The sequence below is a fragment of the Patiria miniata genome, unplaced genomic scaffold (genome assembly GCF_015706575.1).
Source record: "Patiria miniata isolate m_02_andy unplaced genomic scaffold, ASM1570657v1 HiC_scaffold_22, whole genome shotgun sequence".
NCBI lineage: Eukaryota > Metazoa > Echinodermata > Asteroidea > Valvatida > Asterinidae > Patiria > Patiria miniata.
In genome coordinates this window covers 8,964,853-9,109,031 of record NW_024037061.1, presented here as the reverse complement: position 1 = coordinate 9,109,031, position 144,179 = coordinate 8,964,853, and the positions used below count along the sequence as shown (strand labels likewise).

Here is a 144,179-nt window from a genome sequence, read left to right as displayed (position 1 = left end):
TCTCGAAAAGTCAATGGTCAACCAACAACCAAAAAATTTTAAAGAAAATGAAAGATGAAACGTTTATCATCATTTTTCTGTGCGGCCCGAACACCTGTGAGAGTTTTGAGAATTTTAAAAAGAATTTTGAAACATGAGGATTTATCAATTGTCTTTACGGGAATTTTTTTATACTGGGGTGCACCCCTTAGGTCAGATGGGGGCTCGGGGACCAAGGTCAAAGGTACAAAAAAAAAATCGAGTTTAAATGCTATATCGCGCACAAGTGTGGTGTTGAAATTGACCCCATGATACAAAAAAATGCTACCGAAGAATGGAAAAAAAACGTCGGATAAAGTTGCTCTAAAATGATTTTAAAATTATATTTATATATAAATATATTTCGTATATACAGTATACTATATATAAATAAATGTACACGTATATATCTTGGGTAATAGCGGAACTGCTTAATAGACCCGTTATTTTTGCCCAAACCGTGCCACAAATTGTGATAAGAGCATGAAATTTGGAGTGCAAAAATGTGCGCTGATATCGGCTGCCGCGCGCGTGGTCTCGTGGACGGGGAATACTTATAAAGCGCTTTGAGATTGTTGATACGATGGAGAGCGACATGCAAGCATTACAATTTATTAAATGTATGGCTTGAAGTTGGTTCTCAGCATGATGCGTATTCCAATCACTGTTTCTGAGATCCCTTTTTTTCCCGGTGAAGCCTGAAATCATTTGGATTTTATAAAATGAAAAAATGATGATTAGTGCAGTTACAAAACATGACGCCTTTCCATTCCCCCCCCCCCCCCAGATTCGTACTAGGCCAACTTGGTATAAATTTGATGTGCCTGGAAAATCACGTCCCCGATCGATTGAGCTATCGCACAAAATATGGGGGAAAAATACATACCTGCGTATCATAAAAGTATCGTAGAGGGCGCTAAACAACCATGTTTGTGGACATACATGTAGTTTTGGAAAAGAACATTCGCCCCACCCCTGCAAAAAGACTACCTTCCCTTTTTGGAGAAAAAACATCGAGCAGATGTACATCATTTAACCTTTGGGGCGCTGTTCAGAACACGCATATTAATGTGCATGTATAGCCGAGGGCCATTTCCGAGGGTTTCCAGTCTTAAATAGACATTCAATGTACAGTTATCCATATTGACTTCGAGTATTTATTTTTTTCTTTTTAACTGGTTTCTTTTACTCCCCCCCCCTTTCGTTTTTGTTTGATTTTCTTGGGAGGGGGGCGGGGGGGGGGAGGCCGGGAAAATTCCCCCTACTCATTTCCAATCATCCTCCCACCCCCCGTAGCGCCGCCACTGAGTCTGGGTTAAGTTACAGGGGAACATTGAATGGCCTCCTACGTTTTTTCTAAAATGGAAGATCATTTTGCCTTCCCTAAATTCTTAGCGGGGGAGACAATAAGGCGGCCGGTGTACAAGCCTCGATCGAGCCGGCCAGGACAGTGGTAGCACGTAGCTCCAATACCGCCTTGGCCTTCCACAGCTCAAAGCCTCTTTAAAAATTGGGGGCCCCTTTGTGGAGAAGATTCAACTAGTCAGTAGCGTCGGGTGCCCGGCAGAAGGGCATGTGAGCGTTCTGACGCTACAAATAATTTTCAAGAAAATTGCATTGAAAGGTTCCAAAATTGTTTAAATTTCATTAAAATGTGGGCAGTTTTTTTGCATATGACCTTTTGCTGGGACCATTTTGGCAATTGCGTGCTATAGCATAAGGGCGTAGGCCTACATATGCCCTTCTGCCGGGCACACGACGCAAGATAGTCTCTGACACAACCTCGTCCCCAGTGCTTACTTTATTTGCAACCGTGTTTCCAATATTAAGCCCTGGATAGGAAACTTTCTTCCTGTATCCTGATTCGATATCGCAATTGCCTAGTAGTGGATTTTTATCGTGTACTTGGTGTTGTTATTTACAACGTACAGTACATGTTTTCACGATCATTCAGCCACGCCTACTCAAAAATACTCCTTTCCTTTCCAATTTGTTCATATTAATATGAAATGTGATACTGCATGTTGCCTCGATAAGATCGTAACAGTTTAATTAAATAAATTGTGTTTTCGTTACTCACGCTGTGCTCGCGCTGCGACAAATTGACTCTGCTTTTACCCCAGACACCGCATACAAAACGAACGATAATGTAACACACATGAAGGCACCAGATTTTTCCCTCATTTGCACACGTATTTAAAAATCTTGCACATGCAAATGATCCAATATCAAGGTGAGAGAGCAGGTAGTGATGTGCGCGTACTGCTCGACACCCTGGGGTCGAGGTTTGTCTCTGACATGATCCGGTCGTCTCGAACAAGTAGAAGTCCAACGGTCCACCATTATTTTTATTTTAATGAGCTCATTAAAAAAGGCAAAGTAGCTCTCGTGGCAGGTCAGTAAAAAATTGTAATGTGTCGTGTAGAATGGGCGTGCTATTTGCTGAAAAGGAATCTGGTCCGCCGTTAGCTTGAAATAGCCAGATCGTAGACCCAGTAACTGAGCAAGGGCGGATCCAGGGGGGGGGGGGGGGCAAAGGGGGCCATGCCCCCCCCCCCCCCCAAAAAACCGAAACCAATTTTTTTTTATGTGACATCGCAATAAAGGCAGGCAATGAGTACACCACCATCTCTTCCTCAAAAAACATTGGTTAAAGTGGTCAGAAATTGCCTCAGATCGCACCACAGAGCATCTAGAATTCAAACACTTTTCGGGGCCCGCTTTTTGACCCACTTTTTAGGGGGGCCAAATTTTTTATTGGCCCCCTAAAAAAATTGTGTTCTGGATTTGCCCTTGTAACTGAGGTGCTTTAACTCCTTTTTTTGAATTTTGTCTTTAGCCGGTCGTATTGTAGCGCCCCAGTGAAAAAAACATTCATGTTATTTTGTACACTACAGTATTTTCACAAACATCCACCTCAACAATTTGCCAAAATCACGCCATAGACTTTAATACCTTATAAAGAGCCTACTGGCTTCTCCACAATGTCAAAGACGAACTAATGGGGCTTGAATGGTGCTCACGATCATTTTTTTGAGTTGCTTTTCGATGGAATTTGGCCACTTTTACTGAGCACCGCACTGTCTGCTCAGTCTGTTTTTCAAATTGGTTGGTTATACGTCACTTTTCCCCAACTGCTGTTCGTACTAATTATGTATTTTATCTCAATCTTGTCTGCCTAAATTTCATGTGCAATCGTCTTCTTGTGATTTTATTAGACTTAACTTTTTGGGACCATTTGCTGGTCTGCAACAAAATGGGGCCACAAACAATGTATCCATGGAAACGAGATTGCGGGTAAGATGAAAAACATTATAAACAAATTGACATCCAGTACAACGGTCGATTGAATTGTTCAAAATGTACCCGAGGTTTTTGTGGTTCAACTTTGTGAATAACTTGGATTAATGGAATGGTTAAGAATCGCCAAAAAACCCCCCAGATTTCGTGAAGAGTGTGGGGGAAAAATGCAATTTATGTTAAACCTGCCAATCAGGGTTTCATGGTTTTCTGTTGTTGCCAAGTTTCCAGTCCGGGGGGGGGGGGGGGTGGGGGGGGACTGGGGGCTTGCATGTACCTCCAACCCTCCCTTAGGCCAAAAAAATCTCCGGTTTCTGGTATGGAGCCTGCCCCAAAAGTGGTGCGGCGACGCAGCGATGACTGCAAATTGTGCCCGACTAAACTTAGTGCAAAATGTATTGGACCCCCATCTTAAAACACGTTAAAATTGTGAAGCAGCAAGATTCCAGTCAAACCAGTGATAGTCAGGTGGCTTAGACCCAATATTTGACAAGATCGTGACCAACTGGTCCAAAGCACCAAACTTAGCAAATATGTTGTTATAGCCTTAGAGAAGATATTTTGAAGGAGTGACACCTGAAATTCTATTGGGAAGGGTGCCTAATTTGCATAAATCGTTAGTCCCTAATGTGTAATACATAATCAGTGGCGTAGCCAGGAATTTGTCATGAGTGGGGGGGGGGGCTAGAACATATCATGGGGGGGGGGGCGTCATGTAGATCAATGATATTTTTGTTAGAAACTCAAAATCTCAGTGGGGGGGGTCGCCCCCCCCACGCCCCCCCCCCCCCGGCTACGCCACTGTACATAATGAAGTTGGTCCACCCTCATCCGTGCAAGTTGGCACATACATATATTTTGTTTCCACTTGGTTTCCTGGTATGTGTTGACATAATTCAATGATGATGATGCCACTTCAAGGTTGAGGGGAGGCATGTGACAAGTATCGATAAAACATTAAAAAAAAAAACAGCAAAGATGGGAGTTACATGACAAACGGAATTAGTCACATGACAGGAACGGAATTTAAGAGGAAACATCAAACACATCAAAACTTATTTCCGTTTATTTTACCCATGCACTTGGCCCTTTCTACAGTTTTGTTTTCTCATACAAAACCAGCCGCAAAGAGGTCAGTAATGACACAAACAGAATTTAAGGGGAAACATCAAACACATCAAAACTTATTTCCGTTTATTTTACCCACACTTGGTCCTCTCCAAATGTCTTTTTTCCCCCTCATAATTATTCGTGATAAAGTACCGTACATCAAAATGTCTCGTATATTACCAATGTCGTTTGTTAAAGGCATATATCATTTGCATTTATCCGAAAAGTAAATACCAACTAATTATTGACAAGCTTATTAAGTCTTGGATTATAGACTAGTGCCGTACACCCCGTGAAATTTATTGTAGGTGAATCCCAACGATCAGTTGGGATTTATTAACTGACTTTTGAAAAAAGAGTGCTATTGACGAAATCGTGTGTCACGATCATGTGTATTGTTTTTGTTTTCTCGGAAAGTGTACTATCCACTGAGCTGAAACTTCAACAGAATTTGAGTGGTGTTACCCGTTTTATTATTGGAAACAACCAATATGCATGAAAAGCAAATGACCCTATAGGCTTTTTATAAGTCCATGCACACCCTGCCTATGTGGAAGGAAGATTCGAGCGTAGAAACCAGAGTCCGAACAAGCAACCTTGCTGAGGAGGGTGAGCGGGGCAAAAAAACCAGGCGACCTTTTATGTCCAAACTCGAGAGGATAACTTAAATCTCCTTTACCTTACCGCTTCTGCTTCACCTCATGGTTCATCCCTGCCAGAGCCGGTGCAGCATGAATTTAGGTTTTATGAAATACGGACTCATTGGTGATATTGCTCATGCTCATGCAAAGATAATTAGGAGGGCGACCGGTCACGTGAGAGAGTTTAACCAATAAAAGGGAAAAAAAGAGTCAGATTTTATTACGAGTCCGATTTTCATATGACACCGGATTAAACTTCTGATGTATACTCATCCGCTCTCTTCGTCGCTAGCGGTGCAAATAGGTTGAAAATACCAAAAGCGAGTCATGTAGGCCTACATCATCATCTAGCGGTCGCAACCGGGATCTCGTTCACAACGCCTCGCCACAGTTTGCTTTATTTATTCGCATGCATGCACATGTGCTGCAGGAGTCGCGTGTGCGTTGTTGATTTGATTTTCTCAATACATGCACATGTTTTTGATGAAACCGAAATTCAAGGGAATAACGACCCACACCAGTTGAAACGATATTTGCGCAGTGATCGTGGGGCACAACGTTGTCGGTGCTGCCGCGGTTTGCGTCGGTTAATGAGAAGCGGTCACAATCGGTTAAAATAATTATGTAACGTTGTAATGGCATATAGTTGTCTCTTGGCTCGGTACTTCCCTGGCACCGCATTTACATTGCTAGCTTATGTACCCGGTTCAAAATAACCTGGGACCATTGTTTGTTATTATAAATTGATAAACAATATCAAAACTTTACAAATTTAGTAAATTATTATTAGCTTTATGCCATTTATGATTAAAATCATTTACGCCCGGTATACTAATACTACGTGAGTATAAACGCAAATATGTTTTACGATTTATGAATGTATGTATTGTCTTTTACCTCGCTTTATTCTTGGAGAACCAAGACAATGCTGTCACCAAAGTATGCACAGTTTCTAATTATGTGCGCTTCCATGTACTATTCATCGGGTGATGATTGGCCTATCCGAGGACCGATTTCTCTTCTAAACTTACCAAATTATATTCAAATATTGGACCGAGCGAGCACAGATTATATACCGTCTGGGACTCTCCAAAGCTAAGCATGTGTCAAAGTGTGCGTCTGTATTTTTGACTTTCATGCCTATTCTTTTCCCCTCATGATAGTCAGGTGGCTTAGACCCAATTTTTGATAAGATCGTGACCAACTGGTCCAAAGCACCAAACTTGGCAAATATGTTGTTATAGCCTTAGAGAAGATATTTTGAAGGGGTGACCCTGAAATTCTTTTGGGAAGAGTGCCCAATTTGCTTAAATCATTAATCCCTACCGTGTAATACATTTATTCCCACATTTGAGTACTTTTTTTTTTTTTTAAAGTATATTTTGGGGATTACACATCCTTACTTCAATAACATGTTCTAAAGCATTTAAGACTGACTGGATAAAGAGCTATACTGGCAGCAACTAAATCAATCACATATTGCGCAGAAACATGTTAGTCCTACTGAAATGAAATCTCAACTACTGTACACTCTTAAAGACATAGTCCATCATTTGTAATTTGTGCATTTTGTTCGTTTGAAGCAACAAAAGTGTTCAAAATCTAATGAAGGATACTGAACTAACCCGATGAAGTTTTAGCTCAGCTTCAGCTGTATATAAAAACAGCATTCTAGGATCTCACTATTTCAAATCAAAAGTTGCTAAATCATGTTTTAAATTGTTTTGAATGGCAGCTTTACGCGATGTCGCGCACTGATCCGACCACTGATCTCTCTATATATAGAGATCAGTGGATCCGACGAGTTATAGCAATCGCGCGTGCCTGTGCGTCGTGCCAATGCTTGAGCGCGCTGCGCTGAATAAAAAAAACGAACTACATGTTGTACTAATTTAAATGGTCCTACTGTGCTTCTTAAGACGCACCGTTGGAAATGCCTTCTTTCGTTGATTTCTTCAAAATGACAGCTTGCCAGAAAGAATGATTTCACAGGGAGTTTAGTGCCATTACTATCTTTCAACCAGTATGTTTTCAACAATAATTACGCCCTTTACTTTAGCTGCAAATGATGGACTCGAGCTTTAAATGCCCATAGGTCTCAAGATGCAAGATGTACATCCCTATAGAACTGCAACTGAGTATTTTACGCAGTCAGGCACGAATTGCGCAGTGTTGAAAATGCTCCTATGCTCGAAATGTGTTTGAAATACGACGCAGCCGATGTGCATGCAATTTGACGCTCAAAATGCCATTGCAAGTGGCTAGTATGCATGGTAAATGGTCGTTTGCGGGGTAAATTAAAACGCGGGTTGCGTCAAATTTTGCTCAATTTATGCGTAAAACATTTTACCCAACAACGACGTCAGATATCTAACGTGATTTTATTGTGTCCAAATTTTACCCAACAAATGACTGCCCTTTCTTTCGACCCCGCGACTGTGTCAACGTTAACCAACACTGCTGTGTCCTACAATTGCTCAATAACTGAGTATATATTTCCCTCCGAAAGTTGTGTCATTTTAATGAACGCACAATTTTTGCAGCATACTCGAGTACAATGCCAAATAACATGGACGTAAAGAACAGTTATACCTCCACATTTTTCATTCATTCGTTTTTTTTTTCATTTACAGCAATCAAATTAAAATAAGTTTCATTTTTATAAATAATTTATCAGAATTCACATTCATTTTGTAATTATATTTACAGTAAGTGTTGATATTTACATGTCACTCCAAGAAAACATAAACAAGTTAAGCACTGCATACTTAAAAGCGAGAAAACGATTTTACATTTTGGTTAAATAGTCAGATTTGAACTATAACAGCATGGAGGAAATGCTATACTGTGTAATAATTTGAATATTCGAAGGATTGGTATCTTGTACATTGTCCCGGTAACAGATGTTTTAAGCTCGGCCCCGACCTCCACCCCTACTAGTAAATCCAATTAAAATCAGTTACTGCAAACCGGGTTGTGTTTTATACTTTTTAGAATTTTCCCAATGTAAGTATATACAAACTCTGAGTTTTAAGTATCCCCTTCTTAATAAAATGGCAATTAAAAAAAAAAAAAACAATCAACAGCTGCTGACTTCAGGAAACTTGAACATTGTGTGAAACTCATACCTGACATCGACAGGAACCTGCAATTTGTTTGTATCTTGGCATTGGAGTACGCTTTGATTTCAACTCTGTATTATAGGTTTTTTCCCGACTATTTTAAAAGATTTTCACTCAAATTCACCAACTCTATCATTAAATTTCATCCACGAAAAAATTGCACAGGTTTTTAACGAAACCAATTTAGTCATTAACCATTCATTTTTAAAATTTGGTCACCCTCTTTAGTCACTGGGTCGGGCATATTCGTCATTACAGATCAAGTTCGTCTAAGCTGTTGCCGGATGGCAGCATTCAGAGATCAAATTCGTCTTATATAAATCAATTAGACGATTTTGATTTCTGAATAACACAATTCGGCGTAGACGAGACGAAATCGAATACTCTGGGTCGAAAACGTGTGCTCATTGTTTGGAATTTGTTTGGACTAAATTTGAAATTGTCTGACAAAAGACGAAATTAAACATTGAAAGCGCACTGAACCGATGTTGCTGGACAAATTTGAATATAAGAATCGGTGAATCTGAACGAAAAATGTTTTATAGCCGGGAAAATGTATATTTACTTCTTCAATAAAAATATTAGTTTTTGTTTAATGAACTAATTATCAATAATTACAATGGCCACAATGAGATTCAATGCCCCTCCAACAAAAGAAAATACACGTTTCTAAACACAAATTAAAACCAGCGAGTTGTAAGGAGTCACGCAAACTTGCTCGACTTTAAACACAATTTCGATATTGTTCACAAGAACTCGACTTATCTTACAATCATATGGTAATATGTACAAAAGAAGAACAACTTTGAACTCTATAAAACATCATGAATATAATAAAATGAAGTTTACAAAATCTGCTATTTATAATTTTGAATTGATTCGCGAATTGTGCCCCTTACTGAGTCTGTTTTTTGTGAATGAAACCAGTGTTGTGTTTTATACTTTTTAGTATTTTTCCACGTTAGTATATACAAACTCTGAGCTTTTAGCATCCCCTTCAATAAAATGGCAATTTGCAACAACAAAAGAAAAAAAACAATCAACAGCTGCTGACTTCAGGAAACTTGAACTTTGTGTGAAACGCATACCTGACAGGAACCTACAGTTTGTTTGTATCTTCGCATTGGAGTACGCTTTGATTTCTTTCGACTCTGTAATATAGATTTTTTCCGACTCTTTCATAAGATTTTCACTCAAATTCACCAACTCTATCATTACATTTCGTCCACGAAAAATTGCACAGGTTTTTAACGAAACCAATTTAGTCATTTACCATTAATTTATAAGGTTTGCTCACCCTCTTTTGTCACCGGGTCAGGAATATTTGTTCAGATAAATTCGTCTAAGCTGTTGCCGAATGGCAGCATTCAGATATCAAATTCGTCTTATATAAATCAATTAGACGAATTTGATTTCTGAATAAAACGACTCGGCGTAGACGAGACGAAATCGAATACTCCGGGTCGAAAGCGTGTACTCATCATGGGCGTAGCGAGGGGGGGGGGGGGGCAAGGGGGGCACTTGCCCCCCCCCCCCCCCCCCCGGAAAAGCCCCCCCCCCCAAAAAAAAAATAAACCAGGAAGAAAAAAAGAGGGAAAAAAAAGAAAAGAAAAAGAGGCGCGAAGACAAAGTGGTGTAAATTTAATGAGTTGGGGGGGGCCAAAATGTCCCTGCCCCCCTCTAAAACTGATAAATCGAGAATGTGTTGAGAAATACACGCATTTTTTGCCAAATTTGTTTTGCCCCCTCTGGAAAAATCCTGGCGACGCCCATGGTACTCATTCTTTGGAAATTGTTTGGACTAAATTGGAAACTGTCTGACAAAAGACGAAATTAAAACATTAGAAATGCACTAAATCGGTGTTGCTGGACGAATTTGAATATAACAATCGGTGAATCCGAACGAAACATGTCTTAAAACAGCCGGGAAAACCTATTTTTTTATTTCTTCAATCAACATACCACCTTTTGTTTAATGTGCTAATTATCAATTACAATGGCCACAATGAGATTCAATGCCCCTCCAACACAAGAAAATACACGTTTCTTCACACAAATTAAAACCAGCGAGTTGTAAAGAGTCACGCAAACTTGCTCGACTTTAAACACATTTTCGATATTTTGTTCACAAGAACTCGCCTTATCTTACAATCATGTGGTTATCTGTACAAATTAAAGGTGAAAAACTTTGAACTCTATAAAACATCATGAATAAAATGAAATGGAGTATTCAAAGTCTGATATTTGAATTAATATTTTGCCCCTAACTGAGTCAGTGTTTTGTGAAAGAAACCAGGTTGTGTTTTATACTTTTTAGTATTTTCCAATGTAAGTATAAACAAACTCTGAGTTTTTAGTATCCCCTTCAACAAAATGGTAATTTGCAACAACAAAAATTACAATCAACAGCTGCTGACTTCAGGAAACTTGAACATTTTTTAAAACTTATACCTGACAGGAATCTACAATTTGTTTGTATCTTGGCATTGGAGTAGGCCTACACTTGATTTCAACTTTGTAATATTTACTTCTTCAATTAGCATGTTCGGTTTTGTTTAATGTACTTATTATCATTTACAATGGCCACAATGAGATTCAATGCCCCTCCAACAAAAACATGCACATTTCTACACGCAAATGAAACCCAGCGAGTTGTAAAAAGTCATGCAAACTTGCTTGACGTTTAACACAATTTTGATATTTGTTCACAGGAACTCGACTTATCTTACAATCATGTGGTTATCTGTACAAAGGAGGAAAACTTCGAACTCTATAAAACATCATGAACAAAATAAAATGGAGTATACAAAATCTGCTTTTTATAATTTTGAATTGATTCACGAATTTAACAGTTTGTCCCTAACCGAGTCAATATTTTGTGAATGAAACTAAGCCTGTAAAAAAGATAATTTCAATCAACTTGTTTCGGCAATGCCCTATCACCGTAATAAGTACATTTTCTACATAAACCTTGTCATTGTTTTTTTTTCCAACGATGCCAGAACCGTCGAGAATATTCCCAATCATTTCCAAGGTTACACTGATGATAGCACCCATATGACAACACTAAAGATGATGTAGCCTACACACAGATATTGACGACATTGGCGCACCCAGGATATGGTTTTGGGGGGCTCACAACCCGAAAGAGGCTTTCTACCCGAAAAGAGGCACATACATATCACAAACTTAGGTCAAATTGTGGGAGTACAAAATTAATATGTAAAATAAAGAAAGTAAATAACAAAATAAAATAAAATAAAAAAAGTTTGCGCAAAAGCCAAAAAACTATAGACAAAAGGAATGCCTTTTTCGCAAAATCGCGAAAAAGCCAAGACAACCTCTCGCTGAGGATGAAGCCCCCCGAGTTCCACCGTAACCTCCTGTGGATGAGCCACTGATGCAAACAAGTGACGGCCAGCATCCCGAAGTGACCGACTCCATCGAGAACCTGCTCACTGTATCGACAAAGATTCACGAAGTGCTCGCAGTTGCTGAGGAAAAGATTGTAATCAATCGCCGTTTGGTCTCGGTGCATTTCCTTTGCTTTTTCAACGATGTCGTTTGGATCCAAAGACTTTATTTGTTTGTCTTTCAAGTTGTTGATCCTCACCCAGCTTAAACGGCCGAGAATCTTCTCAATTGTATCAGCTCGTATCTCGGGCTTTTGACTCGCTGCAGACGCACTGCCTGATATCTTCTTTGTAGAGAATGTCGATCCTCCTTCGAGTATACCAAAATGGATGACTGCGTGTTCCATATCTTGGTATCGACCGACGTATATACCCCAGTGTGCGTACCAAAAGATGCGGCTGAACTCCAGCCTGTCACCCATCCGTACTGTTTCTTCCAAGGCTTCGATTTTCGCAGAGGTATGCCAGTCACCCACAAGACCATTACTGTTGATGTCTTTCACGAAAACATATGCCTGTTGAATTACGAAGACAGCAATAAACAGAAGAAAGAGTGGTGGTTCAAAAAAAAGTCTGAGTAGAAACAGGCGGGTGGAAATCAATCGCAGTCCACGCGACCTGTGTGAAGTGGGCCTGTTTGTAGCTTCACACATATCCGGATTTCTGTTTCTGTTCGAAAATTCGTTTAAACACATAGCAGATTGTCGACGTACGTTGGTCATGTTGATGTTGTCCAGCGCCAGTTTGACAGCCTTAATGTCAGGAGCAGAGCGGATGTTAGGGTGAAGTTGATTCCAGGAAGGTCTTGGAGTACATTAAGTAGCAAAGGCTGTCCTTATTTGTGGTGATGACTCTATAATGAGAAAGGTTCGGTCTGTCTAGTAGAAGCCCCCTTGATGAGTTGACAATGTTCAGGTGATCTTTTGTTACTCGGTGTAAGCCCATGGGTGTGAATAATCGAACTGTGGTCCGTCGATCAGTGATCCATGCGTTGGTTCACACACAAGATCTCGCCTATTGGATGCAGCGAACCAGCGGCTGAATCAATGATCGAGATCGGGATCTGTGGGAAACAAAGTACAAACAGGCCCTTTGTGGGTGGACTGAACCAATTCAAGACCCATTGAAAACGTGTAAATCAACAAAGTTCAGGGCCAAATAACATGCAAGCCGACATCACTGGGGTTTCTCAAACAAAAGTTAAATTATTTTCTAATCCTTCATCTGCCTATTTCTTTTCAATTTTGGGTGGGTTAGCCGATTACATTTTTAATTATTCACCACAGAACATAATCACCTCCCGAAAAGTGGTACTTCCCAGGACTGCATGCAGCCATTCTACAAATGGCATCCATCCACTTTCTCAGGCAAATAGGACCCATTTTTAAACTGTGATTTTATCGAATCTGCTCTCAGATGGAAGCCCCCAAACCAGGAAGTTGATCCTCAGCTCTATTTACACAATTCCACCTTTCTTTAAAGCCAAACAGTCACCTTTTTTAAAAAGAAATTGTTGGGTCATTTTTATGCTAATCGGCTGGCGTAGAAATTCTCACGTGAATTAGTTCACTGCACCCTTGTGTGAATCGTTTTCGCGTCTAGAATAGTTGTGCAAACCCGACTATTGAAGCTGCGCTGCCAGCCTTTCGAGAGGGCGCGCTTTACTTTCTTGCGATAGCATGAGGTCGCACCTTTTTTTTTTGCCACGACCGCATGGCAAATTTCAGGTGAATCGTAAAAAGTTTCCAGGCCCAGATTCGCACCATTATTTACTCTCAATCAGGGTTCAGAATTGCTCAGTGGGGAATGTCATTGTTCCGCAAATTTGTTGATGCTAATAGGGATATGATTTGAGGGTGTAATTTGGCTTATTTTGGGATAATTCTGGGACTACAAAGTTCACTTACCTACGGAGTAATCTAGGAAGTCGTCTCTTGGCCATCGCAGACCGCAACCTCATCTTAGGTGATGGAGCATTATGCAGCCACAGCCAAAAAGTTCGATAAGGCATTTGGGGATCCAGGGAGAATCATCCAAGCTAGGCCTACTTAATCAGCTTGAGTCTCGTCCAGTGACTTTTCCGAAGAGCTATAGCCAATATAGAGACGGCAGAGAAGTTCGACTTCCATGATGAAATCAAGCATCACGTCGCGTCAGTGCAACAAGGTCGTAACTCGATTCTTCAACAAAGTCGCATCTCGCGCGAATATGCTCCTTGCAACAACGTATCTTGACGTCCATTGACTTTGCGTGTACATCCGGGTTATTTTAACCCTAAAAGGGCTGGGGGCGGAATCCACCCCCCCCCCCTCGACTTTTTCCGCGATAGCCTTTAAAAAAAAAATTCGCGACCCGAGCTTTTATGACTTTTTAGCCTCCAGCGAAAATTTTTCCGGCGCTACGCCGTGAAAACTGAATTTTCCCATATACGTCGTGTACACAGACCATTTTTCGTCACTCGATGGCAAAGATCTATTAGGGGGGCGCCCCCCCCCCCCCCCCCCCCCCCCGGCTGAGAGATGGTCAAAATATACCGGCCCCTTTAGGGTTAAGCGAGATACGACCTTTTGACATTCTAAAACTCGTGATTTGCGTTCATGCCATTTTAGGAAATACGACTTTGTTGCATTGACGCGATTGCTAAGCCACTGAACAGGTGTAGAAATTACCAAAGAGACTTCATTCAGACTTTCTCTCCAAGATGTGGTAACGAGGTCGAGGTACGAACTAATGGCTGAAGAAAAAGACTGGACCAAGTGTACCAGGACTAGGGAGTCCTCACAGTGGAAGAGCCCAGGTCAAAGGAAGACCTTTGGAATCCAACCACATCCGTCGAGGTCTTTCATGGCCCAAGCTGGTCCTCAGTCTTCAACACCTAACTCAACAACATAAATCAAGACCAACTTGGAGATCAAAGCCAAAAGTGAAACCAGCGCGCCTGTGATGACTCCTGAAAGGGTTACATGTCTGTACTGTAAAAGTGAAGGATTCAGGGCACTAAATGGAAACTTGTCAGAAATTCAAGGGACTGACACAGAGACACTTGACCAGAAGCTCCATTGGTTAAAGACAAATCAACGATGCACGAAAATGTGCAAAGAAGCACGACAAAGAGTGTCCTATATCCCGAGAATTGTAAAGAATGTTCTGGCGACTATCGCACAAGCCTCCACGAGTTGGCTGCACCAGCAGTTTGTTGGTGTGCTCGGGATCGAGTTGGCCCCCGTCCTAGAGTCGACTACAACCGAACGGAGGATAGTCCAGTCAGTTATAGACAACTTGAAAATTCCAGGTCAGGACGAACAGATTTGCATCATCACAGTGATGGGATATGCACCTGGAAGGGAAAATGTGTCAATTTCGAGGTTTCGGCTCGAGCAGATAATGAGCAGTATGGCATTCAGTGTACATTCGACTACATTGTGTCTGCGGAACAACTACAAGACAAGTTCTGCCCGTAGAGTCCAAGCGTCCGTGCTATTTGGTGCAGACCACTTCCAGCTAACACTCTCGACTGAGGCTCGCTCTGGCCAGAAGTCTAGTTCACCTGTGCCTGTTAACAGCTTCTTCGACCGGACTGTTCTTGGTTCCCAAGGACTGCAAGTCCCTAGCAAAACCTCAGCAGGCCAAACAATCTTGTTCACGTCACCTCATGTGCCTGACAGGAACCAGACCAGCAACTGAACCAAACGATGGAGCGTTTTATGACCGTCGGTTGACAAGTTACCGCACGGCAACGAGAAGCTAGCAACCCGCTCAAGAAGTGATAAGCTTGCTATCAACATCTTGGAGGAGAACGCCAAGAAAGTTGAAATTGATGGTGTGAAACGACTGGAGACCCCACTTTTGTGGCAACCAAATCACAAAAGACCCTGCAGTCTTCCCCAGGCAGTATTGGCAATGGCCTGCTCTAACGCAGAAGAGAAATTGAACGAAACCGAGATTTGGCTGATTAGTTCCGCTCATACATCCAGAAGCTCCAAGACCAGGGACATGTGAGGATCCTTGGACCTGTGGATGATCTGCCGGCAGACCAGCAACAGGGTTGGTGCATTTCATGTAACGTTGTAAACAGCAGTGGCAAGCTACCGTTTTGTTTTCACTTTTTCATTTGAGTATGGAGACCAGAACCTAAACCATGAATTGCTTGCTGGTCCAACTTCAGATGTTCAACTTGGATGACCTGTTGCGCTTTCGCCAGGGCTGTGTTGCTGTGTCGGGCGATAGTGCCGCCATGCTCCACCAAGTGAGGCTTCCCCCTGAAGAGCGTCGCATGCCGTCCGATTTCTTTAGAAGGATGACCAGCTCGGCAAGTGGGTTACCATTGAGTGGATTGTGCTACCATTTGTGGCTGCAATATGCAGTCCTTGCTGTGCCACAATCGCCCTAGATGGCTGCAAAGGATCGGGTGGAGCAGTACCAAGGGCGGATCCAGAACACAATTTTGGGGGGGGCCAAAAAAAATTTTGGTCCTCCAAAAAAGTGGGTCAAAAAAATTACGGCGTGGGGTTCGGGGCCCGCTTAAGGGCCCCGAAAAAAATTTGGATTCTAGATGCTCTGTGGTGCGATATGAGGCAATTTCTGACCACTTTAACCAATGTTTTTTTTTTGAGGAAAAGATGGTGGTGTACTCATCGCCTGCCTTTATTGCGATGTCACATAAAAAAAAAAAAAATTGGTTTCGTTTTGGGGGGGGGGCCATGGCCCCCTTTGGCCCCCCCCCCCCCTGGATCCGCCCTTGAGCAGTACCCTCAGGTCCAGGATACTATCGAGATGAAGACGTACGCGGACAACCAGTTTGCCAGCCGAGACACCGAGCAACAGGCAACCGAACTTGTTCTGGGCACACGCAAATGCCTACAAGAAGCAGGATTTCAGATGGTGAAGTATATGCAAGCAGTCACCCCGCCACACTCCAGTTACCGCGCGAGGTTATCTCTGCATATACGGCCGCGGGTTGACAGCTACAGCTGTGCAAAACACAAGCACTTGCTCGCTCGCAGGCAATTGAGTTGATTCTTAGTGACGACTCAAAATCATGGATCACGCTAAAGAGGGCAAATCTCGAAAGAGAGTCAAGCTATAGTTTTGATGTGATGACCCACCCCCATAAATAACCATTCATTGCGTGACTGTCTGTCGGCAAATTTCATGATGGCACCCCCCCATCCAAATGGTCTAGCGACGCCCGAGGACATACACTTTCGGACCCAATTAGAGCAAGATGTGTGGCACTGAACCTCTAACCCGGACTTGGGGCGTCCATAAGTATTCCCATATTTAAATATTGCAGGTCATTGAATTGTAGAAGACTCATGTTTGCAAATAAAGAAACGAAATGATCATAATAACCATGCAGCATGAGATATTAATCAGACTGCTCGGTTCTGTAACATGAGCAGTTTGTTGCATTTGGATAGTGAATCACAACAAGCATGAATTGAATAATTTAAGCATTGCAAAATAAATGATACCCAGTTATAAGATTCTACTGGGGAGGTAGTATTCATTATTCCAACATTTTTGATATTTTTGTCGCTATATATCACCAATGTGATTTTTCCGGGTGAGTTCTCGTCAACAGTTATGCCCAGGAAATGACTTCAGTCATTTAAAAAAAATAGAGGATTCTGTTACGTGGCAGAAAGTAATAAGTTATAGGGACTACTGAGTAACTTAACGGAAATCATCACTTTGAAGCAAAGGCAAAAACATAAGGCTAAGATACGTTTAACAAAATTTACTCAATTCTCCTAAATTAATCAACAAGTCTATGTGTTACAAAAAACATTTGCAGTTGGTCTGCAACTTTAAATTTCATGCAAAAACTCCAATGTACAGGCAAAGCAAAATAAATTACAAAGAAGCTAGCAAAGCAGCAAAGTATTTAGGCAAAATATACTAAAGAAATGGCCGGCAAAAATCCATAACCCAAAGCAGAAAGCCAAATTGTATTCAGGCAAATCTAATTACAACATTTAAGGAATCAACACGACTGGCCCCGCCCAGCCAATGCCCACAACGTGTTGCGCAGCCGTCAAGCCAAGCATCTCTGCACCCAGCCGTGGATCAGCCAAGAATCCTACGCACAAAAATAAAGGATTAACGACTCTGAAAAAAACTCCTGTGGTTAGATGCAGGATAACGGCCCGTACTGGTGGCAAATTCCATGAATACTTGTCAACAAAGACCACTGCGCGCGGCGGCTTTCAGATTTGTAGGACTCTGCGCCCGACCTGGTATCGAAGCCTGTCAAGCCAGCTTATGATACTTTTAAATATTCAAGAGTCAACTATTTGGTCTGTATTATTGAATTCTGATAAGTGATAACTACATAACCATGTTAACGCCGAGCACAATATCTTTAGCTTTAAAATGAGCTATGAAACGTAGTATTTGTTTTATCGGTTCGGGACCACATCTCTCTCAAACTTTTTAAATGAAAGCCTAATTAACAAGGAAATTTGGGTGAACGGTGTTCTCCTCAAAATTTGACATTTATTTCCCGGGTCAGTACTTCATCTATGACGACAAAAACTGCACAATACCATCTGTTATATCTCGAAATATTTATTTTTAAAAACAATTTTGGAACAATAATTTACATCTTACATACTAGTTTTGCTCACAGTTTTATGAATATTTTAGTTTCAGATGTCATGCAAAAATCCGACACATTGGCACACCTGGAACTTTCGCAACTAACATGCCCACGGGTATTAATAAGGGAATAAATGTGTGCTCCGGAGGTTTTTATCACTCGTTTAATACCGCTTAGAGTCTGGGTGCTGATAATTACCCGAGCCGGAGGCGAGGGTAATTATCAGCACCCAGACTCTAAGCGGTATTAAACAGAGTGATAAATACCGACCGAGCACATATTTATTCCCATTCATAAATACCTTATCCGTAAAAAAATATCAAATAATTCGTTCAAAAAATCCCGATTTTGTTCAACAAGTTCACTTCATGTTTTTTGAAACATCCCTCTAGCAAAATAATGGAGTGTTCAGCTGGCGAGTAAGATGTAAACAACCCTTTTATGGAAATTGACGCGCGCGTAGCATGTTCTGCGCGATGTCACGCAGAACGCACCTGGGGCGTTGCGTTTTGAATTTAGAACTATAAAATTCTGTCTCGCTTGTAGTGTTGCGCATGCCTACGTGAGGATTGTGAACGTTCAACCAATGAAACGTTAAGAGGCACTGGATTTTAGGAGTCCACATTTTGTTGTGACACTGGAAAAGTGTTTAAGACCAGCTAGCCATGTCTTTATCATCCGTTTAATACCGGCCACGTGACGGGCTCTCGACCAATAGGAATGGCTAAACTGTCTGAGGTATTTATGAATCACCGTTATCACGCGTCTAACAAATTAAGGCAAGTCCGCTCAGTGCATTTTGTACTGGAGCTCAGAACAGCCGTTGATCCTTGTGTGTAGGATCCCTGGATCAGCCAAGCCACATATAGGTCGGCTTTGAACCCCGGGTAGACAGCATCAGGGGCGCACAACACAGGTCTCCGTCCGGTAGTACCGTCAGCCTCGGCCACGATCCAGCGATGATGGAGTAATGTCGGGAGGTGCTGGCTCGACGACGCGCTAATTATATGGAAATCGCACGTGAACAGTGTGCATGGGCACCGACTGATGGGACCAAAAAAAAGACAGTCAGTGCTTATATTGGTTATTTACCTCGCGTGGCCACTCTTACAAACGTTCATTCAATACCAAAGATTTCAGTGCGGAAGGAACCCGTGCCAGTTTTACAAAAAAATTAAGTATAGGTGGGTTCGTAACAGATTGAAAATATTTATACTGATGGGCACAGAAAATCATATAGTTTGATTTGAAAAAGTTCGTTTAGTTTGTTAGCTAGAAGCCATTTATTAATTGTTCAAGTTCAATAGTAAGGTTTCTCTTAGCATCATCGATATTTTTGTGAGTCAAATAAACTTGTGCCATCGGCAAATGAACAAAACAAAATAACGTCAGAGGTGTTACAGATGATCATTATTATAAAGCATAAAACTTGTTGGACCTAACACAGAACCCCGTGGTACTCCACAAGTAATATCTCGATCAGTAGAATTTACAGAAATATTTGAAACATACTTTCTTTTACTCAGATAAATTATAAATTATGTCCAGCACTGTTCACATCGTTAATATTCCATCTTACTAATAGACTAGGCGATTTTTAAAAAAAATGTTACATAAAGAGGCATTTTTGAGAAGAACATAGCTATTTTACCTAATTTTGGGTTGCTGAATCCGAAAATGATGGTTACCAAGCTGAATTTTTAGTGGAAATATGCCTAATTTGCACAAATCTTTAATACCCATTGTGGAATATATTTTTTCCCATATTTGGGCATATTTTATTTTAATTTTAGTTTTTAAATAACATTTTTAAAGCAAAACATGTGACTGAATAATTATGAGGACATAGTAACAATCCAAAATGGCTACTGTTACACCCTAAAGTTGCGCGCATTTACCTTGTCTCCAGATATCGTCAAGTACGGTCTTGCTAAAGTTATTGATGAACTTCAAAATTCACCATGTTGCTTACTGGTACAGTTACACTATTAAAAACCTTATGGAAAATCATGTGAGCAAAGTGTGAGACATTGTGAAAATGTGAAACAGTGTGATGTAAAACGGGGGAAAACGAGGTGTCCGTAAATTGGGCTAAAAAGTAGTTGAATGGGTTGCCTTACGTGGGAGACTTGAACAAGTTCAAGGAAATTCCAACAATTATTTGTAAGATAACATTTTGACGTAGACATAACTATTGTAAGCATCTATGATCTTTTATTTTGGGGATTTCCTTGAAGTTGTTCAAGTCCCCAACGCCCAACGTTAGGCAACAATTCGCCTACTTTTTAACCCAATTTACGGACACCTTATTTTCCCCGTTTTCTTCTTTTGGCCTTAATATCAGGATGCTATCTTTTTTTCACATAATGTCCCATTTCTTTTTGTTAGGATAACTGTGCTAATAAGTAACTTTGTGAATTTGAAGGTCATCAATAATGACGCTTAGCGAGACTACTTTAATGATATTTGAGGAAAAGTAAATGTGCGCAACCTTATAGGTATAATAGTAGCCATTTTGAATTGTTTGTCCTCATAGTTATTCAGTCAATTACATGCTTTAGAAAATTTTATGAAAGTAAGGAAGTGTAATTATAATCACCAAAATAAACTTTGCAACAAATAAAATAATAAAAATATACCCAAATATGAAAAAAAATATATTACACGACAAATTGGGCATATTTTCACTAAACATCCAGCTTGGTAACCAAGTTCGGATTCAGCACCCCTGAATTAGGTAAAATAGCTGTGTTTCAAACTTCTACTCGAAAATGCCTCTTCTTGCCCTAAATAAGCCCTTTTTTGCTATCGCCCAGACTGTAATCAGTATGTCATTGAATGTGACAAGAAATATGCCAATTGAGAATGAGAAACTATTATGATCGATCGCAGTACAGATTTTGCTGAGAACATACATTGTCTCTAACTCTGTTGACCGGTTTAGTCTGAAACCAAATCGTGAATCAGACAGGATTTCACGCTAAAAATAAATTGTTATATCAATTAAACTGTGATATAGGTCTATAATTACGAATATCATACTTAGAACCAGTTATTGTAAATTGGTGTCGGGGCTATTTTTAAACCATCGGGAAATACTCCGGCAGCAGCTGTTAACACTATCGATCATGAGGCCATCTGGATTGATAGCTAGCATCAGCAAGTTCCACACTGTTATTTCGGTTGTGTACTATATGAACCTAGCAACCAGTTGTGTAAAACAAATGAACAAGTTGTGTAATATTTTACACAAGTTAACAAGAGGTTGCTAGGTTCATATAGTACACAACTGTTTGATTTTTACACAACCGAAATAACAGTGCAAATGCATCCAGTTAAGGCCACAACTCCGTGAGCATCCACATACTGTGCTAATCACGAGAAAATCCCGAGGCAAGCACTGTTGCTGCAATCTGAGTCACAGTCGACATTAGGGGAACATAATAGGCCTAAAAATGTCGCTTCCTAATGGTACAATGTATTATTGTGTGGCACCACTTGCACAAACACCTCCACCACCTTTGTTCCTCCAACCTTTGCTCCTCACATTAATTTTGTTCCCTCTGCAATCCGATCGCCTTTCAACAATTTAAATCCGTCTGTATTGACATAATATGAATCGGGTATGCGCCAGTTTTTAGTATCAGTATACTGGCATGGCGGTACATTTGTATTATTCACATTGGCGGAAAGTTCGTCAAATTCCATTTCCCAGAATGAAGAACGACAAATGAGGCACTCGTTCTCTTCCTCACACCACCTGATCCGCATTTCCTTCGAATGAGTTCCTTAGAGTTCAGATTAATAGACTGTGCATTCCTCCTGTCGATTGACATATTGATATTCAACTTAATCGATTTGAATTCCTCATGTCGTCTGTCAAGTTCACGGGGCAATGCCGGTCGCCAAACGGTCACTAGGAGCCAGTTGCTGCGCCTTGCTCCTGCACGATACGGGGAAAGTTCTTCATATGCGTTGCATCTTCTACCAAGCTCCATCGCAGTGGCGCACGTACCCAGGATTTGTCGGGGGGGGGGGCTCAAAAAATTTTGCCCAAAGTTTTTGGCCTCAGAAAAAAAATGGGTTTTTTTTACGTTGGTGGCACCACTTAAACTACTCGAAAATAGGCCACATACATATCACCTAAGTAAAAAAAAAAAAAATTACCACAAAAAAACTAAAAAACAAAATCGACAACTTCCCCGGGTGCGCCACTTCTCCACCGCGCATTAATCCTTCCAAGTTTATTGCCGCGAAGATGTCACCCATCAGGCCACCTGGAACTTAATAAAAAAAATCAACAGAAAAATAAAGGATTCACATTTCGCTATGATCAAAATGTCTTTACAGGAAGATCATCAGTATGTTTTCCTATCCATTCTGTTCATCTAAAAAAGGAAGGATTTTCATGATTTTAGAGTGTTTTCCGGGTTTTTTTTTAACTATTAGCCAAAGAATTAAATGATTATGAGAAAAAAAGATTACTCAGGTGTGGAACTCCAACCGCCCAGCCGATCAGGGGAGCTCGGTGGTCGAGTGATTTTTTCATAACAATTACTCGGGACAACACTGAGTATACAGTGTTTATATAAAAAAAAAACACCTCGGTAAAGGGCAAAAACCAACATCAAATTCACATCACCCGGACGCAAATTTTTATGTTATGAATATTTTGTAGCTTTATTTGTGAAAATACTCGTATAGTACTTGTTTGTGAAGAACCTTGGCAAAATTGGAACTTCGGTCAAGTTTGATGTACTCTGCTACACTTAAGGAGTGTCAAACTTACCCATAGGTAATATTTCCATGTGGCAAGTTATCGTGACAACCTACTTTGTTATTTATCCAACACGAAAGTATATTAACATGTAGGATCCGATCTAAATAACTGAAGAAAGACACAGTTATCAACATTAATTTGATTCCCACCTTGACCAAGTCTATTTACTAACAAACTGTGGGAATGTTGATGACGATTCCTTTTGCACTCCTTCATTTCGCCTGTTTTAAATGTACATGTATATAGGTATAACCTTGAAAATACTGACATTAAACAAGTGCACTATTTGGGACAATGTCACAAAACTGTACTTTGGATTGTTGTGTAGTGTAGGAATATTACCAATGTGCATAATATCAACACCTCTTATCTATAGCAATTATACACTTTGACCAGGGTCATTAGCAATGTAATGAATTAATATTAACAATGGGCGGTTTGGCTGTCTGGCACAGTATACTCCACAGGTGTCAATGTTCGCATGACAATCAGCAAAGTACGTTGAAAACTTCGTACAATTGACAACATGTTAGTTTTGGATGCATTCCTACTTTGCGCAGGCAGTATCGGAATTCCCGCATTGCCCAGCCGGACAAAGTGGGAATTCCAGCTTTGCGCGGATTCCCACTTGCCCGAGACAAAATTTTGTCTGGCGTTAGAGCACGCGTAGTCTGTTTCACATGTGCAATTTTTCTTAACTTAATTAATAATTTTTAATATATACAGTCCCCCAGTGGAATCCAGTTTAAAATATTTGAGTAAAAGAAATGTAAATAAAGACAGAGGCGGAGAGGAGGATCTGCAATAACCTTCACTGACACACTCTCGCAAGACACAGATGAATTGCCTGGTGTAATGATGGAAAGGGACATTTGGAACGTTTAACGCCATCGCATCTTTTTCTTGTCTGTTTGTCTTTCGAGCTGTCGTTTATTTCTAGCTGTCTGTCGGGCTGGCCGTCTGTTAGGGGTGGGGTATCTGTGCTTTTTTTTGTTTTTCTGCTTTATTTGTTTCTGATTGAATTTTGTCTTTCTTATGATGATTTGTTTAAAGTATGTATAATACGTGGCAAGTTTATTTATTATTTGATGAAGTTACTCGTGTTTTAATGTTGTGTGATACCTGCAAGTGACGGTTAACGCTGTTGTTCTTCATTAAATGATAAATAAATAAATTAGTAAATAAATAAATAAACAAGCAAATAAACAAAAAAGCAAATATACAAATAAACAAATAAACAAACGAAATAAAGATCAACAATACATGAATAAATGTCGAGACCGCTTGAACAGGCTCGGCTTATAAGTAAAGTTAAGTAAAGTAAGTACTTACTAAGTCCATATGTCACTAAAAAGATCATCACGGCGGTCAATAACGCGCGGATGTATATGTACGCGCTGCCGTAATAGGCTTTCCGTGCTGCAACCAACATCTGCGGACTGTAGGGTTTGCCGTATCGACAAAGATTCACGAAATGTTCGCAGTTGTTGAGAAAAAGATTGTAATCAATCGGCCTTCTGTCTTGGTGCCTTGTCCTGGCCTCTTTGACGATGGCGTTGGAATCCAAAGGCATGAATGTTTTGTCCGCTGAGTTGTTGATCCTCACCCAGCCAGAACCGCCGAGAATCTTCCCAATCGTATCAGCTCGTATCTCGGGCCTTCGACTCGCTGCAAACGCACTGCCTGATATCTTCTTTGCAATGAATGCCGATCCTCCTTCGAATATACCGAAATGGACGACGGCGTGTTCCATATCTTGGTATCGACCAACGTATATACCCCAGTGTGCGTACCCAAATCTGCGGTCGAACTCTAGTCTGTCACCTGGGCATAGTGTGCTTTCCACGTCTTTGATATTTGCAGGGGCATACCAGTCACCCACAAACCCAACATTGTTTTCGTTGCCTGCCATTGCCATGGTATTCGGAGAAGCACCCGTTATCCACGGAGCTAGTCTCCATGTATCTATTACATAGACTAGCTATAGCACCATGCCTGCAGTCAGGTTTCGAATGTCTAAGTACATGTAATTAACCACGGGATGAGGAACAACTGATGACTTGCACTATGTCGTGTTAATTCGTGTTGATCCTCAATATCAAAAACTAATGACGCATTATCATCCACACGATACTATATTATGTGGTCGTCAGTGGCGGATCTATTTACAGCAGTTATGCGGTCTGCCCCCCCCCCCCCGACGTTCACAAAGCATCATGGGAGTGGATGACAAACACATTGCCCAAAATTTACGCGCAAGCTATGGCGCAGCACGTATGTTCAAGGCTTGTTCGCCAATGAAATTTTCACGGAATGTTCCCAAAGTAAAAGTGAGAAGTTCAGGAGAAATCAGTGGGGATTCCCTTCCAGATTGGACAACCGTAAAATCCGTCGATCGGCCGTATGTGCGGCGTGTGTGGCCGGCCGTGCACAGCCAGAGCCACGGCGCATGCAAGATCTTCACACGGTAATGTGCGTGTGAGCTTGTCTTACATACGCAGTGTGGACTTCCGAACAAAAGACGTCCACATAATGTAGGTAGCAGCGACGAAGTGTGGACTTGCCCACGTCCACACAGTGTTTCCCCATTTCTGGAAAACAGGTTTAGAGGCATTTTTGGGTTAGGTTTAGCTGTAGCAGAATGAAGAGAAACACTAAAGGGAATCATTGAAAAAAAATTGGGTTGTAAGAGTTTTCACAGTTTGAGAAAAATGAGTTTTTTCCACTGGTGTTCCTTAACTACACGAAAAGAAAGGAAAGTCCACACTAGGTATGTGAAACAAGTCTGTGTGTGTGTGTGTGTGGGTGAGCTTGTCTTACATACGCAGTGTGGACTTCCGAACAAAAGACGTCCACATAATGTAGGTAGCAGCGACGAAGTGTGGACTTGCCCACGTCCACACAGTGTTTCCCCATTTCTGGAAAACAGGTTTAGAGGCATTTTTGGGTTAGGTTTATCCGTAGCAGAATGAAGAGAAACACTAAAGGGAATCATTGAAAAAAAATTGGGTTGTAAGAGTTTTCACAGTTTGAGAAAAATGAGTTTTTCCACTGGTGTTCCTTAACTACACGAAAAGAAAGGAAAGTCCACACTAGGTATGTGAAACAAGTCTGTGTGGGTGTTTGGGTGTGTGGGTGTGTGTGTGTGTGTGGGGGGGGGGGGGTTGACAAGATTTCCCATCATGCTATTAATTTGATATTAATAAGAAGGTGGATGACAAATATCAGTTGAATATTGATGTCCATGGTCGATTTGTATTCACGATTTCAGATCATGATGAACTAAATAAAGGGATTATTGTTTTTAAAAAGATTTATGATTTTAGACTTGAAGGAGATAATAATTAACGGTGCATTTGTTGATCAAGAATATTTCTTTTTCATGGAAATCAATAGGGACCAACCGAACCATTACAAATACTACTCGTACGGGATATACGTACGTCTGTGGATCAGGAAAACATTTTTCGTGGTTATTTCATCTGGCACAGTATATGGTGCAACCAGTGGTGTAACCCGAAGGGGGTGGGGGCACTCCCGGCATATTTTGTTTGGATATTTTTTTCAGTAACTATTTCCATAATGGTTAGAGAGTTTGACGAGCTGAAAAACAATTACAATGCGCCGTAAAAATCAACATATATTTTCCAGTATTTTCCAGAAATCGGATCACCTGATTAGAAGCCAGGGCTACTTCCAACCAGTCCACGAATCAGCTGCCAATAGTCGGTGATTTAAACAATATTATTCCTTGATATATAACTTCTCTAAAGCCCTGGACATCATGAATATGCATAACGCAGAGAGAGAGAAAGAGAGGGAGAGAGGGGGAGGGAGGGAGGAGGGGGAAAGGGGGGAGAGAGCGCCCTCCTTTGATATATGTCGCCCCGAGGACCCCCTCTCCCGTTTAAAATCTTTAACTGAAAAAACGTATATATCATTTTGCCTTCAGTGCCCCCCCCCCTATAAACGCATGCACCCCCAGGTGCACCCCCCCAAGTTTACCCTAGTTACGCCACTGATGATTGTGCAGAAGAAGTACGCCAAGAGCAAACTAAAAGGGCGGCGGCACAGCCAAGACGGAAAGCAAAGCCAAGACGGATGTTGCATGTCCTCATAAATTATACACGTGTGTTATGAGGACCGATCCGGTCTCTGGGGCCAATTTCACGGCACTGCTCAGCACAAAAATTTACCTAGGAGGGTTAGGGCCAGGTCATGCATAATTCAGTTTTTCCTTTGAATAATTGCAAGACGCTTTAGGGTTTCGTTCTCTTTTTCCCCTTAAATTAAAATTATTTCAACGATAATTTTAGAGAACAAAAATAGTCGATGGAAATAAGCAGCGACGACGTGGGTTCGAACCAGGGATCTTTGTAGCTCATCTCGCTATCCACTAGCCTTTACTACCACTGTTCTTTAAAATGCTTTAATGTAACGGTCGACTAAATAACAACTATGCTCTTGATGTTATTATCTTCTGTTCTCATGAATAAACATAGTGGTCCGATCGAAACTACTGAATTATTCATGACTTGGCCCCAACAGTCCTTGGAATAAACATTCCGCGATCGGCACCCATGACCACGGGAAGCGCACTATGGGAAAAACACCAACTGATATCAGACATCGCCCCTAGGACACCACTCTACAGTGACCACCCATCCCATCCCATCTGACTTCTAAAACAATGGGCTCATTAAAAGGCAAAATGGCCCTCGTAGCAGGTAAGCAAAAAATGACTGGAACTGGCATGCTGTCATAATTATGAAATGATCCAAAGCAGATGTAACGTGATCGGATAACTTAAATAAGTAGTGCAATTTTTCATTTGGACCGCATAATTTTAGACTCTTCTCCTTTGCAAGTGTTTTACAGTTTAGAAGCCCGAAAATGGGGCGTGGTTACGGGCAGGCGTGGGGTACATTTTTCCCTTTAAATAAAGGACCAAAGCCTTCTTAACAAAATTAATGTTATGGGGTGATGCACTGATCGCCTATATACCCGTCAGTATATGAAGATCATATTGGCTTTGGACCAGACTGGTCAGTTGTTTCGCTTGGTTGCCCCCCCCCCCGACTATAATGTGTGACCAGGTTGACCATGGATCCACATAACCTCTATTGTGTGCATCGGCGGGACATCAACACTTTTTCAGCAGGTCCCATTCAATTTACGTACCTTTGAAGAATTATTTTCAAGGGAAACGCCAGTTGCTCCATAATAATTATGGCCTAATAAGCCTCTGTACTGATGACGTCACACTTTGTTCACGTGTGTGCTTTCCTATGGTGCTCAGTGGACCGTGGGCCCCCACTGTCGATACCGGTAGCTGTATGGCCACCAGTCACACTTAGTTGCCCCATGAAATATTGCCCAATGCAGTATGTCCCCGAAAAGTGTCCGCCTAAATATTTTTTAAATAACAACAAAACTACAAAGTACATTTTGAAAAAAATTAATTGTGAAGATACTCCTAATCCTTGGCCTCAGCCCCTATGAGTTTTATTCAGTGCCCTTAACCACGAGGCCACAGTACTGCGGGTGGCATGGGTGGCTTGTGCGTAAAGCGCTTGCCTCTCACCAAGGTGATCACGGTTCGAATCCTGGCTGCGGATCGCATGTGAGTAGAGTTGTGCGTTGGCTCTCTCCTGTGCCATGAGGGTTTTTCTCCGGGCCCTCCGGTTTTCCTCCCTCCGGAAAAATCAAACACTTTCGATCTCAGGCTGTGCTCCGTGGTCATATATGGGTCAATGTGGCCGGCAGCCATAGGCGCCTTTACGTGCCAGCGGCCCGACCACGTTGTAGCCGCGTCCTTCACAATTCAGCTTACCAGCTGCGAGTAAGGATGATTAGCCTCCCAAATTATTATTATTATTATTATTATTATTATTATTTATTTCCATCACGCCTCACTGCACAATGGTCAATTGATCACAACAACATTTTTGAACACTGTGACCAAGTTCCTTGCCTTGATCAATTTCAGTGCTGTGTTATGTAAGCTGTGTACAATCCTGCATGTTGTGAAACAGGTTGATGTGGTTAGGGATTGGAATCATTTGCCTGGCTATCAGTCATCGTGACCAAGACCTCAGTGTAATGCTCAAGGGCAATTTTACGCAGCTTACATAAAGCACTGAAATTTATTAAGGCAATTTATTGATTAAGTTGCTTTTTAATGACAGTTGATGCCGTTATTCAATGTACATTATTTGTTTTGAACAGTCATCTAATGTATATTGCATTTCTATACTTTTTATTGTCACATGATGGGTATGCCATGTCATTTTTTGTCTGTTACTTTTTAATAACTCAGTATCATAGTGTTGCCTCACCTGATCTTCTAATGTATTATTGCATATCTATATTGTTTATTGTCATATATGATGGTGTGATGTCAGTTTTTTCTGGTACTTTTTAATATATCAATGTCATAATTTTGCCTCACCTGATCTGCTTACTCAATAGTTGCTTATTAACTCTAGTTCCCACACATCTACTCATCTATTTTATTTGTTGCTTTTTATTGACAGTTGATGCTATAGTTCATGCATTATATGTTCTGAAGAGTTTTCTAGTGTAGTTTTGTTTTTGTCGTGTGTTCGTTTTTTTTTTGTCAGTTTTGTCTGGTACTTCTTAATAATTTAATGTTAATAATGGTATTTTTATGGGATAACTATGTTTTCCAGTTACTGTAAATCCTGTTCAATTCAGCCTTAAGCTGCGACTAAACCATTAAAAAAAAAAATTTTCTTGTCCTCGACAGTCATGACAGTAAGATACTTTACTCCTTGAATAAAATGTGACTTCCAATCCAACCTCTAAGTTTACTGTGTTTGTATTTTGTAAAGGAGCAAGTTCTGGCATTGGAGCTGAGACGGCCAGATATTTTGCCTCGTTAGGATGCTACCTGTCTCTGTCTGGTCGGAATGAAGCCAATCTGAAGACGGTCGCTGAGGAATGCCAACAGAATGGCTTGCCTAAAGATAAGGTTGGTTTCTTGTAGACGTTGGTTCGAATCTACCAATGCTCACTGGTTTTCTTCTCCATATTTATCGTTGGGATTATTTTGATTTAAGGGGAAAAAAAGAAGGAGAACCTAAGTGTCTCGCAATGATTCAAAACGAAACTGCCGAAATATTCACGAAAATGGCTTCGCTCACATACAGAAAAAAACTATGCGGGGCGTTCATATCACTAAGGGAAATTTGGCAAGTCTTGTTTTTTGGAAGTATATGTTTCCCGAGTCTTGTTTGGCGAGTCCAGTTTTATTTTCTTTTTCGAAGTATATATTTGGCGAATCTTGTTTTGTGCAAGCATATGTTTGGCAAATCTTGGTTTTTTTGCAAGTATATATGTTTCCTGAGTCTTGCTTTTTAATAGCAAGTAGCCACCGCACTGGCGTCGGCGAACAACGCAATTTATACTTCCAAAAAACAAGACTTGCCAAATTCATAGTTGCAAAAAACAAGATTTTCCAAACATATACTTGCAAAAAACAAAATTCGCCAAACATATAGTACATCTAAGTACTTATTGTTATTTCACCCACAACCGTGTACACATGTCCAAACTCATGTTAAGGGGCTGTTTATTTTACGGAATGAAAAAAAATTCCGGAAATTTGCTGCAAGCAAGAAAATAGCGTTCCGTTTTCCTGCAGCAAAAATTCCGGAAAAGTTTTTTCATTCCGTAAAATAAACAGACCCTTAACATGAGTTTGGACATGTGTACACGGTTGTGGGTGAAATAACAATATGTACCTAGATGTACTATAATATATGTAGGTGTTTGGGCCGATATGGTTGATTGTAATCACGTTATTTAGCATAATTAATATTTGCATTTACGGAAAGGCCGTAAAATTACGGAGAAAATACGGAATATTTCACTTTACGGAGTTCATAAATCTACGGGCATTTTTAACAGTGTATACTTGCAACAAACAAGACTCGGGAAACATATACTTGCAAAAACAAGACTTGCCAAATTTATACTCGCAAAAAACAAGATTTGCCAAACATATACATGTACTTGCAAAAAACAAGATTCGCCAAACATATACATAAAAAAAAATAGGCATGCTAAATATATACCAAAAAAAAGACTTGCTAAGGCCAAAAAAAAAAAGTCTCCGGTTTCTGGTAGGCGCGCGCGTCGCCGTAGCCATGCGCGTCGGCAAAATGAAAAAGGTTTTTTTTTCAATGAAAGATGATGTCTCAAAACCGCCAAACTCACTGGTTTGACTGGAATTCTGCTGCTGCGCAATTTCAACGTGTTTTTGATGGGGTTATGATCGAGAATAAGCTTTATGTGGCCTCTCTGGACTCCCATATATTTGCACTAAGTTTAGTCGGGCACCATTTGCAGTCATCAGCCGACATTTGAAGCAAAAAAGTCGGGGGGGGGGGGGGAAGCCGCGTCGCCGCACCACGTTTTGGACAAGCTCCATACCAGAAACCGCAGACTTTTTTTTGGGCCTAAACACAAACATGCAAAAATTAAGATTCCCCAAACATATACATCCATCATCTAAGCTTATGTCTCACACCGACAAAATAGATGAACAAGCATTTCGCTTTCTAACTTACAGAAAGTACACAGAGCATTATCTCTTTTTTTGGGCCAATTTTGGCCAAGAATAAATTAACGCCAAGAATTATGTGGACTATTCTAAATAAGACCCACCGTAGTAATTAAACTGAACAATTAAACTTCACTCAAACTCAGTCCCGACATGCTACACCATGTCGTAAAATGGTCCCACCACTCCATATTAGAAAAAAGAGCTACTTTCGGGGCCAAAGTCATCCATTATGCAGAATCTCTCAGAAATTTGCAAGTTCAAAAGCCGTTTCATTGTGGGACACATTCAATGCAACAAGGTGCAGGGGCGTGGCCACACATGAAAATTGAAATTGTACACATTTATTCAGTACATATTTGCCTGTCTATATATGCAATTGGGGCATATTTATTGGTCCCCATCCTTTGGGCATCGCAGTCCACATAGATAAGTAACAGTAACAAGGCCCCGAACAATGCATCTATGCATGAAAACTATCGATGCAGGTAAGATGAAGAAAAAATGTATATATCTATGGGTACATCTTTGTGCATATTTTTGATTAATGGAACGGTTAAGAATCTACAATTGAGAATTGATAAATGTGATTTGCAATTGTCCAATTAAATTACTAGGGGGCCTATCTCCCTCCTTTTTCTCTGTTTTAGTTTTTTAAAGGGAATATACATCATTTGCTTTTGCTGTAATTTTCAGAAATGGATGGAATTGGGGGGTTGGAAATATAAAGCAAATATAGTTACACTGACTTTTTGGAGGTTTTGGGTTCGAAAATGCTACAAAAACCAAGAAAAACGATCATTTTCCTGTAGTCTGGTTCCCTGACTCCATATAAGAAGAAACAGAGCAGTTTACATAAATTGGGGAATTGTAAGGTCAGGGAACCAGTCTAGCTGGCTCGTACCCGTTCATAGGTTTGTAATCGATTGCAAACAAGTGCAATGGTCAATTGGGGCCAGTATTTGAAAAAAAGCTAGTTGTTTCCAACGCTGATCGGCCGATCAGCGTTGGAAATTGATAGAAAATACCACTTTTCTTGTAAATGACAGTATACCAGGTTCCATAATTTTACAGGATGCTTTAGATTGTCATTTACCAACATCCTATTAAGGTATTTCGCAAAAACTTGGTAGTTTTATTTTTCGATGTTTGCAAATGTTGTATATTCCCTTTAAAATGTGTGAACACACCCATGCCATGGGTCGGCATGGCAACGTGGATGAGGTTGCTAAGGTGATTGCGTTCTTAGCCTTCGATGATTCGTCTTACGTCACCAGAGAGGTCATCACTGTGGATGTAGGGAGACATCTGCTCACTGTCATGACCCCAGAGGAAGCAGAGTGACATGCCCACTCCCCCTCCCAAGGTTACAGACCAGTAATTGCCATAGACCTCACTGATAAAACCCCCACTTCCAGAAATTTGGGGAAATACTCACAACTCTCCATCAAATTAAAGCTGTTTTCATCATCCTTCATTTTCTGTTCATTTTGCCGGGGCGTATTCTCATGAATATTGGGAGAAATTTCCATCCGAAGATGATCAATCGCCCCTTTACAAGTAGTCCTGAAGCCCACCATAGAATCGCCATTTTGAAAAATGATGCATAAGGTCCATTGCAAAATAAGCAATTTGAGGGCCCAATTTCATCCAAATTTCACAGAAATACAATGTCGCAGTCCTAATCACGGCTTCCACTCTTCTTGTCTACAACCCTCAAGTTCATCACCGGCAAAATGCCCTAGTAACAAAACAATGAGGCCATGCAAATAGTGTTTTGGTCGGCTTAGAAATCTTGGGCCTATTTACTAGCCTGCACCCTCAATACATCACCTAAAACAATAAATCACAAGAGACCGTTTTTCACTGTACAGTAGTGAAAACAAACGACAACGCGCGCCAAATCCTGTTAGTTAATATTGTCCTGTATAAATTAAGATATACGGGGTGAGTAAAAAAAAAAGCGGAACCCAAACGACATCAAATATATTTCAAATTTTTATAAAATATGTAGCACCAAAAATAACAACTGGAAAGCCAATTTCATAAGGTACTTTTAGATGAAAACGTTACTGAAATTGCTCAATCCGTTCAAAGAATATCACCATTTTTAAACACAATGGCCCAAAACCTGTCTCGTCCAAAAAAACAATTCATTATGTGTTTTGACTGTTTGGAACAACAAAGAAAATGAATACTTGTTTCCAACTGTCACCAACTGTAGTACACAATATTTTTATTAACAACCCTGGTTAGGCAAACAATATGATATAGCGCTGGTGATGTTTGAAGACAATTGCGACGACGATTCTTGAAATCGCATTTGTTTTGGACGAGACAGGTTTTAGGGTCATTGTGTATAAATGGTGATATTTTCTGAACGGATATGCCAATTTCAGTCATGTTTTCATCTAAAAGTACCTTATGAAAGTAGCTTTCCAGTCATTATTATTTTTGATGCTACTTTGTAATATAATTGTGGGGGTCTTAATTCCCCTTTTTGTAACTCACCCTGTAGCTCATCATATTGGTCATTGGTGGCTATCGCGTATTAGTTAATAATGTACACAAGAAATGAAAATGAATAAACGTTGACCTTTGTAATTATTTTAACCAGCTAAGAGCACAACACTTGGGCCTGAGCGTAGTTATGCATATTATTTAGATGACGTTTTATGACCATATGATATAAAAGGGGCCTGGGCGACCTTGGACAAATACTACAACTGTAATTAATTTTAATTTAACACACATTAATACATTGTCTGACAGTGTCCATGATTTCATCGATGTCATTTTGTAACCTGGATGAACATCTGCCAAACAGACAAGCGCAGGTTGTAGGTTGACCGAAAACAGTGACCCAGGACAAAGAGCAATATACACACGTATACACCCAGTCGTGAACTTCTATACTCTCGAGGACAATGCTGTGTATTTCCCTTTGTCCCTGTAATACAACACTCTCCCATTGACTAAGCACATTAAACCGTACGATCGAGGACCGTTTCCAACAAAAGACCCAACTCTCGAGGACTGAAAGAATCTGTTGTTCTCCCTTTGTGTCTGTCCTCTATTGTAAAGCCATACAAAAGCACGCGCACACCCAAGTTAGAAAACACAAGAAGTTTGTGTGAGACAAGACCATAAAACTGAGTTCATGAATTATAACTAATTATATGAATACGAATCAAGAAGATGAACTTTCAGGTTTTTAACAAATATGGAGAAGGATGGTGATGATGAGTCATCTAAACCTGTTCCAGTATAAAGTGCCACGTTGAATAACGCTATTTTTTGGACAACGTCGTTTTGTTAAATTGGATAGACATTTTTGCTACTCGTGCTTCGGGTATTTTGTCAGAGGTTAATGTAAAGAAGGAGATAAAAAAGGAGGTAATGTATTATTTATAAACCTATACGTACATTTTCCCACATTAAAATATTACAGGTCATTGAAGTGTAGAACACTCATGTTTGCAAATAAAGAAACACAATGATCACGATAATCAGCATGACAAATTAATCGGACCGCTCGTTTCTGTAAAACGATCAGTTTAATTTACCTTTCCTAAACCAAGCATCTTTGTAATTCCGGACACAAGGAATGTGTAAACGAGATTTCAGCTTCCTCAATCAGGTAAAGATAATGAAAACATTGTTGTAATTTGTTTCGCAACGGCAGCAGTTTCTGTTGAGTTTACGTCGTTATAGCTGTTAAGCTAAAATATGGCCCATGAACATGAACACAAAAAGTCTGGAAAAATCGCCGGAAAAAAAGTCACAAAATTGGAGCATTTTAACTGTTTATTTCGTTATAAAGGTATTTATTATTGGGAATAACAGTGTGAGGATCCGGTCTTCACTGCGTGATAATGACCGGGTGAGGGGGTGACCGCTGTTAATGGACCTCGACTTCGTCTCGGTCCATTAACAGCGGTCACCCCCTCACCCGGTCATTATCACGCAGTGAAGACCGGCTCCTCACACTGTTATTCCCTTATTAATTTCAACAAGTTAATACATAGTTTGTTAGCTAAAAGCCATGTACTAATTGCTTTGTACATAATTTACAATTTGATAATAAAGGAGGTTTATCTTTAAATTGAGAGATGAATTAGTAGATATTACTGAATATACAGCACAACAGACAAATTACAAAATTAACGATTGACGATGGTGGATTCAGTAGGTAATTGCACTATTTCCTATTCAGATAACTCAGTCATGTAAGGCAGGAGGCTATAGTCCTAAATCTATTGGTGATGCACCTATATGGTTTGAATTTAGGTTTGGTTTTGAGAGACATTGAGGATCTGTACTCAGAAGGAGGGAACCACTCAGAGAACTGCGGAGATGTACATGCTTTGTGGCAAAGTCTCTGCAGATTTGCTGTCGCCTTACATGAAGAGGCTCAAGTTCTAGTTTCATCAAGGAATCTAGGTAGGATGTGTACTGTGTGCCCAGAATGCATTTACAGACACGCTTTTGAATCATCTCAATTTGGTTACTTTGTCTCTGAGTGAGACCCGCATGCCATAATGGAACAGCTTACTCTAGTACCGGCCTGAAGTTCACAGTCATTGAACTCTGCACCTTTTAATTTTCGCAACATGAACATTTTCCGATTTGCTGTAGTGTATACTTTGTACCAGGGAATCCCATTTTAAAAAATCCTGGATCATAACACCAAGAAGTTTGACTTTACTGACAACCTCAAGGCGTTTGTCAAAAATTCTCAGGTCAACATCGGGAATTTCTTTTTTTTGCCAAATTATATTGCAAGGCCTGGCACTTGGCAGGATTTAGTTTTAGTTTGTTTGGAACTGACCATTCCTGCAAGGTATTCAAATGCTCTTGCATGTCACTGACCATCTGTTCTATTTTCACCAATAGTCATTTTCACCGTATTTTATATAAAATATCAAGAATATAAATAGTGGACCTAACACAACGTGCAGGATTTTACTTTCGCACAGATATCTCTGTTACGGACTACAGTCAGTTGCCGTGTCACGCGTAGCTGCTCTATTTTCGGGTCCACACAACTGATAGCAACGCTAGGCCAGCGAACGATGGCCGTAAAAAGGGCTTCAGAAAATTCGAGATTTTCATGGCAAACCATAACCGATCCAAACAAACAAAGTTGTTTTAGGTAGTAAATGACCTCTTTCATACATCGATCTATCAAGGTATTTTTTTTCTCAAAAAAAAAAAAGATTTCGATGCATTTTTACGATATTATTTTACGGACAAATCGACTAAAAATTAGGTTATGAAATTTCCGGGTTTTTTTCGAGAACGACGAAAGTCTCCCAAATGTTGAGATAATCAAACGAAAGAGTGAACCTTCATCTACAAAAAATCTCGTGAACGTGATGTCGTTAATATTTTAAGAATTCGATGTAGGCCTACACCTAATGTTTCCAACAACTTCCTTTTTCACAACGCGAAAAGACCGTCGTCATTGTAAAGCATAGAGCGAGGAACCAACCTCGTCCCCAGTGCTTACTTTATTTCCAACCGCGTTTCCAATAGTAAACCCTGGATAGGAAACTTTCTTCCTGTATCCTGATTGGATACCGCAGTTGGCTAGTAATGGATTTTTATCGTGTACTTGTGCTATTATTCACAACGTGCAGTACGTGTTTTCGCGATCATTCGTCCACGCCTTCTCGAAATACTAATTTCCTTTCCAATTTGCTCATATTAATATGAAATATGATACTGCATGTTGTCTCGATATAAGATCGTAACAGTTTGATTTCAAAAATCGTGTTTTCGTAACTCACGCCGTGCTCGCGCTGCTACGAATTGACTCTGTTTTTACCCCAGACACCGCATACAAAAACAAACGCTAATGTGTAACGCATATCCAGGCACCAGACTGTTCCTCATTTGCATACGTGTTCAAAAATCTTGCACATGCAAATGATCCAATACCAGGGTGAGAGAGCAGGTAGTGGTGGGCGCGTACTGCTCGACACCCTGGGGACGAGGTTGGCGAGGAACCCAAACACGGTGTGACCTTGTGACCCAAACGCATACTGATTGGTTGAGCTCGAGTATAGGCCTGCTTAATATTCATAAGTCATTCATTGCGCGTTCGCACGTGCTATTCACATTGTTTTCAGGCCAACGCGGTACATTTTGTACGTCGGCGCGGCGTACTTACATTCGTTTACACGCGTAGGCCTACATGTGATTGCAAATCATGAAATATCGCAAAAGTTTTCATTTTCAACTGGTGATTTGGACCAAACATTAGAAGTCTCCTGCGCGTGTTTCACATGAAAATGAAGCGTATACTTTCCTCTATCTACTAAGCCTTGCCATTGTTTCGAATGTACACCTAAAAACTATCGGCCCTTGATTGTTGATAAAAAATATGACTTTGTTTGACAGGCCATAACAACACTTTATATTTGTCAAAGCAGTTGTTTTTGTTATCAAAATAAAGCACATGATTTCAACTTTTCACTTATTTAACCATCTTGGCCAAACAGTGCATGTATCGAGGCACTTTTTGTGTTTTTCTGTAGTCTCGAATAAATCTCGTAAAATCTCGCGTACACTTTTGGGCCATGCGTGCTTGACCTCGGGACGAGAAACTGAGGTCAAACAGAGCTGTGTGCGTGACACGGCTACTGACTGGTACAACGTTAACATTTAATTCTATTATGAATAGAGATATCTCTATTATTGATAGAGATATCTCTATTTTGGATTAAACTTTCAAGAATGTACACCATAAACTAGCAGCTGGCATGGTTGTACATTTCCATCGACACAATGTTAGATAAATTGCACAGTAAAATAAGGCGACCCGTCCTTCCACACAAGATTCGTTACTTGAGCGGTTTCATAGAGATGTTTACATTCATAGGTCTTGTATATCTCCTGTTCAATGACAAATTGATATTCAGCTTCAATCCTCTCTAATTCCTCAAGTAGTATGATTTCGAGGGGCCAGCCGTAGTCCTTTGTTACGGTAGTAGTTCTTTGTTGCTCCTGCACGAAGTACGGGCAAAGTTCTTCATCTGCCTTGCATTCCCTACCAGCTCTGTCGCAGTATTTAATGAACATGTCGAACTGTATCATCGTAAGGATGTCACTCATCACGTCATCTGAAACTTTTTTTTTTAAATCAACAGAAAATAATTAAGGATTCACATTTTGAATTCCAAATTTAGAGCCTGTGTTCTTGTTTTGAATTTTTAAAGATCAAGCACGTGTCTTAGGGGAGGGGTCCTCACGCACGTTCATTTGCATGTCTTTTAGTATTTTGGTTCTGTTACTGGTATTAAATATTGGTAAATGTGTATTTTATTATTGTAATTCTCTTTAAAAAATTTTTGGTCTATCTAGTTGTAGCTAGTGACGTATGTTTTGTCTGTGGTTGATGGTAGGCCTAATTTCTCTTTTTATTTTTCATTTTATTGTAATGGTTTCCTTTCATTAAATGGGGGTCTGGATATTAAGCACATCGTATGATAACAATTTTATACTTTTTATTCTTAAAAGCTTCTGTAATTCTCGTTGTCTTTTTTATCTACATTTGTATATCTGTTTTTATTTGTCTAAAGAAGTAAAATAAATGAACAAACAAATACATGAGCTCATGTTTCACTTAAATTTTAAAAATTATTTGCATATTTCTACTTTTTTATTTTAATTTTCGGGCGGGCTCCTCAAATGTCATTATGAAGGCCTATATATAGGAAGCTTGTCAGCATGTTTTTTTTTAATTTTGTTATCCGATTTAACCAAGGAAGATTTATAGAACGATTTCCGTTTTTCCAGATTGTTATAAATGAAACCAGAAGCAGCAGATCTATAAAAAGGATCATTTCAATCAACTTCTTTCGGCCACACCGTATGTACCCCTTTTATATTGTTATATTGTCGACGTGTTCTTTTTAATGTGCGGTCGCAGTAACAGTATAAACATTGGTTATACTGTTCATGTACGTCTACCGGTTTGGATACGGGTTAAAAAAATAATTATACAACCGACTGGCAAAACGAAAAAAAGAGTTTTTTGTTCGAATAAATTAAGCATAAACAAGTTGAAAATTTGCTTTTAGAAAAAATAAGTCAGGTGTGTTTACAAACACAAATGCCCCGCAACCGTGACTGTTTCCATGACATAACACCACTCTAACATCAACTTACATGTACCTTAGTTGGTCAAATAGAACGTTCATTGACAGCATTAGTGTCTTCTGTAGGTTTTATATGAATTAATCCCTAATCCCTATGATCTCAGAATAAATACAAGATTTCTATTGTTTTAGTCACTGTGACCTTGACCCTTGACCTTTCGACCCCCAATGCGATAGGCTCCTTAGGACTGCCAAGGACAATCCACAAACCAAATTTGAAGTTCATATGTAAAGTATATCTCAAGTTATCACGCTGACAAAATTTCTTTTGTTTTTGCCACTGTGACCTTGACCCTTGTCCCCAAATGCAAAAGGCTTCTTAGAATTGCCAAGGACAATCCACAAACCAAATTTGAAGTTCATATGTAAAGTATTTCTCAAGTTAATTATCGCGCTGACAAAATTTCTATTGTTTCAGCCACTGTGACCTTGACCCTTGATCTTTCGGCCCCAAATGCAAAAGGCTTCTTAGGATTACTAAGGACAATCCACAAACCAAATTTGAAGTTCATATGTTAAGTATTTCTCAAGTTATCGTGCTGACAAGATTTGTCCGGACACACACACCCACACACCACCCACCCACGGAAGGACAAGGCGGAAACAGTATGATGCCCCTGCTTCGCCGCGGGGCATAAAAATAATCGAATTTGTTGAGAAGAGCACAGGGAACGCAAATTTAACGTTCTCTTGTACAAATTGTATTTGTTTACATACTTACCAAGGCAATTTATCACTACACAGACACCGACTATGATCAGAGACGTGCACAACCCAGAGAAGAAATAAGCTTTCCGTGCTACAGCCAAAATCTGCTCACTGTAGGGTTTGCCGTATCGACAAAGATTCACGAAGTGCTCGCAATTGTTGAGGAAAAGATCGTAATCCATGGCCGGGTGGTCTCCGAGCATTGTCTTTGCCCCTTCAATGATGTCGTTTGTCTCCAAAGGTTTATGTTTTTCGTCTCCTGAGTTGTTGACCCTCACCTTGCCATAACCGCCGAGAATTCTCCCAATCGTATCAACTCGTATCTCGGGCTTTTGACTCGCCTTAGACGCACGGCCTGATATCTTCATTGTAGAGAATGCCGATCCTCCTTCGAATATACCGAAATGGATGACAGCGTGTTCCACATCCTGGTGTCGACCAATGTATACACCCCAATGTGCATAAAAGAAAAGGTCGCGGTTGAACTCCAGTCTGTCACCAAGGCATAATGTTCTTTCCAAGGCTTCGATATTCTCAGAGGTAGGCCTATGCCAGTGACTCACAATCCCTAAATTGTTGTTGCCTGCCATGTGTAAACTTGCATGTCGAATGCGGCTAAATAATTGCAAGATGAGGTACAACATGATGACTTGCACCTAATGTGACGTGTGTTCAATGTTTGATCCTCCAGTATCGATCCAAATGACGCATATCATCTACATACTATTAATGTGGTCGTCGTTATAGTGGCGACTCTACATGGTTCAGTGGTATCTCTCCACCCCACCCCTGGAAAAAAAAATAGGAAAACTAGGCAGATAATTAAACGCCAACAACATATACTGCTGTGGAGTATATAAACGCTGTATCTACATTAGCCACTGGTCGTACCATCGGCACAGTACGTATTTCATGCACAGTACGCGATTCTAAGCAACGTCGTTAATTATGGTACAATCTTGCAGCGTCAAGTTGATTTCCATCATGGAGTCGAAGTCAAAGTACCTCTCCATGTAAACATTCATTTGGTGTTTTTATTATTATTATTAAATACAGCCGCGTATTATGGTTACCGCATAGACCCATGCACGAGTCATAGCAAGCGTCATGTGGTTACTATGGCTACTAATACAAATATACTGTTTGGCCGGCGTCTCTGCATGTCTGTATTGGTGAAAAATTAAGGCTCGCACGTATTTATATGCATGAATGATGCTTTCGCTCGAAGGCGGTCTCGATTATTATAGCAGTGATGGTGATCGCTAGTAAACTTTTAACCAAAAGAAAAGCAGCACACAAGGCGAATCTTAATAAAAGTGACAAATCAGAGAGGGATACAATATCACACGAGAAACTAAATAAGTTCAAGTCTTGGAAAATTGTGGCTGCTTTTTGAGCGAAAGAAATACTATGATTGTGTCGACTATTCTGACCAGACTCGTATTTGGCAAATCTCATCGTCAACCCCCGTGCCCTGGCCCCTTCCCGCCACACGTTGTCCCAAAACGTAGTTAACTTTCTATAATTGCAGTGTGTGTACATTAGCAGAGGGGTAAAGCTACATACAACTAACAACCTACCGACCTCGGCCGATCTTCCGATGGAACCAGCAAGGAAACGAAGCCTCAATCTCCAGATGTCTCTTTCCAGCGTCACATGGTGACGTCAGACCAGTGTCTCGATCGTGTGGCCTGCCTCCCTGGATTCTGATGACAATGTTTTGGCTGCCATATATTCCGTCTTAACTCTTTCAAGAAATTCCTGTGCTTGTTTTGCCTCTTCTGACAGCAGGACTATATCTTCATCGAACACAAGATCAGTAACGGTGGTTGGTGATATTCGCCTGCTTTTCCTGTTTTCAGTCTGAACTTGATCTTGTGCTTTGTCTCCGACTGCTTGCACCATCACCAGGACGATGGCAAACATATTATGTGCTTGTGTGTCCCCCTGTAGAACTCCTACAAGTATACACAAAGTATCAGTCCGGCTATATCAAGAGTCAAGACTTAGCTGATCTTGTGTTGTCGTATACTGCTTTCAGCATAGTCGTTCTGAAATTCCATATGCACGGACAATTTTCATAATTTTGCCTGCATGAACGTTATCAAACAGCTTTCTTAAAAGTCCACAAAACAAAGAATTGCCATCAGGTTATTTCGTTTGACTCCTTCGATCATTCTCCTGAGCGCAAGAATTTGTGCTGTGGTTGATCGCTTGGGTCTAAAGCCATTTTGATTTGGTGTTAGTAATTGTGGGGTCGATATGGCTGGATTCTATTCAGGATCATTTTTGTTTACGATATTAGATGCAATTGATGTTAGAACCCGCTGTGTGGTTTGTCGCTGTGCGGTTTCTTGATTTGATTTGGGCACTGATAGACCACTACTGAGGTTTGTCTCCTATCAAATAATAATACTGATAATTTCAATAATACCGGAGTCTTACAGCGAACAGCCACCAACAGCTAGGTAGGCGCAGGTAATTATGTCTATTTCCTTTAAATTCAGTTAAATGAGCTTTTATACAAGGTGTTGCTTTTGAAGAAAATGTCTTCAATATCTAATTCGCCCTGTTAAAATATGTAGGCCTAATTCACACTTGCTGCCTTTTCCGTCGTATAACGCATTTTTCCATCCTACTTTTGCGCGCAATGTTGACACCCAACTTATCAACTCGTACCTCAACCGGGGTATATCATCGGTGTATCCAAGGAGGGGGGGGGCGGGGACCATACCACCCTTAATAAAACGTGAAGACATTTTTCCCCTTTAAAAAAAAAATCGAGCCCTCTTCCATCCCCACCCCTTAAAAAAAGCTAGGTTTTGGGTCCATGCTTTTGGGGTGGGTACAAGTTCATTTCAGATTTTTACTGCACGTTCCCATAATCGTCGGTTTTGAACAGCGCCCCCATCGACAGTTGGTACCAGCGGCCTGTTCTCAGCAAGAGTCCGAACTCGGACAAACCAAATATTCCCCCCCCCCCCCCCCACGACAGCCTCCTATCCGCACTACTTACAATGGAGTCGTAACGCAATGAAGATCTGCTATAGGCGTCCAACCTGCATGGGCTGGATGCCTCCTACAATTTTCCTAAAAGGGAATTAATTTTTCCCTTCCCTACAATTGGTTACGGGTGATACTCAGACTAGGGAGGGGAACAGTGTTACATTGAAAGTCTCGATAGGGAGGCCATGCGCTACAGTACACGCCCCCTTCCCATGCATGCTTCGCAGCTCCAGAACTCTTTAAAATTGAGAGCGCCCTCTGTGGGGGAGAATCAGTCTCCGCGATCCGGCCGGTGTGTACCATGCCACGGTGACCGTTGTAGCCGATTTTCGGCTAATTTTGACATAATTTTTGTTAAAAAACGAGTTTGACAGAAAATTTGACAAAATTGTTTTTTTGGCAGATTTCTGGCAGAATTCTGCAAAAATGGTTATTTGACAGAAAAACAGCAAATTTGAACAAAAAGTGTACTTTTTTTTTAAAAAAGCTTCAATCCTTTTAAACAAAGCCTTGCATAATGGGACAGGTTGGCTAGGTGCTGATGTTCACCTGATTTTTTATTTATTTATTTTTTTTTGGCTTTTGATTTGTTTGTCTTATAATTATATAATTTACCAACTTTGTTCTTGACTTAATGTAACTTTATTTAACTTTTTTTTTGTATAGTTAAAACTTCTTTTTATATTTATTGCTTGTTGTTTTCACGTATGCCATTCAGTTTGGAGAACCCCTAGACAGAAACAACGTTTCTTTTGGGCAATCCTTCGGGAGCTGAATGGTATTTTGTTTTTGTTTGTTTGTTTATGTATCTAAAGCTTTTGTTGTTTTGTGTTGTAACTTAAGTCATATGTTTACATGTATTTGTTGATATTTTCCCGAGAAATAAAATAGTATAGTATAGTATAGTAAACGAACTTCGTTATGGCTGGATCCGCATTTAGGCATTTTGCCCAAAATTTTTAATTTACCAATAATTTCACAGCATCTTTTTGTGTGACTAGATTGTTTATTATGTAATTTGAATCTTAATTAAGGCAATACTACCAATCTGCATGTGATTTTAAGTTTATATTGTATTTCGAGTAATTCTGGGGAATTTGGCAGATTTTTGATAAATCTGACAGATTTTTGATGCGCATTTAGCAGAATTTGGCTCTGACCTTACGGTCATCCTGCCGGTGACCTCGACCCCGAACACTGCATAGAGAGTCTTTCGTCTGTTATTAACGTGTCACCGTTTTTTAATCCCATCTATCTCCTGAAATAATGAGCTCGTTGAAAGGCAAAGTAGCTCTCGTGACAGGTCAGTAAAAATTGTAAAGAAATGCTGTGGAATTGGCGTGCTATTTGCTGAAAAGGATCCGGTCTGGAATCGTCGATTGTGAACCAGAACTTGCTCGAGAAAGCGTGGAAAGCCCTAAGGGCCGGGGGCGGAATCCGCCCCCCCCCCCCCCTCAACATTTTCCGCGATAGCCTCTAAAAAAAAAATTTCGCGACCCGAGCTGTTATGACTTTTTAGCCTCGAGCTTTGCGCATCTTTTGATACCAAAAACATAAAAATCGGAACACGGGTTGGCAAGTAGCGAAAAATTTTCCGGCGCTACGCGCCGTGAAAACGGGAAAACTGACTTTTCCCATATACATCGTGTACACCGAGCAGAATTGCCATTCATACATATGAATAATTAATTAGCCATAATTCCAAAACCCTTTGACCTATAGTCATGAAATTTCTTGGGCATGTTGAGGAAGAGTAAAATTTTGAAACTCAACACATGCATAGAGCAACGTTGCTCTATGCATGGGGAGGGAGGGGAATATATGACTGTGGAAAGGGGAGGTGATTTCCACCTAAAACTAAAAACGATAAACTGTCCATTTAGGCCTACTCTACTGTCCATAGACTTGGAAGATTATGCTTGCGGGTCATTCCATGTCAGACCAACGCACTTTTTTACCTCATTTTTTTCAATTTTGATGCCTGTGCTTGTAGGTCCTGATGTCTGAGCAATGAATGCACACCAATTTTTAGCCCGATCTGACCTACCATGTGGTCAGGGCACAAACCACCAAAAACAGACATTTTTAGAGTAAAAAAACAACTTTTGGTAGAAATATGTCAAAACCATGTCAATTTTCATCGAATATATGCGAATTTGGTATTAAAATAATAAGAATTGCATGCTCAAATCAACTCTTTTGTCAAAATTAAATTTTGTGAAAAGTAGGTCACGTGACCTTTAATATCTTATTGTGACCTTCGACCCACTTTATGTACTAATGAATCATTCCGAAAATCAATGAAATGACAATGACTTGATAGAGCATGTATTCCTCTATCAGAATTCACCAAAAATCAATTTGGGTCTTTAAAATTAACAACTTTATGACTATTTTTGTACAGTTGGTACAAATTAGTCAAATTATAGACTTTACATTAGAAATCCAGCCACACAACTTACTATATGTATTCTGTTTCTAAAGGTTCTTAAATTAATCTTGGTTTGGGAATTTCTCATGTTTTGGGCTGATGATGTATAACCAGACTCATAATATAAATTATCAGCAGTGGCTCACCCAGGATTTTGCTTTTTTTGTGTGGGGGAGGAGGGGGGGGGGTCTCATAATTTGTTTGTTTTCAAATGTCTGTAGAAGATTGAAAAAAAAAATTACCCCAAAATCAAACAAACAAATTGACAACCTTGGAGGGGGGGGGGGGGGGGGTCCAGCCCCTCGAGCCCCCCCCCCCCCCCCCCCGGTGCCTCTGATATTAGTTATTCCACGAGTGCGCTTGGAATATGAAACAATGCAATGCTACTGTGACCCATGTGCCACCCGACGCACTACATTATTCCGTGTTCCACGAGCAGAAGTGGGCTAACGAATTTATCTTCAAGCAAACTTGGCGTCGAATGCTTGAGAGTCGATTGTCATCAGCAGTTACTGTTAAGGGTAGGCAACATGCAGCTCTATGCTTTCTACCCTGACCCAGTACAGGGGGATGCGGGCTTGAACCCACCCCCCTCCAATTGGCATGTCCAAGGTTGTCAATTTGTTTGTTTGATTTTTTTTTCAATCTTCTACAAATTTGACAACAAAAAGCTATGAGCCCCCCCCCCCCCCCAAAAAAAGAGCAAAATCCTGGGTGCGCCGCTGCTGATAATTTATATTATGAGTCTGATTGTACCTCATCAGCCCCAAACATGAGAAATTCCCAAAATACATAACTCGTATTATTAGTTCGTATTGATGTTCGGTATCGATATTAATAAGGTGCTTGATTTTTTTTCAATCTTCTACAAATTTGACAACAAAAAGCTATGAGCCCCCCCCCCCAAAAAAGAGCAAAATCCTGGGTGCGCCGCTGCTGATAATTTATATTATGAGTCTGATTATACCTCATCAGCCCCAAACATGAGAAATTCCCAAAATACAAAACTTGTATTATTAGTTCGTATTGATGTTCGGTATCGATATTAATAAGGTGCTTTAAATTTTCTTTTTTGCTCGAAACTGAAATTCTTTTTCAGGAGCAAGTTCTGGCATTGGAGCTGAGACGGCCAGATATTTTGCCTCGTTAGGATGCTACCTGTCTCTGACTGGTCGGAATGAAGCCAATCTGAAGACGGTTGCTGAGGAATGCCAACAGAATGGCTTGCCTAAAGATAAGGTACATGCAAGCCTATTCCGAACATTTGGGACCCTCAATACTGTGTATGAGAGTCCCAAAACCTAACGTATTGAAAACATGCAAAACAAGAAAATAGACTGGCACCTAAAACAACCAGTCCAACACAGCTTTCAGTACTGCATCAATCATCAATGCCAAAAGAATTTAAGAAACATGTGGCATAAAGCGGGAACTAGTCTCAATTTACCACACATTTCTCCATAGTCAATCCACCAGACTATTGACACTGAATGAAAAGGTCAGTCTTTTCAAATAGCTGGACCATGGTTGGACATGTACCAGTCTAGTCTTTAGCCCCATTTTGGAATCACTTGACTTCCCTCTCATGTGCAAAATATTGATGAAAATTCTCCTTCAAAAATTAAATTGAGTCTGCAAACTTGGTTGGTGAAAAACTGAGGACATGTTCTTTGCCCCAGTGCAATTTTTGGAGAAATTTGCTGGCTAAAGTGTGCGTAAAGTGGACCTGATTTAGGACCTGCACGTTTCAGAGCACTCCAGAGCCCTGTCTGATGCAAGCCTATTCCGAACATTTTGGGACTCAATACTGTGTATGACTATGAGATTCCCAAAACTTACGATTGTGAAAACATGCAGTGGAAGAAAATAAACTGGCACAAGAAACAACCAGTTCAACAACTCTTTATAGTACTGCATCAATCAACTGTGCCAAAAGAAACATCTGGTACCTAGTCTCTATTTCTACACATTCCCTCCCTAGTCAGGCCACCAGACTGTAGAATGGCCATCTTTTCAAAATAGTTGGATATGTACATTGTACCAATCTAGGCTTAGACTTCAAATTGAAATAATTTTGCATTACCCTCAAGTGCAAATTTTTGAAGGAAGGTCTCCTTTAAAACTTTCATTGAGACCTGAATTCAACTTGGCTGATGTCTTTGCCTCATGAAAATTTTGGAGAGTTTTGTCAGCTAAAGAGTTAATAAAGTTGGCCTGATCTTGTTTTGCATGGTTTTCTGCACTCGAGGTTCAGTCTTAGGTAAACCCAACAACCAGCAAGAACAAACTTTCAAACAGCTGCATAGTAAATATGTGATGGCATAAGAATGTTTTAGCTTTCAATATTTTGTGACATCAATTTTGCTGAATTCTTCCATAGATGTGTGAACCAGACCTTATTATAAAAAAAACCTGCAGAATGTTACCAATTTATTGTTCCTTCTTGGTGTTCAAAATATAATCCCACTGCTATTTCAGATTCAATCCAGCCGACCGACCCCGGCAAGCTGGATGGTCGGGTGGTAAGACACCAGAACTAGTAAGTAGAAGGTCGTGGGTGCGAGTCCCACCCGAGTTAGCTTGCTCAATTTTCTTGCAAGCCCGCGGACAACATGGAATATACAGTGTTTGTAAAATATGTCGGGATGGGCAAAACCCAATATTGAATCGTGTTCAAAGAATAATCGCTCTTCCTACCATTGCTTTCCCCAGATTCTGCTCATTCTAGCTGATCTTGGCAGCGAGGAAGACGTCAAGAAAGTTGCTGATAAAACCATCGAGTACTTTGGTAGCTTGGACGTACTGGTTAGTGTGTTAGTTATATATTAGTCGTACAAATCCTTAATTTAAAGAGAATGTACAACATTTGCTTTTGCTGCAATTTTCAGAAATAAATGGATTTGGAGGATTAGTATGTTATAGCAAATATTGTTAAACTGACTTGCTTCACGTTTTGGGTTCGGAGATGCTGGAATATCCAAGAAAACCAACCATATTCATGTAGTCTGGTTCCCTGACCCCACTAAAGATGAACCGGAGCAATTTATAAACTTTGGAAAATTCTAAGGTCAGAGAATTAGTCTAGCAGGCTTGTACCCCTTCACTGGTGTGTAATCAGTTGCAAAGAAAATGCGGAAAAACTAAAAATGGAAAGCTTGGAGCAGTTTTTGAAAAAAAAACCAGTTTTCCCCCAACGCTGGTCGGCCGACCAGCGTTGGAAGAATACAAGTTTTCTTGAAAATGTCAGCACACCAGGAGCCACGATATTACAGGATGCTTTGGACTGTCATTCTCTAACAATCCAGTCAGATATTTCGTGATAATTTGATCATTTTGTTTTTTGATGTTTGCAAAATGTTGTATTTTCCCTTTAATTGAACTCTTCGATTGCAGAATTAAAACAATGCGTTATGACTAGGGCTGTGCATCGGAACCGGGTACCCAAGTACCCGACTGTTGAACCAGTTCCAGATTGGAATTGGTTACCCGTAAGGCCAAAAAAAAAAGTCTCCGGTTTCTGGTATGGAGCTTGCCCCAAAAGTGGTTCGGCGACGCATTTTTTTTTTGGCTTCAAATGTCGGCTGATGACTGCAAATGGTGCCCGACTAAACTTAGCGCAAATATATGGGAGTCCAGAGAGGCCACATAAAGCTTATTCTCGATCATAACCCCATCTCAAAACACCTTAAAATTGTGCAGCAGCAGGATTCCAGTCAAACCAGTGAGTTTGGCGGTTTTGAGACATCATCTTGTATTGAAAAAAAAACTTTTTCATTTTGCCGACGCGCATGGCTATGGCGACGCGCGCGCATACCAGAAACCAGAGACTTTTTTTTTTGGCCTAACCTCTTAACATGTTACTTTCTGTTTATAGTTTTAAGATCCATCCTTTTTGCCTACTTTCTGTTTATAGGTCAACAACGCGGGTGTCGTCTATCCTGGTTCAATTGAGACGTTTACTCTGGAGCAATTTGACAAGACGTTTGATGTCAATGTCCGCGCACCGTTGCAACTCACACATCTACTCAAACCACATCTCATCAAAACTAAAGGTATGTGAAAGCAACCTCTATTTAAAAAAAAAACCCAACAACAACTCCCAGTCTTTTTAATGAGAGATGTATATAGTCACAAAACAAAGGACCTTTTTTTTCTGAAAGTTTCAAAACTAACATCCAACTCATTACTACATGTAGAATAAGAAAAAAATTGTCTTGATATTAAAATCTTAAAATAAAATCTCAGACCTTTTTTTTCTCTTAAACCAACCCTCAATCCTCCTGGCGGTTTTGAAGGATATTGGAGGATTGAGGATGAATGGTGTTTTGAGAAACTCGAAGATTTTGGAGGATTGAGGATGAATGGTATTGAAGCACATGAGGATTTTGGAGGATTGAAGAATGGTGTTTGAAGAAGAGGAGGATTTTTAAGGATTGAAGATAAAAGCATTTTGAGAGACGGGACTGTCTTGAGGATTTTGAAGGATTTTGAAGGATTGTGGCACTTGGTATCCTTCATCTGAACATAAGTGCAAAATTTTGGAGGAATTTGAAGGAATGAGGATGGTTCCTAGCAAAACACCCCTAGGGGGTTAGGGTTAATTTGTAGCAGCAGACTACATATGATATTCAGCATTACTTTTTGATTTTGAAGAATCTTCAAAACTGTTTTTATTTCTTTGATCTCTGTTTTCTTAAAGGTGCCATTGTAAATGTGTCTAGTGTCAACGGAGTTATGGCGGTAAGAGTCATTGGCAAGGGGGTTGGTTAAGTAGATAATTTGTTTAAAGGCACATAGGATCATTTGCTTTTCATGCATTTTTTTAGTTTCCAATCGACTCTAAATCCAAAGATGAATATTCAAAACCTAACCTGTTGAATTTTAAGCTCAGTGGATATTACATTTTTCGGGAAAATAGTTTAATAACTGAACAACCTTCTCATGAGCACGAAACACAATTTTGTCAAAAGCACTCTTTATTCCAAAAATCAGTCAATTGACTGATCGTTGGAAATCACCTACATTTCTTGATTTCTTCTAAATGACAGTAAGTCAGACAGAGTAATTTCAAAGGGTGTTTAGTACCAGTATACTTTAATCCAAGTGAAAAAGCTTTTTGATAATAATTAGGTAGGTTACCGATAAATGCAAATTATCCTACATGCCTTGTAAATTTCATTCAAATTAATTGCTTCTTGTCTGTTTCTGGCAATGATTTTCACTACAATTGTTTGTCTCTACAGTTTCCTGGAGTGATGACTTATTGTATGTCCAAGACTACTCTGGATTGCTTAACACAGAACAGTGCGCATGGTATGTATTGAATACAACACAACCAGAATAATGTTGTGCATCGGCTCGGGTTGACCAGGCCAAACTGACCAGAAACATTACAGATATAAACCGAACCCAAACCAAAACCAATATGAGCTCCCCAAATCCAACTAGTCCCGACCCAACAAAATCAAGCAAAAACTGACCCGAACGAACCGGAAACCGAACTGACCTGAAAAAAAAACTGAGTATCTTGCTAGGGCAACTGTGTACGCCTTTTGTGCCTGAACTTACCCGAAAATTGTCGTCCCTCAGTAAAGAATTATACTGTACGGTTCGGTGAAGACTCATAACTTTACCTACTGGTCGGCCTACACGTTATAGACTATGTGATAGACAGCAAACCACATGCACAGTCGCACGGTGGTTTGACACACAGATCCTCTTCACAAGGATAAACAACTTCCCCTAATTTCTGGTTAGATGCATGATACGGCACTTGGGTGTCGGATGCGCGCGCGCGTTGTACTACATGTTCTATGCGTTGTTCTATTTGCGGACGTGGCATATCACGCATATAGACAATCCGTTCCATACATCTTGTACACAAGCTCAGATGAGTCGTTTATCCTTGTGTAGAGGATCCGTGGTTGACGTTGGTCATACCAGGCACAGTAACTCGGCAATAATATTGCACCGCGTGAATTTCCGAACTGTTTGGTTTCTTTTTTGTTTATTTCGGTTTATTTCAGGTTTTTTTACAAGACCTGACCTGAAAATTGCAAACACAAACTGAAACCGACCTAATCCAACTGAAATGATGGCAAAACCAACCCGACCCGACCTAAAGTCGGTTTTGGGTCGGGTCGGTTTTGGTTTCAGGTTGGATTTGCTTGACATCAAACCAGACTAACGAACAGATTATTTAGACATCATAATTTTGTTTCCATGTTTTACCCTTAAGCAGAAAGAATTGTTCACCAGCCTTGAAACCATTTGTGAAATCTTACAGGTCTTATTGCTTCATCAACTTAGAATGATTCAGTCAACTGAATCATTTCCAACAGAAAAAGGGATTGTTTTAAGTATTATTATTTATGTTATTTTCTTTTTGCACAAAATGCTCTGTTATTTCCCTGGTAATAGTTTCGTCAGTGTGTTAGATGATGGCCTGTTATTATTGCATTTACCAATCATAAAAATCTCAAATGAGCTTTTATCAATATATTTGTGTTTCTCCGTATTCTAAATTGCAGATCTGGCCCCCCATGGCGTACGGGTGAACTCAGTCAAGTAAGTCTTTCTGACAAATCAATTATAAACTCTGAATTAGCTCATGATAGTACAAATTCGTAAATTCCACAAAATCACTTTCCATGAAATATAGGGTTTTTTTTAGGCATGCATTTGGGAAGTAACAAAAAAGAGGAAATTCCAATCTTTAGAAGACTTTACACTATTGTTTTTTATTAGTTAATGGCATAAAAATTAGGAATTCGGCTGATTCTAGGAAATATTGCGTGGCTTTTTTTTAGTAGTCCAATTATGTCATTTTTCTGTCTTGGTAGAAAACCTCGGTGTTCTTTTATTAACCCTAACCCCTTGATTGAATTACTAGGAACCTTCCTCACTCTTGCAAAATCCAACACCATATGGTAACTCAACACCCAAACTGTTGGACTCTGATTATGGTGGTATGCCTAACCCCATGTAAAGCATAAATCAGTTTACTAGTGCAGGACTAACTCCAACAGATTCCAACAAAACATGCAGTTGGATTTTGAAGGGTTGGGGTGTTAGGGTTAATATATGCAAAAATGACTATCTTTTTTTTTTCTTTTTAGTCCTGGAGTGATTAAGACTGCAGTGCACAAGCGAGGGGGCATGACCGATGAGCAGTATGCACAGGTAGGTGCTGGAGGCTGATAGACCTCATGTGTAGCAGCCATCTCAGAGGGCAATGCCTATATTTTGCTGGGATATGCATGAGTGAACCTTTAGTGCATTCATTGTTACTGAATTAAATGAACCAAAGATGCCATCTAAGATTGCCACTACTCATTTGGTCTGTTGTAGACGTGACAGTAGACGACTATTTATTGAAATGTGCTTTAAGCATAACCATGCTTTGAACTCTAAAAATGCAAAAAGACGGTCACTGATGGATTCTTTAGTATTATGTCCATCATTTGTTCGTGGGTGATCCTAAGCATGAGCAAGTGTGGTCTAGCGGTAGGGCACAGGATTCATGATCGTGAGGTTGTGGGTTCAAGCCTTGCCGTGGCCATGCCTGTTGTGCCCTTGAGTAAGGCGCTTTACCTCAATTACTCCTCTCAACCCAGGTGTTAAATGGGTACTGGCATTAATGCTGGGAAGGTAACAGACTCGCTCATATGCCACACAGTATGTCAAAGTTGCATGTTTCATGTTGTAGTTGGACAAAATGCCATTTTTGGCAAGCCTGAATGGATTGTTTTGAGATAAGCCAATTTCTAAAACATAAAGTTCCCTCTGTTTCCTCCTGTTGCAGTTTTTAAAGAAGTGTGAACGCACCCATGCCATGGGTCGTCCCGGCAACGTAGATGAGGTTGCCAAGGTGATAGCGTTCTTAGCCTCCGATGATTCGTCTTACGTCACGGGGGAGCTCATCACTATAGATGGAGGAAGACATCTGCTTACCGTCATGGCCCCAGAGAAAACCGAGTGAAGAAAAAACACATCAAGGAATCTCTTCCAACAATTATACCCCCAATTACATTTTTTGCTTATTAAAACCAATTGTATCTTGTTCACTTATATTGTATTCAATGTAGGGTTCTTCTGGTTTGGACTAAAATGTGTTGGCTTGAATGTAGATTGTATCAGCCAATTCACAACACAGTGTGTAACTTACGCCACACGTAGGATTTCTACAACAAATTTGTTGCGCAGCTGTGCAGTGAAGTTACGATCAATTTCAGGAACTTGGCCTAGCTGCATGTCTTAAATCCATACTAATAAGTGGGCCCTGTCTGTCTGGCTGTGCATTTCACCGTATGATCACCTACAGATTTGAAACTTGTCACATTGATAGTTCATGTAAAGGAGGGGGGCAGCAACATCTTGTCCCTTATTAACCAACCCCTAATTAATTGGATACTTTCACTTTACATCCTACATGTACATCATAATAGAGATGTGCAACTACGTGGCACAAAGGTACGCACTGTGCAACTTTCATGAAATGTTGTGGAAGTTACACAATCAAATATGGCACAGGGGAAATCGGCTGTATAAGTTGATTATATTTCTAGATTATAATTTGAATTATGGAACCCGTTTGATTTTTTTATGCATTTAATGCAAAAACTGATGATTTACTGAAATAACAGTATTAGAAAAAGTAGCTTTCTTTACTTTCAGGGGAAATGACCTATGATATTTTTTCCAGTATGAGTTACATCGATATTGGGTTGTTTTTACTTTTCCTTGTCATTTTTGCATGTTTATTTTAATTTTTGATGAGATGAATATTACGAAAAACATGTGTAACATGAAAACGTAACAACCATGCGTGTTGTACTTTGGAAGACATTGGAATTTTCTCTGTGAATAAAACCGAAGGTTATTTTCAGTGTATGGTATCCTGAGTTCTTACTTGTTCAGGTTTATCCTTTCTAAAGCAAACCGGAATTCTTGACTAATGATAAATTGACAAACCTGAGTGGGCATTTTCAATTTGTTAAAGAAATTAATTTAAACAAAAATCTAGATATAAGATTCCAGAATACAAATGTGTGAGGCTTCCCTTACATTCTCAGTAAAGGTAATAACACCACGCCAAGAAATGAATTTAAAAAAATAAAAGAAAAAACAAATGACATTCCATATACATTTTATGAATTTTTTTATTAATATTTAAAGGCCAGTTACATGATTGAATACATATTGCTGAGTAAGTGAAAATGTATTAGACATTTAAAAAAATTACCAAAATTTGAAACGATAAATGAAATTAAAAAAAAAAACATTAAAAATCCATGTACAACCCAAATAAAATGGCGTTCAAAATTTTGATCAAAATTCTTTACATTCGAATCTTATGAGTGCCTCTTAAGAAAATACCGCTTTTAAGTACAAATTATAGAAATAATGTACAATTAGTCCCAACTCCCTGGAAATTATTGCTAAAAACCCTCCAGAATCCTCTAAACGTCCAAGGAGCATCAAGGCTCTCTCACTGACCAACATGACCCGGCCTACATCCGGGTACCGAAAAGTTAGCATCGCCATTGTAGTATGGAAAGATCGTATAGCGCACTATGCAGAAGTTAGTAGGCAAGCCATAGAAGCTGTGATGACAAAAAACTGAGAAAAATGCCAGGCCAACACTAAGTGCTGGGTCGGCACGATTGTGACAACCCTACACGGCATAGGTATTATTATGCCATTGGATAAGAATTTGTGGTTAGGCCAAAAAAAAAAGTATGTCTGCTTCTGGTTTCCCTACCTACCCTCTTCTGACAGCCCCTACCCTAATTTTTTTTACGGGAAAAATGAGAAAAAACACCCGAAACCATCAATTTCTACCTTTTACCCTTGACTACACGCAGATGCTCCATATGATCGTACACACACACAAATTCTTTACCTACCTACCCTATTTTCGAATGCCATGTTATCGGAAGCAGAACTTTTTTTGTTTGCCTTATTTCACATGAAACTAAGCCCTACTGTCTACTTTACAACGCATGACCCGTTGTCAACCAAATGTTTGCTTGCTGCAATGGTGGCCAATCACAGGAGACTGGATGGTCACATGGTACTCTGACGTAACACAATCCGGACCCTATAGTAGCTGAGGTCTGCATCCTCACTCCTACAAAATCTTCCAAAATTCTTGATTAATTTGAAAGAAATCAGAGAGTTAGGATTAAGTGATAGACTTCATCACAACATCCCTTGCAATCTAATCTCGTACTCAGAACACGGTTTAAAGCTATATTCCATCATTTGCAGCCATCCGTAAAGTAACTGGCGTAATTATTATTGAAAAACATACTTGGTTGAAAGATAGTAAGGGGACTAAACTCCCTGTGAAATTATTCTTTCTGGCAAGCTGTCATTTTGAAGTAATCAACGAAAGAAGGCATTTCCAACGGTGCGTCTTAAGACGCACCGTAGGAAAATTGAAATTAGTAGTTCGTTTTGATATTCGGCGAAGCACGCGCAAGCATTGGCACGACGTACATGCACGCGTGGTTGCTATAATTCGTCGGATCAGTGCGCGACATCGCGTATAGCTGCAATCGGCTCAGTGAGAACGCGTCTCGGAGGCTGAATTCAAAACATGATTCAGCAACTTTTGATTTGAAATTGAGATCCTAGAATGCTGTTTTTCTCGGAATATACAGCTGAAGCTGAGCTGAAACTTCATCAGGTTAGTTGTTCAGTATCCGTCATTAAATTTTGAACACTTTTGTTGCTTCAAACGAACAAAATGCACAAATTACAAATGATGGACTATATCTTTAAAGCAATAAACTACATATCATTTAATTGTGAAATAGGTGGATCAATGTCATTGATTATTGCACATTGAATTGGAACAGATTGAAACACGCAGTAGTTACTTTAAGGACCCCTCTATTTCTTTCGCCGTTGCTATTTTTACGGAAGTTGACTGTTGCAAAAACGTCATTTGTCAACCGAATGGTTCTCGGACTTTACGTCCCTTAAAACAAATCCTTCAGAGCCATGAATCAGAAAGAAGAAAATAAATCTGGCTTTTACCAGCTGGTTGAGTGCAAAACATAAGAATGTATTTTCGTTCCCGTTATAAAGAAAGGGTCCTAGTAGTAACTGATGCCTAGAAACGGGTAGAAATAAACCATTCCATTAATTTGACAGCAAATGCCATTTTTAAAAATTATTCTAATGATGACTCCATGCAGTGCCAAGATCTTTGAAATCATCGGTAATTTTAGCCAATAACTTAAAAGTGTACAGGTCCCTTCAGTAGTAACGCTGTCACCACAGCAGCCAGTGCAAAATCCACGGCCGGCTTCTTGAAAATGCTGACCAAGGTCCTGCCAAGACTTCGTTCAGTCGTCCCCGTGTCTTCTTCTTGTCTTGTTTTGTCGTCGTCATCTTCATCTCCATCGAGATCGTCCATACGTGGGTCCGGCGGAGGTTTTGCCACGGACCCACACTTGCTGCATCGTCTGGGGAGAATCCCGGTGTTGTACAGGGGTAAGGTTTGGGGTGCGTGGAGGTCCATGAGCCCCCCTGAGAGAGATCGTAGTGGTTGGGTGATGGGGTGTGATCCATGGCTGGCTGGGATGGGATGTTCCATCAGGGCTGACAGCCTATCTCTGCACTCATGGAATTCCTATTGGAACAATCAGATACAAGATAACACAGCAGCCCGATTACAGGAAATAAAAACAAAACATGCATATCTAAAGTAAATTTCTTAAAACCAGTTGTAGTTTTCAAGTGGCTCGGTCAGTGGTTGGTAAACACTTAAAACCAATGATCTTGAAATTGCAGTTTTTAGGCCAAGAAAAGCTTTTAGAAAAAAAAACCTAGTTTCTTATGCGGTTTTTTTGTAAAAAGGAAGGAGGCTGTCTTTCTCCCCCCCCCCCCCCTGCTCTTTTTCCGATACTTTTGTGGCCAAAGGAGCCCTCGCCCTTTTTACCAGATTTGAATTTGCATATAAAGCTACAATTTTGCCGGAAACAAAAGGATGAAATATATTGTTCGGGTATAATTTTTTTTTTTTAAAGGAGGCGTATGGGAAAAGGGAAGCGGGCGGGCACGAGAAACTGGTTTTATTTTTTACTTCGCCTTACATTGATTTGTTGTTATATGAAATTTATTAATTTAAGGACAAGTTATTGTGATGGGATTGGGTTTATCTCTTCAAATTGAACAATTGCACTTTTTTCCAATAACTGAAATCAACCAATAAATCATTTTTTGAATCTTACAAACAATGCTAAAATGTTTAGGCAATCGTTCTCTGAATGGAAAAAAACCCAACAAATTTTTTTTAGATGACTAACTTCATCCTCTGATGAACAGCTATCAACACTCCCAGGGTTGTCATCTTCAGCTAGACTCTTCTCCAGCAAGACTTGCTCGGTAGACTCCTGCTCCAGCCGTTGTTGTTCTCTCTCCTGTTGTTTTCTGATGGAGTATTCCAGCATGGCTTGCTGTATGACCCTGGCCGCGTCATTCATTATCTCTAGACACTGGCGCACTTTCCAGCCGCGATATGCTAAGAAAAAAAGAAAAAAAGGAAGAAAAAAACAGTTGCAATTAAGAATATGCAAGTTGATAAAATCCCTTGGCACTTTTGACTGAAAATTTCCCTAGACTTCCAAAATTATGTACTATGAAGAAATTGCACAGTCTTTGTACTTCAACTTTGGGAATCCAGTCCCATGCAAATTAACTGTGGCTGTGATCATCTTTCCCCAATCTTACAAAATCCTTCAAATATCATACTGCATTTTGAAGGATTTTGTAGGAGTGTTAAAGGTATATACATGGGATCATTTGCTTTTTGCGCATTTTCTATGTTTAAACAAGGGCCGGGTTATTTTGACTCAGCCAGGGAGGGGGGAGAGGAAAGTTCTGCTCCCCTAAGATCTCAGCCATCGAGTGACGAAAATTTTTGAAACTCTTCAAGAACATACCCAAAAAATTTCATGACTATAGGTCAAAGGGTTTTGGAATTATGGCTAATTAATTATTCATATGTACGAATGGTAATTCGGCTCTGTGTACACTACGTATATGGGAAAATTCAGTTTTCACGGCGCCAACATTTTTTTTTCGTGGTCCGATTTTTATGATTTTGGTGTCAAAAGATGCGCAAGGCTCGAGGCTAATAAGTCACAACAGCTCGGCTCGCGAAAACAATTCTTTTAGAGGCTATCGCGGAAAAAGTTCAATTACTTTTTTCTGTAGATAGATCATTTCAGACGGAGTAACTTCACAGGGTATTTGGATCCTGCCCTATCTTCACTTTGAGCAAGGTTTTTCTGATTAAATCACTAGGTATGATTACATGCTATTACTAATATTTCTACGACCCCTTAATAATAATCAGTCTCTTCCATAAAGTTCTCAATAAAGCTGTGGGGTTAAAGCTGGCATGTACCCTGTCTCTTTACCTGCTTGGATCAATGTGGCAGCCTCCAGTCGCCTGACTTTCTGCTGCCTCTGATGTCTCCTCCATGATCGTTGGATGCAAGACGCTGCTTGAGTCAAGGCCTGAGCTCTCAGTCCCTCCATCTCTTCAAGCTGAAAGGAGAGGAAAAGAAGAGAAAACATTATCCCAGTGAACTTGAGGTGTCAAAATTGTAAACCATTAAGAACGCAACAAATACACAGACTGCATTAGGAGCTGTAACTGTTACACTACAAGGAGCTATTTTTTCCCCCAGAGATACCCGGTAGATTGTAGGGCAAGGTAAACATTTTTGAAGAGACCAACTTCGGAAACCTTCTCTTTAGAGTTATTTTGGCTTGATGTCATGTGTCATGGGGTACTGCACGGTTACATTTTGGAAGGGGTTAGGGTGTTTTTCTCCAGGAAAGTTAAAGATATAAGTAACCATTATCTGATATCAAAACAAATAACACAATACCTGTCCAGAGCGAAGGAAAACTTTAGTTTTGCCAAACTGTGCCCCGACTTTTGCATTCTCCTTGTCTTCATCACCAAAGATGCGCTCCACGACAGACAGACAGAATGCCTTGGCCGTCTTGTCATCATTTGTAGCAGGGAGGGATGGCGTGGGCTCTCTCTTGGTGTGATACAGGGCTCGGTAACGCTGACTGAACTCGGCATAGGGAATTCTGAAAACGGAAAAAGACTTAGTGATGAGATTAAATGCTTAATAACCAGTCATTGTTTGACATGATTGGTACATTCTAGAGTTGAACCCCACACAGTTCTCATTTTCCCACCCCCCTTTTTTTTTACTGTTCCCTTTTATCATATATTTTGCAATACATTTTGTCTTTTATGTGTTTGCAACAAAATTGTACTATGAATGCAAGCTCAAAATCTGGTAGAAAGGGTGACAGCTCCTTTGGACACAATTGTATAACTATCAGCAAAAGAGTTGATAAAATGGAAAGTATCTTTGAAAAGTTTGAAAGAAAAAGAAAAAAAATGCCACTTCCTCCCATTTTTCAAAAATCTGGGATGAGAAACTGCATGCATATCTTTTTCTTTTTTTTACTCGGCCTTAATGCACAAACCAAGTTATTCTGAAGATTTGAATTACGTTTATGAAAAGTATTATTTGAGGTTTGGAACAGTTTGGAGTGACCACCATATACTCATGAAGGTCCCCATCAATGGCAGAAGCATTGTGCTGGGTATGCTTCAAAGCATCTGCTCCATGACAAATTATCTGTACAATAGCTAGCACAATGCTTTCGCCATTGAAGGGGCCTTCGTGACTGTACAGTGATAGTGAGTTCGGAACGGTCTGTTGCTTGGCACGACTCTGAAATTCCAGTCTGAAACAGGTATGGGCTCCGTGCACAAGTACCCCTTCAAAGGCCAGAAAAGGAGAGTTGGGGGAGACCTAGACTGGTCCCGGTCCATCCACTGCGTATTTCGAATGATCCAAAGTTATTTGGGTGGGGATTAGTCAGGGAGACCATTGCAAGTTAAACGTATTCGCGCACCAACGACGCCTGACGCTCACGCGCGAAGATGCTATGGCTTAGCTTTGTGCACAGTCAGGATACATAAGTCGTGCGTACTTCGCGCGCGAACCAGTACAGTACGCACACGCGGTGTCCCATCCAAGGGGCTCTCAAAAGTGGTAAAAATGCGCCCTCTTTTGTTTTCTATCTTTCTAGTATTGAAGAGAAAACAATGTGTCAGTTCAGTTCTAAAAGTTCCAGAGTGGAAAATGCGATTGAGTGGAAAATGTGATTAGGTTAAAATGTCCTTCTGAAAAAATGTCCCTACTAACAAGTCACATCAAGAGATATGAAAAGAAAAAAATTGGCAAAATGAAATAGTCTAATAAAACTAATAAATCAAAAAAAATAAGGTGGTCTGCAACTTTTTTTTAGCTATAAATTTAAATACATTCGTTCAATCTTCAAATCTCACCGAACAGTGCACATCTTAATGTTTACAATTACAGACTATTTTCTGGTCATGCACAAACCTTGCAGGGAAGCCTTTAGCGCTGATGGCAATAGTCTCTAGCACACCGCAGGCCCTCAGCTGAGACACCACATGGCTGCTGTCAAAGATGTCTGGCTGACAGGCTAGGTTGGGTTTGATGCAGCGGATGTAGTGTGGAGCCGTGGAAGTCAGTATGGTCATCAGGCTATCTAAGGAGGTCTGAACAGCAAGGAAGAATAAAGACACCCCTGAAATTTCATCTTAAAATTTCCCAAACCCAAGGAAGGAAGTTTGGAACATTTTCTCTTAACCCGTTAGCACTTATAGTACAATTTATGTAATTGTATTTATTCACCAAATTTATTCACTTTTTCTCCATAAAACCATAGAGTGCTGGGGCAGTTTCGGCGCTGCAGGGAGTAACAGGAGGGGTAGTTTGGGGCGGTATAGGGACTAGTGGGTTAAAGGGGCACTTTCAAGAAAAAGCGTTCATTTGGGCACAAAAAGCATTTACCAAGGAAAGGTAAAAGTAGGAAATATCTTTTAAAAGTAGTATACGTACCTTCAAACAACTACATGTATACTTTGGAAATTTGCCATTTTTGTGAAATTACCACAAGAAGATATTTAAAATAAGATACTTAACAATCTAAAACATGATTTTTTTAAAACAAATCTGGCCTAAAGTGCGTCTTTAATCAAATAGTCTTGGTTCTCCTAACTTTGACTAACTGACTTTTTGCGTATCACATTTATTTCTGGGCTGCGCCTTACGGTATAAACAGATGTTTATTTTTTAGAAAGGTACACTTACCTTAAACTTGGAGACCACAGTTTTGGCTTGGACTTTTCCATTCTTGGCTGCCTGGATCTAGGGTGAAAATGAAAACTGGAAATCACCAATTTATATCAAATCAACACAAATACAACATGGTCAGCAATTTACCACAATTGTTCATTTCCCTACACAGCCTCATCATCTAAATTCTCTGAAATAATTTGAAGGTGCATTCTTTTACTTTCAAGATTCAAAAGAACACCCTTCGCAGATTACGACAGACACATGTAGAAAGTAGACATTGGGACAAACTGACAAACAGGGAATAACAGTTTAATAATCCAAGGCGTACATTCAGTCTACATGTAGTTTTCTGAGAAAAAAAAAACGATATTAAGTTTCATGTTGTCGTTTTGTAAGGTTCTCTTTTCCAAATGATTTGAACACACCTCATGTTCTACCAGATCCATCTGCACTAACTTGCTGACGAATGGGTTGGTACTGCCGGCTGCTAGCTCTATCAATTCCACTGGGATGTGGTCCTGAGTGGATAGAATAAACAGGTTATATTCAGGCTATTTAAATACATTACATTGAGGGTGTCTTTTCTGCTGTTTGCAAAGTAAGATCACGTAAAGTTGCGTTCCTTGAGCTTTTTAACAACTTCAATTTTTTTTTCTCTTAATAAATTTATTCCAGACAAAAAACTCTTTTCAAATCTTTTTTGGGCATCTGCAGCCCTCTGACGAAACTTTTTTTTGGGCACAAACAGATCTGCTTTGCAAGTAGACTGGCTCCCAGTCTGTACATTATCGATACTGATTGTGGGGCAGGTACCAGCCTACCCCGCAGGAATGGAATTATTGTCAGGCCACAAGTTATTCCAAATTTGTAAAAGTAATAATTCAATAACGAAACATGGGCATTGGGAAAAATAGCATTGGGAATGTAACTTCAAAGATGACTACTATCAGTGTTGTCGTCAATCACAAGTCTCAGGCATGCAACTTGGACTTGACAAAAAATGAGGAAACTCCAATCTTTACAAGACATTGTACAGTGTTTTATTCAATTTTCAATGGCAAGTGTGAGGTGAAAAACGAGGAAATCAGCTGATCCGAGGAACACTTGCATGCCTGAAGTCTGTTCAATAGTAAATAACAAGGCTGTGGTCACATGGAGCAGGTGATGAACAACAAAGGAATGTTTTTTGTCACAAGATGAAAAGCTTGTGGCTTGTCTTGAACTGAAGCCTTGTGGTGGACTCGACTACAACACTGACTGGCACGTTCAAAGTCTTCATCAACGTTTGGGTAAGTATCCTGATTTCCACATGAAATACACAAAATTAAGTGAAGTAGCGGGATTCGAACTTGCAACCTCTGAAGTACTGTACTGGAGCTCTACTAATTCATCTCTCCAATCCTGAGTCGGCTAGTTCCTCAGTTTGTCAATGTATTTATTCTTGGGACGCTAATCAATTTGTTAACAAATGACTTGGAAAATGATAGTAACAAAGTTCACACAACCAAATTGTGTTGACGTCTAATTCAGATTCTGAAGAGTTCAAGTTGAGTCCGGTTGAACACCCAAAAAAAATACAAAGAATTGTCTTGATTTAGCTTCAAAAATAAAAAGACCTACGGCTACGACCGGCGATGACACATGAGTCTATAGGAAGAGGCTGCAGCCGCTAGCCAGTGGCTTCCATAGGTGTGCATGTTATTCCCAGCCATAGGCAAGTGAAAGGGACTCAGCCTTACAACTTACCTTGTTTTTCTCAATGAGGCCATGTGCACTGTATGTGACATCATCCGCATAGTGCTTGACAATGAAGGCGGGGGACCGGACTGCGACTGGGGGTTTGTAGATGTGTTTACCATTGATGCCATCCAGTAGTCTGGTGCTGAATGCTGAGGCATCTGTCTGACGGTTGAGGCGACACTCCTAGACATAACAGATAATGGAAACAGGGGAGTCAGGTTGGCGTAGCGGTACTTTCCTCGCCTTCCACTGCTGTGACCCAGGTTTCGATTCCTGCCTGGCCACATGTGGAATTGGTTTTCAGTCCCTACCTGATTCCGTGGGTTTTCCTCAGAATATTCTTCTGGGGTTTTCATCCCACATCTAAAACTGTCATTTCTTCACATTGTCTTCTCTTTGCTGGGCCCCATGGGAGACCAGTGGATTCCTCTGAATGGGCTACCCAGTTAAAATCAGATATATACGTAAAAATAAATCAATAATCTAAAGGGATCAAATGCTGCAAATATTGTCAAACGGCTGAGACAAATTGGAACTTTCTGACACGACTACTTGTTGAAAACTTTGAAAAGCCCCGTGGTTTGTTTTGGGAATTCTGTAATATCTCCTTAGCAATTATTACAATGAGTTATCGCAAAGCCAATATAAAGGTTCAACTATGAAAAGCATCAATTCACTTGAGATGCAAACTGCAAAAAGTTAGAAGTAAATACGTCTGTACATTACTTTGTACAATCTAGCATAATCTTAATTTACAAAGAAATACACATTCTTGCAGACAAGGAATTGGATATATGTTTAAATTTTGAAAACTTCTTCACAGTTTCATCAATTTAGCCTATGGATTACTATACCTCATTCAGGAAGGAGAAGATGCTACATTTGCCCTCGATGACGTCAAGACACGGCTGGTTATCAGCGAAGCTGAAGAACTGCCAAGGAATTCCCTCAATGGAATACTCCTCCTGTAAAAGACAAGCAAAAAATTATTCAAAACTGACACCTTGAATAGTATTATTATATCAACTCACCCACAGATTCTGTAGCTGGATTAGCCAAGAGCCAATCACATGGCATTTGCTATTTTTTTTTATCTTTCGGTGCACGACCAAAAAGATTATACAACGGCTGAAAAAGTAGTGTATAAGTAACAACCAAAGTACCAGTACTATACACATAGCAAATGGAATGCATGTGTGCAAATGCATGGGTGTTCGTGTTTATCTTTTCATACCATGGACGAAAAATACCAGAAAACAAAAGAGAACAATTTCGTCCACGATTCCTAGCATACGTCCGTGATTGGGGTCGTGTACAAAACTTATGGGGGGGGGGTCTTCCTAAAAAGTTAGAGTACAAACACAAGAGGGATAATAGGACGTTCACGATCGATGGTGAACACACGTTTGTGTGTGTGTGTATTGTTTGTATTGAAATAGAAATTGAAATTAGTTTGTATTGAAATAGAAGTACCTTTTAATTGCATCTAGATTAAATTAATCGGTTATCGCTTCAAATCAAGCAGAATCTGTGGGTGAGGCATTATAAAATAAATAGCTTGTGGCGTAGTAAATATAACCTCTCTTTTTTCCCTCGGCTATGCTTCAGGAAACCAGAACGCTCCGTGGATCACTTTGGGAGGCTAGTTTTACTACACCACTCGAAGCAGTCATTATTTGTACACTAGCCTCCAATGGTTGTTACTAGCTGTACATTAACCTATCCAATAAAAAAAAATACAGCCACAAAGCCTGATTCTGTCCATTATACAACGTTTACTTTACCTGTTCTGCTCGGAGAAAGTGGGCCACAAAGTGCTGCTGCAGCTTCTCATTTGCATAATTTATGCAGAGTTGCTCCAGGCTGTTTGATTGGAAGCTTTCAAATCCATAGATGTCCAGCAGACCAATGAAAGAATGCCACTGACCAGCGCAGGTGGACTTGTTGATGAAGGCAACCAACCAATCAAAGAGTCTGTACAAAATAGAATTGGAAAAGAAAATTAGGGTTGTATTTTTTTTTGATATGAGCTCTTCACTTCTAAAGTCAAACACAAATTCCATTGAGGTAATTCCTTGAGCTTTCTTGTTAATTTTCTTTCCTCAGAAGTTTTCTATTTTGTCATTATCTCAAGAATTCCTTCATTGAAACATTTTTTGCAAAAAAAAATCTAAGATCCATAGTTCATCAGGGTCGAAATGGATTACTTGCTGGATTATGTTTGATTATGCTGGATTGGATTATGTTTGTAGTTAATCTATATTCTAAAGGCGGATCGGGGGGGGGGGGGGTTGCGCAATGGGAGCCATGCAACCCTCCCTCCCCCTGCAACAAGCGGTTTTTTTTTGTAATTGAACGAGAAGAATGAATATGACTGTTTTGAAATTGATGATACTCATTATCTGTCTCTCTATAGATTTATAATATATTCATAAAAAGAGAGATAAAAAAAGTGGAAAAAGAGCCATCCACCCTCTTCCCCCTAGTCTGAGTATCATCCATTGCTCAACGGAGCCTACTCAGAAACAACGCCTGATATATGCGAGCATGCACATTTTATGTGCCCCCACACCAGCCAATCGGAGTCGACTTTAGAAACTGCAACATCATTTCGTGCAGAGTTGTGGACTAAGCTGTTGATTGGTCAAATAACAGGCAGCTGCGTAGCACTGGTGATGTCAATTCAATTTATTTGTTTTGAATTTATATCCACCAATGAAATGTACCGAGCGTATAGCAGTTTGGCCATGCAATCTCGTCTGGTTCCGGCCTCCTCCACTGTACACGGTCTCATGAAGACACTCTTCCTCTTACTGTGAGTGGCCGTTATCTTCCTGAACATTAGACTCTTCTCAAGCTGCTCTCCATCCAAGCCAAGAAGGGTGGTGGCAAAATCCCTGGACAACTGGTAGTCTGAGAAACAAAAATAATATCTTCAAATTGTCAACTACGAGCAAAGTTCGATCTGATAAAAATTTACCATATTTCGACTAACTTTGATGGATGACGTGTAAGTCAAGTATAATTGGATATTCTAGTCAACATTTGCAACCAGCGTATAATGAGGCTGGTCAATTGCATCACTGGTTACTACATCCATGCACCTTACAATTAATAGCTGGGAGCCAGGATCAAGAAGTATTGCGATTCAGTTTTGACAAGTGTTTGACTAGAGACGTTCACACGTTGCTATTAGTGCGCAGGCGAAAGTTACATTATGAATCAACCACTAGTTGACTAATAATGGTCCTCACCCAAACTTGCTCTATAATGCTGCTTTTGTGCATAAGGCCCTCTTGTGGCCAAAATTAAACATCCTCCACAATAGATCACTCCGTTCAGCCTTGCCCAATGATGTTTAACCAATAACGGCCGTAGCTGCACAACCAAATGTCCAACAATGTGACAAGCACTTATGATGTCACACGTGCCATGTGATGGGAGGGCTCAGCCTATCCTACACCATCTCGGGACTTGATCGCACCCCCACTCTTCCCTATACAACATAAGGGTCCTCATTTCCCCCGTGTCACTGAGACCAATGTCCCGCCCCAGCGTGACAATGCACGTGGCTCATCCCCTCCCTCCCCCACCTACCCTCCTGCCAGTTACCCGAGTCGGCTTCCAGGATGGTGTCTTGGGCTGCAATACAAAGTGGATGGGGCTTATGGCCAAATCTGGAGCAAATTTGTTAAAACTACCTTTATTGTCTTCATCGATGTCACATGGTTCCAGTTCTCCATCACTGGTGAAGCTGATGTTACCCAGGTGAAGTAGACCCGACAGCACCTGAGTGTAGAGACAAAACCAACAAGAACTGAATCACGCTTCCTCTAGTATTACTTGGAAATGATCACATGTTGATTTTACTATGATTCAATACCACTTCAATTCATTGCATGTACAACTTTTTCTCACGGTAATTTCCACAAGACTGTTAAAATGTGACTGGCTCCATCTGTACATGTGCCAGATAAAATAGGTAACTCTCTCTTTGAGACAAAACTCTACTTTTTATTAAATCACTAGGTTTCCTGTAAAAGCAACATTTGACACAAACAGAGTTGCGTGCCATTTACATCTAGAAAGCATTTTTTCTGCTCTATCCAATGGCACTAAAACCTCAGAACTAAAGCTCAGTTATTTAACACTCAATTTGAGGAAACAGGTCACAAAACTTCAATGCGGGACAGAACAAACATACTCAATCATATCACAAACACGGAGACCAAAAGCGCCAAGACTTGAAAAGAGTTCACCAATTCACCTGGAATACATCCATCTGTTTGTCTTGGGAGAGACCGACATTGGACATTGCTTCTCTGGTCATCTTGAATGCTTGGCAGTCATCTAAGGCTTTGTCAGTGACAGCTTGCATTGGCAAATACTTGATATGATGATTAGGAAGACCTAGACCCAGACAAGCTTTCTCTTCGGTACTCGCTCCTTGATATAACTGCAAGACAGAAAGTAACGTGTGGATTAACATCTTCGGCACTTTGGGCAGGAACCTTTATGAATCCTTTAAAATCCACCGCTGTGCAAGAACTCAATAACAATTCATAAGATGGAATTTGCGTCAGGGTGATGTAAATCAATATTAGGTTTGTTGCCCTTCACGGCGTATAAACACTGTATACTCAGTGTGTTACCTCCCGAGTGAAAGTTGGAAAAAAATCACTCGGGTGGGACTCGAACCCACGACCTCCTGCTTTCTAGTGCAGACATCTTACCACTCAGTAACAAATTTAATGCTGGGTTTCGCCCTTCACCAACATATTTTACAAACACTGTATACTCAGTATTGTCCCAAGTGATTGTGAGAAAAAAATTCACAAACTACTTGGGTGGGACTCAAACCCACGACCCCCTGCACACTAGTGCAGACGTCTTACCACTTGACCATCGAGCTTGCCAGGGTCGGCTGGCTGGTTCTAATCTGATATAGCAGCGGGTACCACAACTATTCATAAGATGTAATTTGTGCAGAGGTGATGTAAATTCAATATTGAGTTTTGCCCTTCACCGAAGCATTTTTATAAACACTGTATACTCAGTGTTGACCCGAGTGATTTTTAGAAAAAAATCACAAACTATTCGGGTGGGAATTGAACCCACGACCTCCTGCTTACTAGTGCACCCGAGTAGTTTGTGATTTTTTTCTCACACTCACTCGGGACAATACTGAGTATTGAGTGTTTATAAAAGCAAAACTCAATATTGAATTTACATCACATTTACATCTTATGAATAACAACAGCACATTGTTTGTATTTGGATAACAAGCTGCATTTGAAGTAACGGTGTTTGGACTCTATACGTTCCTCAATTAACCTATCGTGGTAAAATCACGTCAACGCAGCTTGTGAAAAATATTGTCCAGTTAATTACATGATATTCAAATGGACGCGAAACGCGCACAATCTGAGACAAACAAAACTTAACGTACAAAATTCCATGGGGTTGGCTAAGGGGCGCTGCTAACTTGCAAACGGCGATAGGTCAATTCTGCAAAACTTCCCTAGGGAAAACCTACCTGGTAAAAGATGTGAAAGTTCCTCTCTCCGGTGGACTGGTGAACAACTCTAGTCTTCTCAAGTAAGTAGGTTTGGATGGACGCACCAATGATATGCTGCCCTCTAGGTGTGAGAAAAAAACAAACAGGTGTTGAAAGGTTTAAAGGGACGAGACTCCATGAAAATGAAATCCAAATGAATAGTTTAATATGATTGCAATTTTTTGTTTTGGCTTTGTCCTTCACTGATGTGATTTTTTTAAACAGTGAACACTGAATGTTGCGCGAAGGCTTGCGACGAAAAAATTCACAAGCTTACTCGGGTGGGACTCGAACCCACGACCTCCGGCTTACTAGTGTAGACGTCTTACGACTCATATAAATAATGATGATGGTAATCTGAAAAAAAATTCCAAAAAAAGTTTTGCACAACACATTTTTTGGCAATAACAATCAAATTTGTAATATGTCACCAAAATGACTTATAGAGTTTAGGAAACTGACATTAACCGATTATTGGAAGCTCAGAGAACTGGTTCTTACCTGTCAAACTGGAGTTGTATGTATTTGCCGAAGCGACTGCTGTTGTAGTTCCTGGCTGTGCCAGCGTTACCAAACGCCTCGAGGATCGGATTAGAATCAAGGATGCGGCTCTTGATGCAGTCACCAGGAGAAGGTTCAAAACAACTGCAAAGGAATTAGGTCCATAACAGTTTGTGAGAAAGAAGATAAAATAGACACATTCAAAGAAAAATATATACATGTATCAAACTTTTTCTAAAAGAATGTGGATTGTTATATCATGTGCTTAGATAATGTAATTTCAATATGATTGGTATAGGACGGCCACGTCCCCAGACAATAAAAATGCATGTCACACACTAAGGGTGATATTGCACTGCGTTCACTGCGCGTGTTGCGTGCGTGTGTGGATGCAATATAGCTTTGCGTAATAAGAACTGCAACGTTAAACGCTCAGTCTCAAGCCCGGTTCATACTTCATGCGAAAGCATGTGCGAAGCGAAATTCATGTCGTCAACAATGGTGGACGCGCTTCGAATGTATTGTTAACGTCACGAATTTCGCTTCGCTTTCGCTTTCGCGTGAAGTATGAACCGGGCTTCATGCCATTTTTAACCCCCTTTGGGGGCATAGCACTACCGGTATGCACCCCTCGGGTGTTAAACACGTCATATCCCATATCACAGCAGTCAACAATTATTAATTGTTTTATATGTTACAGGGCCCATACATATTAAGTATTAACCCATTTGTCCAATGTCCATGCTCAACCCAAACCACCATTCCTTTACTTCCCAAAACTACCCTAGCACTCTATGGTTTTATGAATTCTTTAGGGAATAAACACAATGTAATACAATGTAATACAATGTAATACAATGTAGTACAGGCGCTAATGGGTTATCACATGTCGAATGTTCTCCAGTCATAAGAGAGGTTTGTACACTTCCTGTCTCAACAAAATAATTTGTGTTGATGAAACTTCAAATCCACTTGACCTTCCTGCCCCCCTCATGAGATTTTTGACATTGATCTGAACCACCTTTCTGTTATCACTTGCAACCTTTTGGCCTGATTTTAGTGATCAGAATGAGTAGATATCTCGTGGGGATTGACCTAGTGACCTACCCTGGGTTGTAGACAGCCACAGTTGCTAGGTAGGTCATGAGACACCGAGCCGTCCACGTCTGAAATAAAAACATCAGTTATTAAAATGACAATAAGGTGAGACTGTGCTGTACACGTACATCACAATAACTTCATAGCACTCGCTACTTTAGACACTTTAGTCTTGGCTCAAGACGTTGTTGTATATTGGATACACGATAGCCTGCCACAGTGAGACTCGAGAAGAAGTCCAAAAGATGGTCAAACTTTAAGAAACCAACTGGCCAGAAAGAGAACTACATGTGCTCACTTTGCCAGCGCCACTTTCTCCGCTGACGATAATGGATTGGTTGACTGGGCCCAGGCCTTGTTCCATTTGACTGTAAGCCCTCTCTGCCATGCCATAAACATGTGGTGGCTTGGTCTGCAAAACATATAACAAACACAATTATTCAAAATATGTGAACAGTTCAAATCAAGAGTTACGTCTGTTTCATGGTAATTTTTTAACTACTATACAAACCAAATGACAAACTGGCTTTAAATAATAATTTTAGAAAGTGAGCAGTTTCATAATTCAGCTTGAAGAAAATTTGACGATGATTATTCAGTTATTATTTCAATTGTTTGCTGTCAGAATATGAAACAAGTGAATAAAAGAAAAAAATGTAATCACTTCATAATTCATAGTTGGCATTAATATTCCATTCAAATATCATTTTGATTACAATTTGGAATTAACAATTTCAGGAAAAAAAACGAACTTCAAAAATAAAGTTTCCACAGATGTGACACACCAGCAATCTCAACATCAATACCTACAATTGGGCGACAGTTCCCTTTAATATTCAGATGATTATCTAACCTTTGACCCCTCTGTGTATCTCTGCACAACATCCTCTCCATAGCATCCCTCCAATTCCTTAAAGGGGTTCACCGCAATCAGAGTCGCTCCTGCGGAGGTGCTGCAGGATCCAGAACGGAAGCGGGAACGTAGACAATGAAGAACTGAAAGGAAGCGGTGAAAGTGGAAACAATTACACGTGTTCTGTTACAGATTCGGTGAACTTCATTGTTAGGGCCACTGATCTTCGACTTTGGACCAATTGGAGGATAAACGGATGAAAATCATGAAATTAGCAAAGTTTCTTTCAAAAATGAATATACATTTGGAAAACCTTAAATTGTACAAACATATAATAAATACATTGGTAATTAATCCTTTTTGTTGACAGTTTTTATTTCAGGCATAATGTGTTGCATTGAGCAGTTTTTTTTTAAATTCTTTACATTCCATGATTCCAGTAACAACAGGAAAGAGATTTTCCCTAAAATTTTTGAAATGGAAAAAAAATAACCAGTTGTCCTACAATATCAAGGCTTGCTCATAACACTGATAAGAGATTTAGGTTAGGGTAATAAAATGAGGTGAAAGATTGTTAGTTATCGCCCAGTTATTGAAAATGGGCAGTAGAGGGCGGTATACTACCTGCAGCTTCACAGAGAGGGCTTAGCGTTGTGAGATCGTCAGTCTGTTCACAGCGTTGGGTGCTTCCACTCACTGGAGGGTAGTCTCCTTTTGATTGTACGGTGGATTCCTTCAAAAACAATCAAATTATCAAAGAAAGCATGAATTCACACAAGACAATTTCAGGAGCAATTTGTCTTGATCTGTATCACAAAATATGAGGCAATTTTAACTGATTGCTGTACAAAATTTCACAGATAACTATATAGTGTACAAACTTAAAAACGCAAAGTGTTTTGCAATACAATTTTTGTACATGAACATATATGCAACTCACTGACGGACTTAAAACCTTAACCCTGCTGAACCCAACTATCCAAGGATCCAACTATATATCATATACCCGTTGGAGCCTGTTGGATTGAGCAGTAAGCCCCTTATACAAATGTACACGTACATATTCAGAGTCCAATTCTGTTGGGTACTGATAAATAACGCCAAGTTGGACTCTGTTGGATCCAGCAGACAACTAAAAATTAGGCACAGTTGGATTCTGTTAGATTGAGCAGGAAGTTTCCGTTGGACTCTGTTGGATCCAGCAGACAACTAAAAATTAGGCACAGTTGGATTCTGTTAGATTGAGCAGGAAGTTTCCGTTGGACTCTGTTGGATTTAGCAGGATAGTCCTGAGGAAGTACTATGGGGTTAATGACTGTCACTTGTGAGCCGGGCAACTATATCACATAGCATAAGGCCGTGTCCGAAACAGGCTTCCAGTGCTACATCTACGTCTATTGTCAGCGCGTCCCCGTCTATTTTCAATGGGCGCAGGCCTAGACCTAGCTCTAGACAGTTGATTCAGATGCAGCCTTACTCTGTGGCATCAATGAATGGGCCAAATCTGCTTTTGTAGGATTGCCTTGTCTTGATTTTAAAGAAAAGGCTCCCTGCTACAAGTGTATTGTGATGTTTTCTTCTCTCAGAGGATTTCTCTCAGTGTCAATGTTAACATGATCACCCACCTTCCCATCTTCAAACCTAACGCAGAGACTGCCATCCTTTCCAACAGAGGTCACGGTAGCTGGTAGCCACACTTCACTGGTGTCATGTACCCATACATCAAGGCCCTATTAAAAAGGGTTAAGGTGTTATAATTTTTTTTTTTATTTCATGCTAACTGCAACTGATTAAATTAGACTAAAACACTATCTACATTTATTTATTGCCCCAAAAAATTGCATACATGTATGTACCAGAGAAGAAATATGGACGGGTGCATACCTATGTTCCGCAACTCTAACCCTAACCCTAAGGATTTGGGGGAACATAGGTATTGGGGAACATCGGGTACCCCATATGGACTGGTTTTTATACTTAAAACAGAACTACAAGCACAATATAAGAGTTCTAAGGAATAACTTCTTTACCTTGCTGTAATGAGGTTTGTGCTTCTTTGGGGTAGCCTTCTTAGGTTTCTGTAAAAGATATAAATAAGGGTCATTCTATAAATTTGGGGTCCACGTTTTTCCCCGTCCCTGTTACATCTGGCATCTATGATTGTATAATTCTGATGCACTCCTTAATGCAGTCGTCCTCTAAGAGTGATTATGAATAGCAAACTACCTACCCAACAAATAAACAATCATTTGAAGTCATTCTTAATGATGCTTGAATGGCAAATTACAAAGTACCAAGGTAACAGGGACGGGAAAAATGTCACACTTTGGACCCCAAATTTATAGAATGACCCATAAAGCAATGTGATCAGTTGAAGAAATTTGAAGTGATCCGCATAGGCCTAAAAAGTCCGGGAACATTTCGGGTGATTGATACTAATGATAGTTGACAGTTTGGTTTCAAGAGCCAAAGAACCCGACATAATGTAGAATATTGTCAATCGTGTCAATTTAGTCTTTTGTCAGGTTGTCATTAATCATTACGCAGTGGCTATTGTTACGGCAGCCGTAACGCATTTCCCATTTTCTATCGTTACGGTAGACTGCAACTTTTATAAAAACATGAGAAGAAAATATAAACATGATCAATTAGAAGGAAAAAAGTGAATTTGAACGTTATGAAATTTGGACTTTATTTCCCTTTAAAAAAAATCCTCCAAAGCCTCAGGTTAGAAAAGGAAAACAATTTGAGTGCAAAACTGAGATGCGAACCCGCAACCTCGCGGTGCAAAATCCTACCCGCCATCGACTGAGCTGTCACACTGCTTACCAAAGCGTGGGGAAACAAATAATATACCTGTGTGCGTATCAAAAAAGTATTGTAGAGGGCGCTAAACAACGAATGCCGTAACGATAGCCACTTCGTAATCATTGATGTCAGGGATCAACCACATAGACGTTAAGTTAAACGATGGCCAATGCTTTTATCATGATGTATCCTCGAGTCACCATTGACGCAGGTAACACTTGCATTTGCAACGCGCGCGCATTGTCCAACGCAAATTGAATGCGAGTGCTTCAAAACATATCCTCGTCATTTTTACTTAATTTAGGGGGGTCTGACGATATTTGGCATGTTGTTAATTGTTTGGACATAATTCATAATCATAAAAAATACATTATAAATTACTAATTAGGCATGTTAGGATCCGTCTACTCTACTTGCCACAGCCAATTTTCATACGGTGTCGCCACTGTCGGTAATTAATTTAAGAATATCAAAAACAGACAGAGTTCAGTCACTGCACTCGTTAAATAGCGCCCTCTTGTGTGCAAACACTAAAGTCTAAACCAGAACTTTGTGCCAAAACAAGTTACTCGCTCTTTTGACACTGGAACGAACGATTTTCGGAAATTGCGATTCAAGAATTCGGGGGGTAAGACTACATGTAATTGACGAAGTTCGTGAATAGAAATAACATTTGACCTTTCGCCACTCTTTCTTTGCATCCTGCAGAAGATTTCCAAGTTTTGCCGTCGCTGATCTCAAGGGAGCTGCCATCTTGATTTTCTTTCGAATCGACCACGCATTTTCCTTTGACCAATCAAATTACGAATCTCCACTGAAGCTCCGCCCCAGGATATCCATATAAGATTTCTTGACGAAAGAGGGCGCTAGACTACCAGCCAGAGTTCATTGTAAATCGTAAACACAAACTTGATAGAACAATATTCTTTATTTGATCACGTTTTAGCGTCTTCTTAACCAGTATTTATTTGTCAGATAGGTAACGTTTTCTTTGAGACACAAAGATGGGTAAACGGCAGCATCAATCGGATAAGATGTAAGTGTTGACGACAGAAACAAAACAAAAGTACATTCACTATCGATGTCCGAGTCAGCAGGTCAAGCTGCACGGCGCTAGAGGGCGCTATCACTTAAATGAATCAATTCAGTCTTGGGAATTATTATTCCCAATACATATGTACTGAGTTGTGAAGTATGCTCAAATTTTCGGGTTGAAGTGCCAAAATTGTTTGCACTTTGACCCAAGAAATTTGAGCATACATGTAGTACTTCACAGACGTTAGATTGATTCATCTTGTTGATAGCGATAGCCATCCCCGTTTCCTTTTCCGCTTCCGTTTCCCACCCGCCTCCTTTTTCCCACTCGCCTACTTTTTTCTTCTCTTTCTTTGTAATTCATACATTGCAATCTTGGCAACTTGGGCCAAAAAAAAGGGGGGGAAAAGGAAAAACAGGGACCACCTCCTTCATAAACAAAAAATGACAATTTTTTTTTAATCAGTCCTTGTTGACCGTCAAGAGACGCACAACTACCCCGTGTGATGTCCCCTCCCTCTCTCCCCCCCCCCCCCCCCCCACGGATCCTTTGAGATCTATATATACGCTATACAGATTTATAAATGTGAATAGGTTCCTTCCCAGTATTTGGACTATCAAAATAAACTTGTTACATTTAAAAAAAAAAAAAAAACTCTTGACCTTTCCTCTTGCAGATATTTCCCCCGAAGTAATCTTGCTCATTAATTCATAATCCCTTTCCCAGGTATATTACATCCAAGGAATATACAGCATTCTTCGGAGGCAAGAAACTAGGTAATTGAAGGCAGTTTATCATCGCTACTTGAATGACGAAAAACATTTTACACAATAAAATATTTGGCGCAGTTGAGAATTAAACTCGCCTAATACCATGCAGCAGACATTCAAAGGATTGACTTGAAACAGAACAACACTGACTACAAATTGAAAAAATGCCAGCGCTACATGTATATGTTGAATTCCCGATAAGCATTTGCGCTGTTGTTTTCCAAGCTATGTGTAATGGTGTCCCTTACAGCTGCTTCTTTTGTACCGCAGTTTTATATTTAATGTATGAATAGACATTATATGACATGATTGCACTTTTAATTTGTTGGCATGGTTTTATTCAAAAGTAGAATTTCCAAATCTCCTATCTGAGCTGTAATAAGTGATGTGAATTGTAACATTAAAAGTCATAATGTGTGTCATTGGTTTTGTATAAAACAGAAACCGGGGAGAAAGCGGCATTTCGGCGGTTGCCATTCGACCATTGCAGGTAGGTTTAGAGCATAATCCAATTCCAAGTTTGAGAAGTACCATATTTCCTTCCAGTACAGAGTTTTTACATTTTCATAAAATCCCAAATATTTTTCCATACAAATATTCAGTAAATTATCATATTGTTAAATAACAAAGAATCCTGTTCTCTTTTATCTGCAGTTTATCCTTCCAGCCTTTTGAGCATCCTTACTGCACCAAAGATGGCGTCATGTTTGACCTCATCAGCATTATGCCGTACATCAAGAAGTACAAAACCAACCCAATCACTGGAGAGGTGAGTTCTAGCCCTGCAAGTCACATTATCATGAAGTTACTGATTCTGTCAAAGCTGGACTATTGCTGCTGTCTACTAAACGGTGTCTCTAAGAAAGACATAATTTATGTCGTCTTCCGAGACTTCAAAATAGATATGCAAGGCTTAATTTTCAGATGTCCAAACACGCCCATACCTCTCCTCTGCTCAAACAACTACACTGGCTCCCAGTCGCCCAACGCATTCAGTTCCGCACATTGGTTCACACTTACAATTCACTAAAATCCCTGCCCCAGATTATCTCTCCTCTCTTCTCACAATCCAGACCCGTCCTTATTTCCTTCGTTCTTCTGCGGGAGAGTCCCTTGTTTATCCACAAGTCACGTAAACAGGCTGGTGACAGGGCCTTCTCCATTGCCGCCCCCCAGTTATGGAATAACTAACCCATCCCCATCAGAATTTGTATCAGTGTTTTGTCCTTAAGGCTAGACCCACCTTTTCCCCAAATCGTAGCTGGCTGTCATCTTTTCGTATCTTCTTTCGCTTTTTCAATCTTTGTTTAGCACCTCGTACCCTTCGGCAATTTGGCGCTCTATAAATCCAGTTATTATTTTTATTATTTATTATGACAAACTTGCTCTCTTTAGAAATATGTTTTACTTAGCTACATTAACCAGATAATCTTCATGTAAGGAGTTTTTGCCATTTTCATTTTTCCCCCCAAATCAGGCTATGGACACCAAAGCGCTTATCAAGCTCAATTTCCACAAGAATGCTAACGGTAAGTCACACAGTATGCTGAATATAATAGTAATAAGGTCAGGTCAGGTCAGGTCAGGTCAGGTCAGGTCACTCCCGTGGCTGTGAGGCCGTTAGACTATTTGATGAGTTTAGACTCCTTCATCTCACCCGATATGTTGCAGTCCGCACACGCTTCACCATGCTTTTGCCTGTCCGTCTCCGAATGTTAGAGTTCCAGTTGGCTCTTGGTCTGCCCGGTCTTCTACCCTCTACACTTCTGTGCATGATGATATGCATGTACAACCACTGCCTTATGGGGTACCGAAACAATGGGAGGTACCCCACAAGGAATGCCCATCGACTTGCGGGGTACTGTTTTGGTACCCCATAAGTTTTTCACGAAATAGATATATGGATTTAACGCAAAAACTAGGAATTTCCAAGGTGGGTCGATCCGTCACAAATGGAAGAGATTTAGAAAAGGGATATTAAGTCTGAATTTCAGCCCAGGAAATTAATTCTGGTTAAATAGCATTTTGAAACTAGTGTGCGACATTGCAAAATTTTAGTACACGAGAACAAAGGAAGTACCCCACTTCTATGCCTGTGTAAGCGTGTGTGCGCGCACGAGTTCCTGATCTAAGGGCTATGATATGTGAAGCTTCCTTCATATCAATAGCAGGTAGCTGGGATGGTCTTTGCTGGTCTTCTTATTAGAATTCCACGTGACATATTCAACTTAAATTTTAACTTCTGTTTTTTTCTATCAGGTAAATACCATTGTCCAGTGACATACAGAATCTTCAATGCAAACACACACATCGTAGCTGTCAAACCCACCGGCAATGTCTTCTCATATGAGGTAATTTTCCACATAATTTTAATGCTATTAACTTATTTTATTTTGTTTAATATAAGGATATTTTATTGTTTTCTTCCGAAAATAGTGAAGTGTCAATAATTGTCTATGTGCTTCCAATTCCCAACTTCAGAAGGATATTGAGAAATTTTGACAGGTTTTGTATGATGTCCAATTTGCTGTAGAATTATGGACAATTCTTTCTTTTCTGCTGGTCCCAAAGTGCCGGCCTAGTGTCTTTTTTGTACCCATCTTACTGACTGACTCACTGACCGACTTGAAGTATTGACACTCACTTGACTGGTTGTAGGTCCGGTGAAGAGAGTCGGGCAGTGCTATCGTCTAGGATCACCCTGTCATGGGCTAAATAATATTCATAAATACCTCAGACAGTTTAGCCATTCCTATTGGTTGAGAGCCCGTCACGTGGCCGGTCTTAAACGGATGATAAAGACATGGCTAGCTGTGACACTTTTCCAGTGTCACAATAAAATGTGGACTCCTAAAAATCCAGTGCCTCTTACCGTTTCATTGGTTGAACGTTCACAATCCTCCCGTAGGCATGCGTAACACTACCAGTGAGTCAGATTTTTATAGTTCTAAATTCAAAACGCAACGCCCCAGGTGCGTTCTGCGCGATGTCGCGCAGAACGTGCTACGCGCGCGTCAATCTCCATAAAAGGGTTGTTTACATCTTACTCGCCAGCTGAACACTCCATTATTTTGCTAGAGGGATGTTTCAAAAAGCTGAAGTGAACTTGTTGATCAAAATCGGGATTTTTTGAACGAATTTCTTGATTTTTTTTTATCGAAAAGGTATTTATGAATGGGAATAAATATGTGCTCGGTCGGTATTAATCACTCTGTTTAAGACTGCTTAGAGTCTGGGTGCTGATAATTACCCCTTAAACAGAGTGATTAAAACCTCTCGAGCACACATTTATTCCCTTAATAATAATAACAATAATCGGCATTTAAGAACGCTCTTATTAGTGAACTGAATCACAGCGCTTACAGTATTATTATTATTTCCCCTGATCATTGGGCCAATGAAACATTCCAAATACCATCTCAGCTCCCCGGGGAGTATACAGCTCGATGCTGCCTGTTAGGCGCAATGAAGCTAATTCAATCACAATAACCAACACTGCCCTCACAGGTGCCCATTTACTCCTGGGTGGGGAGAAGCAATGAGTGACAAAGTGCCTTGCCTACGGGCACACGCACCATGACCCTAGGCTTGACTCGAACCCACAACCCGCAGAATTATCCGCAGATGGCGAATTCAGTGCCCTTAACCACGAGGCCATAAATCCGGCCAATGTCGACCAGATGCATGAAAAGACTTCCAGTCAATAGCCATTCGGAATCAATCGCATTGAATTGTTTGCACTCTGGGACCAGCTTTACTAGACTTGCTTAGTCTTGCTTTCAAGAAAAAAATGAACAAAATATTTTCAACAAAAGGGAGTTCTGATAAATGGCTCAAGGATGGATCATACAAATTTTCAATGGATTCTTAAAATTGGCTTTCCAGTGTCTTATTTAAATCTTTTCACGTTCACTCAGTTAATCATTACTTTCTCTCTGATTTCAGGCTGTCGATCAGCTCAACATCAAGGCCAAGAACTGGAAGGATCTGCTGACGGACGAGCCATTCACACGCAAAGATTTGATCACACTGCAAGATCCTAGTAACCTTGATAAGTTCAACATTACCGCTTTCTATCACGTGCAGAACAACCTCAAAGTGGAGACTGAGAGTAAGCACACTGCTTGGTTATGAACTATGAAGTGTAATGCTGCAACCTTTGTGGTTTCTTTAAAAATTTGTAATAAAAAGCTGTATCCTCTCTGAGTGATCCCCGTTTGCTATTTCCTAGATTTGCAGCATTGCTAATGTTGCTAGCATCATGACTTAGGGTGTGATCCCTGGCTACATGGCATATACGGGTTTATGGCTTCTGACTAACGCCCCTTAAAGGGAATGTACATCATTTGCTTTTGCTTCAATTTTCAGAAATATATGGATTTGGAGGATAAGTATGTTATAGAAAATATTGTTAAACTGACTTGTTATACGTTTTGGGCTTGTAGATGCTGGAAAAACCAAGAAAACCTATCATTTTCTTGTAGTCTGGTTTCCAGACCCCACTTAAGATGAAACTCGGAGCAATTAATACACTTTGAGGAATTGTAAGGTCAGAGAATCAGTCTAGCAGGCTTGTACCCCTTTACAGGTGTGTAATCAATTGCAAAGAATAGTCAGAATAACTAAATATGGACCATTAAGAACAGTTTTTGAAAAATAGCCAGTTTTCTCCAACGTTGGTCGGCCGACCAGTGTTGAAAAAATACAGTTTTTCTTGAAAATGTCAGCACACCAGGAGCCACGAGTTTAAGTGATGTTTTAGACTGTCAGTCCCTAACAATCCAGTGAGGGATTTCGTGATAATTTGATCATTTTGTTTTTTGATGTTTGCAAATGTTGTATTTTCCCTTTAAACAAAGACATTGACTAAAAATGAGGACCCGCCAACAGAGGGCTGGATGGCTCAGTTGGTAGAGCACTTGAACGGCAAACCAGAGGTCGCAGGTTCAAACCCCGCTTCATTCAATTTCGTCGCTTGACCTTTAAATTATGACTCTTGTTTTGGCTTGCAGGTGAGAAACAGGCAAGGGAGGGCGCCAAATATTTCATGAAATCTACCAACGCGGAAACCAAAGACATTCTGGAAGAACTGTACAGGGACTACAAACCAGCAGTAAGTGGAACAATTATTTTTCAGTCTTGGACGACATTATTATAATGGTAAATGCTTTAGATATACCAGAGTTTTAATCCTTCATAAGTCAATCAGAAGTTAGGTCGCTAGTAACAGGGAACAAAATGCGTGTGTCACATTTCATTTGTTTAGTTTGTCTCTTGACTAGAGACCAGCACCCGATTTTACGAGGGGCTGCGACATGTCACATCCTGAGTTACGACGTGTAACACGTCGCAACTCGCCGTATGATCCATTTCACGAAATTTGCGATGTGTTGAACGCGTCTTAAGTTCCTTGACAAGGCTTTAACATGTCGTAAGTTATGACGTGTCTAGTTGTCATCGCAAAATAAGTAGCGTTCCTTTCTTAGCCAGTTTTATGCCATAAAAATGACATAAACGAGACTGTAAGACCGAGACAATGTGTGTAAAGTTGTAAATGGAAAATGCATTGAAGTAATTATGCATCAGTCCGGAATATTGCAGTTGAAATTTCAAAGTAGCTATACAGTCCATCACAAGCTTGTTTTCCTTTTAACCTGCATCGCACGTCCGCCATTATGTGTTCCGTTTTAAGAGCTTTTCGAGAGGAGATCCGACAACTCTTTGTTGAATATCAGATGACTATTTACTGTATGCTGAATAAATACATATAACAGTCACCGAGTTTTGCTGTAAATTCACCTACAATGCGTCGCACTTGCAGTTCTGTAAAATGAATAGCAGGAGGCGTCGCAGTTGCGACTCATCGTAGGAATACGGCATGTGAAGTTAGGTCCAGGTGACTTGCGGTAGACTTGTGATTGACTTAAATATGATGCAACTAATAACTCAAATTGTACCAAATCTGACACTTAAAGCTATAGTCCATCATTTGCAGCCATCCGAAAAGTAACTGGCGTAATTATTGTTGAAAACAAACTTGGTTGAAAGATAGTAAGGGAACTAAACTCCCTGTGAAATTATTCCTTCTGGGAAGCTGTCATTTTGAAGTAATCAACGAAAGAAGGCATTTCCAACGGTGATTCTTAAGAAGCACCGTAGGAAAATTTTAATTAGTAGTTCGTTTTGTTATTCAGCGCAGCGCGAACAAGTATTGGAACGACGCACACGCGCGCGCGGTTGTTATAATTCGTCGGATCAGTGCGCTACGTCGCGTATGGCTGCAATTCAAAACAATTCAAAACATGATTCAGTAACTTTTGATTTGAAATTGAGATCTTAGAATGCTGTTTTTCTCGATATGTACAGCTGAAGCTTAGCTGAAACTTCATCAGGTTAGTTGTTCAGTATCCTTCATTAGATTTTGAACACTTTTGTTGCTTCAAACGAACAAAATGCACAAATTACAAATGATGGACTATAGCTTTAATGTTTTTATTATACTGTTACTGTTATATATATATACATTGTACAGTATCTGTGTTCCTTCCTTTAACCTTAACTCCCTACTTAGTTTTACGAAGTAGAAAACCAATTCCATCAAAATCCATCACTCACTCTGCTTTTACATAATGCTTCAGGACCAAATCCATTGAAATCCACCACTGGTGCTGGTGGATTTCATGGATTTGGTAAATATGGCTTATCTGCCAAAATGGAGAGATGGATTTTGATGGAGTTGGTAAGGTTAGGGTTACATGAGATAGCACCAGCACCAGTCACATGAGAAAATGGTCCTTGTTTTTTTGTTAAAGATTACAATTTTTCATCTTTTGCTCAGGAAAAGAAAGAAGACGAAAAGAAATCTGCAGACCATCTGAATGCTGTGAGTATAATGTAATATCTACCAGGAAATAAAGTCAAACGAAAAGTAAAACACACACTTTAAACTAATCATTTATGTACCGATATGTCATTATACATATTTCCTCTTTGCAACATAATTTGTTTTTGTTATTCCACTATCGGTATCGCCATAGCTTGTTTGAAAATTAAAGCCACCAAAACTACTGCATTGACAACATCTTCGTAGCTTTACAGAGAGTGGTTTGTTACATTTCAGGCCCACTACAGTACAGGCATGGTAGCGGCCGGCTTCACTTCAACAGCAATGACTCCACAGACATCCCATGAAGCAGGTAAAATGGTAACCACTTGGTAACACCTGGTACTCGTCACTGTCACCGTGGCTACGTTATGCGGTGTAAGGCAAGGCCTCTGCTGTTGAAATTTCTAGCACAATTACCACAAGATTCAGGCACCATCCGAAGTCTTGTCGAGAGCTTTTGCATTGGGTCTTAACATTATAACCATGGGAACAAACTGACAAGCTGCATGGAGTATAGAGGGCGCTGTTTACCCAGCAATGAGGCTGAATTTTTGAAATTTGAATTGAAGGGATCAGAGCAAGTTGAGAAATTAGAGAACATTTTAAATTCGTACACCGTGTTTTAAAAGTGGAATTGATTTATGCCGATTTTGTCCTTTCTCTTTAGTTGGAGAACAAATGTCCCTTGAGTCAGATGCATTGGTAGGGGGTGTGACACCTCTACCTCCTCCCCATCCCTTCTTGTTTGTTTTGGTCAGCAAAATCATTGCCCTGTGGACAACATCATGTGTCCGTCAGCAAGTATAGCCCAACGAATAGCACCACCTATTGTTTGATAGTTTTAGATAATATCCACAGCAGCCAGGTAACCAAAATAGAAAAAATTATACTTTCCGCACCGAGTGGACTATTTGCAAATTTGTCGTTGCATCCCTCCCCTCTGATCTGATGCCGCACCCATGACTAGAGTATCCGCAGAAAGTGTGATGAAATGTCTTTTTCTTTCTTTTGGATTCCATATGTAGCTATCATTGATGAGGATATCATCAGATATGAAAGAGTCAAGAAGAAGGGCTACGTTCGACTGGTGACAAGTCAAGGAATGCTGAATCTGGAACTACACTGTGATTTAGTAAGTTATCTAGAAACTTGAAATACTTTTGCTGGAGTCATCTTCACCTGACTGACTGACTCGCTGACTGATTGTCACTTGTGACTTAAACTTGCTCGTTTCTCTTTTGCCCAAATACAGGGTGAGTAAAAAAAAAACGAAACCCAAATGTCAGGACTATTGTTTTAGTAAAGTTCTGCATGTAGCATTTTCAAAATCTAGGATATAAAAGCCCAATTCATAAACTTTCTTTTAGTACAAGAATCATTCTAATCACTCATGTACTTTTCAAGTTACGGAAATTTAAACACAACCACCATTTTAAGGTTCTGTCCACGGATCACAAAAAAGTTCAGTGTTCTTTCAGCAAAACGAAAACAAATCACATAGGGATGTCTGTGAATTGTTTTTGTTTTGCTGATAGAACACACACCTTTTTGTGATCCGTGGACAGAACTCTAAAACAGTGGTTGTGTTTAAAACTCCGTAACTTGAAAAGTACATAAGTGATTTGAATGATTCTTGTATTAAAAAAAAGCTTATGAATTGGGCTTTCAGATCGTAGATTTTCAAAGTGCTACATGCAGAACTTCACTAAACAATAGTCCCGACATTTGGGTTTCTTTTTTTTTTAACCCACCCTGTATTTCAATCTGATGACAATGATCCGGACGGTTGAGATATATCCCTTTTCCTTGCAGGTGAAAAAGACGTGTGAGAATTTCCTGAAGTTAGTTGCCAAGGGCTACTACAAGGGGACGATCTTTCACAGGTCCATCAAAAACTTCATGGTGAGTCACAGTGTCCTTCCCAGCCACTCTGGAAATCAGGGAAAAATTTCAAAACGAATTTCCATTTTCCAGTCAGGGAAAACTCAGGGAATTTGACAGTGACCCAGAAGGGAAAGGTTTTTGTCAGTCTGGTGCATATGCGTCTTGTGTCATGTGTCTAAGTAGTGTCCATTGACCAACTGGCAATATAGCTACAGGGTGAGTGAAAAAAAAAGTGGAACCCAAACCCCCAAAATATATTTCATATTTAATAAAATATGTAGCACCAAAAATAATAATGACTGGAAAGCCAATTTCATAAGCTACTTTTAGACAAAAAAATTAATGAAATTGCTCAATCCGTTCAAAGAATATCACCATTTAAACACAATGACCCTAAAAACCTGTCTCATCCAAAAAAAAAAGCAATTTATTGTGTGTTTTGACTATTTGGAACAACAAAGAAAATGACACAGAATACTTGTTTCAACAACTGTAGTACATAATATCTTTATAAACAACCCTGATTAGGCAATCAATATGAATTATAAAATCCACCTTTTTTAAAAGACAGGCCTTATAAAGGATTTTGTTGAATATTTTTAACTTTTAAACTGAGATTTTATCGCTGGTGATGTTTGAAGACAATTGTGACGACGATTGTTGAAATCGCATTTTTTTGGACGAGACAGATTTTGGGGTCATCATGTCGCCCGCAGGTGGGATCCCCTGCGGCGTTTCCAATCCTCCCTATCCTTTATACAAGCAGCCAACTCTGTTGTGGTCTCAGTCCCGGCATCTCTCCTCAGAACCCCGACATAGCTCGTCCTCTGTCTTCCCCTCCGCTTCACCCCATGAGTCGGTTCCCACAGCACCAGACGGCTTGCTGGTAGCTCAGGGTGTCTGCAGCAGTGCCCTGCCATGCCCATCCGCCTGTATGCGATCTTCTGTGAGATCCTAGGTAGCATGCCGTAAAGGGTGTTATTAGACACGTGGTTTCTCCAGTCGATGTTGAGCACCCTCCCCAACATTCTGGTGTAACAACCGTCGAGGGACTTCTGAAGGGTCGTTGTTAAGGTCCAGCACTCACATCCATATAGCATGATGGACTCCACCGTGGCCTGGAAGAAACTGATCTTGACATCCCTTGACATGTTAGAGCTCCATATGGTTTTCATCCCATGTAGAGCCTTCCAGGCAAGGGCTTTCCTAATGCGGATGTCGTGCTCAGAGGAGTCGACCCATGATCCTAGATACTTGAAGTCGCTGACTTCCTTGAGAGGGCGGCCCTCTAGGGTAGTAAGGGATGCATGGTCTGGGACGTTGTAAGTGACCACCTTTGTCTTTCTGGCATTGAGTGAGAGACCCACCCGGCTACATTCCATCTCCACACGTGTCAGAAGCTCCTGTGCCTGGGAAGTGGAGTTAGAGAGGAGGCTGATGTCATCCGCAAAGTCGAGGTCAGTCAGGGCGACTGCGGGATAGCGGCTCGATCTCCTTGGTATCAGTGTGAATCCAAGATCTACCTCGTGTCCGCTTATAGCTCGTCTGAGGGCAAAGTCAAGAATAACGATGAATATGAATGGGGCGAGGGTATCGCCCTGCATGACTCCTGCCAAGATGTTGAACTCGTCTGTGTTTCCATTTTGGGGTCATTGAGTTTAAATGGTGATATTCTTTGAACGGATTGACCAATTTCAGTAATTTTTCCATCTAAAAGTAGCTTATGAAATTGGCTTTCCAATCAGTATTATTTTTGTTGCTACATATTTTTTTTTTATTTGAAATATACTTGTTGGGGTTCGGGTTCCGCTTTTTTTTACTCACCCTGTATAAGGGGAGAAGGGAGGCCCTCGCTTGTCAACAAGTTGCCTGTGTGTTATCAGTATCTTAGTTGCTTTGCTGCAACCATCTCTTGACTTCCAAGCAACCTTATTCAAGTGAAAATAGCAAGGAAAGGATGGCTGTAAGGTGAGAAGGGAGGCCCTCGCTTGTCAACAAGTTGCCTGTGTGTTATCAGTATCTTAGTTGCTTGGCTGCAACCACCCCTTGACTTCCCAGCAAGATCGTTGAAGTGAAAATGTTTCAGGGAAATATCAATATCGAATTTTTTTTTCTCGTAAAGTGCTGGGATCCACAAGAGAGTCACGTTAAAACATTATAAAAGACACATATAGCATACAAAATAGAAATAATTGAACCCCTCTAAAATGATTTTTTTTATTTTAAAATGTCACAATGGCTATTCCTATTAGCTGTTCCCCCTAGTACACAAAAACTTTTGTAAACTCTCTTATATTTTATTTCTCCATGCTTGAAACAAGGACGGGCAATATATAGTAACTTTCTTTTGGAAGCTAAATTACATCAGGACTTGAAAAGATACCCCCCCCCCCCTTTTTATTTTTAAGTCACTTTAAATGATTGTATTTCATTTACAGATTCAAGGTGGTGATCCAACGGGAACGGGCAAAGGTATTACAACTTTTGAACTTTTTTACACAAGATCCGTGATATCTTTTGGTCACTTTTAGTGTATTTTTTCCCTGGACATGGACTAATTTTACCATCACAAAATGCAAAGCAAAAGATTTGTTTTTCTATATGTGACCCTGGAGCCAAATACCAGTCGATAGTCACGCGGCTGTATGCAGCTTACAATACATTGTACAGGCAAAAATTATCAAAATTCAGATTTAGAAGCTAGAATAATGAATATACAGTAAACTCCGGCTAAACCGACATCGTACAACTCGTCAAATCGCTCAAGTCGGCCGTCTGACTAAAGTCCCGATTGTCCGTAATGCATTTCCATTGAATTTTTTATTTCTAAGTCGGCTTTTATAAGTCGCCATTTTGCTCAAGTCGTCGTGTTACTCTCGGTCCCCTTTTCAGCAAAGCATTACAAAATCCTTTGTGTAAGTTGGCATTCAACAAATCACGCATTGGCATAGACTTCCTGTACTGCGGTTGGCAAAGCGTCGAGTGAAAAGTGGTTTCGCACGGCCTGTGATTGCTACATGCATCAGTGTCGAAAAAGGGTGTCCTACTGCATACATCGCATATGCATCGTGAGCATATCAATACCAGTACCCCCTCTAGGCTGTATGCATGCGCCCTGTCCATTTTGGGGGTCGTCTTATTGAATGACTGCTGCTGCAGTTAATGCGTGCGTGGTATATACCGGACCACGCACGTATTTAATTCGTTACTGTGCACGTACACATCTGTATCGTGGTCTCCACTATCAGTACCCCAAACGTGATGATACAATTCGAGGATTAATTTGCCGGATTCAACTAAAGCATTAAGGAGACAATCCAGGGTAAATCGAAGCCAATTAGTGCAATGAATCATGTGTGCAAAAGACCATTCATGTAAGTCAGCCAAATGACGACTTACAGCCGATATCGGCATTCGCGTAAGTCGTCACAAATTCTCTGGTCCTGAGAGTGCCGGTTTAGCTGGAGTTTACTGTATTTCATTTTCAATTTTAATTAATGTGAGTTCATTTGGGAAACTTTAACAACAAATTTTTGATTTTGAAAATTTCTGGGACCTGAAACGTGGAAACTTAAAATATCTTTAAGTCCATCAGATTTTGTTAGAATTTGATATTCTGTACCTCATTGGAAATCAATGTCCTTTCCAATAAGCCAAAAGTAACAGCTTTGGGTTTTGCCCTTAGATCTCCCAAAAATGCAAAGTTCTTCTTACAAGACGTTGATCTATTTCTTTTTTCACTAAACCCTCTTTTTCCTTGACCCCTAAGGTGGTGAGTCTGCTTGGGTCCAGCCATTCAAGGATGAATTTAAGTCGACCCTATCACATACGGGCCGCGGTGTGCTCAGTATGGCAAACTCTGGACCAAACACCAACAAATCACAGTTGTAAGTCGGTTATTTAATAATAATCGTAGTGCTTATGTAGCACTTTCCATCTCCAAATGTTTTACAATTATTCACCTGTTCATTGGTCCATGAGACCACGCGGCAGCCGATATCAGCTCTCAATCGGTCTTCGACCCTCACAGGAACCCATTAATACTCCTGGGTGGAAAGAGGCAATTGTAGTTAAGTGTCTTACCAGGGTTCGAAATTAGCGGTAGCCGGCTAGCCAAATGCTAGTCAAAACAGCAGCGGGCTAGTCAAACTATTCCTCAAGTAGCCCGGTTGGTGAGTCAAAACTTTATTGGAATATGGCAAAGATGAAAGGACATGAAGAAATAAATCATGAAATTCAGAAAGCAAACCTATATCAATTTGTGTATAATTTGTGTTAACTGTTTAGGGTTATATTATTAGATCTGTTTATTAAAAACTATTAAGACAACATTGCCTCATGATACATGTTTACATGTATTCACTTTTTTGTTTACAAGACACTGTATAAAAGAAAAACATGCGGGCTAGTGAAAATGCCCGCAGGCTAGTTAAGAGTCTGTTTCAGTAGCCCAGCTGGCTAGTGAAAAAAAAGTTAAGGTCGAACCCTTTCCAAGGGCACAAACACCATGTTCCTGGCAGGATTTGAACCCACGCGTGAGTCAAACACCGTAACCACTGGACCATGGTGCTCTACTATTTAAGGCCTTTTCACACCATCCAAAATCTTGGTGTTGACCAAGGTCAAACCCCGAGATTTCAGGAAACCTTTTTCACACTAGCAAGAACCCAGCACGGCTTCTACTCGAGTCCAGCGCTCTATACGGGTGAAATCTAACCCTGGTCAGGACCTGGGTTGAGAGATTGTACCTCGGTAGAAAGTCCAAAATCTACAGCCAACCTGTGTACAAAACCATGAGTGTGAACGTTATACCTTGTCTACCTGCGTTTTTTTCAGACACGGTTCTGGTCAAAGTGGGCCCATGTTGATTTGAGCACAAGTTGGAGAGGTGATAGTCTGAAAAAAATGTTTTGATTTCAATAAACATTTCTTCAAAATAGTCTTGCTTTTCAAGCTTTGGGCTGGGTTTTTTGGGGTTGGATTTCATAGCTGCCAACTTTAACAAATTGTTGTAATTATTACGAATTTCTTGTTAAATTACAAGATATTTGGCCCTAAATGTGTGTAAAAACATACGAACTCAAAACTCAACATCGATAGCATGCATCTCAGAAAAATATGCGCATGTTATTATTGTTATTATTTGACAGTAAAACAAAATTAATTAAAACAAAATTAATTAAGCTTTTTATAATTTTTTGTTTTGTTTTTTAATTATTCTATGGCCTACAGTACATTATTAATCACAACAAGGAGGGTATGCATGTGTGTAAACCATGTACCTATACGTGATGTTGGTAAAGCTGGTACAGATACTGTTAATGTATGCGCAGTTGAAAATGACCACGCGAGTTGCATGATTACTAATTTCGATTTTGAAAGTTGACAGCTATGGGATTCAATTTCAAAGAATGCACTTTGTTACAATTGCTTAATTTTGGTTGCAAATTTTAATTGAATAATTGTATAAACAGCCCTGAATTTTCTCAAAACTTTTTAAAGGTTTTGGGGCTGTACGTTCAACTACCCTAACTTTTCATAGAGAAGGCTGACCCGATTTTGAAGTACAAAGTACCAAGAATGTGTCAATGGATGACTTCTCAGTGTTAGTTGTTGGATGTTTGATGTTGAAAACATCAAACATCAGAAAGGTTCATTGCAATAATACTCACAATTTGATGATTTTTTTTTTTAATTAACTTGTCGTTTGTGCAGCTTCATCACGTATCGGTCTTGCAAGCATTTGGACAAGAAGCACACAATTTTCGGCAGGTAAGTTGAATTGAAATGAGTTGTTTTGGGGGACTCAAAATGGGTCCATACACTGCTTTAGGAACATCAGGGGTGTGAAATCTCAGCTTTAAAGCTGATTTCAGCTTTTTTTGTGGTGGATTTCAGCTTTTTTCAGCTTTTTCCCTCAGTTGTTGTGCACAAAAGTATAGGAGATTTCCAAAGTTCAGCTTTTTTGCACTTTTCCAGCTGTTTTCAGCTATTTTTTTTCAGTGGTCACTCACACCCTTGAACATGAAATGTGATTATTTATTATTATAAATTAATTATTTCCGGTAATGAAACCAAGGAATCCTCCAAAGCGCCCTAGGCACTGTAGCTTGAAAGCCGGATCTGTAGAAGGAAGACAATGAGAAAAAAAATTAGAGATGAGAGAAAAATGTTGAAGAATAGTCTTGAGAAAACCCAGGGAATCAGGAAGAGAATAAACCCAATTCATATGTGGACCGGGGCAGGAATCGAACCCGGGACCATGACCATAGAGGTGGGAGGCGAGGCCCACTTCGCCAACCTGACTCCTGACAATATGAGACCAAAGTATTGAGTTTGATATACCTAAGATTATCAACGGTATTACTAAGAATATTGACGTTAACCCCATGGTCGTCTGCGATGGGGTCACGGATGACCAAGGTTCTCCTACGAATAAAGCATACATATTCGTAGTACAACCTTAGCAGAATCCTAGCATATCTGGGCATATCCGTAGGACATTCGTAGCGAATTCGTAGAGATTTCTACCACGAATGAGCTACGAATCTCCAAGAATATGCACGAATAGCCACGAATATTATTTCGTAGAAGTACGGTTGTCCTACGGATGTCCCACAGTTGCACTACAGATTGATTTTCATGATGATTCACCACGGAAGTTTTGACCCATTTCACACTTCCGTAGCCCATCCACGAATACCCAAGGAAGATGAGGGATAACCACGGATGTACTAAGGATGATTACGGTACTCCCACGGTTTATCACGAATTTTAAACCGTGGATATCCGTAGCTCCAAACCGTGAATGTGTGACTGGGGCTTTAGTTGTGCAAACTTCAAGCCATTTGAGCAGAAACCAGTATGCACATGCAGTGTGTCCCGTCCACATGGGCGCTTGAAAGAGGTCACGAAGCGCCATCTAGTGTTCGTGCTCGGATTTCATCATGAATCTCTGTCTCATTTCCATTTATTCAGGGTAGTTGGAGGTATGGACACCCTAGCTAACATGGAGAGAATCGAGACAGACAAGAAGGATCGACCCAAGGAAACAATCACCCTTGAGGATGTCATCATCTTTGTCAATCCATTCGATGAAGTCGACGAAGAGGTAAAACAAATTATCTGAATGTTAACCCGCTTCAACTTCACTGTAGGTTCTTGGTTGGTTCTTCTCCTAAATACTCCGAGTTTTAACAGGAGGCCAGAAACACGGGGGCAAACCCTTTCTCTTAGCGACAAGTCTCTAATTACTGGGTTCTTTTACGTGCATTACATCACTCAACACACGGGACCTACAGCTTTACGTCCCATCCGAAGGACGAAGCAATAATGGTTAAGTGCCTTGCTTAAGGGCACAAGTGTCCAGACCCGGGCTGAACCCACATTGCTGCCCCTGAAACACCAGCGCATGAGTCCGGTGCGGTGCTTAATCGCTAGGCCATGACACTTCGTAAATACACTGACCTTTATCCCATAAAATCCAATATCTCCTGTATCCAATAAAATACATCAATAGCGTAGGGTCATTCTATAAATTTGGGGTCCCCATTTTTTCCTGTCCCTGTAACATCTGACATGTATGAGTTTATCATGCTGATGCACTTCTTAATGCAGTCATCCCCCAAGAGTGATTATGAATAGCTTACTACCTAGCCAAAAAATACAAACAATTGGAAGTCATTCATAACCCTTACTCCGTAGGCCTTTTTGTTAGGATGTAGCCTCAATCCTGCAAAATCCTCCAATTAGCCTCATGGAAAAAATATTTCTTGAATATGGTCTGAGTAGGGGTGACCACTGCCTGAATCCTGCAGCAAAATCCTGCAGCAGTGACTGTCAATATGTTGAGGCCTGGCCAGTGACATCCTGGAGCAGTACGGAGGATTTCAAGCATAATCCAGGCCTATGTTTATGCATGACTGAGCAAAAACAACACAAGGCCCGGCCCAAGACCTTGACAAAGTGCATCCTATGAAATCAGTAATGCACTTTTGCCATGTAACCTCAATGCTCCAAATTCCTCCACTTTGGCAAAGAGGATTTTGAAGGATTCAGGGCGGTTAGGGTGGTTAGGGTTAAAGATACTTAATTCGAAATTTACAAACTTTTGACAGTTGGGGAAAATGGCTTACTTTGCACCCTAAATTTATAGAATGGCGCATACTTCACAGCCTGCTGGATCCAACGCAACCCAACAACAACAAAGTGTGATACCTGCTGTGTCCAACAGACTCACATAACAGCAAAGTGTATGGTTTGCTGAATCCTACAGCACCCATAGATCGATACTAAATCAACAAAATCCCAAAGTCGTCGCAAGCATTTAGACATTATTGAGTTCAGCAACATTGGGTTAGTTACCAAAAGTTACACGTACAGTACGTTCACGTGAATTACTAGGCAGTACTCATCAAATCTTACATTTCATCTTCGTTTCATCTTTTTTTTCTGCTACCCAGCTTGCCAACGAAAGGAGGAAGAAACAAGAAGAACTCGAGTCCAAGAAAGATGGCCGACCCAAAACTGTCGGCGTGCTTCCTACTTCGGAAGAGAGACCGGCGACGTACAGAAAAGGTGTTGGGAAATACATCCCCTCGACTGTCACATCACCCCCTGAAGAAAAGAGGTACATATGAATAGTCGTATTGTGCTCAATCGTTTAAAGACAACCAAACAAAGAATGTATCATTTGAATAAAGGACTAAAATGTTTAGAAAGAAAGATTATAACACCTTGTGAAACCATTGTTAGATAACAATGGTTTCACAAGGTGTTATAATTTTTTGTTTCTCCATAGTCCGATTTTTCATCCTTGTTAGATAACAAGGATGAAAAATCGGACTATGGAGAAACAAAAAATCGCATTTGAAAATATATGACTGTTTTGCTTTTATTTGATAGGTTTTTTATACACAGGTGTGCCTTGACAAAAATAATAACATTTGTTGTTTTTTTTATCATCCAGCACAACCAAGCGATCAGCTGAGACAGCTGTCACATCAGACACAAGTTCGTCCAAGAAGAAATCCAAGTCATCTTCCAAATTAACGGACTTCAGTGCCTGGTAGCGGATGGCTGATGCTAGGACCTTGTCCATGTGTAACATACCTGTAGAAAGTCTGGATGCTAGGATTAACCCTGAAAATACATTTGGGACGAAAGAACTTATAAATAAACTTGCCATTAAGGGGGGGTTGCGAGAGGGATGAAGGGGGGGGGGGGGGGGGAGGTTGTCACCTCCCCGTTGCTATTCCTTTTTGTTGGCAAAATCATTAACCTGTTCTCAAAATGGCGTGTCTGTAGGCATATAGTGGCACCTATTGTCTGACAGTGTCCAGTCTAATCCACTTTAAATAGCACCCCGTTAGTCAGATGATGCCCCGCCCCCCCTTACTTTTCAATTTTGTGATTGACAGGTTACCTCTGCTGGGCTCCTAGTGGTGGAGTGGTCTGTTCGCAATCTTGATTTTTACGCCCCCCCCCCCCCCCCCCCATTGAATTTCTTTTTCATTTTCACTATTTATTTGTAGATTTTTTAATATATTTTTTTAATCCCTTATTCTTATTTCCAATTGGAGACCAACTTTTTATCACTGCATTGAAACTGGTAATGACATTTTAGAGAAAGACAAATGTAATTCCTTTGCAACAAAATAGAACATTCAGTGTGGGTTAATTTCAATTAATTAATTAAAGCAAATTGAAGTCAATTTAAAACTGAAATTGTCTCGAAGGTTGAATAACTCAGTTCAGGAGACATGTTTCAATCTTACTAAAGACGATACATTTCCACTGTAAAGACAGTGATTCATTTGACGCAAAAAACTTCTTAACTTTTGTCCTCTGAAAAATAATCATTTAAAAGACAAAAACATTTTATTCTACGTCTGAATATAAAAATGTGTAAATGCTTACTGGAAATCTGTCAATAAAATGTCGAGGGCTATGGAATGCCTTTGTGAGTTCGTTTTTAAAGATTTCATTTCCAAATTAAAAAAAATTCCAAATTCCAAATTGAAAGCAAGGGTTATTGTTTTTATTGTAAATACTTGCGATGTGTAAATACCAGTGTTGGAGCAAAGACTTTAACCCTTGGCCAAGTCCAAGGCCAAGGCTTTGACCCTCAAGGCCAAGGCTTTGACCCTCAAGGCCAAGTCCAAGGCCAAGGCTTTGACCCTCAAGGCCAAGCCCGAGGCCAAGGCTTTGACCCTCAAGGCCAAGGCTTTGACCCTCAAGGCCAAGCCCAAGGCCAAGGCTTTGACCCTCGAGGCCAAGTCCAAGGCCAAGGCTTTGACCCCCGAGCCTTAAGGATAAGGCCAAGGCTTAACCCTCAAGGCCAAGGCCCTGTTTTATAAAATGACCACTAATATCGAACTAGTTATAGTCACATGACACATCATTATGAATCACTTATTAAGAACAGCTGGTCTATAATTGCAATCAAAATGCTCACATACAATGTTTTATGACTGCATCGTATCTATTAAATTACAAGTTCAGGTCTTCATGAATATGGCTCAACTAAAACAACAAAATGATTTACTTCTATATTGACGCACAATTCTCCCGAGTGTAACAAAAGGGGGATACAAAAAACTGATTTGGGGAATTTTTATTTGCTGGGCCAACATGGTCAGAAATAGTAGCATTACCTAAAACAGATACATTAACATGCAAATCTCCTTGCATTTTGCTCTGTATAATATGTTTACACGGCATTGTAACATTTTATTGTGTGGAAATGGCAACATTGAAATAAATGTTTCGACTACTACTACTACTTATCAGGGAGACATATTCAACCAATCAGATTGATCATCAAATGTGCTACAATGGTAACAAAATGTGATGCTATAAATGTGAAAGTGTGCCCAACACACAAATCTATAGGGTATTTCCCTCCTCCATGTTAACACGATTAAAATGGTAACAGCAAAACTTTAAACAGATTTATCTGGAAAATGCAAAAATCTATGGGCCTTGAAGAGCGTTGACTCAAAATTGCAATGCACCGATCCCTCAAGGCCAAGGCTTTTGCTTTTAAGCCTCAAGGCCAAGGCCCTAAAGTCCAGCCTTAAGGCAGCCTTAAGGCCAAGGCCCAGCATCACTGGTAAATACAATATGTACGTGTGTAAAATGTGAATCAGCCGTTTGATTGACAAAGGATTGAGCATTTTCAAGTCATTCCTTTCCATTAAGAATTTCCTCTTTAATTATATGAAAAAAAAAACAAACGTGTGAAAAACCATCATTCTTGATTTCGAAGAGGTGACATAAAACAAGAAGTTGACAAAAATATACTGATGAGGTCGGTTACATTTGAACAATGGTGATATACAGCTTTTCATGGCTCATACATTAATTATTAACCAAATGAATTTACTTTTTGCACGGAACGGAAACCAAAAAGATCATTGTCATGAAACGTTGAAATTGTGCTCCCGCTCCCGTCATACGTAAACAAAAGGAAATATATACACGCAAAATATACAGAGCTAATTGATCCAGATTATTCGTAGATCTCTCCAAAGAATGAAATGATCAGAACTATCAAGTTGGGGAAAAAAAGAAATCGGCCGTTACGTGTGCCTTCTAAAAAAATTTGCACGTGTATTGCTCTGAAAAGCACCATAGATTGTCTGTTATTGCGCATAATTATCGATTTTGAACCCCCCCCCCACTATTCGAGTTTACGGAGGCCATTTCAGCATGGATGTGTAGTGCCCTTTTCAAGAACACCCCCCCCCCCCCCCCCGTCAAAATGACCTTGCTACACCCCTGCATCTTTGTGGATTTCAGGCTACCAGAGGGGGCATGATTGCCGAAGCCGATTACATCCTCTTAAAGATCTTGACAGAGTGGCTGTCTGCGACAACGACGTCACCAGCGGGGGTAAATGCCATTTCAGAAGGATTGTACAACCCTTGAACAACTGTTGCGATGAATGCACCATTCGAGTCGTAATGTTGCACTTCACCGTCTCCGAACTCACCAGACTCAGAGTGAACGGCGACATAGATGCTCCCATCATCATCGCACAGGACACCAGTCGGTCTCCCTGGTTTCCCTTTCAATAATGGCATCACTTTGAACACCTCATTACCCTTAAAGTCAACGCACAGCAACCTCTTCTCTACGTAGTTTGTGAAAATTAACTGCTCTTTGTTGCTCATTGCTATGTAATACCGAACCATGATGTTTGACGTGCTTGCAATCAACGATCCATCCAGGTTGTGGACACTGATGACTTTTCTCCCAAAGTCAGCCACTGCTACTCGTTGCTTGTCCACGGCTATACAACGGAGATCACTCTCTGATAGCCCCTCTGCATCGTCACCCGAAGGTGCAAACTCACGAACAAACTGTATCTCGTCATTGAAAACCTTCACTTTATCTTCGTCCGTGGCAAAAAGCAGATCATCACAGTTCACTGCCACGCTCCAAGGATCTTCCAATGCATGACATTCGGCTCCTTGGGCAATCGATGTTTTGAACTGCCCAGTGGAGGTAAACAACGATACCTGTTTCAAGACTGTGTCACATACTACGATGTCACCGTTGCTGAAACATGTGACGCCCCTTGCAAACTGAAATTCCCCGTCACCAGTGCCTTTCTTGCCGAAGTCTTCCTTCAACCGCCATTTCTCTTCAAGCAATATTTCCCCCAGATCCGAGTCACTGACGATATCTTGACATTTAACTCCGATGAACGCCATGTCCAGCTTTGCCGGTTCACACTTGAGCTCCTTCTGGAATTCCAAGTTGTGCATCACCTTCGGCTTGAGCTCCAAAAGCTCGAAATCATCGGCTTGTCTCATCAAGTCATTTACTGCCGTGACAATCTGATCTGCGCGTTCCACCTGGTCACAGTTGTGCATGAGCGCCTTTTCGTACTCTCTGTCTCTCTCCTGACCTATTTCGTCAAACTTTTCGGTGAGAAACTTTGCTTTGCTTCTGATTTTTGCAATTTCTGCCTCCGCTTTTAAAGAAATATCACAACGACCCTGAGCCAGTTTCCTTTGTAATCTATCTCGTGCATGTTTGATCGAGTCTGCGTTCGATTCAAACTGCTCTGTGATTTTCTTAAACTTTTGCAATATGCCGTTGACACTCTCACGGAATGATTCCATGGCGTCAGAGATTGTTGTGTACTTGTGATCTGATGACCGGTGCTCGGTTGCAGCACACATTGCGCAAATCAATTGATTACAGGTTTCACAGTGAAAACACAACGGCTGTTCAATGTGCTCCCGACATGTTGGTGTGACGGTCTTGGTCACATTGGTCGGTATACTCCTCGATTTGACAAGATCCTGCATTGGAACGATGCGATGGTGTTTGGTGTATTTAAGATGTTGGTGTGCCTCTTTGCATTTCTTGCAGATGTTCGCCTTGCAATCGAGGCATCTCGATATAGCCTCGAAACCTTCTTCACATTCTTCGCATCTTTGAGAAGGTCCAGATGCCTCGCCAAGCACCTGTTCGTGCTGGTTAAATTCATCAACGAGAGACCTTAAAACGAAAGAGTTAGAAAGACCCTTCAATCCTCCATCAGGAACTTGCGTCTCTCTCCTGCAGACTGGACATGTTATCTTCTCTGCCTCTGACTTCTGTTTGCTCATCATCTCTTCCAGACAGTTCAGGCAGAAGCTGTGCAGACAGTCAAGTATCTTGGGATCCTTGAATCGACAGCAACAGATCGGACATTCTAGATGCCCCTGGCTGATCTTGTCCAACACGGTTTGGGCTGCAGCTTCCGCCATTATCTGAAAATAGCTCCTAAAACACAACCAAACGTTTAAAACACGATTTATCAATTTATTCCGATTAAATAAAGTCATCCATCCAGTCCTATGATCCGTGGCGTCGCCATGGTTAAGGGAAAAACGTTTCAGTTAAAAATCTGTTAGAAACGGCAGTATTTGGCCTTGAAACTTTAACCCCATAGGCCCTCTACTAACTTAACCTCGACGTTCGCCATTTTGTTGGTGTACGCGTCTTTACCACAGAAAACCAAAAGCTTGTTACCTTTGATAAATAGCTTATAATGTCACCTACCTTTAATAGTTCAAAACTTTAGAAACTTCACAATTCTCCTTGATAGTAATAACCTGTAATTCAGACGAAATTTGAGGGTTTTCTACTACAATATAGATGTACATGTATATCAAGCAACAACAGGAACTGCGAGCCACAATGTCAACCAACACAATGCTCTCTGCGCAGTCAAAGTCATGAATGAACTACAGCAAAATACGTCAGAACGTTCACTGTACGATTCACGTATGCAGCAAGGTAGTACATGTACATGTATTGCTCGCAAACGGAAAAACCAAAACTATTTTTAGAGCACCATTGCAATGGCCGAGAGAGTCATGCAGAACACAAATACAATCGAGTGGAAGCCGGTTCAAAGTTGAATTTTGGAAGTAGGCCTACAACGACTGTAGTAAAACATGGCCAATGCTGATTTACTGATGTCACTATACTAGTTAATACACGATTCACCACGTTTGGTTATAAGTGGATCATTGAATAAAATATCGGTTGCTGAATTGATAAAGTATCTGGAGACATGCAATTCCAGTGGATATCCATTCTAAACCCAATCGAATAGACGTGTGTACGCTCTGGGACCAGCTTTACTAGGCTCGCTTATCTTTTTAAAGCTCTGGCAGGAACTTCTAAATGTCGCTAGGTGGTCGGTCGGCCGGCCGTCGGTCGGTCGGTCGGTCTGTGTGTCTGTGTCTGTCCCCAAAAATAATTGACTAAAAATAATTGACTATTGACCAAATGCCATGGTGGTAAACAGTTGTTGCACCTGAAAACTAAATTAATAGGGCCTCCGTACGTCCCCTCTGACTTCACCTAAAAGTCAATGTAGAGAAATCAGTACAGTGTTTGCAACAATGGAATAACATCCAGATCATTCATAAAAATGGCGTTCTTTTTCTCATTCTGTTATAATACACATGTGACTTTCAATTTGCTGTACGGTTGTCTGAACATTGTGATGTAAAGCAATTAACAGAGATCTAGCTTATAACATTGAACAGATTTTGCGATGTACATGTATCAACAAATATTGTAACGTATTTGCTTGTAATAATTTGTAAGTTTCGTGATCAAATGAAATAAGTTTTAGTCGGTAGAATGAAGGGCCAACTTGGCTGAAGTAGAAAGTGAAAAAACATTATGCTAAATGTAAAAAGCTTGATACACCATATTTACATATACATTAATATTACCGTGCCTTCTTGTTCAATGTACATGTACACATTTGATCGAAACTTTCAATTTCAATTTCCTAAAGCCATTAAAGCAATGTTTCCGTTTAATATATGTGTAAGGATCAGCAAAATAGCCTGTGATTAACATGGGCGTCACCAGGATTTTTTTCTAGAGGGGGGCAAAACACGTCCCCCCCCCCCCCAAATCACTGTACTTTTCCAGCATATTCTCGATTTATCATTTTTCGAGGGTGAGCAGGGACATTTGGCCCCCAACTCATGAAATTAACAGCAATGTGACTTCGCGCCGCTTTTTCTTTCTTTTTTATTCCTTTTTTTTAAACATTTTTGTTGTGCTTTTCCGGGGGGCAAGCCCCCTTCCCCTTACCCCTCGCGATGCCCATGGCGATTAACATTAATGCAGTCGTCCTACAAGAGTGATTATGAATAGCAAACTACCTAGCCAACAAATACAAACAATTGGAAGTCATTCGTAACCCTTACTCCGTAGGCCTTTTTGTTAGGATGTAGCCTCAATCCTGCAAAATCCTCCGTTTAGCCTCATGGAAAAATTATTTCTTGAATATGGTCTGTGTAGGGGTGACCACTGCCTGAATTCTGCAAAATCCTTCAGCAGCGACTGTCAATATGTTGAGGCCTGGCCAGTGACATCCTGGAGCAGTACGGAGGATTTCAAGCATAATCCAGGCCTATATTTATGCCTGACTGAGCAAAAACATCACAAGGCCCTGCCCAAGACCTTGACAAAGTGCATCCTATGAAATCAGTAATGCACTTTTGCCATGTAACCTCAATGCTCCAAATTCCTCCACTTTGGCAAAGAGGATTTTGAAGGATTCAGGGCGGTTAGGGTGGTTAGGGTTAAAGATACTTAATTCGAAATTTACAAACTTTTGACAGTTGGGGAAAATGGCTTACTTTGCACCCTAAATTTATAGAATGGCGCATACTTCACAGCCTGCTGGATCCAACGCAACCCAACAACAACAAAATGTGATGCCTGCTGTGTCCAACAGACTCACATAACAGCAAAGTGTATGGTTTGCTGAATCCTACAGCACCCATAGATCGATACTAAATCAACAAAATCCCAAAGTCATCGCAAGCATTTAGACATTATTGAGTTCAGCAACATTGGGTTAGTTACCTAAAGTTACACGTACAGTACGTTCACGTGAATTACTAGGCAGTACTCATCAAATCTTACATTTCATCTTCTGTTCATCTTATTTTTCTGCTACCCAGCTTGCCAACGAAAGGAGGAAGAAACAAGAAGAACTCGAGTCCAAGAAAGATGGCCGACCCAAAACTGTCGGCGTGCTTCCTACTTCGGAAGAGAGACCGGCGACGTACAGAAAAGGTGTTGGGAAATACATCCCCTCAACTGTCACATCACCCCCTGAAGAAAAGAGGTACACGTGAATAGTTGTATTGTGCTCAATCGTTTAAAGAAAACCAAACAAAGAATGTATCATTGGATTAGGCCAAAAAAAAAAAAAGTCGGTCTCTGGTCAGCGCGCGCGTCGATTTTAATCATGCGCATCAATCTTTTTTTTTCCAAAATGTTCCGCGGTAGCTCCAACAGAGCCCTCTATTGCCGCACCTCCTCAATTTTTTTTACCAAAGAGCACCAAGGAATGGGAAATTGCACCAAGGCAAATGATCGAGAGCACCAAGGCAAATTATGGAGGGCAACAATGTACATGAGGACACCAAAAAAGCAAAATAGTACCCCACTTTGTCTGTACAATCCAAGCTTGAAGAAGAAAAAAAAAAAGCCGCGTCGCCGCGTCAATTCTGGAACTTTGGTCTGACCAGCGACCGAATATTTTTTTTTTGGCCTTAAAGGACTAAAATGTTTAGAAAGAAAGATTATAACACCTTGTGAAACCATTGTTATCTAACAAAAATGAAACATCGGATTATAGAGAAACAAAAATTGCATTTGAAAAAATATGACTGTTTTGCTTTTATTTGATCGGTTTTTTATACACAGGTGTGTCTTGACAAAAATAATAACATTTTTTATTTTTTTTTTATTTTATCATCCAGCACAACCAAGCGACCAGCTGAGACATCGGTCACATCAGACGCAAGTTCGTCCAAGAAGAAATCCAAGTCATCTTCCAAATTAACAGACTTCAGTGCCTGGTAGCGGATGGCTGATACTAGGACCTTGTCCATGTGTAACATACCTGTACAAAGTCTGGATGCTAGGATTAACCCTGAAAATACATTTGGGACGAAAGAACTTACAAATAGACTTGCCATTAAGGGGGGGGGGGGGTTGCGAGAGGGATGAAAGGGGGGGTGTCACCTCACCGTTGCTGTTCCTTTTTGTTGGCAAAATCATTATCCTATCCTCAAAATGGCGCTTCACAATTATTACCTCTGTTCATCAGGCCTTGAGACCAGTTTCTGCAGCAGCTCGAGATCAGCGCATTCTAGTCTCTACCTTCACAGGTACCCACTTATACCCCTGGGTGGAGAAAGGCAATTGTAGTAAAATGGCTTGCCCAAGAACACAAGCACCTTGTACCCGTCAGAGTTTGAGCCCATGTACCACAGCAGGCGAGTCGAACACCGTAACCACTTGACCACAGCGCTCTAGTGGTGGAGTGGTCTGTCCGCAATCTTGTTTTTGAGGCCCCCCCCCCCCCCCATTTATATTGGACTGGCAACACCCATGTCACCATTTGTTTTCCAAACTTGAATTTCCTTTTCATTTTCACTATTTATTTGTAGATTTTTTAAATATATTTTTTAAATTCTTTATTTTCATTTGGCTGGCGAATGGGGGGATGTCTTAATTATTTTTTTTTTGCATTGGAGACCAACTTTTTATCACTCTTAAAGTTCACTGCATTGAAACTGGTAATGAAATTTTAGAGAAAGACAAATGTAATTCCTTTGCAACAAAATAGAACATTCAGTGTGGGTTAATTTTAAGTAATTAACAAAGCAAATTGAAGTGAGTTTAAAACTGAAATTGTCTCGAAGGTTGAATAACTCAGTTTAGGAAACATGTTTCAATCCTACTAAAGATGATACATTTCCACTGTATAGACAGTGATTCATTTGAGGCAAAAACTCCTTAACTTTTGTCCTCAGAAAAATAATCATTTAAAAGACAAAAACATATTTTTCTACGTCTGAATATAAAAATGTGTAAATGCTTACTGGAAATCTGTCAATAAAATGTCGAGGGCTATGGAATGCCTTTGTGAGTTCGTTTTTAAAGATTTCATTTCCAAATTAAAAAAAATTCCAAATTCCAAATTGAAAGCAAGGGTTATTGTTTTTATTGTAAATATTTGCGATGTGTAAATACCAGTGTTGGAGCAAAGACTTTAACCCTTGGCCAAGTCCAAGGCCAAGGCTTTGACCCTCAAGGCCAAGGCTTTGACCCTCAAGGCCAAGTCCAAGGCCAAGGCTTTGACCCTCAAGGCCAAGCCCGAGGCCAAGGCTTTGACCCTCAAGGCCAAGGCTTTGACCCTCAAGGCCAAGTCCAAGGCCAAGGCTTTGACCCTCAAGGCCAAGCCCAAGGCCAAGGCTTTGACCCTCGAGGCCAAGTCCAAGGCCAAGGCTTTGACCCTCGAGCCTTAAGGATAAGGCCAAGGCTTAACCCTCAAGGCCAAGGCCCTGTTTTATAAAATGACCACTAATATCGAACTAGTTATAGTCACATGACACATCATTATGAATCACTTATTAAGAACAGCTGGTCTATAATTGCAATCAAAATGCTCACATACAATGTTTTATGACTGCATCGTATCTATTAAATTACAAGTTCAGGTCTTCATGAATATGGCTCAACTAAAACAACAAAATGATTTACTTCTATATTGACGCACAATTCTCCCGAGTGTAACAAAAGGGGGATACAAAAAACTGATTTGGAGAATTTTTATTTGCTGGGCCAACATGGTCAGAAATAGTAGCATTACCTAAAACAGATACATTAACATGCAAATCTCCTTGCATTTTGCTCTGTATAATATGTTTACACGGCATTGTAACATTTTATTGTGTGGAAATGGCAACATTGAAATTAATGTTTCTACTACTACTACTACTTATCAGGGAGACATATTCAACCAATCAGATTGATCATCAAATGTGCTACAATGGTAACAAAATGTGATGCTATAAATGTGAAAGTGTGCCCAACACACAAATCTATAGGGTATTTCCCTCCTCCATGTTAACACGATTAAAATGGTAACAGCAAAACTTTAAACAGATTTATCTGGAAAATGCAAAAATCTATGGGCCTTGAAGAGCCTTGACTCAAAATTGCAATGCACCGATCCCTCAAGGCCAAGGCTTTTGCTTTTAAGCCTCAAGGCCAAGGCCCTAAAGTCCAGCCTTAAGGCAGCCTTAAGGCCAAGGCCCAGCATCACTGGTAAATACAATATGTACGTGTGTAAAATGTGAATCAGCCGTTTGATTGACAAAGGATTGAGCATTTTCAAGTCATTCCTTTCCATTAAGAATTTCCTCTTTAATTATATGAAAAAAAAAAAAACGTGTGAAAAACCATCATTCTTGATTTCGAAGAGGTAACATAAAACAAGAAGTTGACAAAAATATACTGATGAGGTCGGTTACATTTGAACAATGGTGATATACAGCTTTTCATGGCTCATACATTAATTATTAACCAAATGAATTTACTTTTTGCACGGAACGGAAACCAAAAAGATCATTGTCATGAAACGTTGAAATTGTGCTCCCGCTCCCGTCATACGTAAACAAAAGGAAATATATACACGCAAAATATACAGAGCTAATTGATCCAGATTATTCGTAGATCTCTCCAAAGAATGAAATGATCAGAACTATCAAGTTGGGGAAAAAAAGAAATCGGCCGTTACGTGTGCCTTCTAAAAAAATTTGCACGTGTATTGCTCTGAAAAGCACCATAGATTGTCTGTTATTGCGCATAATTATCGATTTTGAACCCCCCCCCCCACTATTCGAGTTTACGGAGGCCATTTCAGCATGGATGTGTAGTGCCCTTTTCAAGAACACCCCCCCCCGTCAAAATGACCTTGCTACACCCCTGCATCTTTGTGGATTTCAGGCTACCAGAGGGGGCATGATTGCCGAAGCCGATTACATCCTCTTAAAGATCTTGACAGAGTGGCTGTCTGCGACAACGACGTCACCAGCGGGGGTAAATGCCATTTCAGAAGGATTGTACAACCCTTGAACAACTGTTGCGATGAATGCACCATTCGAGTCGTAATGTTGCACTTCACCGTCTCCGAACTCACCAGACTCAGAGTGAACGGCGACATAGATGCTCCCATCATCATCGCACAGGACACCAGTCGGTCTCCCTGGTTTCCCTTTCAATAATGGCATCACTTTGAACACCTCATTACCCTTAAAGTCAACGCACAGCAACCTCTTCTCTACGTAGTTTGTGAAAGTTAACTGCTCTTTGTTGCTCATTGCTATGTAATACCGAACCATGATGTTTGACGTGCTTGCAATCAACGATCCATCCAGGTTGTGGACACTGATGACTTTTCTCCCAAAGTCAGCCACTGCTACTCGTTGCTTGTCCACGGCTATACAACGGAGATCACTCTCTGATAGCCCCTCTGCATCGTCACCCGAAGGTGCAAACTCACGAACAAACTGTATCTCGTCATTGAAAACCTTCACTTTATCTTCGTCCGTGGCAAAAAGCAGATCATCACAGTTCACTGCCACGCTCCAAGGATCTTCCAATGCATGACATTCGGCTCCTTGGGCAATCGATGTTTTGAACTGCCCAGTGGAGGTAAACAACGATACCTGTTTCAAGACTGTGTCACATACTACGATGTCACCGTTGCTGAAACATGTGACGCCCCTTGCAAACTGAAATTCCCCGTCACCAGTGCCTTTCTTGCCGAAGTCTTCCTTCAACCGCCATTTCTCTTCAAGCAATATTTCCCCCAGATCCGAGTCACTGACGATATCTTGACATTTAACTCCGATGAACGCCATGTCCAGCTTTGCCGGTTCACACTTGAGCTCCTTCTGGAATTCCAAGTTGTGCATCACCTTCGGCTTGAGCTCCAAAAGCTCGAAATCATCGGCTTGTCTCATCAAGTCATTTACTGCCGTGACAATCTGATCTGCGCGTTCCACCTGGTCACAGTTGTGCATGAGCGCCTTTTCGTACTCTCTGTCTCTCTCCTGACCTATTTCGTCAAACTTTTCGGTGAAAAACTTTGCTTTGCTTCTGATTTTTGCAATTTCTGCCTCCGCTTTTAAAGAAATATCACAACGACCCTGAGCCAGTTTCCTTTGTAATCTATCTCGTGCATGTTTGATCGAGTCTGCGTTCGATTCAAACTGCTCTTTGATTTTCTTAAACTTTTGCAATATGCCGTTGACACTCTCACGGAATGATTCCATGGCGTCAGAGATTGTTGTGTACTTGTGATCTGATGACCGGTGCTCGGTTGCAGCACACATTGCGCAAATCAATTGATTACAGGTTTCACAGTGAAAACACAACGGCTGTTCAATGTGCTCCCGACATGTTGGTGTGACGGTCTTGGTCACATTCGTCGGTATACTCCTCGATTTGACAAGATCCTGCATTGGAACGATGCGATGGTGTTTGGTGTATTTAAGATGTTGGTGTGCCTCTTTGCATTTCTTGCAGATGTTCGCCTTGCAATCGAGGCATCTCGATATAGCCTCGAAACCTTCTTCACATTCTTCGCATCTTTGAGAAGGTCCAGATGCCTCGCCAAGCACCTGTTCGTGCTGGTTAAATTCATCAACGAGAGACCTTAAAACGAAAGAGTTAGAAAGACCCTTCAATCCTCCATCAGGAACTTGCGTCTCTCTCCTGCAGACTGGACATGTTATCTTCTCTGCCTCTGACTTCTGTTTGCTGATCATCTCTTCCAGACAGTTCAGGCAGAAGCTGTGCAGACAGTCAAGTATCTTGGGATCCTTGAATCGACAGCAACAGATCGGACATTCTAGATGCCCCTGGCTGATCTTGTCCAACACGGTTTGGGCTGCAGCTTCCGCCATTATCTGAAAATAGCTCCTAAAACACAACCAAACGTTTAAAACACGATTTATCAATTTATTCCGATTAAATAAAGTCATCAATCCAGGCCTATGATCCGTGGCGTCGCCACGGTTAAGGGAAAAACGTTTCAGTTAAAAATCTGTTAGAAACGGCAGTATTTGGCCTTGAAACTTTAACCCTAGGCCCCCTACTAACTTAACCTCGACGTTCGCCATTTTGTTGGTGTACGCGTCTTTACCACAGAAAACCAAAAGCTTGTTACCTTTGATAAATAGCTTATAATGTCACCTACCTTTAATAGTTCAAAACTTTAGAAACTTCACAATTCTCCTTGATAGTAATAACCTGTAATTCAGACGAAATTTGAGGGTTTTTCTACTACAATATACATGTATATCAAGCAACAACCATGACAACAGGAACTGCGAGCCACAATGTCAACCAACACAATGTCAATGCTCTCTGCGCAGTCGAAGTCATGAACTTCAGTAAAATACGTCAGAACATTCACTGTACGATTCACGTATGCAGCAAGGTAGTACATGTATTGCTCGCAAACGGAAAAACCAAAACTATTTTTAGAGCACCATTGCAATGGCCGAGAGAGTCATGCAGAACACAAATACAATCGAGTGGAAGCCGGTTCAAAGTTGAATTTTGGATGTAGGCCTACAACGACTGTAGTAAAACATGGCCAACTGATGGATTTACTGATGTCACTCATTATACTAGTTAATACACGATGCACCACGTTTGGTTAGGTGGATCATTGAATAAAATATCGGTTGCTGAATTAATAAAGTATCTGGAGACATGCAATTCCAGTGGATATCCATTCTAAACCAATCGAATAGACTTGTGTACGCTCTGGGATCAGCTTTACTAGGCTCGCTTATCTTTTAAAGCTCTGGCAGGAACTTCTAAATGTCGCTAGGTGGTCGGTCGGCCGGCCGTCGGTCGGTCGGTCGGTCTGTGTGTCTGTGTCTGTCCCCAAAAATAATTGACTAAAAATAATTGACTATTGACCAATGCCATGCCGGTGGTAAACAGTTGTTGCACCTGAAAACTAAATTAATAGGGCCTCCGTACGTCCCCCCTGACTTCACCTAAAAGTCAATGTAGAGAAATCAGTACAGTGTTTGCAACAATGGAATAACATCCAGATCATTCATAAAAATGGCGTTCTTTTTCTCATTCTGTTATAATACACATGTGACTTTCAATTTGCATGACGGTTGTCTGAACATTGTGATTTAAAGCAATTAACATAGAATCCTATAACATTGAACAGATTTTGCGATGTACATGTATCAACAAATATTGTAACCTATGCTTGTAATAATTTGTAAGTTTCGTGATCAAATGAAATAAGTTTTAGTCGGTAGAATGAAGGGCCAAAGGCAGAGCAAGTGAAAAAACATTAGGCTAAAGTACAAAGCTTGATACACCATATTTACATACATTAATATTACCGTGCCTTCTTTTTCAATGTGCATGTTCACATTCGATCGAAACTTTCAATTTCAATTTCCTACAGCCATTTAAAACATCCCAATGTTTCCGTTTAATATATGTATAAGGATCAGCAAAATAGCCTGTGATTAACATGGGCGTCACCAGGATTTTTTTCTAGAGGGGGGCAAATTAACACGTCCCCCCCCCCCCCCAAATCACTGTACTTTTCCAGCATATTCTCGATTTATCATTTTTCGAGGGTGAGCAGGGACATTTGGCCCCCAACTCATGAAATTAACAGCAATGTGACTTCGCGCCGCTTTTTTCTTTCTTGTTTATCCTTTTTTTTTTTTACATTTTTGTTGTGCTTTTCCGGGGGGCAAGCCCCCTTCCCCTTACCCCTTGCGATGCCCATGGCGATTAACATTAAACATTATATTACTGAGGAAATCTAAAACTTGTTACTGTATTTTTGTTCTAAACATTAGACCTATCTAACATATGTACGTTTGTTTTGTGACGTCACAGTGACGTCGCAGTCCGAAAATCGGAAGGTGGGGGACTGTTTGTATGTACGTCACATTGTCACATTTTGCTAGGGCAATTTTTTTAATGGATTTTTTTAAGATTAGTTTACCTAACTTTCAATTCAATATGGCCGACTCGTGAATAGGCCTAAGGCTCATGGGGAGAACCAGTTGCTTTTTGATTGGCTCGCAACTACAAATGTACAATGAATGCGCCTGATTAAAGTTCAAAGTTCAAACAGCAACCCCGCTGTTGGCGTAAAACTACAGAAGCTCCAAACGGATGATATGCAGAAAACAATAACTCGTTCTATGAAATCTTCCCTCCTGTGTATGAAATCGATATGTTTTTATAATGGTTAAAGTGTTTTCGTCAAGTACATGAGAAATAATAACGTTTATAAACCTATTTTTAACCGGTTTAAACCTGTCTGCCTTATTTTGGTTTAGAAAATGTTGCTGTTTCTGCAGTACTTCGATATTCACTAGGACCAAACTTCATTTAAATCAAATCGGAAAGAAATAGCAGATTTGAAAAATGATGATCAGTCAATTTACTGATCGTTGAAGATAAAGAATTTTATTGACGAAATAATGTTTCGTGATCGAAAGGTTGTGCATGGTCTTTACTGTTTTCTCAAAAATGTATAATATCTACTGAACTGGTTAGGTTTTGAACATTCTTTTGATTTTGAGGGGTGTTATTATTGAAAGCGAACAAAATGCACGGAATGCAAATGATACAATATGCCATGCATTTTAATACACTACAATTGGAGGGACGAATGTTGGTGATTATCGCCAATTAATTCTGGCTACGGACGCAATCGCGGTTCGTTCTTAATTAGGAGTGCATAGTACAACACGATCAGCATTTGGTTGTTTTGTAAGAGCATCTGAGCACTCGTGTCGAGAGTTATTACAGCGGCGTTAGGATAAGACAGACGAGCTTTTACCCAATTAACCAGGCGCTGCTGATTGATGTGACTGATACGAACTAGCGGAGCCGCGATGTATATAAACCTTTGTGAATGACCTTTTTTTAATACAGGGGGCCTAAGTGAATCGGTCTTAAGTGCATGCCTGCCAAAAACCAGGAGATTTGTTTTTGTTTTAGGAGCTAACGGACCCGACAATTCTGTCAACAACTCTGACGTATTAAATTAGCGGTTTCTAAATGCAATTATGCGCAGGTGTATTTTCTTAAATGTTGTACTATTCCCGCCCCTTCCTCTTTTCCTTCGTGACAGCCATTATTTTGTCAATCAATTTATTCGTAAAATTATTCACACGCCTTCCGCAACCCGAAGGCTGAATTGTGGGCAGATCTGCATAAAAGAAAAACATTTTAAAACTTGTTTATCAAATTTAAAAGACAGTGATTACAGTATTTGAATAAAAGTGTACAATATTTCGTAAATCGGACCAAAATGAAAACAACGGTAGTGGAATTCATCGAAAATGTTTGCGCTATACAGTATGTCCCCCAAGTGTCCGTCTGGACTTTATTGAAGTAACTTTAAAACCATGAAGTCAATTTTGAAATATTTTACTATGCAGATACTCCTTATCATTGGCCTAAATCCCAATGAGTTTCATTTAATTTCAATCACGCATCACTGCACAGTGGTCAATTAATCACAACAACATTTGTGGACACTGTGTCCAAGGTAATTGCCTTAAAGAAAATCAGGGATGTGTTTATGTAAACGTGTAAAATCCACCAGACTGCATAATGCAAGCTTATTTTTATTGGTGGGGGGAAGAATATCTTGAAAAGGGCACTCGCACATCCGGACCCTTGGCCTCCCGTCCGTAAAATAAAAAATAAAAAAATTGGGGATAAACACTTTCGAAAAAAGAACACTTGAATGGAAACGGGCAGTCTTTACAAAATATAATGGGGGGGGGGGGGGGTAAATACCCCCTTCCCCCACTGGCTACGCCACTGCGCTGGAACTACCGGTACTTTATACGCGTGAACCCGGGATGGCTGTATGCATGGTGGACAATGCCAAGGTCATTGTTAGGAGCAACAAAGGTCATAGAGTAAGTGTTTGTTTAATGATATCGCAAAATTCTGCGGACACCTCTGAACCTATATTGTCAATAATAAACAGAGGGTGATATGTACTAAGTTGATACCGTGAGAGAGTGCATTTCTCATGAATCAGTTAAACTGGAAGCATCATCGAATAAACCAGGGTTTTAAAAAGACAACAAATATTCTGCAAAACCATGGCACCGATTGATATGAGCGGCACCTGGAAAAACGTCAAGAACGAGAATTTGGAGAACTTCTTCAAGGCGCTGAATCTGGACATTGGGGTGCGCACGATGGCGATGGCACAGAAACCAGTCATTGAGATCAATCAGGACGGGGAGGTCTTCAGAATCCTCACCGAGGGTATCAAGACGGTCGAGTCCAACTTCACCGTGGGGCAGGAGTATACTGACATAAATCCGCTGGATGATAATGAGCCGAGTACGTATCTGGCGGTGTGGGACGGAGACAAGCTACGCACGGAGAACAAGAGCCACCCACATGCAATCCATTTTGACCGTGAGTTGGTCGACGGTCAGCTGGTCCAGACACTGACCTCAGGAACCGGAGACAAGGCCGTGGTCTGCAAGAGGATCTTTGACAAGGAGTAGACGTTGGAGGCAGACACGACTTACGGGCGTCAACGATGCGGTACAAACATCTTTGACTTAAAACTGGTTATAACCATCAATTGACATGCATGCCAATATTAAATGTTTCACCTCATGCATTGGAACAAAATGGGGCCAAAAATTCCTAATCATAGTACAAAACTCTGGGATCTGCAAGGATATTCGTTTTGTGCAAGGGCGGATCCAGAACACAATTTTTTTTTTTTGGGGGGGGGGGGGTTTTGAGGAAAAGATGGTGGTGTACTCATTGCCTGCCTTTTTTGCGATGTCACATAAAAAAAAAAAAATTGGTTTCGTTTTTTTTGGGGGGGGGCCATGGCCCCTTTGGCCCCCCCCCCCTGGATCCGCCCTTGGTTTTGTGTAGGTTTATGCCACTAGCAGGAGACCCACTATCAGCTGAATATAAACAACATTTTGATTAAAACAAATCGAATGTAACATTTTCAATTCAATGTCAATCTCCACATGAGACGAATTTCCCGAAACTGGGACGTATCGGAATGCTCACATTTGGGTCATTCTATAAATTTGGGGTCCAAAGTGTGACATTTTTCCCGTCCCTGTTACCTTGGTACTTTGTAATTTGCCATTCAAGCATCATTAAAAGTGACTTCAAATGATTGTTTATTTGTTGGGTAGGTAGTTGGCTATTCATAATCACTCTTGGAGGATGACTGCATTAAGGAGTGCATCAGAATTATACAATCATAGATGTCAGATGTAACAGGGACGGGAAAAAAAGTGGACCCCAAATTTATAGAATGACCCATTTGCGAATTACACTGGATAAAAAGAAATGAAGTCCATTGCGGTGTAAATTCGAAATCGGAATTAACAATGGAGCCAAATAAACGGCGTTCTGGAACTTGTCTGAGTATATACTGAGTTTGAATTTGTATTCCACTATTTTGCAGCCAGTCCCGTAACAAACGCGGTAAACTTGCCCCGGCGGTGGAGTACTAGGGTTCCATCAACCACATTCGAATATATTCCTGTCTCGGCAATATTGGCAACGCTACCCAGGAAATTCCGAGCATACCTCAGGCACATGCCGTTAGCTTGAATATAGCGCCCGTCAGCTGAGGTTATGCTCAGAAATCCGTTGTAACGCAGCCAGTATTCAATGTTAGGTTTTGCACTTCACCGACGTATAAACACTGTGTACTCCGAGTGTCAGCCCGCCCCCGAGTGAAAGGAGAAAAACAATCTCTCGGTGGGACTCGAACCCACGATCTTCTGCTTTCTAGTGCAGACGTACTTACCACCATTTTTCTCACTTTCACTCGGGTGGGGGGGGGGGGGGGCTAAGCCTAACACACTGAGTATACAGTGTTTATATATGCCAATAGGGCAATACCATATTGAAGTTACATCATCAGGACGTAAATTTCATCTTATTAATAGCTTCCAGTATTACTGGTGAATATAGCGGTGCCGGGATGGAAACAAAAAAACCTTGATGGTTTTCTTGTTTTCTTTGAAGAGCAACGATCGCTGCCGAAAACCCCTCCAGGTAGATATCTGGCGGACCCGATATTTTCGGTCAACGATTCTGATGTATTTTAGCGGTTTCCAAATGCTATTTACGCACGTGTGTTTTCCAAAAAAAACCTGAAATATTCCATACCACCACCTTTTCCTCCTCAAGACAGCCAAATCTTGAACTGGATTAGTACGTAAGTCGGTAGCAGCACCGTTGCTAGCTCCTGGCATGGGGGTGGGGCCTCTCCCTGATCGCAGACTTGGCGGGGGGGGGGGGGGGGGGTCTTCCAATCTTAAAGTGGAACTTTTTATGTGCGAGCGTGGAGCGCGAACTAGGCCTTCCGTATGTACGTTGTGGGGTCCGGGCCCGCTCAAGGGTACGGCATAAGTTTGGATTTTAGATGCTCTGCGGTGCAATCTGAGGCATTTCCTGATGGCCACTTTCCTCTGACTCTTTGAATTCAATTTGCTCGTGTTTACAGCTTGACGGCGAGATTTTCAGGGGGGGGGGGTCATCAGTTGGGTTTTTTTTTGGGGGGGGGGGGGTTTTTTTCAAAAAAATTAAAAAGATTTTTCGTTGGGTGGGGGTGGGTCAACAACATTTTCTTTAGGGGAGGGGCCAATTTTGTGTATGTATTTTTTACGACCCCCCCCCCCCCAGCCGGGCCTTGAAGGGGGGCACAGTAGCAGTAAGGGGCACACCACAAGAAAAAAAAACATACACAAGTACACGTGTAGCGGTATTATGATTAATATTTCGCCCTGTCCAAAAGGCATAGTCTCCGGTAAAGAAAGAAACTAGGCAAGGGGTTCTCCAGTCAGCTCAACTCTTTTAACTTGGAGGAAACTGCTCCTCTTTTTATCCCATCAACCATCGACAGTCGACGAAAACACAGCTCACTCTCTCAAATCTTCTGCTTAGCATTTTCCATACCCGTACCCCCCCCCCCCCCCCCCCCCCAATGAATACATTTGTGACAACTTGTCAGCGCGTCTTGCTCTTTGACCCATGACCCCTGCTAGTGGGCCCTAGGTGCACGGCCTATTATTAGCGCACGGGAATTAACAAAAGTTTAGCACAACATGCACGCCAAATAATCATTTCCCCACACACGCATACACATGCAATTTCGGTGCTTATGTGGGTTTTTGTTAACGGGGTTGCTTGCCCCCCCCCCCCCCCCCCCCCCCCTGTTTGGTAGAACGCCCACAACCCGGAGGCCGCAGGCTAAAATCCCGCTCCAGTCAATTTATTGGTTCCAATTTAAAATTACTTCAATAATTGCTGTGAAAACAACTGTATTCTGCATCATGTTCTATCTCTGTTTTATGAGCATGCATTCAGTTTCGATTTGTTCTGTTTGATCAAGCGACCTTTTGGACCCAAAGGCTGAATTGTGAGGTTTATATAATCATCCATTTTACAATTTGTTTATCAATGCTCACACACAGTGATAATAATGATATAAAAAATAATGGCTAAAACACTTCATATAAAGTACATTAAGAAAAAACGAAACACAAAGTCGACTCCGATTGGCTGACGCACAGGTTGCATAAGGACAGAAGACTGGAACCGTACATGTCATTTATACGGATGGCCCTGGATATGTAAATGAAAAGTAGGACAAAGCGAAGGTCACTCTTAGGAATGACAAAGGTTGCAGTTTCGTGTTTGTTTAATGATATCGCAGTGAGTTCGGCACACACCTCTGAATCTACAATGAAATCAACCATGAACGCAGAGGAATTGGTATTATAATTGAGTCGATATACCGCGAGAGACTGCACCTCATGAATCAGCTGTGTTGAAAGCATCACCGAATAAACTGGTATATGTCCTGCAAAGCCATGGCACCGATTGATCTGAGCGGCGACTGGAAAAACGTCAAGAACGAGAATCTGGGCAGCTACTTCCATGAAGCGATGAATCTCAACTTCATGGCGAGTATTTTCCTGGCGTCACAAAGTATGGACCTGGAGATCAGTCAGGACGGAGACGTCTTCAAAATCCTCGTTCAGGGTCTCGAGACGTTCAAGTCCAACATCACCGTGGGGCAGGAGTATACTGTCAAGAACCCGCTGACCGAAGAGAGGGATACGTGCCTTGCAGTGTGGGATGGAGACAAACTACGCATCGACAGCAAGAGTCCAAGTGCAGGTTCAGGTTGTGTTGTCTATGAGTTGATCGACGGACAGCTGGTCCTGACACAGACTCATGGAACCGGAGACAACGCTGTTGTCTGCAAGAGGATCTATGACAAGAAGTAGGTGTTGGAGACAGACGTCTTTTGGGCGTCAACGATGCGGTGCAAACATCTTAGACCTAAAACTTGTTATAATCAATGGACGTGCCAATAGGCCTATATATCAAACATTAAATGTTTAACCTCATTCGAACATAAATGGGGCAAAGAAGTCATAATGATATAGTATAAAACTATGGGATCTGCTAGAGGGCGTATGGGATCTCGTAAGTTTATGATATGCATGCAGTAGGTATTAGCCGATCAACACAATTTTGAAAAAAAAAAGTAATTCGCTTTTTCAATTCAGCGCCAATCTCCTCGAGACGAATTTCCCGATACTATGACGAATCGGAATGCTCACATTTGCGAATTACACTGGACCAAATACGAAATCTAGAAAGGTGTAAATTCGACATCGGAATCTACAATGGAGCCAAGTAAACGGCTTTCTTGAGCTTGTCTTAGTACTATGTTTGAAGTTTTATTCCCGTAACAAACGTGGTGAAGTTGCCGTTGCGATGGAGGTCTATTAAATCCTGTCCTGGCTAATATTGGCAGCCGCTCCGGAGGCGCAGCCGCGGGGGCATGAATTAGTGGGCTGCATGGGCGTCGCCAGGGTTTTTCTAGGGAAGGGGATAGCACATTCCCCCATACCCTGTAATTTCTCTAGCATATTCTCAATTTAACATTATTCGAAAGTGGGCGGGGGGATTTGCCCACCCACCCCCCATTGACACTCGTGCAAACGCAATCACGTTTGTTTATGGTGTAAATCAAGGATTTGCTATTGTTCCTCTTCCCTTTTCCTTTGTTTATACTCTTTGCAACAGCTCTCATTGGTTTTGTACACGTTTTCTAATCGAGGTCGTCCTCGATTTGGTTCCTGTCCTCAATTCATCGATGATGAATCCTCGATTTACACCATAAACAAACGCGCCCATTTGTTGCAATGTGTATCAAATGAATAGCAAATATGACTTCACACTTTTTGTCTTCCTCGTGACGCTCATGGTGGGCTGCCAATATTACTGGTAATCATGAATATGCAAAGCTGTATGAAAGCATCCTTCAGGCCTATTAAAGATTATGTTAAGAGAGCAACGGTCTAAAGTGCGTGCTTCCCAAAAACCCTATATACTTAGTTTCCAAATGCAATTACCTAGATGTATTTTCTCGTACAAACTGAAAATATTCTACAACCACCTTTGTTTCCAATGACAACCAATATTGTTGGGTCGCAGCCCCTTTGCTTGGTCCGGGCAACGGTGGCTGGGGGAGCACAGTACCTGCTAGGGAATACACCACAAGAAAAAAAGACAACAGCATATTTTGATGCTGATGGCTTTTACCGAGGGGGTGGGGGACTCCCCCCCCCCCCCCCCACAAGCGATTGGCCTGGTTGGTAGAGCACCGGAACGCAAGTAGTCCAGAGGTCGCATGCTCAAACCCGCATGTCAATTTGTTTGTTCAACTTTAAAATTAATAAAATAGTTGCTTTGAAAAAATGTTGTTAATTGCAAGATGATATAAGACGTTTAGCTTGTGAAAATCGATAGATGTGCTTCAATTTGTTCGTTTATTCACACTCCCTTCGCAACCCAAATAGTATTCATTTAAAAAAAAATTTATCAATATCCCAAATCAATGATTAATATTTAAATAAAAAGGAAAAACGTGCAGCAAATAAGGGCTAAAACACTTCACATAAAAGTACGTTTAAAAAAAGGAATACTCAAAAAAGAGAACACTCAAAAAAAAAAAGCGAAGTCATACACCACCATGTCTGCGCCATACACCATATTAGAGAACAAACAAACATTTATTTCATTATCCATTTTCTTATATTTTACCACGTCAACAATATTTTTGTAGTGTAAAGGTCACGTGACCAGAAGACTGGAACTAATTACGCGTGACCCTGGATATACATGTAGGTGAGAGAAGGACAAAGCGAAGGTCGCTGTAAGGAACGATAAAGGTTTAATACGGGGTTAGTGTTTGTATAGTGATATTGCAGAATCATGCACACGCCTATGAATCCATTGTCAGCATAAACACAGAGGGTGGGTATTATTGAGTGGATACCGTGTGACAGTGCAGTTCTCGCGAAGCAGCTCTGCTGAATTGAAAGCATCGCCGATAACTTGGGACTGAGACAAATATCCTGTAAAATCATGGCACCGATTAATCTGGACGGCATCTGGAAAAACGTCAAGAACGAGAATCTGGACAACTTCCTCAAGGCACTGAATCTCAACTTCGCGGTGCGAAAAATGGCGGCGTCACAAAGTCCGGTCTTGGAGATCAGTCAGAAGGGAGACGTCTTCAAAATCATCACCAAGGGCCTCAAGACGTTCGAGACCAACTTCACCGTAGGGCAGGAGTATACTGACAGGAACCCGCTAAACGACAAAGAGCCGAGTACGTACCTGCCGATGTGGGACGGAGACAAGCTACGCACGGAGAACAAGAGCCATCCAGATGCGATTCACTTTGTCCGTGAGTTGATCGACGGTCAAATGGTCCAAACACAGACCGTTGGAACAGGAGACAAAGCTGTGGTCTGCAAGAGGATCTTTGCCAAGAAGTAGACGTTGGATGCATGAAGACACAACATGAACAGACGGTATCAATGATGCGGTACAAACATCTCACTTAGAACTAGAGCCATCGGTGGACATGCCAGTAACTTTTTACTGATCATTGGAACAAACACATACTGAAATTTGTATCCTTGTGGAGACATTTCTTTGTTCTCATGTACCAAAGTTTTCGTGTTTGAAAGTACAGTTTCAAAATGCTCTTATTTTAACCAGAATTAATTTCCTTGGCTGAAATTCGGACTTAATATCCCTTTTCTAAAACTCTACTATTTGCGACGGATCAACATACCTTGGAAATTCTAGTTTTTGAGTAAAATCCATATGTCTATTTTGTGAAAACCTTGTGGAGACGTATTCATCTATAGAAATTACCCTGTGGAGACGTATACCATCTTTTGTTCCCTATTGTTTGCATGATGTCTCCAGAGGGCACGGTGTATCAGATCTCTTTTTGTATAGGGGTTTATGCCAATATCTGTTTACACCATTTGACAACGGACCTCATATGATTATATTATGTACACTTTGATTCACTTCATATCACGCCTGGTAATTAATGGAGACCTACTTGACTTGTCCAAAATCAGTCAAACGTTGCGGTGCGTAAAATGGCGATATCACAAACTCCGGTCCTGGAGATCGGTATCATCACCAAGGGTCTCAAGACGTTCGAGATCAACTTCTGGTAATTAATGAAGACCTACTTGACTTGTTCAAAATCAGTCACACGTACTGGTAATTACTACTTAAACTTAAAACAAAATAAACACTTATACATTTCCAAATCCAGCCCATGCAAACATACCGTCGACCCAACTGGCAGTTGGTATTTGCAATGTTTGTGTCTTGAACCGAAGATGATATTAAAGCCTTTGATGTTTCATAATTATACTCAACATTCGATCCATGTCCAGCATTCATACATATGTCTCAATCAAGTCTCACATTTAGTTGTACTTTTATGATCTTTTATTTACATTAAACATTTGATATTTAATCAAAACGCGACATTGCGTTTAAATTTGCATAGCGCATCATGCAAATTCTCAGCTCAGGTTCTTGGAAATTTACTTTGTATTCAGCACGTCTAAATATATAGCATTCGCAATTTTTGTATATGGTATACAAAGTTTACAATTTTACAAAATTTTCCAAAATTATAGAATTTGTGTATATGGCAATCGGATTGATTTAAGTGCCCAAAGTGCCAGACACGATGAAAACGTGTAGAAATGCTATAAACAAAAGTCTAAAAAAAACTTATGAAGACAAAGGCGGTTTGGGCAAGTTGCCGAACAGCCAATAAAAATCTAGTAATGGTGACTGACTCACTTTGAAGGTACTGACACATTTAAATAAGGCAAAACAAATTCCTTGAGCCCCTTCAATGAAAATGAAATTACTCAACCCCCCCCCCACAGCCACTTAGTTTCCAAATACAATTACCTAAGATGTATTTTCTCGTACAAACTGAAAATATTCTACAACCACCTTTGTTTCCAATGACAACCAATATTGTTAGGTCGCAGCCCCTTTGCTTGGTCCGGGCAACGGTGGCGGGGGGGGGGGAGCACAGTACCTGCTAGGGAATACACCACAAGAAAAAAAAGACGACAGCATATTTTGATGCTTATGGCTTTTACCGAGGGGGTGGGGGATTCCCCACCCCCCCCCTCCCCCCACCCACAAGCGATTGGCCTGGTTGGTAGAGCACCGGAACGCAAGTAATCCGGAGGTCTCATGCTCAAACCCCGCTAAAGTCAATTTGTTTGTTCAACTTTAAAATTAATAAAGTAGTTGCTTTGAAAAAATGTTGTTAATTGCAAGATGATAAGAGACGTTTAGCTTGTGAAAATCGATAGACGTGCTTCAATTTGTTCGTTTATTCACACTCCCTTCGCAACCCAAATAGTATTCATTTAAAAAAAAACCTATTTATCAATATCCCAAATCAATGATTAATATTTAAATAAAAAGGAAAAACGTGCAGCAAATAAGTGCTAAAACACTTCACACAAAAGTACCGGTACATTAAAAAAAAAAGAATACTAAAAAAAGAGAATACTAAAAAAAGAAAGCGAAGTCATACACCACGATGTCTGCGCCATACACCGTATTAGAGAACAAACAAACATTTATTTCATTATCCATTTTCTTATATTTTACCACGTCAACAATATTTTGTAGTGTAAAGGTCACGTGACCAGAAGACCGGAACTAATTACGCGTGACCCTGGATATACATGTAGGTGAGAGAAGGACAAGGCGAAGGTCGCTGTAAGGAACGATAAAGGTTACGGGGTTAGTGTTTGTATTGTGATATTGCAGAATCATGCACACGCCTATGAATCCATTGTCAGCATAAACACAGAGGGTGGGTATTATTGAGTGGATACCGTGTGACAGTGCAGTTCTCGCGAAGCAGCTCTGCTGAATTGAAAGCATCGCCGATAACTTGGGACTGAGACAAATATCCTGTAAAATCATGGCACCGATTGATCTGGACGGCATCTGGAAAAACGTCAAGAACGAGAATCTGGACAATTTCCTCAAGGCACTGAATCTCAACTTCGCGGTGCGAAAAATGGCGGCGACACAAAGTCCGGTCTTGGAGATCAGTCAGAAGGGAGACGTCTTCAAAATCATCACCAAGGGCCTCAAGACGTTCGAGACCAACTTCACCGTGGGGCAGGAGTATACTGACAGGAACCCGCTGAACGACAAAGAGCCGAGTACGTACCTGCCGATGTGGGACGGAGACAAGCTACGCACGGAGAACAAGAGCCATCCAGATGCGATTCACTTTGTCCGTGAGTTGATCGACGGTCAAATGGTCCAAACACAGACCGTTGGAACAGGAGACAAAGCTGTGGTCTGCAAGAGGATCTTTGCCAAGAAGTAGACGTGGTTGCATGAAGACACAACTTGAACAGACGGTATCAATGATGCGGTACAAACATCTCACTTAGAACTAGAGCCATCGGTGGACATGCCAGTAACTTTTTACTGATCATTGGAACAAACACATACTGAAATTTGTATCCTTGTGGAGATATTTCTTTGTTCTCATGTACTAAAGTTTTCGAGTTTGAAAGTACAGTTTCAAAATGCTCTTATATTAATCAGAATTAATTTCCTTGGCTGAAATTCGGACTTAATATCCGTTTTCTAAAACTCTACTATTTGCGACGGATCAACATACCTTGGAAATTCCTAGTTTTTGAGTAAAATCCATATGTCTATTTCGTGAAAACCTTGTGGAGACGTATTCATCTATAGAAATTACCCTGTGGAGACGTATACCATCTTTTGTTCCCTATTGTGTGCATGTCTCCAGAGGGCACGGTGTATCATATCTCTATTTGTATAGGGGTTTATGCCAATATCTGTTTACACCATTTGACAACGGACCTCATATGATTATATTATGTACACTTTGATTCACTTCATATCACGCCTGGTAATTAATGGAGACCTACTTGACTTGTCCAAAATCAGTCAAACGTTGCGGTGCGTAAAATGGCGATATCACAAACTCCGGTCCTGGAGATCGGTATCATCACCAAGGGTCTCAAGACATTCGAGATCAACTTCTGGTAATTAATGAAGACCTACTTGACTTGTTCAAAATCAGTCACACGTACTGGTAATTACTACTTAAACTTAAAACAAAATAAACACCTATACATTTCCAAATCCAGCCCATGCAAATATACCGTCGACCCAACTTGCAGTTGGTATTTGCAATGTTTGTGTCTTGAACCGAAGATGATATTAAAGCCTTTGATGTCCTATTGACTCAACAATCGATCCATGTTCAGCATTCATACACGTCTCAATCAAGTCTCACATTTAGTTGTACTTTTAAGATCTTTTATTTACATTAAACATTTGATATTTAATCAAAACGCGACATTGCGTTTAAATTAGCATAGCGCATAATGCAAGTTTTCAGCTCAGGTTCGTGGAAATTTACATTGTATTCAGCACGTCTAAATATAGATCATTCGCAATTTTTGTATATGGTATACAAAGTTAACAATTTTACAAAATTTTACAAAATTATACCATTTTTGTATATGGCAATCGGATTGATTTAAGTGCCCAAAGTGCCAGACACGATGAAAACGTGTACAAATGCTATAAACAAAAGTCTGAAAAAAAAAACTTACAGAGACAAAGGCTGTTTGGACAAGTTGCCGAAACAGCCAATAAAAACCTAGTAATGGTGACTGACTCACTTTGAAGGTACTGACACATTTAAATAAGGCAAAACAAATTCCTTGAGCCCCTTCAATGAAAATGAAATTACTCAAACCCCCCCCCCCCCCCCCCACAGCCACTTAGTTTCCAAATGCAATTACCTAAGATGTATTTTCTCGTACAAACTGAAAATATTCTACAACCACCTTTGTTTCCAATGACAACCAATATTGTTAGGTCGCAGCCCCTTTGCTTGGTCCGGGCAACGGTGGCCAATAAAAACCTAGTAATGGTGACTGACTCACTTTGAAGGTATTGACACATTTAAATAAGGCAAAACCAATTCCGTGAGCCCCTTCAATGAAAATGAAATAACTCCCCACCACAGCCACTAATTTGGAAAAATTCTAAATTCATGTGAAAGACAAGGTAATAACCATTTCTCAATAGTTATACTTTATTTGCCAATTGGTGAACTTGCCGTCCAGATCATTGTGACTCACCCTGTATGCGACAAAGATTGCAGATTTCGTGTTTGTTTAATGATATCGCAGAGTTCTGCACACACCTCTGAATCTACAATCAATAATGAACACAGAGGGTGGGTATAAATTGAGTCGATATACCATGATAGAGTGCACGTCACGAATCAGCTGTATTGAAAGCATCACAGAATAAACCGGGCCGAGACAAATATCCTGCAAAATCACGGCACCGATTGATCTGAGCGGAATCTGGAAAAACGTCAAGAACGAGAATTTGGAGAACGTTCTCAAGGCGCTGAATGTCAACATTGCGGTGCGTAAGATGGCGATATCACAAACTCCGGTCCTGGAGATCAGTCAGGACGGAGACGTCTTCAAAATCATCACCAAGGGCCTCAAGACGTTCGACACCAACTTCACCGTAGGGCAGGAGTATACTGATGTAAACCCGCTGAACGATGAGCCGAGTACGTACCTGCCGATGTGGGACGGAGACAAGCTGCGCACGGAGAACAGCAAGAGTCACCCAGAGGCAATTTGTGTTGTCCGCGAGTTGGTCGACGGACAGCTGGTCCAGACAAAGACTCATGGAACCGGAGACAAAGCTGTGGTCTGCAAGAGGATCTATGACAAGAAGTAGGTGTTGGAGACAGACACTACGGATGGGCATCAATGATGCGGTACAAACATCTACAGCCATCGGTGGACATGCCAGTGACATTTTACTGACCATTGGAACAAACAAAGTCCTTATCAAAAGACTGGAACTGCATGCACTCTTCCTGTATAGAGTTAGGCCAATACCATTTGGACGGACTTTTAGAATTATATTACGTATATTTGTATTAACATCTTTCTGTGCGATACTCCTAATGCATCGACATAATATACGCCTTGGTTGTAACGAATTGAGCTCTACTGATTGGTTCAAAATCAGTCACACGTACAGGTTATTACATGGACTCCTAAACGAAAATAAGATCCAAAATCTAGCCCATACAAATATACCGTCGAGCCAAATTGCAGTTGGTATTTGCAAAAATGTGTCTTGAACCTAAGATGATATTGGAGCCTTTGATGTCTCATAGACTCAACAGCAGTGTTGTAGCGAGACCGGATAGTCCGAGACCGAGACCAAGACCGAGACCTGAAGTTGCGAGACCGAGACCAAGACCGAGACCAGCCCCTTCAAGGCGGACCGAGACCGAGACCGAAATGGTCCGAGACCGAGACCGAGACCGAGACCGCGGATAATAAATAACAATAATCTAAATAAACAACAAGACACTAATTACAGCTGAACAGTCTGTCCTTGAGATGTTGATGTTCATGGGGATGTGAAGGAAGTGATTGGAAGTTAGGAATCACTTGTACCTGCTTAATTGTGTCATGCGAGTGCTCTTCGTGTTTGCTTCATGCCATAAATTACAACATGGCCACAGAATTTGTTATTGTCACAATCAATTAAAAAAAATTGGAAACAACCTAATTTAAAGAAGGGGAAAACCTTATTTGATGAACTCCATATATTTTTGCCACTTTTAATTTTTTTTTTTTTTAAATATTGTTTGACTACTATAAAGTGTAAATCTGATGAAGAAACTCTAACTTCGGAGTACGACAATTTGTACTAGTTTTTACAAAACTTGAACATGTTGAAACTTGACAAAAGTAAAAAGTTAAAGGTGGATATTTCATCTGTTATAGGAACTCGGACCCTAAACTCCACAGCCACCCCTTGGTTTCAGCAATGACCACTAACAGATATTTAAGTGCAACTTTAATTTTACATTGGACCTCCTTGTAAACCTGATTCGAAAAAAATTTGGAGCAAGAAAATATTGATTCATTTTTTAAAATGTCAGTCATGGAATATAGATTTGTACATGTAGTCCAAAAAAATTGAGAGATGGTAGCCAGATATGGATTGGTCTGCCCCCCCATACCTCTTTGTGATTCTCCTTCCAACCCTGCATGTTTGTGTGTCCCCTACATGTTTGTTTCTTGTTCCTCTGTCATTTACCTCTGAAGAAAATGTTTATATAATAAATTTGACGTTGACACTGACACTCTAATTCCCATTAATTGTAGACATATCGAATCTGTTAAATTTGTCCATCATCGGGCTCGTTCCAATGCTGCCCATCGTTCTCTTTTTCACAGATTCCCTAGATTATGGGATGAACTACCGGCCTGCATTAAAGATACAATTATCCATAGTTTATCCTCCTTTACAAATTCTCTCAGAAATCATTTATTAGTCCCTGGCCAGGAGGTCCCCTTGACCAAAACAGTTTAAATTTCTAGTTGCCTTGCCCATTCAAATACCTTGCTGCTTGTTTTTTCTTCTCAATTTTATAGTGCCTTTTGCATTATAATTCACTCGAATCTCTCTTTTACCGAATCTGCATTTTTTAATGCCCATTTGTGCTTTTAAAGTTTTAACTGCTTGTATAGTTCTATATTCTTATACTGTAAGCCATGTTTTAATAATGTCCATTTGTAATGTCCTTTTGTATTGTCTCATCTTAAATTGTGGCATCAGGAGATTAACTCGATAGTAATTTAGTTTACTTTTTTAAAATCCATCAGGGGTGCTACTTTTTTTCTTCTCTTTTTCTTGTTCTCTCTCCTAACTGTATGTGCATGTTTTTGTTTTCTTTACTGTTCTTATTGTCTGTACTTGAATTTTTACCTGTGAAATTAATAAATGAAATAAATGAAATGAAAAAAGAAGGCCTGGCTAAGGCTGAAATGTAATGCCACTTTATTTTTGTTTAATGTCAATAACGTTACATATACTATAGAAGATTGATGAACCATATTTGCCTGATCTATCTTCTGCCCGCCGTCATCATCGTCATTAGCCTATTTGAGAATATGGCCGACACAATAGAAGGGCGCTGTCACAAACTGAATGTGGTGGGTGAGATGTACTTTTAGGGTGGGTGAGATGTACTTTTAGGATTCATGGCTCAGTGCCCACGCCTCTATGTGTTTTGTACCGTGCCATCGTTTCGCCCGCATCAGCTACTTTGCTGGGCAATTTACTTGAATATTTTAGTGATTAACAAGTACGACATGTTGCCAATTTATTAATAGTTCATTGTGATGGCCGTAAACAGCATATAGCGATTAATGGAACACAATTCCTCTCGACTCATGCAAATGCAATTGACATTTAGGAAGGAGACGAGGCGGGCAATTAGACTCTATTTTTGTGTGTACATGGCAGTAGCTCAATTTGTGTTTATCATGATGAAAAGATGAATACATGGCGAGTCAAAAAGAAAGTGACTGTATGATAAAAAAAAATGGCACGCTCCATTTTGTAAAAAATATAATTGGGATAAAGAACATGTTATTGAGTAGTAACTGTGAACATTTCACGTAATTTGCATACTCTATTCCCAAGTCGTGTCTATTTTAATAAAGATATCACAAAATTCAGCTGTCCACCACTAATACCAATTTAACGGTCTACGAATTGATGAATATCCATTTATCAATATAATGGAAGAAAAAACGTTTTCCCGCCTCCACGAATAAAGGAAAAATTGAAAAAGAAAATAGAAAAAAATCACCAATATTTCTAGGGAAAAAGAGTTGAATTGTTCCCCATTTTCAAAATACAAAATCTGACGGTAAAAATAAGTTTCAGTTTTGATTCATAAGATTTAAATCTCAGTTGTATTTGGAATCAATGAGGATGGCTATAAAGTGCTTGTTTCAACAGATCATCCCACAATAAAAACGAGAAATATAAGAAGAGGAGCAATGGTTATTGGACTATGCCTCACTCACTAGAAAGTGAAGAGAGACATGTCCATTAGCATCACACTGCAGTCACATTTGCTTTAAACTGATTCTTTACTTAACCCTAAAAGGGCCGGGGGCGGAACCCGCCCCCTCACTTTTTGGCTGGTCTCGACTCGAGACCAGCCAAAACATCGAGACCAAAGGGGACCGAGACCGAGACCAAGACCGAGACCACAGCTCCCGAGACCGAGACCGAGACCGAGACCGGCAAAAAGTGGTCTCGAGACCGAGACCGAGACCGAGACCGGTCTCGAGACCTACAACACTGCTCAACAGTCGATCCAAGTTGAGCATTCATACACAAATCTCATATTGAATTTCACTTTTAAGATCTTTCATTTACATTATACACTTCATTTAATCAAAACGTCACATTATGTTTAAATTAGCAATGTGGCACATTGCTGTTTCGTAGCTCAGGTTTATCGAAACTTATTCAGCATCATGTGAATTCAGTTAGCCAACTTCTATAAAAAGCGTTCGCATTTTGAAGCCCTGACTGAAGCTTCTACATGTCACTTTTGTGGTCAGTCGTGAATTCGGTCTGTCAGTCTGTTTGTCAGTCTATCACTGAAAATTGACCAAAAGTATGGTGTTCCATATCGGTGCCATGCTGCAAGACTTCTAGCAACATGGCCAGAGCTTATTGTGCACTCGCACTTTTTTCTATCTTTGTACCAATTGCCACTACCTGTTGTCCAAGGGCCGGGCGTAAAGCCCGGGGGATGGGGGTATATATCCCTCCCCCAACACTTTTTCACCAGCGTAGAATGGGTTATTAAACCCCCCCCCCCCCACACACACACACACACACACCCATACTTGTTTCACATGACTAGTGTGGACTTTCCATTGCTTTCGTGTAGTTAAGAAAAACCAGTGAAAAAACTCATTTTTCTCAAACTGTGAAAACTCTTTCAACCCAATTTTTTTTCTATGATTCCCTTTAGTGTTTCTCTTCATTCTGCTACAGATAAACCTAACCCAAAAATGCCTCTTAACCTGTTTTCCAGAAATGGGGAAACACTGTGTGGACGTGGGGTAAGTCCACACAACGTCGGTGCTACCTACATTATGTGGACGTCTTTTGTTCGGAAGTCCACACTGCGTATGTAAGACAAGCTCACACCCACACACACACACACCCAGACTTGTTTCACATACCTAGTGTGGACTTTCCTTTCTTTTCGTGTAGTTAAGGAACACCAGTGGAAAAACTCATTTTTCTCAAACTGTGAAAACTCTTACAACCCAATTTTTTTTCAATGATTCCCTTTAGTGTTTCTCTTCATTCTGCTACAGATAAACCTAACCCAAAAATGCCTCTAAACCTGTTTTCCAGAAATGGGGAAACACTGTGTGGACGTGGGCAAGTCCACACTTCGTCGCTGCTACCTACATTATGTGGACGTCTTTTGTTCGGAAGTCCACACTGCGTATGTAAGACAAGCTCACCCCCACACACACACCCACACACTTTTTCGTGATGAGAAAAAAACGCGGATTTAAGGTATTTTTCGAACATCCCAACAACCAAAAGGTATTCAATAGCACTGAAAAGTGGAGAAACAAAGTACAAAGGCTTTTAAAATGCGCCGTTTTGATGTAAGCGCGAGTATTATTGATATACATGTACATCTATATCATGAAGAGCGCCCGCTAGTGTAATGTGCTGTCGCTCGTCAACTCTTGTGGTTGTCATAATTGCTTGAGGAAACGCCAATTTAGCAGTTGTTCATAGAGAATGAAAGTTTCTTTCGCCTTCATACATTTCGCTAAAATCATCATCATCTGTTTCATCAATGATGTAGCCATGATTTGCTTCGGAAATGTGCCCCCTAGAGGGGGGGGGGGGTGCCAACAGCATCTCGAGAGGCGGGTTTATTTTTTCGGTAAAGCCATGTATATAGGATCATTTGCAATTACACTGGTACCCGTACACATAAGAACTTTGATCAAGGAGGCCAAGTACAAGACTGGTATCCTGTGAAATTACTTTGCCTGAAATGGCACCATTCGGAAGTAAGCAATCACTGAAGATGGTTTTCAATCATATAAGGGTGGCTATTTCAGTGTTTATTTCTTCTTAATGAAATGCTGTCATGGGCACTTAAACTATGTACATATTACACAATTATCATTTATAATTCTGTAACATTTATGACGACAAAATGTAAATGCATTTGTATATGTATAATATTAACAAAATATTTTATGTACCATCTTCATCATAACCAAAGGGCAAACAAACAAAATTCCACCTGAAATCAACAAATAAACAAACAGTCCAGTCTTCATAAATGATTCGACAACGTAATAGACCATGTGACATAGTTATAGACCATGTGACATGTTCACAAATTAGATGTTGTTGTCACGTGAGTCCAACTTTCAGCAAACTCTGATCTCTTGCACTTTTTGAAATTATTGCTGTAAAAGTGTTGACATAAACTTTCTAAGGTGGGCCAAAGAACATGTAAAAGATGCTGAAATGTTTGCGTTGCCTGTCGGTTGCCCATCGGTTGCCCGTTGGAATGACTTCACATGGCACATCGTCTATGTAACGACAACTATGTGTCTGTCCTCGATCCTCTTACGTATATGAGTTCAGGTAGTTATAAGATCAGCTTAATGTGTTTTGCAATATTAATATGAAAAAAAAATCCTGAAACATGTGGAAAGACAATCACTTAAAACAAAAGACAATTTTACAGTACAATATTTGTTACTTGAAAGACTTCAGGTCGTCCCACAAAAAAACAACGACCAGTCAAAAACCAATTAATAAAGGTATATAATTATATTGCATGTGAGTGTTGTGAATACTTTCACCTCTTAAAGTCAGTTAACCAATCTACCACACAAACCTTATTAAATTCAAATCGATGCATTGGAACAAACGCTATGCTTCATAGGTTGGAGATCGTCTTCGGCCACTTTATTTGAAAGCCAGAAAGCGCAGTTTAGAGAAACACACAAAGGATTTGTTTTCCTTTGTTCAAGAGTAACGTGTGACTTTTTCTACCGGCTTCGATCTGCAAACTTGACAAATATAAAAAGTGGCCCGAGTGGTTTTTCAAGTCCCGTGTTGTGATTGCTGTATCTTTTGAACAAAACATCCTAATGAAACCAACTAAAAAGCATCTGGAAGACCAATTATTCTACTCAGCAATACATTAGACACAATTTGAACACTACCCCCACTTTTCTGTAAACATGCCCGATTCGACTGTAAGGTTTTTTGTGGGACAACCTGTACAATATATATATAGTTTAAGAATAATTTGTGTACACCTTGAAAAGGGACACCAGAATAAACACTTGTGGGATAAATATTTTTATCTGAGGAACCACACTTCTATAATTAAAGAAACATGTTTAATTAATGTTATTCAAAATCTTCACTAGATTTCGTATAAAAGACTTAAAGTTGCATACCCCATGATCTTCAAAAAATGATTTTTTTTTATGACGAATTGTCATTTGTATGTGTTGTTGTAACGAAGAAAAAACTACTTTAGTCCAAATTTGGGCATCTGTAACCTTCCGAAAAAGGGCTTTCATTTGGTGCATGCACAATAAATTGGCGAATCATTGTCTGGCAGCCAATAATCCGAATTTTGGGAAGTAGCCCAATAACCTTTTTTTTGTTCGATGTCTCAGTCAAAAGTAATTAACGCATATATTGCAAGGAAAAGAAAGCAATGAACAACAAAGGTTAGAGGTCAAACTCAAACATAGCATGGGAGAACACGTCTTTAAATACTGATGCGTGATTTATATGAAAATAAGAAATATACATTAACATGTATATCAACTTTTTCCTTTACAACATTTGTACTTCCTCATAAAATGTTATTTGCATTTAAAATTTACAAGATACAGAAAGTTTTACTATTGCAATATCGGTAACATCTTAACAAAATATACTTTATAAAAATATTGATTTCATTTGATGAGTTCAATATTTTACAAAACTACAGAACATGATGTCATTGCATATACATGTAATATTAAAGATAATACGCAACATTTGCAAACATCAAAACCACAAAATTATTTTGGAAGACCTTACTTTTCAACAAGCGTCTGGTGAAATCATGGTACACCTTGTGTGCTGTAATTTTCAAGAAAAATGATGTTTTGTATCAGTTTCCAACGGTGGTCGGCCGACCATCGTTGGAAAAAAATGATTTTTTTTTTTCAAATAAGCCAGCCCCAAATTTACTCAATTTAGTTAGTCACACATTTTGTTTGCAATGGGCTATACACATCCGTGAACGTGTGCAAGCCAGCTAGTCTGGTTCCCCAACCTGACCATTCCCCGTTGTCTATAAATCAGGGAACCAGACTACAAGAACAGTATTTTTGTTTTTGGTTTTTCCAGCATCCATGAAGCCAAAGCTTCAAAGTGGTCAGTGTAACAATATTTGCTATAAAATACTAACCCTAAATCCTTCCACTTCTGAAAAATAAAGCAAACGCAAATGTTGTATATTACCATTAACAAGAACGATTAATACAAAAGCCCTATTCTAGGGAAACATAATAACAAAAGTACAACAGGTGACATAGGTTTTCCCGGCTATTTTAAACATTTTTCGTTCGAATTCACCGATTCTTGAATTCAAAGTCGTCCGGCAACATCGATTTAGTGCACTTTCAATGTTTCATTATTTTCGTCTTTTGTCAAACAATTTCAAATTTAGTCCAAACAAATTCAAACAATGAGCACACGTTTTCGACCAGGAGTATTCGATTTCGTCTCGTCTACGCCAAACCTTGTTACTCAGAAATCAAATTCGTCTAATCGAATACACGAATTCGATCTCTGAATGATGCCAATCAGCAACAGCTTAGACGAATTTGATCTGTACTGACGAGTATTCTCGACCCGGTGACTAAAGAGGGTGGCCAAACTTTGAAATTGGCTGGTTTTGTTAAAAGCAAGTGAAATTTTTCTGGGACGAAATTGAATGTTAAAATAAGTGAATTTGAATGATTTTTTTTTATATTTTTTTTTTATTTTTTTATTTTTTTTTAATAGCCGAGAAAACCTTTATACCAAAAATAATCTCGGCAAATAAGGCAAGCAAACAAAAGGTTGATTTTAAGATAACAAGTCAAAAAAGGGACATATTTTACAAATGATTTACAATAAGCTATAAACAATGGGCTTGTCCCTCATTGTAATGCCTGAGCGCTTCCAACGGCCACTGAAATTAAAAACCAAAGAAATATATATAATTACATGTAAATATATGGAAAACTATAGTTCTGTTAAGAAGGAACATCTTGCAGTTCAAATGTTCATGTGATTGCAAGAAGTACTCTGCTCAGTGATGATAAACAGTAATAAGGGAATAAATACTGTACAATGTATGTGTGCTTGGCCGGTTTAAAAAAAAAACGTGCCCTAAAAACCGGCTGAAGGGGGCCTGGATGCTTATAATGGCCCGAGCAGAAGGCCAAAAAGTCATAAGTCCTCAATTCACTAATTTCCAATGATTTTTTTCTATAATTTTACTTCATGTTTTGTGAAACACCTCTCTGGTCATGGTGCACGTTATGCTGAAAAACTTCTCATATAGAAATTGGTGCCTACGTTATGTGGCGCAGAACGCAGCAGTGTTTTACCGGTGGTTAAAAACCACTGACACGACAGGCTCTCGACAAATAGGGATTGGTAAATTGTCCCAGGTATTTATGAACGGGCGTTAAAGAGCTAATAAATACACATTCTTCAATTGTATTGTCTATTGGTTTAACTCCCAAAGTTCCAAATCATGATAGAGGTTATCTTGTAACTTTCTAATGGTCCAAATTTATGAAATTAATCTGAATTTTGGAATTAATTAGTTTTGATTTTTAGGATTTTGTGGTATGGTCATCTCCCCACTCTCCACTGTTCACAATGCATATGAGAGATTGTCAGTAGGGCAGACTTTGCAAACTATAATTTCTTATGGCGAGTTAGGAAGCTACATCAGCACGAGTGCACCTGATGTGAATGGATAAGCCGAAATGTGCAACCAAAAAAAAAAGGTGACCGTATCATAAGTCCGACGCCTATCAGTCCGAAAGTTTGGAATTATGAGGCGTCGGATTTATGAGGCATCGGACCTATGGGGCGTCGGACCAATGAGATGTCGGACTCATGGGCCTTTATTTGGTTGGGGGATGAGATTTTGTCGGACTTATGAGGCCTCCGACCTATGAGGCATCGGACTTACGAGCGGACCCTCCCCCTGTCTTTCTTTTGGAATGCCCTTGGCAGTTTGAGACACGCGGCGAGTGAGCAAAGACGTGAAACTTGTGAGAGGCAACAACAATAAAAAAAAAAATGCCACGTTCATCGTTGGAAACGTAACTTACCTTCTGTAATAACGAAACAAACAGAAACCAAGAATGGCCAATCCAGCAACGATGATCACTACTGCAACAACCGCTCCAAAAACTGCAGGATAAGACAAAACTTTCAAACAGTCTATAGAACTTCCTGAATAGTCCATTTAGCCCTGCCCACTGGAGACAAAATGTGCATACCTCTCCTATTCAAACGTGTAAGCAAAGCTTACGCGAGAGCGTTTAATAGTTTAGCCATCAAGTGTTTACTCGTGTCTGCCCCTGTGCCAACCACCACTGCCCCAGCTCGCAAGCGTGGCTGCCCAGGTGAAATGACGCGCCCTAGATTGAAGATGGCGGCGGCAACTTCAATACGAAGTGAGAGATTTATGACTTATTATGAATTATTAACGGTGTCCAGTGAGATTAATTGAAATATGTTTGGTGATTCAGAGCACATCGGTACCTTCAGATTTCAGAAATCGTTGTTTTGCATTGATGAAACCTGTGCCTTTAGGATAAATGGTGCCACAAAAGTTTAAAATTGGAATTACTTGAGATGAGAGAAATCCGAGTTACGAGCTTGTTGCACTGACGCGACGATATTCAGAGTTCGGAGCAATCACAAACTCTAAAAGCACCTTCTTACCGGAATGCACTTGAAAATGGATGTGTACATTAGAATTGCTTTAATGTCCACCAATACCAAGAAGAGGCTGTGTCAGTTTGCATAAACTTAACAACAAGATTGAAGGTGCAGTGTGAACCACTTTTCATCATCTTGACAAAAGTCTTAAGCTTACCATTACTGTTGTTTTTGTTAGGGGCCGTTGAAGTCTGGACAGTTGTCAAAGCAGGCTGGATGGGCACTCTTGGAGGATGGCAAAGAGTAACTTCTGTGTCCTTTACACTACAAGTGACTTGGTTGAGTTCAGAGGCAAGGATGTAAGCAAAGACGCCAGATGCTGTCTTGCCGTACAGTATGGCGGAGTACACAGCTTCTGATGGACTGGCTGGATCTGGTCCTATTGTGTATACACCAGCGTTCAGCTTTCTGTTGGATCCACAGTATTCTCCACCAACGACTGATCTTTTTTTCTCGACCTTCGAAGCAGAGGCCCGACCACGGCCAGCCGTCTCCTGAAGCCAAATCTGTTCAGAATGCTTGCAAGGCGCCACTATGGTGATGTAGGTGTCTACTTTTGTGTCGAGTTCATACGTTGAGAATGTAAAAGACTGACGCGTGAACTGTTCTGCCGGTGGTACGGTGACTAGTGCGGTGTCCACAACGGGTGTCTCAAACTCAATGTGGTGGAGCAACAGGAATGGTTTGGAGCCTTGAATTTGCCCGATTTCATAGGGACCACAGCTCATATCATGATTCTGGCCACTGTTGAGTATATAGCTTTCGTGACGATACTTCCCGCTTGACTGTTGCCCTGAAATCCAAGTGATGTTGGTATTTTCCCAGACGGGTACAATGCGGAAGATGTTTCGGAGATGATTTCCAGCAACTGGCACTGCAGTGTACCTTGTCCCTAAGGATACTACCGGGTTCAGCTGATCTAGTGATTGAGCCCAACCATACTCTGCGGATGCACGGTGTGTTCCCACAATGCCAATGAGTGGTTTGTTTGTCACTTCTTGTATATGACCCCCCATGAAGCTGTCAGTTGTCTGATACGTCACCCATCCCCCAATTCCTCGCCGAAATTGCATCGTTGCTGGCCAATCCTCATGACCAAGAATGGTGACATTACTGTATGGGTGCAAATTAAAATATGTTTCTGGTTCAGTAGCAACGACAGTGAGTTCTGACACATCTTCCTCTAGCCTTCCATAAGAAGCTACGATGTAATATCCATCCAGGGAGTCTACGGGGAAAGCGGTGTACGCATTCAGGGTACCAGCAATCTTGACAAGGACGGTCACAGTTATGTTTTCATCGGCTGTAATGTTAAACATAGCCGGCGTTGGTGGTGTGGTAGTTGCCAAGAGTTGAAGTTCAGAGATGCTTAGAGAAACAAAGTTTGGAGATGTAGCCTCAACGCTAAAACTTTTGGAAAAGTTTCCTTGTAGAAGAGTGATGCGACCTGTGGCAGATGAACTGTAAGGAGAAAACAAAATGATTCAAAATGAGAAAGCTTAATTTGATGTCAAAATTTGGAGTTAGAAATCACTATCACTGAATGTACATGTACTTCATGTGTCTCTCTTTTTCAATCTACTGATGGATCCTCCCCCCCCCCCCCATTTTGTGGTGCAATACAAATCTTTATGTATGGTAAACGAACGTGTGTTCAAGTTTGGTATTACATGAACATTTTTATAACGAACAGCATCCTCTGGTGTAATGTTGTGTCCACCCCCCCCCCTACTGTCAAATGTCCAACCCCCTACTTTCGAATTTCCACGGCCAGGCAATTTTAGGAAAGGTTGCTGTGCGGGCAACCCCACCCCCCCCCCCCCTCCCTACCCAACGGACAAACGCCACTGGTTATACCCAATGAATATGGTTTTCTACGAAAAGAAAATTTATTTGTACCTTTGACAAGCAACACAAGCAATTTGGAGGGATGAACCAAATTCTGGCAAGCCAGTAGTCAGGGGTATAACCACCACAAAATCCTGTCCATAGATGCGGGTCCGTCTGCCTGGCTCTGTTAATTATATAGTTGAAGTATTTAAAGCAAAATTACTTTCAATATTTTCAAAACCTGGAGAGTCACACACAATCCTAAAGCCAATTACTCATATACCAAGTTATATATTATTTCGTGTGTGCATAACATACAATTTCAGCATATTGAACACACAATTTGAGTTCATGACAAATTTGGAACCCAAAATTTCATCCATTCCCTTTTCGCCCCATCTAAATCCCAATCCCATTCAATTCCAACCCTTCCCTTACCCCCACCTATTTTCCCATCCCATTCAATTCCACCCCTCACCCTTACCCCCACCCTACATGTATCCCCATTTTCCCATCCCATTCAATTCCACCCCACCCTTACCCCACCCTACATGTACCCCCATTTCCCCATCCCATTTAATTCCACCCCTCCCTTACCCCCACATATTTTCCCATCACATTCAATTCCACCCCACCCTTACCCCCACCCTACATGTACCCCCATTTTCCCATCCCATTCAATTCCACCCCACCCTTACCCCACCCTACATGTACCCCATTTCCCCTTCCCATTCAATTCCACCCCACCCTTACCCCACCCTACATGTACCCCATTTCCCCTTCCCATTCAATTCCACCCCACCCTTACCCCCACCCTATGAACCCCCATTTCCCTTTCCCATTCAATTCCACCCCACCCTTACCCCCACCCTACATGTACCCCATTTCCCCCTTACCATTCAATTCCAATCCCACTCCAATCAAAATCTTGAGAGGAACGTCTTACCACACTCTGTACCTTTTGGTACATTGTACATGTACTTCAAATATTTAAAGGCATGCTAATAATTGTTATGGTTTTACAGACAAATGCTGAAAATCTCCCACAAGGATAACGTCACAAATGAAGAGGTTCTGGACAAAGTAAACATGAACAGAACACTAATGAAAGACATAAAACAGAGAAAACTACATTTAATATTTTGGTCACATAATTTAATCCGAGCCAATAGTCATCAGAGGCAGCTCATAGAGGGAAAGGTGGAAGAAGAGTGGAAGAGAGGACGCCCTATAGGCGAATGCACAGAGAAACCTGTGTTAATTAATGTCTTACTTTAAGAGTAATAATTACCTCCGCCAAGGAGGTTAGTTTTTTTCATCGGATTTGGTTAGTTTGTTGGTTGGTTTGTTAGACACGTACTACTGCTATATAGACGGTGCCTCAGGCTTTTTGTTTGTAGACATGTTTAGGGTCCTCAGAAGTTCTCTTCAATTTAAATGTAGGTCATTTGTTTCAGAAACACATCTTTTATTAGGCCCATATGATCAATTAGTGCAAGTCCTAATACGTTGTGGTAAGCTCTTTCTACGTACTTCTGAGAGAAGGTAATCAATAAAACAAAAATTAATTTATAAGATACGGTAGGCCCTAATACGTGTACGTGGCTGCGCGATGCCGAAACTGAATTTTGCATTCCCGACACGTATGCGTATAATACGGATACGGATACGTGCAATTTTTCACGTTTGCCGAACCAACAGTCTTCACCGCACTAACTGCCCGACTGCTGAGTGTGTGTGCTTAACGGGGCACAGAAGGTTCAATGTATATACATGAACCTTTGCAAATAATTCATGAATGAGGACTTTGATCACTTCACAACAATCACATTGTTGTTGAAGAGGTTTTGACTGTTGAGAATGGATCACACTCGTTATATTCCACAAAATGTCAAGTTTGCTAAGAAACTTTATGTTAACTTTGCTTTGACTTTAAAAACGATATTTAAAGTTTGTCAAAATTCCTTGCAAAGAAATGAGGGGGACAGCCGAATGCACAAAGAATCTTGTGTTAATGAATGCCCTACTTTTATTAGAGTACTAATTACATCCGCCGTGGCGGTTATGTTTTCATGGGATTTGGTTAGTTTGTTTGATGGTTTTCTATTAACAAGATAACTAAAAAAAGTTATGGACAGATTTGCATGAACTTTTTTTAGGGGTGGTCCTAACCCCTTAGTACAAGCACAAATCGATTCGATGTTGGAAGAAATCCACATCTGGGTCTGGATCCAGGATTTTTGTTAGAGGATTATTCACCATTTATGCAAGTATTTCTTATGGGTGTATACTGACAATATGGCGGAGAAGTGTTAACCTTGGCGGAGGTTTGCGCTCTCTAAGTGCTTTCTTTAGATATAAATTAAACAAAAGAAATTACAGGAGGGCTTTGAACCTGTGAAATCGAGATTGTAATATTTGGAAAACACCTTAATTTGACAAAGTTCTTTCTTTGTCTCACTAACATATTTCCCACATGTTATCAGAGTGGCCTACAAAATCATTCCTTTTGTATTAAAAAAAATTACCAGATTCTGGGGAAAATTTGGTCTTCAAAACTGAGCTGATTCGAACTTTTACTTTGAGAAGTCAAATTATTTCCGTGCCGCCCCGCCGGCCCCCCCCCCCCCCATTGCGCCCCCTTCCACCCGGTACATAATTATCCATGTTCGTTCCCTAAGACTTATGTTCCCCAATGTTTCCCAACCGTAATCTTAACATCTTATTGACCTTAACCCAAACCCTAAGGATTTGGGGGAACATAGGTTTCTGGAAACATAGGGCGCGGGTAGACTCAGCTCCTATATCTGAACAAATTTAGTTTAGTTTGCAACCGGTTTGTAATCCATGAATGGTAATTCATGATTTTCCCGAGCGGTAAACTTGCATCATGTTGTGATGGTGAAATAAAGTGAGACGGACACGGCTTGTTTGTGGACCTCCATGTATCTATATGTATCTAGCTGGTAGCTTTATTGCCCCGAGTCCCTAGCGCGCATGCGCTGTACATGAACAACATGAATATGCATATCTCTACTCATCATAGCACATAAGGTGGCTGCAAGTCAATATGTATTATTAATGAACGTTTTGGAAGGGGGGGGGTTTCACTGGAAATCTCACTTTGCATCGAAAAATAACTGTTCACTTTTGTTTTCAAAACGTATACGCAATTTCAACCCGATAGTGTTGGGTCTACAGTGTGTGTTTCTTGAATCGGCAAAATATACACTTTTTGGGAGAATGAATGGTGTCAGTAGTTTAAAATGCTTGTTATACAAACCTGTGATGTTGAGTTGGCCATTTACAACTGGAATGAGTGCAATAATGATGGAAGCTGTGAAGCTTGCAAACCAGCTGAATCGGGTCATCTTGCTGCTGTCTAGACCGTAGACGTGTAGTTGAACACTATACAATATAACAATGTATACACATGTACTGTAGGGCTCAAATGGGGCAGCTCCTGAACCTCGAAAAACCAAAATTGTACGCCTCTCTTCTTGTCCCCTTGATTCACTGAATCATTATCTAGGTTGTACTATGGAGGTAGAATTAGATTCTGATTGTACCTCCGTGGTACGTATCCCCTACAACAGTACTGTAGAAGAGAAGTGGCCAGCCCAAATAATTATGGCAATGTTTACATACCACTACGAGTACGACTACATACATACAGTCCAACCCTGATAAGAAGACTGCGATATACAAACAGTCAACTTGAACCCTCGGCTGTATTATGTAGGCGTAGTGGTACTGTTAATACAACATCGGTACACGAATCTAGTGTTCCAAAAACCGTAGACTTGAAATCAAGTCTGTAATGAGTGGTTTTAATCGCGTCCGCCGCGCGCGACTGCCAAGCTCTAGCTGTGCCGGGGGTACGACATACCGCATGCTGTCGTAGTAGCGGGGACGCTACGTACATTTTCGACCCCATGCGTGTGCGATCCCATGCGTGTACTGCGTTAGACACGCACTGACCATGCCGCGCGGTGTACGTGTATGTACACCGTACATCGTACATGCACTGCACATGACTTTTGCATGACTGGTTGTAGCGCTCATGTTGCGTGAACGGCGGTGGCATGGCCGGTATGCGGATTCTGGCGCTGATGACGGACATAAACCACTATAGTCTAACGACTTGCCATCAAGTCTACAAAAACCGCTGCACAGTTAAGTTTGCCCCTGAACTCCATCTGATAGCTGCTAGCTACTGCCAGAATTTGTACGGTGACCTATATGAAACACTACGACGTCATCAAATTGCACTTTGGGGAAGGCAGGGCGCCGCTTACGGTAGGTAGTAAAACGTGCCTGCGGCTACGCAGAATCTACACGTGAATTATAGGACGTCGGGTGTAAAAATTGAATGGGATGAGGAAAGGAAAACGTTAATAAGACTAATACACCGATAAATGAATGAAAAACTTAAATGCGTGAACGAGTAAAACAATAAAAGAAGGATAAAAGTATACCTGTCATTGAAAATAATGTAACAGACAGTTTGTATATCACTTTCTTGTTGCTTTTGTTCACTAGCCGCCAACCGAGGGCTCCGGCGGCGCGTCGTTAAGGCGTGGGGTCGACAGGTGCACTGACATAGTTCTTTCGTCTTAAGTGCGCTCTTCGGCGATAACTTTCTATAAATAGATCACTAAGAGGTTTGGCTACTCCAATTCTTAGATTGAAATACATGTTGTGCAGCTGTGCTTTTCTATGCTGGGAATGATCAGTTGTTGCAGTGTGACAAGTTGTCCACAGAGTTTTTGCTGTGAATTAGTAAGTTGAGTTTCTTCTGGAGTTGGAATTCCTGTGTTGTGTGTCCCCTTTTCCTGCGTCACTCGTTTCACGCTCGATCATGGCTGGGCGCCTCTTATTTTCTGTGCTACCCCCCCCCCCCCCCCACGCCACACCGGAAAAAAAAGCCAGTAATAGAATATTGTTGAACAAAAGGTGGTGATTTATTTAAGACACTCATGAAGTATAATATTCAAACTGATTGGATATCCCAAAGTGTATACGGCATAGAGTATACTGACCACAATTCAACCATTAGCAGTTCTTCACTGCTTTCTTATGGGAGGAGCTCATATCAACTGCCTCATGACCAATGCTCGGAGCATCGCGAACAAATTACATGCATCTGAACTGAAGCAACTGGTTTACATTGTCGGTGCACTCCCATTGTGTTTATAACAGAAACCTGGCTATTAAGTGACGGTAGGATTCACTCATCTGAGATACTTGATTCATCGGTTCAAATTTAAGACATAATCGCAATGGTGCCGGTATCCTCAAAGCCTGCATGCAAGAAGGAACTCAATCCATTACATATACTTGCTTTTTAGAGACAGATATCTAATTAATATGGATTAAAATTTAAACCGACCCGGACAAAGCAAGGAATGATTCTGAGAAGATTAGTACACTAATTTACACTACTTGGTAAGAGCATGGATGTGCTGATGTTTTTAATTGTGCCTGGGAAGCAAGACTGGAATTACGACTATAATGACAGCCTTGTCTGGTCTGTGTATATGGAGATCAATGGCCTTATGTGAGTTTTGCCGCGTCACATGACTTGGCTACGGCTGGCTTGCCCATACACTACATGTTACTGCCGGTCGTAGCCAAGTTATACAATTTTTATTCGGGGGCGAAACAAGGTTGGGGGGGGGGGCAAACTTAAAAAGTCCCCCCCCCCCCCGTCCGCCATCGATTGACGCCCATGTTTTGGTATGTGACTTGTACATTGCAAATGACGGTTTATTGCCTTTTAACAAACACTCCTCAGATGTTTAAGAAATACATTTTTCATCTACAGCATTCACTGTGTATGTGGTATAGTCCATTTTCTCGATCCGATATAATAATATAGAATGAAAAAACTAAATAAACAAAAGGGCATTTTCCAAAAGAAGAGGAAAGTGGGCGGGGGGGGTGTTGTTGGTTGAACATCATTTTGACCCTTTGGACGCCCATTATCCCCTTTGTTTTAAAAATGGTTCCCGGCGCTATTTTCGAATTGCATCTCGAAAAACTAGATTTGATTATAACAACTCATTCATTTTTAATGAGGCTTAAACGAAAAATTCTCCGACGCCTTGATATTACATAATTTCTCCACAAAAATTGAATGATTGGATGCCTGACAATAAATCGACTCTCTCGCCGGGAAAATCTAGCCAGCTGGATTATTAAGCCTGGGACGGCAACGGGGTTCCATCGTCACTGCTACACCTTTCCTTCAGTTGTGCATCATTGTGTATGGATTGCCACGAGCGCCCACTGATAATTCGAAAGGTTAATTGAAGGGGACAGTTCGTTTGAATTTGGGGCTTTCGATCCTTTCCCCTTTTTCAAATAGGTTAATTATCGGTACTTTCTTGCTGAGTATCTCTGTCTGAAGTTGATGAACCATTCCTTTTCTAATCAGTCTTCATAATTGGTAAGGACTTTCTCTTCGTGGTCCAAAAGGTTCGTAATTCACACGGGCGATGCCAATCATCTATCCAATACCATAAAAAAATAAGATATCATTGCTAATAATTGTGGTGTCATTAGACAAAGTCGGTGAATTCAAGTATATCGCCCTAAGGAAAGTGGAAACTATTGCTTGAAACTAAAAACATCTCATTAAAATATACTTTCCTTGCGTTTTTTGTGTGTGTTTTAGCCCCCAACACTTACATAATTTCCTTTTTTGGCCAGCAATACCAGATTTTTTTCTCTTTTGAATGAGCCATTGAAAAAAAAAGTCTGCACATTTATCATTATGGAATTACAGCACGAATTTCGAATTATTTTGCTGGTTCCCTCCCCGTCAGAATCGAATAGGGGGGATCGATAAGACGCGATATTTACGCTAACCAATATCAGATTTTACGTAGTAAGTCACATGATTCAAAGTGGCTGCCATTTTGTTTTCATGTGACCGGTCATCGTGTGACTAGTCTTCTTGCAACATATTACAGAACAGAATCCGGCATGTACGCGGGTAACGTGGCGGTCTAATCGTAACGGTGAAAAAAAAACGTATTAACGGTGAAAAAGAAAACCCGTACCGGTGATGGGGTAAACTATTGAACCGGTAAAACCGGAAAGATGTACGGCGGGCTTTAAGTCAAGTCTCCGCTGAATTAGGAGCGTTCCTATATATTCCAAACCTTGATAACTGAAAAATACATGTAGCATTTTTTCGCTCAATGTCTCCTCGGAAAGTGCATAACTTTTGCTTACAAAGACCAATTCAATTTTTATATGTATCTGGTGGGTAACACACCCAAATGCCCTTCATAAGATGCTGCCCCCTCCCCCCTTCCCCATTCTAGAAAAGAAAAGTCAATTTGATTTGAAAAGGCCACCTCGCATAATTACAATCTGGAATAGGGATTGAAATAAATGTTGTTCGCTTACAAAATATGTGGTTTTTAACTGTCTGCATTCTATATTATCAATATTCATTACTAGAATAAAACTGTTATAGTATAAAGGGTCCAGAAGCTCGAAGACCAAATGGCGTACTTTCAGGCTCTATTACCCGGAAGCGTATCTTTTTTTGCAGCATACATCGTATTTTAACCAATCACATCACGCACCCTAACATGAATATTTATCACTCTGTGTGGATGAAAGACACTTAGGTTCTTATATAGTGTTTTCCTTTCAATTAAACCTATGCCAACCAACAAAACTATTTGATGAAAATGAGCATGAGCTCGAACCACAGATCTATATGATCCATTGACGATGTGAATAAAAACACCGCTACCCGGAAACTACCAATTTAACAGTATAAACCTTGAAAAAAAGTAAGACTGCTGCAAACTGCTTACTGACTGGATGGACCTGAAATATATAAATCTAAAAATTAATGTGGCCTGACGTTGCGAACTTAGCAAGTTCTTCTTCAGAGGCTAAAACAGAAATGACAGAGGTACATACATTAACATGGGGGTGCACACAAACATGCAGGGCTGAAAGAAGAAACACAAAAGGAGGATTAGGTGGGAAAGGTGTGGAAAGATGCAGGGGAGGGTGGATGAGAGAACAAAGAAACAAAGGGAGATGGCAAACCACAAGGGGTCTGGTATAAACAGGGGAGGGACCAGAAAGGGGAAGGATCAAAGGTCACAGGGAGTGGGAACGGACAAAAGAGTGTGAGAGTGAAGGGGGTGATGCGGGGGGGGGGGGGGGGAGACAGAGGGAAAGATGGGGGAAGATGGGTAAACACAAACAAGGAAGACCAGGTGGATTATCTGTAAAAGAAGACAATGGAGGAAGAAAAGGATTAATCATTTCCAAGTTGGA

The 144,179-nt window shown here is 40.5% G+C and overlaps 11 protein-coding genes across 13 annotated transcripts; 7 read left to right on the top strand and 4 right to left on the bottom strand.

The window, feature by feature from the left end:
* The first annotated feature begins 44,631 nt into the window (after window positions 1-44,631).
* LOC119730750 (3-oxoacyl-[acyl-carrier-protein] reductase FabG-like) lies at window positions 44,632-54,807 on the top strand. The gene is made up of 9 exons (XM_038203774.1): window positions 44,632-44,754; window positions 46,982-47,121; window positions 48,595-48,687; window positions 49,796-49,934; window positions 50,582-50,622; window positions 51,126-51,195; window positions 52,413-52,449; window positions 53,001-53,064; window positions 53,687-54,807. Exons 1-9 carry the CDS (start codon window positions 44,718-44,720, stop codon window positions 53,861-53,863), a joined length of 798 nt encoding a protein of 265 aa, XP_038059702.1. The 5' UTR covers window positions 44,632-44,717; the 3' UTR covers window positions 53,864-54,807.
* Window positions 54,808-56,656: 1,849 nt separating this feature from the next.
* On the bottom strand, window positions 56,657-75,462 carry LOC119730308 (unconventional myosin-XIX-like). The gene is made up of 22 exons (XM_038203135.1): window positions 75,341-75,462; window positions 73,885-73,932; window positions 73,480-73,584; window positions 72,479-72,587; window positions 71,855-71,997; window positions 71,300-71,413; window positions 71,011-71,069; window positions 69,904-70,047; window positions 69,382-69,484; window positions 68,113-68,301; window positions 67,547-67,634; window positions 66,572-66,758; window positions 65,630-65,819; window positions 64,700-64,810; window positions 63,852-64,028; window positions 62,531-62,623; window positions 62,118-62,174; window positions 61,344-61,522; window positions 59,796-60,006; window positions 59,319-59,448; window positions 58,203-58,417; window positions 56,657-57,526 (listed from the first exon to the last, which is right to left on the bottom strand). The coding sequence occupies exons 1-22, from the start codon at window positions 75,413-75,415 to the stop codon at window positions 57,131-57,133; spliced, it is 3,123 nt and encodes a 1,040-aa protein (XP_038059063.1). The 5' UTR covers window positions 75,416-75,462; the 3' UTR covers window positions 56,657-57,130.
* Window positions 75,463-75,466: 4 nt separating this feature from the next.
* Window positions 75,467-103,777, top strand: LOC119730310 (RING-type E3 ubiquitin-protein ligase PPIL2-like). 3 transcript variants are annotated; one of them, XM_038203139.1, is made up of 18 exons: window positions 75,467-75,559; window positions 76,425-76,474; window positions 76,910-76,958; window positions 77,123-77,237; window positions 77,946-77,997; window positions 78,728-78,819; window positions 80,414-80,579; window positions 81,481-81,581; window positions 83,307-83,351; window positions 83,589-83,664; window positions 84,380-84,486; window positions 85,167-85,256; window positions 87,677-87,710; window positions 89,008-89,125; window positions 90,954-91,010; window positions 92,217-92,349; window positions 93,701-93,867; window positions 94,207-94,462. In XM_038203139.1, exons 4-18 carry the CDS (start codon window positions 77,172-77,174, stop codon window positions 94,307-94,309), a joined length of 1,407 nt encoding a protein of 468 aa, XP_038059067.1. In that variant the 5' UTR covers window positions 75,467-75,559; window positions 76,425-76,474; window positions 76,910-76,958; window positions 77,123-77,171; the 3' UTR covers window positions 94,310-94,462. The 3 variants fall into 3 exon arrangements, with proteins under 3 accessions (XP_038059067.1, XP_038059066.1, XP_038059065.1); XM_038203138.1 differs by lacking the exons at window positions 75,467-75,559; window positions 94,207-94,462 and adding exons at window positions 75,562-75,698; window positions 102,545-103,777; XM_038203137.1 differs by lacking the exon at window positions 75,467-75,559 and adding an exon at window positions 75,667-75,698.
* LOC119730309 (E3 ubiquitin-protein ligase TRIM56-like) lies at window positions 97,012-99,016 on the bottom strand. The gene has a single exon (XM_038203136.1). The coding sequence runs from the start codon at window positions 99,002-99,004 to the stop codon at window positions 97,073-97,075; it is 1,932 nt and encodes a 643-aa protein (XP_038059064.1). The 5' UTR covers window positions 99,005-99,016; the 3' UTR covers window positions 97,012-97,072.
* A 1,775-nt stretch (window positions 103,778-105,552) lies between the features above and the next one.
* On the bottom strand, window positions 105,553-107,557 carry LOC119730844 (E3 ubiquitin-protein ligase TRIM56-like). Its single transcript, XM_038203894.1, has one exon. It carries the CDS (start codon window positions 107,543-107,545, stop codon window positions 105,614-105,616), a length of 1,932 nt encoding a protein of 643 aa, XP_038059822.1. The 5' UTR covers window positions 107,546-107,557; the 3' UTR covers window positions 105,553-105,613.
* A 4,150-nt stretch (window positions 107,558-111,707) lies between these two features.
* LOC119730224 (retinol-binding protein 1-like) lies at window positions 111,708-112,355 on the top strand. Its single transcript, XM_038203019.1, has one exon. It carries the CDS (start codon window positions 111,767-111,769, stop codon window positions 112,181-112,183), a length of 417 nt encoding a protein of 138 aa, XP_038058947.1. The 5' UTR covers window positions 111,708-111,766; the 3' UTR covers window positions 112,184-112,355.
* A 3,042-nt stretch (window positions 112,356-115,397) lies between these two features.
* LOC119730780 (fatty acid-binding protein, heart-like) lies at window positions 115,398-116,511 on the top strand. Its single transcript, XM_038203808.1, has one exon. The coding sequence runs from the start codon at window positions 115,523-115,525 to the stop codon at window positions 115,955-115,957; it is 435 nt and encodes a 144-aa protein (XP_038059736.1). The 5' UTR covers window positions 115,398-115,522; the 3' UTR covers window positions 115,958-116,511.
* A 1,409-nt stretch (window positions 116,512-117,920) lies between these two features.
* On the top strand, window positions 117,921-119,438 carry LOC119730779 (fatty acid-binding protein, brain-like). The gene has a single exon (XM_038203807.1). It carries the CDS (start codon window positions 118,110-118,112, stop codon window positions 118,524-118,526), a length of 417 nt encoding a protein of 138 aa, XP_038059735.1. The 5' UTR covers window positions 117,921-118,109; the 3' UTR covers window positions 118,527-119,438.
* A 1,389-nt stretch (window positions 119,439-120,827) lies between these two features.
* Window positions 120,828-121,457, top strand: LOC119730778 (fatty acid-binding protein, brain-like). The gene has a single exon (XM_038203806.1). It carries the CDS (start codon window positions 121,024-121,026, stop codon window positions 121,438-121,440), a length of 417 nt encoding a protein of 138 aa, XP_038059734.1. The 5' UTR covers window positions 120,828-121,023; the 3' UTR covers window positions 121,441-121,457.
* A 1,418-nt stretch (window positions 121,458-122,875) lies between these two features.
* On the top strand, window positions 122,876-124,351 carry LOC119730777 (fatty acid-binding protein, heart-like). Its single transcript, XM_038203805.1, has one exon. It carries the CDS (start codon window positions 123,549-123,551, stop codon window positions 123,864-123,866), a length of 318 nt encoding a protein of 105 aa, XP_038059733.1. The 5' UTR covers window positions 122,876-123,548; the 3' UTR covers window positions 123,867-124,351.
* Window positions 124,352-132,197: 7,846 nt separating this feature from the next.
* LOC119730014 lies at window positions 132,198-139,459 on the bottom strand. The gene is made up of 5 exons (XM_038202805.1): window positions 139,150-139,459; window positions 135,936-136,050; window positions 134,194-135,497; window positions 133,421-133,502; window positions 132,198-132,261 (listed from the first exon to the last, which is right to left on the bottom strand). The coding sequence occupies exons 1-5, from the start codon at window positions 139,235-139,237 to the stop codon at window positions 132,198-132,200; spliced, it is 1,653 nt and encodes a 550-aa protein (XP_038058733.1). The 5' UTR covers window positions 139,238-139,459.
* Window positions 139,460-144,179: the final 4,720 nt, after the last annotated feature.

Excerpts from the sequence above, each read along its gene's own strand:
- LOC119730750 (XM_038203774.1), top strand. The coding sequence starts at position 44,718 with ATGAGCTCGTTGAAAGGCAAAGTAGCTCTCGTGACAG. Across the intron at positions 47,122-48,594 it reads ATGGCTTGCCTAAAGATAAG|ATTCTGCTCATTCTAGCTGA; the intron begins GTACATGCAAGC and ends TGCTTTCCCCAG. Across the intron at positions 53,065-53,686 it reads CCGATGAGCAGTATGCACAG|TTTTTAAAGAAGTGTGAACG; the intron begins GTAGGTGCTGGA and ends CTCCTGTTGCAG.
- LOC119730310 (XM_038203138.1), top strand. The coding sequence starts at position 75,667 with ATGGGTAAACGGCAGCATCAATCGGATAAGAT. Across the intron at positions 81,582-83,306 it reads ACAGGGACTACAAACCAGCA|GAAAAGAAAGAAGACGAAAA; the intron begins GTAAGTGGAACA and ends TCTTTTGCTCAG. Across the intron at positions 84,487-85,166 it reads TGGAACTACACTGTGATTTA|GTGAAAAAGACGTGTGAGAA; the intron begins GTAAGTTATCTA and ends TTTTCCTTGCAG.
- LOC119730014 (XM_038202805.1), bottom strand. The coding sequence starts at position 139,237 with ATGACCCGATTCAGCTGGTTTGCAAGCTTCACAGCTTCCATCATTATT. Across the intron at positions 136,051-139,149 it reads TGGCCAACTCAACATCACAG|AGCCAGGCAGACGGACCCGC; the intron begins GTTTGTATAACA and ends TATAATTAACAG. Across the intron at positions 135,498-135,935 it reads GCTTGTGTTGCTTGTCAAAG|TTCATCTGCCACAGGTCGCA; the intron begins GTACAAATAAAT and ends TTCTCCTTACAG.
- LOC119730224 (XM_038203019.1), top strand. The coding sequence starts at position 111,767 with ATGGCACCGATTGATATGAGCGGCACCTGGAAAAACGTCAAGAACGAG.
- LOC119730778 (XM_038203806.1), top strand. The coding sequence starts at position 121,024 with ATGGCACCGATTGATCTGGACGGCATCTGGAAAAACGTCAAGAACGAG.
- LOC119730777 (XM_038203805.1), top strand. The coding sequence starts at position 123,549 with ATGGCGATATCACAAACTCCGGTCCTGGAGATCAGTCAGGACGGAGAC.
- LOC119730780 (XM_038203808.1), top strand. The coding sequence starts at position 115,523 with ATGTCCTGCAAAGCCATGGCACCGATTGATCTGAGCGGCGACTGGAAA.
- LOC119730844 (XM_038203894.1), bottom strand. The coding sequence starts at position 107,545 with ATGGCGGAAGCTGCAGCCCAAACCGTGTTGGACAAGATCAGCCAGGGG.
- LOC119730779 (XM_038203807.1), top strand. The coding sequence starts at position 118,110 with ATGGCACCGATTAATCTGGACGGCATCTGGAAAAACGTCAAGAACGAG.
- LOC119730308 (XM_038203135.1), bottom strand. The coding sequence starts at position 75,415 with ATGGCAGCTCCCTTGAGATCAGCGACGGCAAAACTTGGAAATCTTCTG. Across the intron at positions 71,414-71,854 it reads GATACACAGAGGGGTCAAAG|ACCAAGCCACCACATGTTTA; the intron begins GTTAGATAATCA and ends TATGTTTTGCAG. Across the intron at positions 66,759-67,546 it reads CATCGATGAAGACAATAAAG|ACTACCAGTTGTCCAGGGAT; the intron begins GTAGTTTTAACA and ends TTTGTTTCTCAG.
- LOC119730309 (XM_038203136.1), bottom strand. The coding sequence starts at position 99,004 with ATGGCGGAAGCTGCAGCCCAAACCGTGTTGGACAAGATCAGCCAGGGG.